Source organism: Eupeodes corollae, chromosome 2, assembly GCF_945859685.1.
Source record: "Eupeodes corollae chromosome 2, idEupCoro1.1, whole genome shotgun sequence".
In the NCBI taxonomy this organism is placed as follows: Eukaryota; Metazoa; Arthropoda; class Insecta; order Diptera; family Syrphidae; genus Eupeodes; species Eupeodes corollae.
Window position 1 is genome coordinate 140,674,147 of NC_079148.1, and position 119,326 is coordinate 140,793,472.

Here is a 119,326-nt window from a genome sequence, read left to right on the forward strand (position 1 = left end):
ATAATTTGACAATTCTTATTATTCAATCGAATTGTATTCAGTTGAATTACATTTACAGATGGAAAGCTGTATAATGACAATATTACACCTTGATTGTAAAAAAATTACTTTGTAAAAATGAAATCTACTTCTATTTAACATTTGCATACATACAAAAACTAAAACAATCTGATGGTAGTTATTTTCAAAAATGAAAACTTTAAACTTTTTAACTCGATTCATCTACTGGTATTAGTTTGGAATAGTGTTTTATTGGAATGAAGGACTATCATTTTTAAATTCATTCAAGGCGATTTTAAACATTTTTAAGACTGATTGAAAATTTAATGTGAGCCAATGCTTAAAAATAACTTCGGATCAGCTGCAAAACCAGCACAAAGCTACTTTAAAAATAGAATCGCAGTTAATGGACATAAACCAACGGCCACTGCTTATTAATATTTTGACATATAGCTTAGCCAAACCTAACTTAGCCCCTTTCGAAGACAGGATCATTCACATCAAAATGGAAAGAATTAATTGCAGAGTTCCAAAATCTTCCGATAAATGATCGATCAAAAATATCTTGTGACATTAAGCAGCCATTTTAGGTGTCTGACATTTTTAATTTTGAAAAAAATGTACTAAACAGAATTTTGTACTGCAAAACAAAATAAATTAAGTAATTTGTTCTCATTGCTAAAAGATTGCATTGTCATACAATTAATTGTGACAGAAGAGGCGCTGAAGTGTTTAAATCAGCTTCCAACAAAATTGATTATGATTAGAAACTTAAGATGGACGACTGTTTTTTTTTTTTCTTTTCTTAAACTAACTGACGTTTCATCCCCATGACATCTTAATCTATCACACAAAAATACCAATGAAAAGAAAGTTAATTTTTGTTTTCATCTTATTTCGCTTCAAGTTTCATACTCCATTCTAATAGATATGTTTTCATATAAAGAGGATGAAATAATAATTCATAAGTTATGCCATCAACGGAAACAGAATGCGTTAAAATATCCTAAGTGGGCAACAAGCTGACGCCCTTTATTGGATTATATGTATATTGTATATCCTGCAAACTTCCACCCTCTATGGCCTCCATTTCGTTTCTTCTTATTTTTCTCTTCACTTCAAAAAGGAACACGAATTGAGCGAAGAAAGAAGAAACTTTTCTTTTACTTCCTCTTCACAGGTTATTTATTTACTTGATGGGATTATTTTTGCGTCTTTCTTTGTTGTTGTTTTTGTTGCTGTTATATTAGTCCTTGTTTTTTTTTCCTTCTTAGATTTTCATACCTCTGGATTTTTTTCGGGGCATATTTAAGCCATGTCCTTGTCCATGGAACAATAAGTTTTTGACTTCTCTTAGAACGTAGTACTGCAGGATACAGGATACGGGTGCGGGTGAATATAAGGAGACACATTGTGTCCCAAATAACCAAGACTGGAATAGCTTAGTATATTTGTGCAAGGAAAGGCATAAGGTAAGGATAAGGACACCCTTATACAAATACCTACATTTAAGGGTAGATTATTGTATTTTCGGTGGATTCTAGAGTCAAGTTGAGTTGAGTCGAATCGACGACCGATCCCAATCCCAATTCCAATACGATGTAATGTAACACAAAAAAACAGCTTGCTGCTCTATTAGACGTGTATATAATGGGAATGACGAGGGTGTAAATACCGTCAATTGGCGCGTACAAGAGCCAAAAGGGAGAAAGGACACAGAAGAGGGGGGAAGGAAATGTTTTCGAAAAGCGTTATTGGTGGGTTATATTCGTATAATATTTCGTATTTGGAAATGTGGTGGCAAATTGCTTAGGATACAATATTATTTATTTTTATGATTCCATAAACGGAGTTTTACGTGCAAGGAATGAGATGATTCTTTTGCTTTTTTTGAGGGTTTTTGATTTTGATTTTGTCGTGTTGGCGTTGGTATTGGCGAACTCTGATTTTTTGCTTATACACGAATACGAAATAATAATGCGTCAATAACGGTTATTATGGCCTTTCAAATGCAGAGAATTGCGTTTGGAATATAATTTGAATTGGTTTCCAATAACTCTACGGTATACAATGATGTGATGGGGTGCTTTGTGCCCTCTGTTCAAAGGATACGGATAAGGATATGCTTACGTATACAATAATTATAAGAAAGTTAGACGTCATCTTGGGTTTTTTGAAACAGATTGAATTGATTTGGACTTTAATTGAAAAGAAGTGCTTATACCTACTTTCGGTACTGGTTAAATAAAAAGGGGAGTAAATATTTTAGCATAATGTCACATTTTAAGATTAATATTAATAAAAAGAGGCGGATGTGTAAAATTTAAATTAGAAAATGAAATCGGATTATAATTTTGATTGAAAGGTTTTATTGGATACAATTTAATTTGTAGTGTGGGTGGTTTGGTGTGGGCGGATTAGTTAAATAATTCACATGAAGTTATGTCATTTGTTGAATTTAGGTATGAAATTTTGGAACTCTGATTTGTATTGCAACTTCGGTATTCAAAACTTTTACATCAAAGCACCGGCATGTCTTCATTAATCCTCCTCATTTTTCCCTACGCTCGCATCTTGTTTAAACCTTTAAAAAACAAAAACCTTAAAATTAATACCACTTTCTCTACACACGAATGTGAAATATCTCACTAAGTAGATAAGTATAATTTATAAAAGTCAGGAACGGGTCTATTATAAATAAAATTAGACAAATTTATCCTTGAGCCCAATTCGATATGTAACGTCAAGTAAAGATATTCCTTTTCTATAAGCACACTAAGAATGTGAAATTCTTCAAGCAGGGGTGGAATCGGTGAAATTTTAAAATGATTCCTATAAAATATCTAAATAAAAGTATCAAATTTGCTATGTTTTAATTACATTCTTAGTTTTCTTGTATTTTTCGAATGTCGTAAGCTTTTTCGGTCACGAGTATTTTTCTTTTTAACTTAAAAAGTTAACTGAAAAAAATTCAATTCGTGTAAGCGTCTGTAAGCTCTATTCAGAAACGATATATTTATTAACAATCACCGTACCCCCATCTCATTTTCTTTTTAATTTTAGCATTCAAAACACCGGAAATTCATTTTGAATCATTCCTTACTTTATCCTTTGTATATCATTTCCATATTCATGTTCAAAGCTTTGAAATAACGCTCACTATTTTCAAACATTTAACAGTAGCCTAGCCATAAACACTTAAGTTTACGCGTTATACATGTAGGTTTAAAAAAAGATACATATGTACAAAAGACTTCAAATGCAAAATGATCCAGTTAGTTTACCGAGTTATCCAAAAATAAAACATACATTTTACACATTAAATATTCGTATATAATTTAAAATAAGTCGATTTTAACAAAATACGTTTTTTTCTTTTTATAAAAATATGTAATAAAAATAGATATATAAATACAATTTTTTAAAATTACTGTACAAAAAAAATAAAATAGTAAAAATATTAATAATACGTTCAGTGTTTTATTATTAAAAATGTATAGAGTAAAGGAAAATAAATTTAATATTGCAAATAAAAAAAAATATATAAAAAAACGTTGGAAGGATTTTGAATTCAAAAATGAATTCACACGCAACAACGCCTAACTATCAATTTGAGCGTTTCTGTTTCTTTTTTTTTAAACTTTTAAATAATAATTTATTGTAAAATTTTCTTATGCGAGATTCAAACCAGTACGACAAAAAATGTTTGTGGGGTATTGTTTCAATGGAGTTCTTCATAGAGCGCCATCTATCAGAATTGATGCATTGAATTATGATAATCGGGCCGATTGTAGCGATGATGGTTTGGAGTTCTGCTAGAAAATTGAGAAATGGAATCGTCGCCATTGTTCATGTGGTGTGGTGGAGCAACTAAGAGAATCGGTTGAAGATTTAGAGATTTTCTCGAACCGGCTAAGCTAACAGCATCGGTTATGTAGGCATTGTTGATTTCGCCTGAAAGTAATAATTTTTATTTGGAAATAAATACTGTTAAATTTGAAAAAAAGTAACAGAAATGGTGCCTACCTTTGTAGAGTGAATTTTGATAAAGTGGATCCGGTTGAAGTCGAACATGACGAGTAGCGAGAATAAATGCTAACGTTGATAAAACAAGACCATCAATGCAACCTGAAAATAAAAGTCAAATATTTAAATAAAAAAACTAGAGATATGTACTTTATTTATTTGTTACCAATTATTGCTAATGGATAAGCCCATCGGATTCCACAAAGTCCCAGTTCAAAGCGATTCGCCTCAGGTCCACAGATTTTCCTGAATTCATCCGAGTTCCAACCGAATGGGAAGGCAACGCAGGCGACAATCATGCAAATTGCTGTTGGTAAGAAAGATTATTAAGTTTTGGTTGATATAACTTTAAAAAACAAATGATGTTACAAGTTTGGGATTATGTATTTATTTAAAACTAAACAAATATTTGGCTAAGACTTAAAAAGGGTGCATGAATATTTTGGAATTGTTAAATTTGATTGAAAGTTTTTTAACTTGGCGAAATTAATTTTAAAGGACTGTTTTTAACTTCTCGTTCCAATTAACAAATTGAAAATGTTGACATTTTTTGATGTTTCAAGGTCCCTAGTACCAGAATCATTGGTTTTGAAGAGACTTCAAATAATTTAAAAATATGCATATGGGGTAGTATTTTTTTACTACTACATACTTAGAAAGTCGAGTCGAAATTTTCTTGCAAGAAATGGAAAGCTTTTCGGTAAGAAAGCTGTTGACTTAAGTAAATTTTGACTTAAGATTCAAATATCCTGAGAAAGAAAATATAGATGATGACTTAAATTTGTTTTATCTCAAACAAAAAAAAAGAGGCTGCGATGCGACCCACGATGATAACTTCCCATCCCGTCTGTCGATTTGTCTTGCTTAAAAGTTTGTAGGTTTATTTGTATTTGGCTAAAAAATTGTTAGTTTGATTATTATTAAAATTTTAAAATTACCAGCAATGTTTTTCATTTAAAGAAATAGTTTAGTTTGAAAATCTAGTTTTCTTAAATATGTTTTTAGTTGAAAACAAATTTTTACCAATTTAAGTAGCATTTCTTAAATTTTTACAAATTGGATGAATGAAATTAATTTGAGAAAATCCAGAACCGAACATCAATTTTTACAAAATTTGAGTGCTATTTCTTGTAGATTTTATTTTTTATAAAAAAAACAAACTGTTGGATTTTTATAATAAAACAACTCATGTCGAAAATAATATTTTCTGTACTTTTGAAGACAACATTTTTAATTTTTGAAAAACTGTTCGAGTTTATTTGTTTGTTTTTTCTTAAAATATTACTAAATGTTGAAAAGAATATTTCTTATTAGTTAAAATTAGTTAAAAGCCATAATCTCAAATTTTTGAAAAGATATTTGAGTCGAAAATCAATTTTTACCACCTTTTTTCCATTTTTACTTGCGACATACAGGGACTACTTATATGGCAATTTTTGAACTCGTAAAAAATTTCAAACTCGAGATTTTAATCAACCATGATATTACGATGGTAGAGAAGTCGAAAAAAGTGGGTCCCGGGATTCCGTCCGATCTGTTTTGTCTGTCTGTCCACTCTCCTACAGCCCAATCCATTGAGTCGATTGATTTCAAACTTAGAAGTTAAGGTTCAAATTAGATACAATTTTTTTGGTAAAAAACGAAAATGCGAATTTTCTCAAAAACAAACCGATAGGTTTTTTTTTATTTACTCTAAAATTTTATTTTTTAACTTGGTTTCTTTTAATAAGAAAAACATATTTTCGTATTGCTCAGAAAAGTTACCGCTCATAGAACCGTTATTTTGTTTTTAAATTTTCTCAGCAACTTATGAACCGATTTCAATGTTTTTTTTGAATAAGCTCTTATATTGCCTTAACAATATTTGATTATCAAAAGTGCAATTTTGTATTGTATGGATTTTTAAAAAAATGTTGATTTTTTTTTTCAAAATTCTATATTCGCCAATATAAAAGAATAAATATTTAGTACAAGTTTAAGAAACGGACCAAAAAGAGTATACTACATATGTATTTTTCATTCTTTTCTACCTACCAATAACATTCCTTCATTTACATGTTCTTCCTCTTTCCAAGTATTTCTCATTTCCGGGATGAGTTGTACGTTCGTACGTTCGTACGTACACACGCATGCACAGACATCTTTCTAGGGACCTTGAAACGTGGAGAAATGTCAAAATTTTTAATTTGACAAATCGCAACCATTACAATAACTTCCTATTTGAAGTTAATAAATTATTTATCTTTTCGGTAAATTAAAATAAATCATTTTACACTATTGTTTGCAAGAAAATAAAACTATAACAAAAATAAATAACTAAATTGTTTAAACTTCCTAAATATCTCCACAAAACGCTTAAACGGCGTACTTATCGAAGTTAATCGAGGAGCTAGGACACATTAGAATTTTCGAAAAATCTAATTTTGTTTTAAATCAAATGTTCTCTATGGACCCCAAAAATGTTTGTATGAAAATTTCAAAAAATCTTTAAGTAATCGATTTTTGAATTTGAGTTTTAAAGATTTTTCAATATTATTCCTGATTTGATATTACTCACACTTTAAAACGAATCTTTTACTGCATTTTTAAGTTGAACTGATTTATAATTCAGATAATTTTCAACCGATTTACTTATATTTTGAATACATTTTTGAAATACATGTTTATGGAAGTACGTAGGGTTTTTGTCTTATGTCATATAGATCATTTGGTATTAACAATTAACGTTTTTTTTTCTGTTACAAAAAAAACATTAACTCACCTTAAAATTTTGATATCATATCAGATTTTCAAATAAATTACATTAAAATTAAAGTTCAACATAACATAAAAGTACTGTTAAAATTATTTTAGTACCTTATAACCATCTGGAAATAATCATAAGCTATAAGTATTCATTTGACTCTGCACGAAGTTTTGCTGTTATGGTTTCGAACAATACGTTATGGATTTGCAATTTTAAATCGGAGCTTTGATTTCTTCCTAGCTTCACAAATTCCAAAAATACAATTTTTCTACTATATTTGTATTCTTTTAACATTTTAAAAACTTGATGTCTTCCTTACAAAATAAAAATTACTTTCAAACATGTTTCTGTCAAAAACAATTTTACTACCGTCAAGTTCGAGCTTTTTGGTTTAAAATTAGTTGTGGAAAGTAAAGAATTCCAAAAATTTTGTTTACTTTAATTTTTTGAATTTTTTTCTTTCCACAACTAATTTTAAACAAAAAAGCTACAATTAATTGCTTTGTTACGTTTTGGAATATCCTTGTTTTATGCCTAGACTCACTGTGTCAAGTTAGCACTACATACCCAGTTTAAAAAAAAATTAAAGTAAGACAAATTTTTGGAGTTTTTGCCTTTGTACAACTAATTTACAAAAAATAATTGTCAACTAATTGCGTACTTAGTTTTAAAAAAATCGAAAAGTGTAATGCTAACTTGATATCAACTAAGCACTACATACCACTTTTTTTTAAATCGTGGAGCTACAATTTTTTTTTCTCCACAACTAATTTTCAACAAAATAGCTACAATTAACTGCATACTCAGTTTCATGTAGTGCTAACTTGACAGTCGTTAAGTGGTTTAGCGTTTTCTTAAAGATTTATGTAAGACAGGTGAAATCTTATGAAAAACTAATAAAGATCTTTCGAACATTTTGCGAAATACTTTGAATATTTGAACTAAATATTGAAGATCGAAGCTTTGGAAAACCATCATGAATTTTATTGAAAAAAACCTGTTTCTAAAAAGAGCCTCAAAATGACTAATTCTTAACTATATGAGGTTTTTCGAACTTTAAAAACTCATACCTAAAAAACCTGACCTGAGTGCAATTTTGGAATCGGATTAGAATTATGGTCAACAAATTCCAACCAAAAAGTGAAAATTGAATGTCAAGAACAAAACCTTGTCGAACACACGATCGATGACGATTTTGTAAGAAAATTATTTAATTTTAAATTTGGAAGTGTTCAAATTGGCAAAAAATCTTAAATAAAAATAAATAAATTAGGTGGCGCAACAGTCCATGAAGAACCAGAGCCTAGTGACTTACAACTCTCATCCATTCCTGTGTGCGAGTAATGTTATCAGAGATGGAAGGGACCCACAGTTTATATGCCGAATCCGAACGGCTTATTTGGGAAAGCAAAATTGGCACTTTTCGTGACAAGAACTACTCTTGAAGGACTTGTCAATTTCTCGCAAGAGGCAGTACCCGTGCAAAATTTTTTACTGTATTCTATATCGCAGTTATTTTATATAACCGAACAATATTACAGGGGTTTTTACCTTAAAAAAATAAAACGTTGCGTCATAGCGAGAACGCTGCATATCCGCATATATTTACATAAAGAAAAACCTTTTTTTTTGGCTTCTTAAGGTGGCCTAAGACTAAAATAACATTTTGGCTCATTGCAAATATAAATCATTCAAAGGACACCACTGGGAAGTATTCTTATAGATCGGATTCGGACATTTTATTTATCAGTAAAAATCTTATAAGCATAACTTTATTTACCTGAAAGAATCTGCATCCATCCGCAAATGTGAAAAACTCTGGTTGATTTCATAAAAATCATAAACACCAGGAAGCAAATTGTCAGAAGTGCTGTCACCACTGAAACGCCCATAAATATTGTTGCAAGCTTCAAAAAAAAACCAAAGACATTAATCAAATCTATCATTTCCTTTAATCAAAGAAAAATAAAATAAATTAACTCTTACTTGAAAAGAAAATGCCGGAACTGCAATTATATCTTCCCATCGTCTCTGACAATTATTAAATATTTCTTCTCTTTGACAAACCTGCCATAGTCCCAGACGTCCAGCACTTTCATTATCTGGGTCACCAACCCATTCTTAACAAAATAACAGAAGAAAACAAAATAAAAATACAAGATTAAGGTTAATTCAATAATAATTGTATCTACATAGATACTCTTCTATTATTTCAACACATCCGCTTTAGATGTGTAATCATCTTAAAATAAATAAATATAATACTTGTATAAAAATACAACTTACCAGGTGTAACAAATGCCACGATTCCAATAATTGCATAACAAATCGTAAAAATCGCCCACAATACCGCTATCGCCTTAGAATTTCGAATATACTTTGTCGCGTATAACTGAGATGTATCTACGTATTCGATCTTGGTTCCCATCTTTGCATTAAATTCTACAATTGAAATATAAAAATGAGAAAATTATAAATATTATTAAAATGGCAGAGGTTTTTCAAAAAGGTTACACAAAAACCCGGCATGGTAATTAATCTTTTAGTCTGAGAAAAATTCTCTCCGTTCGCCGCTGCTGAATGCGCTTTAAGAAGACGTCGCTCGCGTCCGTCAGTGTAATAATTCTCACTGTGTGTTTGATGGTGTATCATAATCATTTAATCATCAAATATATATTTTATATCTACATATGTTTGTTTCAATTAAGCCACTAAACAAATCAAGACGACCTTCTTAATCGAGGAAAGGGGGACCAACCATAAGCATGAGTAGAGTATGAGGCGTTTAAGAGAATGTTCACAGACGGCTTGAGCAGGTACATTGACCGCATAAATGTTGTGAGGTTATGGTTGTTTGCACCAGATTGCAAGAGATTCGACCTTATAAAGTATAAAACACAAAGACGAACAAAATTGTTGTTGTTGTCGAAACAATATTTATGGCAAAAGTTATTCAAGTTGTTTTTGGTTAAGGACACGGTATTGCGATTATTATAAATTTGTTCAATTTTTAAAGATTTTGATTGAGTTACAATTTTCGGTGCTTTTTGAATTTATGCTGGGGATTTTTCTCAAAAATCATAAAAATGTTTTTATGCTAGATATAATTAGTATGTAATATCATAAGATAAGAATTAAATGATGCAGAGGAGCCAAACGTTGTGGGTATTATAGGCTGGGGTTATTTCACCCCCTTTTAAAAGTAAGAGCAGTTTAAAAAAAATCCAACACCTACAATAAATTGCTATACTTTTTTTGGAAAGCAAGATGTTTATTCTTTTATTATAAATTTCAATTATACGCTTGATGTCAGTAGATTTCGTACAATCTGCATAAATAGTTACAAATCTAAAAAAGTGCTTGTTTTTCAATCTTATACATGAAAACGTTATCAAATTTGGCACCTAAGTTATCGTCATCACCCCCAATATTTTTTTAAGAAATTTCAATTTTTTTTTTCAAGCCCAAACCTTTGTACATGAAAACATAATATTAATTGTATCATCTTATAACACTTCGTCTTCTCCACTCAAAAATTACTTCTTTACTAATTTAGTTTGGTTATATTTTCGGTTTTAAATTATGTAACTTTGAAACAATATAAAAATTTTTTGTTGAAATTCAAATTGCTATTCAAACAATTGGGTTCAAGCTTACATCAGTTAATGACGTCTACGTCTAAATTAAGCATTGTTTTCTTTCCACATGACCTGTTGACCAATGTGCAAATGCCTAATTACACGCCTATACCTACATAAATCAAAAACGTAACAAAATCAGGCATTGGATGTTTCTCATTTCCTTATTTCGTTGGTTTTTAAAAGAAAACTCTTAAAATAACCTTACATCTTCATTTAATTTAACGATTTTCTTTATTAGGTACACATACATACACTCGTAAAGTATTTTTTTTGTATACCTTCGATTGTGAAAATCCGAGACTTGAAAGAAAACAAAAGTTACCAGATAGCGAAATCTAATAAAAGACATTAACTTAAGACCAACATAAAGATTAAACACTTTATTGATGTTAACAACTTTATTCTTATACAAATTTTAAGGTTTATTAATTTTGTATTATTTCTAAGAAGCCTTTGTTTAAAGGTCTTTCAATTTGAATGTCATATTTTTGTTATATAAAGTTTAAAGGTTACTTAAGGAAGGCCATAATATTATGAAACATATGACTTAACTCTCCATATGTGGTTAAATTTTTCATTTTAAGCTTAATTAATAAATATTGATCCAGTTGAATTTTTTAAGGAGTGTGTTATTTGAATGAATAGGAACTTTAAAAAATTGACAATAAATGATTTATTAGTAATTTGGATTACCTCAAACTTTTCAAAACCTTATTTTTATAACTTGTTTAAGCATAGCTAAAGTTAAGATGAAAACATGCAATATTTAACCTTCCAAGTTATGCTTTTGTATTTCAACTCGATTCAGTTATATAAAGAATTGAGACGAACTTCAAGCTCGCTTCAACACCACATGTTAATCTAGAAGTCTACGAACAAACCCCCTTCTTAAAGTTTTTATTTCATGTAAAAGCTGCTATTGTTAAATGAACTAGCTTTATAGAAACTTAATTTATTGATGTTTTCTTACCATTTCTTCTTGAAAATTGTCCATTTTATTAGTTTTAGTTAGATTTTAGTTGCTGAAGCTAATTTTAACTTTTGATTTTCACAAAACTTTCTTCTATTTGTGTGTTTTTTTATTATTATATTGACAGAGATAAATACAAAATTCTGGCCACTGTCAATGCGATATCTTTGGAATTTTCTACTATACTATTTATATAATGCCAAAAAAACACGGTTAATATAGAGTTTTCCAATTAGGTGTTTCATTTTGCATTTTTTTGAATGTTTACAAATAAAAACTACGCCACAAAAGAAAATCAAACAAATATATCAAAATATAATTCAACATATTTTTGAAAATTGTTAAAATTCACAGCAAAAATTATAAATAATTTTTAGTTACGCTCTGCAATTCTGTTTCCAGACAATGCTGTTTCCCCAAGAAGTGATCAAAATTGTCCATCATTATCTTCTGATTTAACATTTTAGATCTTTTTCTTTTAAAGCATATTAAAAATATATTTCTTACATTGAAAGAAGCCAATTATAAACAAATATTTCAGAAAGAATTTCATAATAGTTTATGACCTAACAATCTGTATTTAAAAAACGTCCAACATGAATCTGCTTAAAACTTTAGCTGTCAAGTTTAAACTCAATTTAGCCAATGGCTTATGCTGTAGGGGAGAGAATAGACAGACTGACGGACGGAATTGCCACCACTTTTCCGACTTCTCTACAATCGTAATGTAGAAAAAATACTAAAATATTGAGCTTGAAATTTGTTACAAATGCAATACTTGTCTTAAAGTTGCTATATGTCAAAAGTAAAGCATGTTATTTGTGAAGCTATCGAAAACAAATGTTCGAATTGGTCATTTAAAATTTCATGAAAAACATATCGGTGATATCCTTTACCATTGTAAATGACAAACCTCCTTTTTGATAATTTAATAGACACCCATTGACTTACCTTAAAAATTCTCGATTTATTTATTATCAAAATCAAACTATTTACTCGAAAAGCCTTTATGTCATTATGTATAAGCCTAATCTATCATTCATTTTGACAGTTAAACTTTGTTAATGAAAAAATGAAACGATGACTTTTTTTATTATTCACATTCCTTACAAAAATCAAACATTTCTGAAGTAAAGAAAATATGTACAAAATTATAATTGAGATAAACTCAATCAAACACAAGAAGCTTTATAACTTTTCATACATCAATGAGTTATTACATAAACATATTACAACAACAACAAAATAAAACGCATACGCCTAGAGGGCATATACTTTCTTTCAACTTTACATATGCTTTGAAATTTAACTTCGATTCATCAAACAAGTTCCATTTGTTTTTACCATTAAATATCTTATGTTAGAAATCCTCCACCCGACTCATCGGGGTCGGTGGCAAGCGTATCGCATAAGTTTTAACCTTTGTTTGATGGATTTTCTATTATTATTATTATTTCTTTTATATTTCTCCCATTAATGTTTTCAGAAGCGTATACATACTTTGGTTTTACCATTGTCTACATATTTTATGTTATTTAAGCCCTGATAATGTCTTATTGTCTTAACTTCTGCGCACAAAACTCATCTTTACTTTTTTTTTTATTTTATGAGATGAATGTTACTGATGTTTATTTTTGCTTTCTTTTCACTTTCTCACCTTCATCAACTTTATTTTTTTTTATTTTCTGAGCAACTGTTTTGTTTTTTGTTTATTTATCGCTGCATCAACAATTTAACAATAATTACAATATAATCATCATCATCATCAGAAGCATCAGAGTAATATCTTGAGAAATTTTTAACTCTCAAGATTCATTTTTATTTCGTCTAAAAAAGGAACTTATTCATGTCAACCAAAAAAAGCTCCTAAATTGCAAACAAGTTTGCCGTTAACAATAAACTAAAAGTAAAAAAGCATAAAAAACATGTCCGAAATTAAATTTGAGAATAAACCAAAAAACAACTTATAAATCCGGTCACAGGTTTGACACTGAAGGAAAACAACATCTTGATAAAAAAATATTTAAAAAAAAAAAGTTCAGATACTCTTTGTGAGTCACAACTCGATTCAAAGATATCATAGTTATTGCTGACGTCTATACAGAGATATCAAAGTATACGCAAATATCTTTAAAAAGCCAAAGGCGTAATGTAAATACAAGAAATAGTCGTCATGGTGTCGCGTTTTGCGAATCGCACTGATGAATGCAGAACACTATTATAAGGAAGACTATCTATCTATAGTGTTACCTATCTATAGCTCTTTAGGTGTTGAAGTCTTCGATATAGTCGATATAGGTAAGTTACAGCTAGATACATTTAAAACGCTTACGGAATATTTTTAAATACTGCATTTTGAAGAAAGAAGGGAATGCAAACAAGTTGCACCCATGCAAAATGCGCAGAAATATGCTTACCAAGCCCCAAAGGTCTTAGCGACTTGCGGTGAATGCCACAGCAATAAACATACCTTGCAGCTAACTCAGTCACTCACATTTCGGTTTCTGTGTTTTGTACTGTACGTACGTACACCGAACTTGAATGACATTGAGTCGGGCGTAAAGAATAATAAAAAATAAACGCAATTGGTATAGGCCGTATACTTTTTTATTATGATATCACGATCAATTGTCACGACCTTGTCTATGTTATGATCATAATGAAATGCATGTCGTATTTTTCTTTCTTTTTTCGAATTCATAATTAAAATATTAAAAAGTAATATATACTGTTATTCAATTTTGTTGAATATTCAAAATATAAGTGTTACGCACAAATTTTCAGCAAAGTACACAACTTTGGTTTTTTATTCTTTACAAAGGTGAGGTATGGAGGCTTCTAAATGGAAAATTCTATAATTTGCTGAATGAAGTTTTTAACTTGTAAACAAAATATACAATCGTAATTGTGCTAAATAGGTGAATATACATATAAGCAAATAATGTCTATCACCGTAGAAAAGCTTAAAACTTCTCCAGAAAACAATTGGTAATTATGTGCGTGGGAAACATATTAAACGTTAAACGCTGATTTCTTAAGAAAAAAACTTTCTCTGATGTTTATCAAAATATACTAAATTTGGACATTAATAGTATTTTTAAATTACTAGTTGCCCAGTTTGGCGTTTTTTTGGTACATAAGAAAGGCTGTCGAATTAATTTAAAATTTAATAAAAAAAATGATAAGTATACGCGTGAGTGAACCTACGATCATTATTTTTTAAATTAATAAAACTATGTATACATAACAGTCCAGGCGTTAATAATCAATTCATTTAACTTATGAAGTAAGAGATTTAATTTAATTCAGGGTGGTACAGTTTTGTTTGACTTAGCTCCAAGAGTTAATTTTGAAAGGATATAACTTTCAAAATGTCGTATTTAGATAAAACATGACTGCAATATTTGTTTAATTGTGTTAGAGTTAAGTCTTCTTTTATGAATTAATAAATTGAATTGTGTGAAAGCATACTTCAATATAAAAAAGGGATTTTTTTTGTATTATTGCAATATCCCGATTCTCGCGCAATCCATGCGTTCATCTAAAACAACCTTAATATTTGAAATTGACAACATTTTAAGTTAAAAAAAAATGTTCTTAGTTCAAAAAGGATTAAACTAAATATTTAAGCATTGACAATTGTAAAATTGTGTGTTGCACACAAATATCCACTTTATGAATATACAACTTAATTTCTTTTTATAAAACAATTTAAAAACTATTTACACCAATATAAAAAATATAAATATATTTCACTAACAAAATTAAAAATGTTTAAAACTTAATTAGAAATTTGTTTGAAATAAAAGCAATTGATTAGAAATAAAGAAAATTAATTTAAATTCTCAAATCAAAAATATTAAATACATTTAAATTAAAAAATTTGTTTAAAAAAATTGTCTGCAAATTAAAATCGACAATACAAAAAATATAAAATATTATGTAGAAATATTTAAACTCTCATTACGATTTGTTAAATGCAAACGACATCTTAAATTTTAACTAACTTCTTTATTAACGAATTTCAAAAATGTATGTAATTCAAAAAGAAACAAATATTAATATATATAATATTATAATTCTGCTTAAACAAATTGTTACATATGTATATTAATTAATTAAAGTTAAAATGTGTGTAAATGATGAACATTTTGTTAACTTGAATTTATATAACATTTCTTTAAGCATAGTATTGGTCTTCTTTGGAGTACATAATAAAAGATTCTCTAACAGATACACTCATCATAGCCCTGAAAATATAAGTTAATTGTTGGCTTATAAAATGTAAACATTTTTGAAATCTCGGGTCTCGCCGATGATATATCTTTTTAATGACTTTTCCTTGCGATTGATATAATACTTTCATTTAGTTTTTGGACTCTTAAAAAACATTAAAATTGAGTAAGACATAATTTTGTTTTCAAATCTGATATCTCAAGAAGAGGATAATGTTTTTTAAGGAAAGGTACATTTGAGTAGTATTTTCAGAAGCTCAAAATATCTTCACTCCAAAAGTAGATGTTAGAAATAAATTGTAAATAAACGCTTTAATGATTTTTACTACAAAATTTGTCAAATAGAAGCTTTTTTTTGAGAAATTAAAAAATATTACTAATGATTTACTAACATATTTTGCAGGCATATTTTTAAATCTTAAAGTTTTGATACTACTTCAAAATACATAGATTTGTTGGATACAGGAGCAAGTTCGCGTGACTTAGTTGTGCATTTAATTTTGAATTCAAACAAATTTTGGGTCTACATTTATTTTTTGAAATTCTAGAATATATTCTCTTCCATTTTTTTATTTGAAAATATTTACAATTTTTAACTTCAGATAGGAAGTTGTTGTAATCGGTCTCTTATGTCGAAATAAAATTTTGACATTTATCGACGTTTCAAGGTCCCTAGAATCTAAAAAAAAAGATCTTTAGAGAGCTGTCTGTGCATACGTGTGCACGTATGTTCGGAGAGCTTTCGTCGTCCATGTCTTAAAGAGCAGTAGACACATCAATTAAAAAAAAGTTGTTAAACAGATATGTCTTTTGACTTTAAACAAATTTAAGAAATTTCTGTTAATCCACAAATCAATAACGCAAGCGACTTAAACTACATTTTATATTATATATTGTGACGTGATACCAAACTGATATTGTTTTGAAAAAAAAATAAATAGTGTTTTTTTTATAATTCAAAAAATATATCATATATTTTACAAACAAAAGAAGATTTTAGGTCCAAAATAATTTCATGCAACGAAGAATAACGCTTTTGACATCTGGTAAAATGTTGAGAAAATTCGAATTGACATGTTTTTTAATTAAAACCTTTTCAAAAAAAATTGATTTCGACTCAATAATAATTTCATCTTATGCAAAATATAGTTTTCAACAATTAGTAAAATTTGTATAGGAATACAAAAGTCAGTTTTCTTATATTTGGTTCTGTATTCTTTATAAATATAAAAATTAAAAAAATCAAGAAATGCTTCTGAAATTGGTACATGTTGGTTTTCGACTTAAGATCTTGTTAACAAATATATAATATGTAAGTAAAATATGATCAAAGAATAACTACGCAATCTTAATGCTAGTAGTTGTAGTGCTGAGCCAAGAAAATGATGGTCAAAATGTGTACATTTCAAAAAAAAATTTCATGATCTGTTCTATATTTTTTTAAATTTTGATTCAGAACTTTCAAATCATTGAAGGAAAATAAGTAATTTGTGCATATTTGTATACAAAATTAATGCCCAACAAAAAAGTTTCAAATACAAATTTTCGTCATGAATGTTTTCATGTAATAAAAACTTTAATATAGGTACGAATTTTTAGTTCCACTTTTTAACTTTGAAGTCACAAAAGGAAGAATCACATAAGTTTCGTTTGAAAAAATAAAAAATAAATAAAACAGTCCGTTTTAATGTCCACTTTATGTATCCCAGAATAAGTTTAGAAACATACAACATACATACAAACTTTCAAAAACAATGTTTTGGTCTTTTAATTTCCCCCAATATCATTGATTTCAAGGTCTTCAACTCAGCATGGCAGAAATGTAAATGTGCAAATTTTCTATTCTTTAGTGAATTGTTTGGTTTGATTGGATAAACTATACTACCCCAAAGTTTTTAACGTCATACTTACAAACTAAAGACATTTTTTTTTTAAATATCAATTATATAGATAAAAAGTTCAATCTTATCAAGTTAAGCCAAAAGAACGAAATTCATCCATTGAGGTTTAAATATAGTTTTTAAAGATGATTTCCCAACCTTGATTAATTTAAAAAAAAAAATTGGGCGAAGGAGGGAAAGACTTTATAACATACATACAATTTTATAAGTTGCATATGATCTTGAATTTCTAAACTGTGATATCAATGTAACTTTCTCAGAAAAGGAGATCAATCATTTTTTTTTTTATTAGCGAACACTAATTTATATACCTTTAATATGACAAAGACACAGTGTAAGCATTAGGAAAGGAGTGAAGGGTTGGATAGGAGGTGTCGGTGTACATTAATTTTGAATTTCTGAACATTGCAATGATAGTTAAAGATAGAGCGTGGCAAGGCGTCCCACATTCGCATAGTACGGCTACAAAATGAATCTCTGTACTTCATAGTACGGCCGAAGTTGGACTCAAGGGTAAACTGATAGGTATTTCTAGAAACGCGGGTATAACGGTTAAATTGTTTAAGGGCAGGAGAGACAAGAAACCTTGTGTCGATGTTCGAGTGACGTAATCGAGTTGATGATGTTAATGTCACCAATCATTTTAAAAGCTCATCTTTAAATACTGCCCAAGAGGCTTGAATAAGTTACTGGGACACTAGACCAGAGATAAGAGTTATATTCAAGTTTCGGACGCATATAGGTTTTGTAGATTGTATAGCCAGATCAGACACTTGCAATAAATAATTGACTTGAATTCGTCGAAAACAACTTGAGCGGTTCAAAATAAATTTTCTGATTCAACGAAGAAGAGATTCGTCGATACCGAAAGCACGCGTTTTTGATAAAAGAGCAAGATGCCAGACTTTATCAAATACCTTTGAAATATCAAATGCAATAATCGTACTTTCTCCAAAACAATGTTTAGATTTGTTCCAATATTCTGTGAGATGAACCATGAACCATCATGAGATCACCAGTGGATTTTTCGGCGAACTGCCTTGCAAACAAGTTAGCTTTATCAATAGAGCTTACTAAAGAAGTGTTAACAAGCGTAGGAACAGAGGAAGAGGAAGAAACCATCATGTTTTTTATTAAAATGACCAACAATTATTATTGCCTTCGAGACATTGCAGTATTTTTTGCCGTAATTTTTGGTGATGCAAAAATTTGGTGCCTCGAATATGGGCGTTGCAGGCCTTCCAGGCTTGTTTAAACATTTTCCGGTTTTCCTCAGTCTAAAACTCCGGAAGCTCACCTATTCCTCCTTGATAACCTCTTTGCAGCTCAAATCGAACCATGATGAGACTTACTAGAATAACGAAAAATAAGTTATCGACGCTTCAAAGTTAACCATTTATGCACATATGTCAAATATTAAATTTTCCCGGATAAAACGATTATTTTTTTTAAGTAATCAAACTGGGTTTGATGTCATTAACAATGGAAAATTATGTCCAATAAATTGACGAATACTTTTCATGAAATTTTTCATTACCAGTTAAAACATTTGCTCCTGTTCGTAACGTCTTGAATCGATAGTGAATCATTAACATAGAGCTTAAGTTTAAAAAGGAAAAATTCTAAATTCAAGCCAGTTGTAATCAAAAGGTTCAAAACACTTTTTTGGAAAATTGCTATTCATTGTGTTTATTACTTTTTTATAAACTTTAAAATGTTTATTGTGGCGTTTTATTTCTTCAAAATTAACTTGTCAAATGTCAAAAGACATTATGTTCAAAAATAATAGCTACCCATTAAGCATTTGATAGGGTTTGGCATCAGGCTCTCTTATCGAAAATGCGTGCTTTCGGTTTTCATGAATCCCTGCTTCATTGGATTAGTAATTACCTTTCGAATCGTTCAATACAAGATGTATTGGATGGATTCAAGTCTGAAAACCACAAAATAAATGCTGGTGTGCCACAGGGCTCTGTTTTATCTCCAACACTCTTTCTCATTTTTATTAATGATCTCCTGTCTGCAACATCTAATCCAATACATTGTTTCATTGACGATAGTACTCTTAGCTTTTCATATTCGTTTTCAGATTCACACCCCTCTTCTTCAGATGTGGAACTGCAACGACAAAATATGATAAGCTTATTAAATTCCGAACTAAACAGCATTGTACAATAGGGAATAAGAAACAGCGTGGAATTTAATGCTTCGAAAACGCAATGCTGTCTTGTATCGTTAAAGCAAAGTATACCCCCCTTGCAATTATCCATAAATGGCACTTGCATCGAGGAAACTGAACATCTCCACCTTTTGTGGAACGATCACATACGCGATGTCGCCAAAAATGCCGCAAGATGTTTGCCTTTTCTAAAGCGATGCAAGAAGTTTTTCTCCCCCTCTGATCTGGCTGTTATTTACAAGACTTATATACGTCCAAAGCTCGAGTATAACTCCCATATCTGGGCTGGTGCTCCCGCAACTTACTTAAGCCTACTGGATAGTATTGAACGTAGAGCATTTAGATTGATTGGTGATATTACCATCATAATAACATTTTCGTCACTTGAACATCGTCGAAATGTTTCTTGTCTCACCCTCTTTTACCGTTATTTTAATGGTTTATGCTCTAGAGAAATAGCCAGCTGCATTCCTCCCCTTAAACAGTTCAACCGTAATACTCGCGCTTCTAGGAATCCTCATCAATATACCCTCGAGTCCAACTTCGGTCATACTGTCAAGTACAGAGATTCGTTCTTTAGCTGTACTATGCGAATGTGGAATGCCTTGCCACACTGTCTTTTCCAGCTATTGCAATATTCAGGAATTCAAAACCAATGTGCACCGACACCTCCTTTCAACCCCTCTCTCCCTTTCCTAGTGTTCACACTGTGTCTACATAATAAGGGTAGTTATCCCTTTGAGTGTGCGCTTATTATAAAAAAAAAAAAAAAAAAAACAAGTAGAAGTATATTCAATGTGAAACTCCTTATTGGAAAACAGTATTCTGAATCAATAATTTTATTAATAATTTGAAAAACCAAATAGATTAGGATATGCCACATAACTGTTTGCCTTGAAAAATTGAAAATTATAAAATTATTATTTTATTCCATTTTTACTGTAATGTAAGTGCCCCCTTTTTAAATTTGAGGGATTCAGAAAAGTTTTGAATATGAAATGAAATATGTCATTCAGAACTAAGTCGTCGAACTTGCTTTTTTTAAGACCTTCGTTAAAATATTGAATATAAAAAAGAACGTGATTTCTTCCAAAATATTTTAACTTTTTATTTATGTGTGAAAATTTCACTGAAAAATAAAAAAACGTGACATAAATAGACTAGCCAGAAAGTTTGATAATGTTAATACTCAATAAAGATAAAAACAATAACAATAATAAGATCGTTACGAACAAAAAAACATTCCCTGAAAATTCCTTAGCTTTCATCATTTCTGATTTTAAACAAATAGAAAGCATTCTATGTAAATTTGTTAACGAAAATTTAGGAATTCATGAAATTTTATTACTTGACAAAATGTTGGGCTTAATTGTGCTGACAAGTAAGAACCAATAATGAAATGGAGTTAAGATTGATATCTAAATTATTTGCCATCATTAAATCTTCTGTCACACACTCATCTAAATCTGCATAAAGTTAAATTAAAGAATAAAATTTAAATTTTCAAAATTTCTTATCTTCTCAATAAAATTTTATAGAATACCATATGTTAAATTTTTTATTGAAAAGAAGAGTATATTTTAACACCAATTTAAAAACATATTCCTTTCTCTTTTTCATGTTTTTTGAGTTTTTTTGTTTGTATTTTATATTGAATTAAATTAATTAACAATGATCTCCTAAACATAAAACAAACATTCAAATGTGTGATTCAAGAAACAAGAACTCTAAAAAAAAGAATTCTGCCTCACCTATCACAGAAGTCATGGAAGTCACAGTAGTCATAGCCTGTCTAGCTTAAAGCGGTTATTCATATACACCTAGAACAACTTTTAGAATAAAACATTTTCATAACCAAAACTTGTATTTTATTGTATTATGAGACAATACCACATCTACTTCATAAAAGCAACTTTAGCAGACATAAAGTTATAACAGTATACAGTAAGTAAGTTAAGTTATTGCACAATATTTCACTCCTCTAAACGGATATAATTGTTGAAGCCTCTTAGTGCAATGGTGGCTCATCGAGTTTTGCAATGGGAAAAATATTAAATTGTTCGATCAAAAAAACCTTGATGTACCATCACTTCAACTTCACTATCTATCAATTGCTTTTAGGATATGCTTTATAGGAATGTAACTGTTTTTATAAATGCTGAGTTAATTGACTTAATGAAAACCACTCTTCGAAATAAATTAACACTGTAATGTTAAATGCTTTCGAATTCGAATTCACTGGATGATGATCTTCACCGAGTGACAGCTATCTAATGCCCATTTCTGTCACTGATCGTAAATATTTTTGCGTATATTAATGTTATTCTGCGTATCTGCGAAATGTATTTTCTCCATGCATAAAAATTTATACGCATGTAAAAGCTTACAATGGGTGTTTGTTTTAGAGGTATAGAACTTTAAGTTGACAACACAATTTTAAATGGGGTCCATTTTTTTAGCTGTCAAGTAAGTCTAAGTTTGGTTTGACATATCAACACAAAAAGATTGAATAATGCTGTCAAATAGTCAAATAGTGGTTCTGTTCTTCACTTTTGGTGATGGATATGTTAAGGCACAGTGAGATCCTCAAAAACTGACAGTTTGGTGTGCTTTTTGGATTGGTAGAATAATTCTTTTAAGTAAAAAAAGACTGTTTTAGAGACATGATCACTGACTTTTTCAATCATCAATTGAACAATCATGAAGTGCAGAGGTTGTGGTTTAAAAAAGACGAGCTTCGTTGCAAGATGTCACACAGCTTATGTCAATATAGATTTTTTAAAGGTACCGTTTGGTAACCACATAATTTCACGTTTTTAACCCTAAATTGGCCTCCGTAATCGTGCGGTTTAAAGCCGCTGGACTATTGACCACTTGGATGGCAACATTCACACTGGTTTTGCCAGTATATCGGATACTGGATACATTAAAAAAAAGTTATCGACAATTGGACCCCTAGATTACTCTACGTCCAAGTCAGGAATAGCAGTCATAAGCCATAAATAATATTTAAATTATAATTTCAGAAGATTATCTCTCGAATAAGATAATTTTCATGTTTCAAAGTTCCTTACCTCTAAAATTAAAACACCCTTTATTTTCTCCATGCATACAAATTGATACGAATGCGAAAGCTAATGGATGTATCATAAGTTATAAAATTTGCTAAAGATTCAAAGTTATGACGACAAAAATGACGATGCGTTGATGGTTTAAAATAGAAGTATGTCGAGTTTATCGCATCCGTCTCGGACTCGACTCAAATAGACGCTGGATCACCATCAGCATCGCCACCAATCACCTTCATATCGGTCGATGGCGTGTGTTTCTTTGCTTCGCGTCTCGTCGTCTTGTTTGCGTCGTCTTCGAGTCTCTCGATCTGTTGCTGATCTTTCCCTGACGAGAGTGGTTATAATTGGTAAAGAGAAATTCCCTTTCAGCTAAAAATGTCCATTGGAAAGTAAGCCGTCAATCCGCCTACCTGGGGAATGTTTTTTATCTTTTTTTTTATGAAAAGGAACCAATATCTCGAGGTGGTTTGGTGTGGCAGGTAATAAGTGCATTTTAAAGAAATGAAAAACGATCTTCGGAAGTATGTCATGCAAATATAAGAACCTTTGAATGTAGATATAGACGAGGATAGCCTGACTGCCTGCCTGCCTGCCAGCCTGAATGTATAGGGCATGCGTGAGTTGAATACAAAAAAGAAGGAAACACATAAAACTGGGATAACTCGTATATTGTACGGCTTCCCAAGGGACAAGGTAGGTAAAGGTATGTATCTACCTCCATCTACACATTCTAGTTATGCATCCATTCCATAGACACGTCAAGTTGACGTTCGAGTAGGTATACATTTTTGCATCGTTGCGCTAAGCAATGCAAGCTGATACTTTTTAATTCATTCGAACGTGATTTCAACTTCAACTTTTGCACAATCTCTCAAGACTCAGAGACTCAAGACTGTATATAATTTTTTTTGTTAAGTTCGACTTCGAATAACAAAAACAAAACGAGGAAAAATAAATCAAGTTGTGTGACAATAAAATCTTATTCTGCTTCCGCCTTTAATAAAACAAAAAAATAATAGAACGCCGCTTACCTTTATTAGATTTGAATTCCAAGAAAAACTACCGATTAGCGGTGTTTTTTCTTTCTTCAAAAAGAAACCCAAATAAAATCTAAACACAAATTAGCATTCACTCTCAAAAAAAAAGACTCCGGGCCACACTTGAAGTTGAAGCTTAAATTTATTTTGTTTGTCAACAATCGAGAATTGCCCAAAGAAAAATCAATCTCTTTAAGATCAAAAAGCAAAAATCTAGATCTATTTATGTCAAGAATTTATAAACATCTTTAATTTCTTCTTCTTTTTCTTCGTTTTTCTTCTTTTTTGTTGTTATTGTATTTATTTTTCTTATGAAATTGCGGTCATATAGTAAACCGAGCCGTGTAACACTTTGGCATTTTGTTTTTCTTCTTTATTTTTCTTTTATTTTTGTAGTTCACTTTAATGGATCACGATTTCCATGTTGCGCATGCGAATTTTGTATTTACGATACAAATGAATAAGAAACCGAACGATCGTAGCGCGATCGAGATCGAGAAAGGTGGTGGTGGGTTTGGATATAAGTAATCAAGGTATATATGCACAAAAAAGACAAAAATCGAATCAAATATTTTTTGAAAAATACAAAAAAAAAAGATAACTCGTATATTGTACGGCTTCCCAAGGGACAAGGTAGGTAAAGGTATGTATCTACCTCCATCTACACATTCTAGTTATGCATCCATTCCATAGACACGTCAAGTTGACGTTCGAGTAGGTATACATTTTTGCATCGTTGCGCTAAGCAATGCAAGCTGATACTTTTTAATTCATTCGAACGTGATTTCAACTTCAACTTTTGCACAATCTCTCAAGACTCAGAGACTCAAGACTGTATATAATTTTTTTTGTTAAGTTCGACTTCGAATAACAAAAACAAAACGAGGAAAAATAAATCAAGTTGTGTGACAATAAAATCTTATTCTGCTTCCGCCTTTAATAAAACAAAAAAATAATAGAACGCCGCTTACCTTTATTAGATTTGAATTCCAAGAAAAACTACCGATTAGCGGTGTTTTTTCTTTCTTCAAAAAGAAACCCAAATAAAATCTAAACACAAATTAGCATTCACTCTCAAAAAAAAAGACTCCGGGCCACACTTGAAGTTGAAGCTTAAATTTATTTTGTTTGTCAACAATCGAGAATTGCCCAAAGAAAAATCAATCTCTTTAAGATCAAAAAGCAAAAATCTAGATCTATTTATGTCAAGAATTTATAAACATCTTTAATTTCTTCTTCTTTTTCTTCGTTTTTCTTCTTTTTTGTTGTTATTGTATTTATTTTTCTTATGAAATTGCGGTCATATAGTAAACCGAGCCGTGTAACACTTTGGCATTTTGTTTTTCTTCTTTATTTTTCTTTTATTTTTGTAGTTCACTTTAATGGATCACGATTTCCATGTTGCGCATGCGAATTTTGTATTTACGATACAAATGAATAAGAAACCGAACGATCGTAGCGCGATCGAGATCGAGAAAGGTGGTGGTGGGTTTGGATATAAGTAATCAAGGTATATATGCACAAAAAAGACAAAAATCGAATCAAATATTTTTTGAAAAATACAAAAAAAAAAGATAAATCTCTGGTCTAGTGGTTTCGACGAGACGCCAGAGCTTGAGATGGGATGAACTTTAGATGATGGAAACAAGTGGCATTTACCTATAAGTTTCGTCTAGCTTGATGTTGGATGACGCTGAAGTATAAACTGGAAGCTGACGACTGACGGAAACGAATGTGCAAAAAATGAGCAATCTTTTTGGTATGTAGATTGATTTTTTTTGCTCGTAGAATACAATAGATAAAATGGAAAGGTTACTCTTATTTTTCTTTTCAATTCACTATGTTCTATCTTTTAGTGAAGCTGTTATATGCCACCTCTCATTCGGATTTGAGTTTGGCTTTAGACGCGACGGACCACGGACGTCCGTTATTTAGGAAGACTTCGAAGATACTAAAGTAACCAACATTGTTAAATGGTAAGATCACTCTGGCTTAACGAATAAAAGATACAACCGAGAGTAGACTAGTGCAGGTCTATACTTCTATAGTGAATTTCAAATCTAGTGACTGGTGGGAAGAGTAGGACAGGTGTATATTTCACCTTTTAATGCAATTCTTATTTTGTCTCTTGTAGATACTTTTTTGCAAACGTCAGTTTTGTTATTTTGTGGTGAATAAGAAAATATTCACCACACAAAATTTGGCTTGATATTTTTGGTAAAGAAAATACAATTAAATGCAGTAAATTATGAATTTGGAAAACTTTCTAGGAAGTATTTCAAATTTGTCATTTAATGGTGGATAAGAAAATATTTACCACACATATTTGGTTTGATATATTTGATAAAATAAAAAATAAAATGAGGTATAGTATTTACTGTCATACAAAAGGAGGTTATAACAGCAACGTAGTAACTTCCAACGTAAAATATCCACACAAGAGAATTATACGTCAGTTTGACATCTCTACCATATAAAACTGTTGAAAGTCTCTTATTCATCGGATTTAGTAATCGCCATGATAAGTAAGTGTTAGACCTTAGGATATGACACAAAAATCTTCTGAATTTAAATTCAAAGGTGATCAAGAATCAAAAAAATCACTTCTTTTGTTTATTTTCCAAATCAAATTTGAAATCGCCTTTTAAAATAAACCTAGACGGAAATATTAGTTGAAGCAATTCTTATGTTGTGTTGTTTTTTCCAATTTAGTCACTGATAGCGTGCTGCGTTTTGATAGTGTTAACTTTTTTTAGTTTTGTCTTAATATATAACGTTACTCGATAGATTTTGACAAAGCAAGTGTAAAACAAATCTGTCAATCCAAGTCTTGTTAAGAAGAACAGTTTAGTCTTATTTTTACCTATATTTTCCTCGCATTTCCGTCCCAGTTAAACTTCTTAGAAAATAAAATAAAGGACAAAGGTTAAAAGAGTGACATTAATGGGATTTTCTAGTGGTAAAGAACACAATATTTTAATCAAATCTGTCAAAGCAAAATTGTTCCTTTCTTTCACGTTCCATAAGTTATTTTGATTATTATCTTTATGCCTTGTGCTATTGGACAAATTTTGTAAAATGTCAAATAGCTCGCTACTTTAAAAGCTGTCATCTTTTGACATATGACAAGTTAAAAATATGCCAAAACAATTGTAAAATCATTTATAAAAATTGTCAACATTTTGCATTGTTTGGAGTGAGCTGATTGGGAAGAAAAGTTGACTGATCGTGATATTTCTTAAAAGGTTATTGGCCACCGATATCTTGTGATTTAAAAAATTAAACTTTTTCTTTAAGGACACGTAAAAGAAAAGGCCTATTTCAAATCTCTACAATCGTTTTTAGACCTTAAAGATGGAATTCGTAAAGTTATCGAGAAAGTCATGGAAAATTTCATGAAAACTTCGCTGCAACTTTAACTACACATTTATTGTTTTCCATTATCTGCATACATCCTTTTCTTTTTTCCTATATATACCTTCCTCTTTAAAGATCTATTGATTTATGTTGCAAAAATAATAGTATTTATTTTTATTCCAAAATGAAACGTCTTTTTTTTAAATCCTATATTTTGCTTATATACAAACAAATTTGACAGCTACCACCGACAGGATTAGAAAATACGAAATCGTCTAGAAAAATCTAATTTTAATCGTGTTCCATTTATCAAGCTTAAACCCAATTTTTGGCAATCGACTTTAACAATGGGAAACAACATTAAGTTCAAAAATTAAATGGCTTCCCAATGTTCAATGAACTTATTGTTCCACTTACAATTTCGTTAAAAAAAATTGGTCTTCTAAATGGAAAGTGAAAAACTTTTCTAAAAAATTGTCAGATAGTAATAAAACAAACCACTACATTTTTTATTATTATTATTAAAAGCTTTTATTTGCCATTATTGATATTTTGTATAAAATTTATTTACATTTTTCTATTTCTTTTGAATCGACTTTTTTTAATCAACTTTATGTGAGCAAAGTTTAAATAAATATATGGTTACGTGTCAAAATTCTATGACCTGGCATAAGCCTCCCCCAATGTCATTGTCATTGTACCAAATTTGTCTTTCTTTAAGCTAATCCAATTGGTCTTCTGCTTTCTGGTGGTGTCCATTTTGCTATGATTTTTGTCCATCTTTGGTCCTGTATTCTAGATATACATACAGATGTGCTGCCTAATTCCATTTAAGGAGTTTTGCTCGTTCAACCACGTCCGTTAAACCAGTTCTTCGTCTTATTTCTCTATTTCTCACTCTCTGGCTAATTCGTAGGTTAAGTAGTTTTCTTTCCATCTTAGTTTGGCATATTCTTATTTTATTAAGTAAACTTGAAGTCAAGGATATAGTCTGTAACCCCTATGTTATAACAGGTAGAATAGCAGAGTCTAGTTCGATTGTAATATTTGCTTTAGACTCCAAAATTGTTTCCAACTATTGGTAATGCGTCTAGAAACTTCTTTTTTCTCTTGGTTAATGAATGACTTAGTCTGTCCTAGATAAGTATAGTCTTCTATATATTCTATGTGTTCGTTATCCAGCATTATGTCATCTTTAATATGGTTGGTCATTATCTTAGTTTTTGACTTATTGATATGAAGTCCAACTTTCTTGCATTCATTTGTCAATTCTATGAGCATATTTTGTATTTGTCCGGAAGTTGATGAAATGAGAACTATGTCATCAGCGAATCAAAGGTTGCGCTGATGATGAATATTGTCCCCAAATGTTTATTCCATATCTATTGTCATAGTTTAGTTTCTTGAATATTTCTTCCAGTACTGCAGAGAATAATGGTGGTGACATTGGATCCCCCTGTCTTACGCCTCTCTTTATTTTTATTTCTCTTCCTATTCTTTCGGTTTTTATTTTCGCCACGCTGGCGCTGTCTGTATATATATTTTTCAACGTCCTTATAAAGATAGGATGAATCGGAATCCTGCTTGTTCCCTTGGCTGATTTCTGTTTAATGTGCCCTTAATTTTTGTGTACATTACTTTGGAGAACAGTTTATATATCATAGAAATGTTGCTTATTGGTCTGTAGTTATTTATGTCATCTTTATTTCCCTTTTTGTGGATAAGCGTAATTGTAGCTTGTTTCCATTGTTTGGGAATCTGCTGTGTTATAAGTATGTCATTAAAAATCGTGGTCAACACTGTAGAAATTATGGTTGTTTTCCATATTTGACCATTTCTGTTACAATACTATCATTTCCTGTACACTTATCTGTCTTTAGATCGTCAATTGTTCATAACTGTTTTTGTAAAAAGTGTAAAGGCAATTTAAGTCGGAAAAACTGTCCGCCTTCGATATATTATCATTTTTTATTTCTTTTGTCGATTTGAAAAGTTCTTCGAAAAACTTAGTAGCAGACTCATTTATGTATTTCTCTAATATTAATAGTGTTGCTATTTTTGTTCTTATTTGATGTTATCCACTCTTCTCCGTTGTCAAGAAATGATTTTGTCCTTTTAATAGATTTTGTGTTGCTTAATATATCTTTTATCATTGTTTCGTTATATGTTTGGATATCATTTTTCGCATCTTCTTTTATGGTTTTCCGAAGGTATCTTAGTTCATTTTTTTTCTGGTCTGATAAGTTGTCCTTGTTTCGTAGGTTATCTCTTCTGGTTATCAGCGCTTTAGTGTCATTTGTTAATTTATCAGGTTTTGGAGTAACAGCAGTCATGTATTTGAAAATGTTCGTTTATTCTATTTGTAATTATATTAATTCTTATTTCTTTCTTAAGCATGTCATTATATTTTTCAATATTTTCGGTTGGTATTATTCTAAGAATACTGAGTGTTTGTTTGTTTCTTTTCAACGTATTATGGTCCACTTTTAGTTTTGCTCTTACTAGCTTATTCAATACGGAGATGTCATTAATTGTTTTCAGTTTATTTGTTAGAACTAAGTCAAATTCGTTCTTTGTTATCCTATTCAGGCTAATCCAGGTCCATTTACGTCTTTCTCTCTTGTTCGAAGAAAGAATTTGCAAATCTGAGATTCGTCTCTTCCAGGCACTTTATAAATAGGTCTCCTCTTTTGTTTCTTCGTCCGTATCCAAATGGTCCCATTACTTCTTCATCGTTGTCAATCCAAACTTGGGGTTGAAATCTCATATAACATACATTATCTCCGTTTTTATTTCATTATATACTTTGTCCAATAAATTGTAGAAGTTCGAAATTTCTTCGTCAGTTGCTGTTTTGGGGCATAAATCTGAATTATTGTCATTTTTGTGTTTTGTATTTTTAAACATAGGCTACATATCCTTTCACTAAAAAATCGTACATTTATATTCTGTTCTTTAAACTCTTTTTGATGAGAAATCCAACTCCATGCAAGCCTTTATTTTAATTAATTACTGTTTGTAGTTTTATATAAAATCGAGTTTATTTTTACTGACCTTGCTATCAAAGACAGGAGGGAATATTTTTTGTTAATTTAAGAGAGATAAAAACTCCTTTAAACACTTACAAGGGTTTGTAAACAAAACGGATATGTTTTTGTTTAAACTTTTTATTTATAGGGTTAAAATTTAATTTGCTTTATTTTTTCTTTGGTATAATGTTGTTTTTTGTTGTTTGTTTTTCGTATGTAATGCTTAACTTTCCGAACCTTGAACAAATTTAAATAAATTTTCGTAGTTTCAATAAATATTTTAATAAACTGATACAAATATATTTATTCATTCCCATCTATTTTATTTTATTAAAGAAAATCTAAAATAGCAGATTTTCTTCGTTTTTTTTTTTAATTTGATTACATCCACAAAATGTTTGTATTGTGTTCTTGGTATAAAGTGTTGCTCCTATGAACTCAACCAACCATCAAAAATTCATTCATCACGAAATGAACGTAACTTGACAGCTACAATTCTTTTGACAGAAATGCAACAAAACAAACAGTTCATTTTTAGATTATTCGAAGAAAAACACACTTCTTCTTCTAGGAATAAGTTTTTAGATATTTTTATAGTAAATTTTTTGTAAATTTTTGTACAAATTTGTGTCCCTTTAAAGTATCCCCTAACATCTTGTAAATAATTACTAAATAACAATGAATGCCGACCAAAAATTAGAAATAATCAAAAAGCACATTGGCGTCTTTCCCGATTTTCCCAAGAAGGGAATAGTCTTTCGGTAAGTTACGTGTTGTAACAAAAGCTTCTTAAAGTGTAAGATTACAATTTATGCTTATGCGGCACTTCAACTTAACTCCTTTAAACTATTTTCTAGTGATGTTTTTGCTGCGTTAACAAATTCAGAAGTTTGCATTTATCTAAGGGACTTGCTTGTGGAGCACATCAAACTAAACTATCCCGATGTCGATTTGATTGTGGGTCTGGAATCCAGAGGTTTTCTGTTTAATCTTTTGATTGCTTCCGAATTGGGTGTTGGATGTGCTCCTATAAGGAAGAAGGGCAAACTACCTGGCGAGTGTATTTCGGTTGAGTACACACTCGAGTATGGATCTGTAAGTTTTTTTCTAGACATCATTATTGTTTCCTTTGAAATTTATTTATTCCTTCTACTTCTAGGATATCTTCGAAATGCAAAAATCTGCCATCAAACCTGGACAGAAAGTTGTCATCGTTGACGATCTCCTTGCTACTGGGGGGTCTTTAGAAGCTGCGATCAAACTACTACGAAAAGCAGGTGCTATTGTTCAAGAAGGTCTAGTTGTGCTTGAGTTAGTCGATTTGGGAGGTCGTAAACGCTTGGACTGCAACGTACATTCCTTGATTAAATATGAATAAGTTTAAGAAAAGAGTTATATTTCGTTGTTGATTGTACTCGTGTGTGTTTTTGTATGTCTTGTAAATGAATCTAATAGTTATTTCTTCGCACAAATGCCTGTGAACGTTTTGGGCACATGATGTTTGCTAAAATAAAATTTAAAAAAATAAAGGCAATGTTTTATTAGACTGAAATGAGATAAACGGAGAGAAGAGAGTTACAAGAGATAGATGAAACCAAAGGTTGTTTTTGAAAGGATATTCAGAAAATTTTAGTAACGAGGTAACTCGGACCCTATTATTCTCTATAAAGTTCTGAATGTGGTTCAATGGTCATTTTTATTTATTTATTGTATAATTATACTCTGTAAGATACAATATCTGATAAGCCAGAGCAAATCTCAGTATCCAACATCATCTTCATCATCAAATAAGCACAGAGGTAGGAGAAGAATTCTCTTAACATTTTTCCAAAAATGGTCGGACTGCTTATAATTTTAACAGAGCGAGGGAGGGAGTTCCACAGACGAATAGAATGCACATAAAACGGGCTCAGATACAAGACATGAGTAACGTACTGGGATAAGGTCGAATGATCTTACAGAACGCGTAAAGTGTATTTTATTATTAAGTATTCAGGTTGAAGTGATTGTATGATATTGTGAAGCATGGTCAAAGTTCTTACTTTAAAGAGATTATCGAGTGAAATGCCATAGATTAGAAAAACTTGGAATGTGGTCATATCTCCTAACACCGTAAACATAAGAACGCGTGATACTGTTGAATGCAACTTTGAGTTTTCACTTGTTTTCGAAGTCACAACTACTAAACACCACGCAACAGAAAAGCATAAGGGGTACTAATAACGTTTTGGTAAATATTATGCGTGTTTTCAAAGGCGTTATGTGATGAGACGCCCAGAGCAGTAGAAGAAGAATCTAACGCTATGTAAGGTATATAGAGACCTTACATAGCGTTAGATTAATATGAGTGTTCCAACTTAGTGTTTTATTAAATGTAAGCCCAAGATTTTTGGCAGAACTGACGAACTCGATAGCACAGTTGTTTAAAAATATCTCTGGAAAATATGAGGTATCCTTTAAAGTTCTATAGATGACTAAGCTTTTAGTTTTTCGAATTTAAACAAAACCACATAACAATTGTATTCAAATCCTCGTTGACTTCATGCACACCATTCTCAAGCATGCCTAGTTGAAAACTGTTGTATAATTGAACGTCGTTTGCATACATACATGTGCACAGAAGAGTTCAGTGGGCATGACGGGACACCATTGATATACATCGAGAACAATAAAGAGCCCAAAATGGAGCCCTGAGGGACACCTCTCTGCAGAAGAAGGAAAGTAAACATAACATTGTTAGCAAAAACTGCCTGAGATCTACCGGTTAAGTAGGAGAGAATAAGCTTAACAGGTGCAAAAGAGAAATGAATTTGACCTTTAAGTTTTTCACAAAGTATAAAATGGTTGACGGTATCAAATTTTTACATGACCAAAAGTTACGGCAAAAAATACTGCAATGTCCCAAAGGCAGTAAAAATGTTTAGTCATTTGTAAAAAACATGAGGAATTCTTCCTCTTCTTCGGTTCCTACGCTCGTTGTCAATGACACTCCTTTTGTTAGCTCTTTAGAGAAAGCTAATCTCTTTGCTAGGCTGTTCGACGCCAATTCTACGCTGCCGGTGAGTGTCATGTCTCCGCCTGTACTTGAGCGAGAAAGTGATTCTATGGGACGAATCTTCTTTCGCACTCGTACTGTGCCAAGAGTCCTAAGAGATCTAAACACACATAAATCCGTTGGTCCGGATGGTATCCAGGCTATTGTTCTAAAGAGGTGTTTTTCAACGCTGGGAAAACCACTGCGTAAGCTTTTTCATCTGTCCTACTCCTCAGGTCTCGTTCCGAGCGGATGGAAAAAGGCATTTGTCCAGCCTATTTCCAAAAAAGGCGAATCTTCCTCACACTCTAACTACCGACCGATTGTACTTGCGTCCCTCCTTCCAAGGTCATGGAAACGCTGATTAATTATCAGCTCAAGAAATATCTTGAAGATCGAAAGCAATAGGTCCACTGGTGATCTCATGGTTCATCTCACCGAACAGTGGAGCAAATCTTAACATCGTTTTGGTGAAAGTAATATTATTGCACTTTATATTTCAAACGCCTTTGATAGGGTTTGGCATCAGGCTTTCTTATCGAAAATGCGTGCTTTCGGTTTTCAGGAATCCATGCTTCATTGGATTAGTAATTACCTTTCAGATAGTTCAATACAAGTAGTATTGGATGGATTCAAGTCTGAAAACCACAAAATAAATGCTGGTGTGCCCCAGGGCTCTGTTTTATCTCCAACACTCTTTCTCATTTTTATTAATGATCTCCTGTCTGCAACATCTAATCCAATACTCTGTTTTACTGACGATAGTACTCTTAGCTTTTCATATTCGTTTTCAGATTCACATCCTCTTCTTTTGATGTGGAACTGCAACGGCAAAATATTATAAGCTCATTAAATTCCGACCTAAACAGCATTGTACAATGGGGAATAAGAAACCGCGTGGAATTTTATGCTTCGAAAACGCAATGCTGTCTTGTATCGTTAAAGCGTGATATACCCCCTTTGCCATTATCCATGGATGGCACTTGCATCAATGAGAATAAACACCTCGATATTCTCGGTATGTGTGTTACCAACCATCTCTCGTGGAATGATCACATACGCGATGTCGCCAAAAATGCCGCAAGGTGTTTGGGTTTCCTTGGGCGATGCAAGAAATATTTCACCCCTTCTGATCTGGCTATTATCTACAAGACTTACATACGTCCAAAGCTTGAGTATAACTCCCATCTCTTTGCTGGTGCTCCTGCAACTTACTTAAGCCTCTTGGATAGTATTGAACGTAGAGCATTTAAATTGATAGATGATAATATCATCATAAGTTCATTTACTTCGCTTGAATATCACCGTAAGGTCCCTTGTCTGACAATTTTTTACCGTTATTTTAACGCCTTATGCTCTAGTGAAATAGCCACTTGCATTCCACCCCTTAAACAGTTCAACCGTAATACTCGCGCTTCAAGGAATGCTCATCAGTATACCCTCGAGCCCAACTTCGGCCGTACTGTCAAATACAGAGATTCGTTCTTTAGCCGTACTACGCGAATGTAGAATGCCTTACCACACTCTATCTTTCCTAGTCATTGCAATGTTCATTAATTCAATGTGCACCGACATCTTATTTTAAACCCTCTCTCCTCTTCCTAGTGCTCACACTGTGCCTCTGCATAATAAGGGTAGTAATATCCCCTTGAGTGTGTGTTTATTATAAAAAAAAAAATGCCTTTGAAAAGTCAAGTCTAATTCATTTCTGATATCTTCAACGACGTCTATTAAAGCTGTAGAACAGCTGTGCTCAGGGAGAAAGCTTGATTGATTGATACACATCAATTTATTACTTGTGAGAAAAAATCTTATTTGGTTATTTATCAGTTTCTCCAAAACCTTCGAAAGAAAAGGTAATATAGCTATAAGTCGATTATTATCTCCATTACGATTTTTGGGAATTGGCATTATCTTCGACTGCTTCCAATAGAAGGGAAAGTACTAGTCATAAATATATTATTAAAAATGAAGGTTATGTATTTGACTATATACGGAAGATTTTTTTTTTTTTTTTACAGGAGCAAATATTCAAAAGACACTTGGCAGTATTCGACACCAAGTAGTATGGGACTCTTAACCACTAAAACCACCTCTTCATCATGACCAATCTTGAAGGATCGACTTCCGATTTTTCTTTCTTAACTTTGTACAATCATTTTGGGGGAAGTTTAAACTTTTAATACTTTCTCATGTTTTTTTAGACCATAAGCTCATGAGGCTTGGTTCTTTTTAATCTCCGAACATGGTTTCTTATATTCAAGACGGACTCCATTTAAGAATTTGTATGACTTTGCAGTCTCCGATTGTGCGATACAGCTTATTTTTTAACAACTTCTGTAACCATTTCTATTTGTAAGTCACGATGTAGATCGGTATTTCTTATGTATCAAGGTGCATTAACTATTCCACGAAGGACTTTGTTTTGGAATTTTTGGATGATTTCGGTATTTGTTTTCTTTGTACAGCCCCATAATTGGATTCCATAGGTCCAAACAGGCTTTAGTACTTTAATAAACAGCATTATTTCGTTTTGAATTGATAAATCAGAGTTGCTACTAAGCAACCAGTACATTTTTCTATATTTCAAGTTTAGTTCTTCTCTTTTCTTTTTGATGTGCTTTTTCCACTTAAGCTTAGCATCCAAAGTCATTTCAAGGTATTTGGCCGTATTGGCTTAAAGTACACCTTGATTATTAATTATTATTGGAATATTGTTTATCTCTTTATTTGTAAGTTTTATATGTGAATATTTTGTTTCATTTTTCGGTCCAAGCTCTCACTGTGTCGAGGGCATTTAGTAGTTTTACTGCTGCCTTAGAGACACATTTGTCGGGTACCAAAATTGCCGTATCATCTGCAAAGTAGCCAATAAGGTGTGATTACCAACTGGAATATCCCTTGTGTATAGTAAATACAGGGTAGGACCTAGGACACTTCCTTGTGGTACACCGGCTTCTATTTTCTTCAATTCCGAGTATTCTTGATCGTACCTTACTCTAAACAATCGGCCTGAGATGTACGATTTTAATATTTCAAAGTACTGCCTGGGAAGATCCCTTTGCAGTTTGTACTCAAGTCCCTCATGCCAAACCTTGTCAAAAGCTTGAGCAACATCTAAGAAAATAGCATCCGATATTCTATGAACTTGGTCTATCGTCGAATTTTTATTTCTAAAGCCAAACTGATGGTTTGGGATTAACCTTGTTTTGTAACTGCTGTCTTTTCAGGCGCTTGGCTGCTTTCCATAGCGAAAAATCGGTTGAAGCATCAATCGTTAAATTCCTTAGGAATGTATTGAGTGAATCATTTTTGAATTTGTAAATTTGTTTTTAAGATTGTTGCTTATACGGTTAAACGTTGTTTTATCATCTGGAAATCTAGTATTTTGCCATTTTCTTCGAGCTCTTCTTTTCTCTATTATCAACTCTCTTATCTCTAAAGGATATTTTATTTCATTTTGTCATTTGTTGCACATCAGCAATAAATTGTTGCACTTCATGGTCAATTTGCTCGATTGTATCCATGGGAGATCTTAAATTTATAAAACTTAAAAGCCTTTCACTAAAATCATTCCAGTTTGTTTTCTTATTTACAAGCTTTGGATTACTTTTATTTAGTACTTCCGATTCACATTGGAAGAATGACTTTAAGAAAAACCGGATGGAAGCCATCAGTTCTAATAGAGTTAGATTTAAAAACTAGAACGCTGTTCAGAACATCGTAGTCATTAACAGACAAGAAGCAACAATTAGTCAAAGATGAACCATCATTTATCATATCTGTCAACTCATAGGTTCGGGTTTCAACACTTGACGAGTTCAAGGTAACAAATTAATTATTAAGCTCGTTACAATCGATAGAAATATTCTTATTTCTTATTTGCTTGCCTACACCTATTTCCTTCAAATTCTTAAACAGTTAGTCTTTTGCTAAAGAAGGATTAAGTTTTGGAGCATAAAACTGTTGCTTTGCTTCCCGAATAAGAAATATTACTCTTTTTCTTAAAATTTTGTATTCATTATGCAATGCTTCAAGCCTAAAGATTTTCCATCGCTTATATGCAAAATTTCGTTCCCTTATTTGATCCTTAATATAGTTGCTAAACCACGGCTGGTCTTTCTTACTAGCTTGCTTAGGAACAAGTGGAACATGGAGGTTGAAGAGATAATCAATATTATTTTGAAGAAATAGCACTTGGTCATCAACAAAAGCCATACTATACATTTGGTACCACTCAATATGATTCAAATCAGTTTCTAGTTTTCGCCTTTTAAAATCTCTATAGCAGTAAGTTCATAGAGGAAATATATTTCCATAGGTGAACATTCAAATGTAAGGTAAATTAAATCATGATTAGAGAAGCATGATGCAGACAGTTGGTCGTAAAGAAGAATCTCTTCAGTGTGGCTTACAAAAAACATATCAAGTAAAGTACTACCGTGTCTGGTGAAATGTGTTGGAGTAGTCATATTTACAGAAAATAAATTCAATGAGTCCATTCTATCCACAAGCTCCACATCATAGTTGAAATCTCCCGCAACAATTATGAACGGAGACACAAAGGTTTACTCTAGAAATTTTATAATTACGGGTGGATTGTGTGTCGAATTTTTTGTGTTCAGTCGAAAAATGTCCCGAATAATTATTGGCTTCATTCCTATCGTGTTACACATAATGTAGCTTTAAGATCATCGTTTTGCATTAAAGAAATAATGGCTGAAACACAAACACGCTTCAGCTTCGTCTTCGCCTGACGTTTACGAGTTCAGCCATAAGAATTCAATGCATGCTATCACAATGGTGCTTCGACCTCACGTTTCCTTTGACAAACGTAAGGAAAAGAATGTTATGTAACGTAATGTGACTCCAAACGGAAGCTCTAGTTCAATTATCTGAACACTTGCTTTGCCTGACAGCTCAATAGCTGTAAAAAAATGTCAAAAAACAAAATGTTTGCTCTTTGGAGGGATGAAATAATAGAAAGCAACCTCGAAGCAGGTCCACTGTAACGCAGACGAAGCCGAAGATGAAGCGTGTTTGTGATTCAGCCATAAGGGAAGCTAGTTTTTAAAACAAAAAAAATATTCTAAAGCTCCATAATTTTGGACAAAATTTAAAAATTATATCAACTCCGTCACAAAATCTTTTATTTCAGAAGGTCAACGTACGAATTTTGTGGTTAAAACTAGGAAAATACATTTGTTTAAAATGGCTTTTAAATAAACTACCGATCTTAATCGGGGCCAGAAAATGCTCGATGACATCAAATAGGCTATAGAACTATTTCTACACACAAAAAGTATGATGTTTTGAATTTTATTTGTCTTTTATAGCTTGAAAAGTAAGTACTAGTAAAACGCTCCACACTCTTTAACCAAAATCAGTCTAAGTAGTTATTTGTGGCTTTGTTTTTTTTTCGCGTTACGTTTCGGAATACAGAGAACAAATATTAAATTTATGATAACATTGAAAAACCACTAAATAATAAACATTTAAAAAGCAATATAGATACAATTCAATGTTTTGTTCAAGATATTTTAAAAATATGAATACAAAATAAATTCTTATTGCAAAGGTTGCAAATTGTTGATATTTCTATTGTTTTTACTATTTATTTATACCGACCGTTAAATCACGACGCTAAATATATTTTAACTTTAAGTGTTTAATCTCCTTAACTCACGATTCTTTTATTGTTTTTTAGATAAAACTTTTGTTATAGAAAGGACCGTGAGGTACAATTCCATGTAACTTAAAGTAATTAAACTTTTATTTTCAAATTTCTATTTTATAATCGGTTGTTTATGTTAAGAAATTAAATATAACATCATAAAAATTATTTGGTTTAGGAAAATTATTTAAATGTATTCCAAAAAGAAAATTGTTTTGCAATAAATGTAAGCATTTTATGTACGCTTAATTTAAACAAATGTATTATTACCTAAGCGATGTCTAGACGCTCAATGTTATTGTTCAATATTTCGTGTTCCACAATATTATTAAGTACTAGCTGACCCTGCAGACTTCGTACTTCGTACAGACCTAAACCTTTGTATAAATTAATTTCAAAACAAACAAAACGTATTGAATAAAAAAGCTTTTTTTTAATGAAGCATGAAGTTTTATCATTATTTTCGACACATCATGATGGTTACTTAAAAAAAACAGAGTTTTCCTGAAATACTGGCTATTTATAAGGTTTAAATTTGTATTAACAGACACACAGTGTTATGATACAGTTTGTTAATCAATTTAAAGCTTTCTCATAAACTATATTTTTTGTTTTTTCGGTTTTCCGACGCTCGAAAACGCGACATACATATAATTGTCCATGCCCGAAACTCCAAGTTGATTCTGCAAACTTCTAAAGACTGTCCTTGCGAATTATTTATTGTCAAAAACCAAACGTACTGGAAATTGTACCTAAGCGTTTAAAATCGAATGGTAAATCCGTTGGAATCATCGGTATTCGCGGGATCAAGACATCTTCTCCTTTATATTTTCCTTTTATGATTGTTGCCTCAATGACGTTATTCACAGCAAGTCTTGTTCCATTGCATAGTCGAGGTTGACTAATGTTACGCAGCATGATGAAAACTGATCTTACTTTTAATTGCAAATTGTGAGATGGTAGTCCAGGCAATTCCCGGGATAGTTGACTACGTCATCCAACCAACAAGGAAACCAACTGTCCTGGAAGAAAATTCTGGATGATTGCATTGAAATCCTATTGAACTTTTGCGCTGTATCAGGGAAAACACGCTGAATAAGCTTGAATCTGTGATGTGACAGAAATCTGTGGTTAATGTGATCAATCCGGTTAAGGTGTCCATTACAACTTTTTTATTTCTTATCTCTAACAACTGCTTCACAAACACATTTGCAGTTTCATCATGTTGCAAAAATACTAGCGTGATAGTTGTTAATTGAGGTGTCTTTACATACTGCCACAAATTCGATGATTTTAACAGTTGATCGGGGAATAACTGGAAGAGTCAGACGAAAATCACCTGACAACAGAATCATGGCCCCACCAAAAATATTTTGGTTGTCACAAAGATCTTTCAATGTTTTGTCCAGCGCCTCCAGTGACCTCTTATGAGCCATTGTGCATTCATCCCAAACAATTAATTTGCGTACCTGTAGAATCTTGGCCATTGCGCTATTTTTGGAGATACTCCAAATTTGTGTTTCGCTGATTTGCATGTTTAATGGTAATTTCAAGGCAGAGTCGCAGCTATTCCAGATGAAGCCAACTCTAAAGCAACATCATTTCGCGATCTGATCCTCACCGAAAGCAATGAAATTAAGAACGTTTTTCCGGTTACTCCGGGAGCATCATGGAAACATTAGACCCTCGATTTTCGATGGGGTTAAGGTTGGGGGATTGAGCGATCCACTCCGTAACGGATATTATCTTCTGCGCAAACCATGATTTTGCCTTTGTTGACGTATGCTTTGGGTCATAGTCTTGTTGTTATACCCAAACCAACGGCATTTCCTCTTCAGCATAGGGTAACATAACCTCCTAGAGAATTTTCACATACTCGTCTTATCCCCCCATAGGATAAATAATCCCAACCCCGTAATATGAAAAGCAAGCCAATATCATAATTTTTCCTTCACCATGCTTCACTGTTTTTATAGTGTACCGTGGATCGTATGCTGCATTTTAGAGTCTTCTTCTTCTCACATATACTCGACGACCCTTGGACCCAAAAAGAACGACTTTGCTTTCATCGCTCCACAGAACATTCTTCCATTTCTCTTATGCCCAATCTCTATGCGCTTTAACAAACTCCATTCTCTTTGCCACATGCCTTTCGTCAAGAATGGTATCTTGCATGGACTTCGCGCTGGTAACTTCGCTTATAAAAGACGTCTTCGTATTGTGACAACGCTTACAGACAGTTGAAGTTCATTTCTTATTTTCCTAGAGCCAATGGTATTCTGAAAAGACCTCCGCGAGTGAAACTGAGGTTAAAAGAACACTTATTTTAGAATGTATCGACGTGCTTTGTAGGCTTTGTGGAATATAAAGAACAAATACTATAGAACAAATTTCGAAAAAAAAAATAATATTCATTGGTTTTTGAGAAAATCTAAAACAAAATAACAGTTCTATGGGAGTATCCTTCTGGAGGAAAACAAAAATAATTATTTTATATTTGAAGAATCTTAATTAAGAACAAAAATGGCAGTGAAAATTAAAAAATCTATTGCCTTTTTTTTGAGAATATTCGAATTTTCTTTTTTTGACCAAAAAATTTGTTTTTAAAACATGAACAAATATTCAACGCGAATCGTTTAAGACCTTAGTTTGGAAATTTGAAATCGGTCAATCGAATAGTTTGGGCTGTAGTGGCGAGGACAAAAAAGCAGACGAGCGACTTCTCTACTATCGCAATATCATGATTGATTAAAATCTCGAGTTCTATAGTTCCAGAGGCTGGGATGCGACCTAAACTGAAAATTTCCCATCCCGTCTGCCAATTTGTCTTGCTTAAATGGTTTGTAGGTTTTAGTGTTGAGTTATCTGTTGAATTATTTTTTAAAATTTTTAAATTAACAAAAATATTTTTCTAATAAGGAAATAGTTTAGTTTGAAAATCTTGTTTTGTTAAAAAGAGTTTAAGTCGAAAACAATTTTTTACCAATTTTAATAGTACATATTTCTTAAATTTTTATAAATTGGATAAATGCAATTAATTTGAGAGATATCAAGAACGAACATCAAATTAACAAAATTGCGTTTGAAGATTTTATTTTTCTATGAAAAAATTTACCGTTGGATTTTTATAAAAAAAACAACTGTGTATCGAAAACAAAGGCAATATTTTTAATTTTTGAAAAGATATTTCAGTCGGAAATTAATTTTTACAAACTTTTATTCATTTTTTTGTTTGGGTTTTAATTTTTTGTAAAAAAAACTGTCAATTTGATTTTTCTCAAAATTTTTGTGAATGTTAAAAACAATATTTGTTATAAGATAAATGTAGTTTAAAGGCAATATCTCAATGTTTTGAAAAGATATTTGAGTCGAAAATCAATTTTTACCAAGTTTGAGTTATGTTTTTTTTTTTTAGGTTTTAATTTTTTTATAGAAAAAAACTGTCAATTATATTTTTCTCAAAATATTATCAGATGTCAAAAATGTTATTATTCGTTGCACAAAAATTATTTTGGAGATAAAATCATATTTTAGTCGTAAAATTTTCGAGGTGCGTAATTTGGATTTTTTTTCCAAAAATATGATTGTTTTGTATTACGTTACAATATATAATATAAAATTTAGCTCAAGTCTCAAGCGTCATTGGTTCATGAGATATTTAGGTTTAACCAAAATGTTCACCTTTTTTTTGAACTGCTATGGTAAAAAAAACGACCTCGCAATTTCCTTGAGAGCCCTTCTGCATCTTTCTGCCTTATTATTTGTATAACAAAATTTATATGAAGTCGATATCTCTTCTGGTTCTTGAGCTATGGAAGACGAAAAAAACGTCGCGAACGTATGGACGTACGAACGTACGTACACACGCACGCACAGACGTCTTTCTAAAACTCTTTTATTGCGACTCTAGGGACCTTGAAACGTCGAGAAATTTTAACATTTTTAATTCGACAAATCGGACCCATTACAATTACTTCCTATGGGGAGTTAATAAAAAGTCTACTTTATTTCTTAATGCTTAAAATTCTTTAAAGTTGTAGGAGTAACTTTTTTAAAATTGAAAAAGTGACATTATAATTATAAAACTCAAATTTGAAATGAAAATTATCCATCTTGAACATAAACAAACAATTATGGGTCAATTTATAAATAAATTTGGTTTTCAATGCTTAAAAAACCATATGTAATATGGATTGAATACATCTATTGATGCCTTCAAAAAATTAATGTTTCAAACATTAACGAAATTACCACTAATTGAGTAATTTTGAAACCATAACCATTAAAAAACACTTCGATGTACATGAGTGAGATTTTTGTAATAAAAATATAAAAACAAAATCACATGTCTACGTCATATAAAATTAAATTACCAAAGATAAAACACGTACCAAACTTTTTTTCTTCAATAAACTTCCAAGAAAAAAGAAACTCAAAGTATCTAATAAAATTATCTAAATCCTCCGCCATTAAATACAAATAAAGTTTGAAGAAAAAAGAACATAAAACAAAACAAAACAAAACAACAAATAACCTTGCTTGCACTTTTAAATTAAATCAGAACATTGAAAAAGCTGCTGACTATGTATCTAACCTACCAACGCATTGAGTATGGAAGCATAAGCTATATGTAAACATGACCGCAGTAGTATAATAACCCCGTGTCGTCGTCGTGGAGTAAATCGATATTTAAACTTTAGAATCGCTGACCTAAACACGACACAAATCTAATATCCTAAACAAAACAAACTAAATTATTTCTTCACTTTAACATCACAAAACTCACAGCAGAGCACAGCACCATGACCATCATTCCTGCCACATACCTTCCGTCCGCGTCAGTTGATGAAGCAACCCCTAGAGCTTACATATTAAAATGATAGGCACATAAGTTAGGTACCTACCTATGTACATCTTTGGCCACAAGAGGCTTCCTTCTAACTATAAGCATCCGGCAACAGCATTGTTCTGAAATTGAAATGGGAGTCCAACAGTGTTAAGTTAAGAGTACCTACCTCAGGTACCTACCTTACCTTCACTATACCTTCGACCTAAACAAAGATCAATAGTAAGGTCGAGATAATTAAATTATAAAAGTAACACTCTGTTTGTTTAAAGTAAGCTTCTGTCTGAATGCTGTGCTGTGGTTTCAATTTCCATGGGGATCATGCATTTTTATGTAAACTATCAAGTTCAAAAATCCACTGAAATTACATAAGCTAGAAGGAAAATTGCTTTCGCGTCTTTTTTTTTAATTAAACATTTTGTTCAAGCAAATATCACACGCTCTTACCTTTGCAGCTACTTAAGCACGACAAAGTAAAAGATATAAGCTTTCTTTCGACTATTTTTGTTTTTGGAATGTATCTTCATTCATGCTTGAAACGTAGATTAATATGTTGTCGGTTCGTGACGTGGGTTCTAGGACTTTTGTGTTTTTTGAAGGTACCTGTATTACATACAACTTTCTTTAGAGAGGAGTTTATGAGCCTCCTATACACAATCGAGTGGAGGATGAGGATACAACGACCTGAGTGAGGCACTGATGGGGGGTAAGGGGCTAAGAATGGAAAGAAAATATAGAATCTCATGTCCCATCATCCACATGCGCTTTGTTTATTTTCTTTGATTTTATTTTAAATCTTTTTTGTGCACGTTCGTTGCACAAATCAACCACCTCAAGAGCTTTCTTCTCAAGGCAGATTCCACCCTACCACCCATACGCCCTACACCCACTGCCTTCAGCCGCACTTTTGTTTTCCTTTCCTTTCTTAAATTCTCTTTGTGATTTTCTTATGTTTTCTCTGACTTCTGCGCTTATGCTTCCGCAATCGAGACCACGTTTTGAGAAATTGCCATCAGTTTTTTTTATTTTTTTCAAATTACCTTTGCCACTTCCGAGTCGAGTATAGTTGAGTGTTGAGTCTTGACTCTTGAATTCCGACACAAGTGCACTTGAGAAAATTTTGCAGACAAGAGAATATAATGCTGCATTGCTGGAGGCTCTCTCTAAATAAATCAGTGCTGTCGATTTGAATTGAAAAGAGAGTTTAGTTTTATACTGAAATTGATGTAAGATTTTTGAAGGTATGAATACTTTTTATCCATTATCAATTACTATTGTTGTTTTGACTGATGTTTTTCAAGCTTGACAAAATAAAAATATTGAATTTACTAGAAAAAGTATCATTATCCGTTAGTCATGATATAAACATACGTAAATAAAATATAGTCGATTGACACTAATAAATTCATAAATAAAAATGTAAGTGAAATTCCTTAAGGTTTACATAAACTTTCAGTTGTTTATGTTTTATAAAGGTGTAAATTATCTAGATATCTTTTATGTAGGTGAAAAACCTTTAAAAAAAAGTAACTTTTTTGGTCTTATGAATACAAAATGTAATGTAAATGTTTCATAAGCTTACTAGACTTAACCTAAACTAGAATCACGGCAGATTTCAATTTATTTATTTTAAGCAAGTATACTTACTACCATATCTCGTACTGTAAGTTCCATAAGTTTTAATTATCTATTAACTGCTAAAAATTAAACCTTACATATGAATCAAAGAGAGGAGAAATAAGTTGAAGTTTATTTTTTTTAATTATTTAAAGTTCCTCTTACATTTAATCTTTAATAGCTAAGCAAAGTAATGTTTCTTTTTTTCAGAAAGAGCAGATAATCCTAATATTTTTTTCTTTTAATTCTGGATGTCTAAAAATTTAAAACACTGTAAAATAAGAAAATGCACTGTATATTAGAGTGTTGAATAAAATAAAACACTGTATGTTATAACACTGTGTTTCCAAATTGTTATCACAAAAGCTTTGCTCTCTAAAAATCGTGCAATTTTGCATATTTTATTTTTTAACTTTCTTTATAGAAAAAAATGTAGCATTTTATTTGATATTTTTTTCTGAAAACCACAACAAATATTATACAAGAAAGCAATAAAATACATATAGAACATTATATTACTTCTCCTTGTCTTGTCTTAGGTTCTCAGAAGTGTTAAGTCCGTTGGGAACCTCTTTAAGTGCATACGGCCTCTACTACGCCTACGCGCCATCGTGAACGGTTTCCGGAGATGTGTTTTAGCTCCCTCCAACTCTTGCCTAGTGACACTGATTCCGCCTCGACTGTCCTGCGCCATGTGCTTCTTGGTCATCCAACTCTTCTTCCTTCTTGTGTGAGCGGATTCCACTGCATTGCTTGGTCTGCAAAGCAGTAGTTACCTTTTTGAAGCGTTTGTCCAATCCATTGCCACTTACGTCTTCGTGTTATAGATTTTATAGGCCTGTCATTCTATGAAGGACCTCATTTGATATACGGTTTGGCCAGAAAATCCTTAGGATGTTACGAAGACATCTATTTACGAAGGTTTGCAGCCTTCTTGTTGTGGCTTAAGTAACCTTCCAAGTGCTTTGTTCTTAAGCTAATAGAGTTATTCCTCCAAATTTTTGTCAGCACATCGAACCCCGCTTTTGCTTTGCCGATGACATCTTGTTCGGTTCCGCCTTCGATGGAAACGATACTTCCAAGATATTGAAAGCTCTACACTTTTTCCACCGGTTGCGAGAAAATATTTATTAGAGAGGATGGTTGGGTTCCGAGGCTGATCATTTTAGTTTTCAGCCCAACAACTTCTGCTCCTCTCTCCATACTTGTTGTCATTTGATGGAGATCCATGATCCTACGATAGAGTAAACAAACATCCTCCGCGTTATCCAAGTGCTTTAAATAGGATGTCAAAGTCCATTGGATCCCTCCGCTACCTTAAAAAACTGAGCGCAGTACATCGCTTACAACCAACAAAAACAATATTGTCGACAGAATACAGCACTATCTGAATCCGCTTAGGATTTCAAAATCATGTGACAACCTACCATTGTGCAGAACGTGACACTTGGATCTATCATATGCTGACTTAATAATAGCAATTAGTTTTTCTGGGATGCCTCTCCTCCGCAAAGCTGACCAGATATACTCCCTGTTAACTCTATCAAAGGCCTTTTCGAAGTCGATGAACAGCAGGTGTAGTGGTGATTGGTATTCAACGCACTGTTCAATAATGATCCGCATGGTGTTGATATGATCAGTTCAGAAGGATTTAGCGCTGAATCCTGCTTGTTCGGCATTGAGTGTAACCTCAAGGTGTTCTATGATGCGTTCCAGTATGACTTTTGCCTACTATTTTGGCAACAGCATGCAGGTAGAATGCAAACTCCTCTCCTTTGTAAGATCTCCTTTTTTTGCGAGCTTGACGATAATTCCCTTCTTCCACTCATAGGGGAAGCTTTCCGTGGTCCAGGTTTCTTTTATGAGCGGATGAAGCAGTTCGCTTGATGACGTTGGTGCTGCTTGTAAAAGCTCTGCGGGAGTTCCATCAAGTCCTACCGCTTCGTTGTTCTTAAGTGCTTTAATTGCGGCAATGATCTCATCTTTACTGGGAGGTGCGGTGCGGATTCGGGGATTAGTTTCTTCAGGCGCCTCAGAAGGTATCGACTGCACGTTGTTTGCAAACACTCGGTTTATTTATATTACTTTTTAATAATTTTATTCAAATTTACAAAAACACTTACCAATGATGAAAAGAGTCTGTTAACACTTAAAAAATTAACTACTTTTTAGGAACAATAAAAATTCTTGTCTATTCAAAGAATACCAATAAATCTTATCTTTATTTTTATGGTTAGTAAAACATGCTAATGATACCTTATTCCCTAAAATATTCTGTTTTAAAAATTCTGTGCTTCAAAATGCTACGAATAGTCTGAAAAAGAATAATCGTTTTTACAGTGTAGAGAAGTTTGCACCATTTTACTTTGTAAAAGCAATTTTTCTCATTCAGACTATTTACAGAATTTTGAAAATAGTCAAATGAAATAATGTTTTCATTTCAGAATGGAAGATAGTAAGCTGGAAATTTGTTTTTAACTTCATTTTAGTGTTCTAAACATTATGTAAAAAGTGTCATAAAATATATGTTATAGATTGCCAAAATGGTATGAAAATATGATTGATATAAACATTTTATCAAATTGTATCCTTGACAAGTTTGGTAGATTTGCTTACCAAACCTATAGAAACGATCAAAATACAAAAAAATCTGGTTTCGATACTTTTGGCGAACTATAACTTAGGACACGAACACGAGATCTTAAGAGACTTTTTACACCACATTGATCACCAAAAAGAACGCATAAACACCTTACTTATCTCTCATTAAGAGGTTGCCCTTTTTTCGCCTTATTTGACTAAACAAAATACAGAATTTTAGAAAACAGAAGTTTGAAACACAATATTATAAATAAAATGTTATAAACCCCGACCGTCAGAAAGTTATCGAAAACCCTCATTATCATTTGGCAAAGAACCAACTATTGCCTGGATTAGACTTGTTAATTGAATAAAGTTTTAAATGAAAGCCCTAACTGAAATTCAGGTTCACTTAAATATGTCAAAAATATCTTCATCCTCTACGTCAATGCTTCAACATGCTGATAGGTGCCACTAAAAGTAAATAGAAATCCACTACCTATTTTCATTTTAGAACTTAAATGTTTATGAACGTTATAATCATGAATTGCTAACCATTTTCGAATATCTTAACTATTATTGCATTATAACTAAATATAATTTTTAAGATCTTATCTTGAATTTTGTATTGTGCTTTCTAGAGTATCTCAAGCTATTATTAGAGCTTAAACAGAGTTAAGAGGTTTGAACTAGAGGTTTTTTTTTATTGATATAATAACTAGCAGACGTTTTTCGTTATTTTTGGAAATAAGGTTTAACACAATGAAAATAATTAAAAAATTATACCCGTACTTTAATTGATTTTATTTAATTTTTGACTGTAAGCAATACACCCAGAACTTTGTGGTACCTAATTTGTCTCCAAATCTATCACCTATACGAAAGGAATTGTTGTAATGCTAGAATTTCATAAGCTAATATGTACTAAACATTTTTATTGTTAAACATAGAGTTTCCGAGATATTTATACAAAAGTAAATTGACCCCTTTTCGCCTTTTCACAAGCTTCGGCTATCGGTTTAAGTTTAAGAGGCACAAATATTTGGTAATTCATATATCTAACTTTTTTGGTACTTTTTCCAGCACTTACTTTTTACAATCCTATTGTAGGAAAAGCTTTTCTTGTAATGGCCACTGTTAACAGCTCTCTCTTATTCTCTCTCTCTCTTTCTCTTATTCTCTCGCTCTCTCCCTCTCAAATAATGACAATAATATTGTAATTTGGCAACCACATAATATCCAAACTTAAACTCACGCAAAAAAGCTTTCACAATTTCGCCATACTTCTCATTTCATGTGCTGCTCTGCTATGTGCTATTATTGCCATTGCTATCGACATCAAAAACCAAAATAAACTTCCCACCAGCCTCGTCGTCGTAGCCGAAGTCGTCGTGGTCGTCATTCTCAAAGTACTTACACTCTGTCAGATTCAACTCAAATCCAAAGCAAAAGCAAAAGCAAACTACTAGTAGCTAAATCTTCAAAGCATTCTGATTCCTCAGCTCAGTTGAAATTCATCGCGATTCCTGAAACGTCTCTCGCTTTAAAAAAAAAAACAACCACAAAAACTGACGATAGAGCTCCTTTCTTCATTTAAAATTTCGGTTCCTCTTCATTTTTTACTGAAAATAAGGTTTTTTTATTGATTTAAATTTTGTACACAATAAAACAACGAAACATAAATTAATAAAACAAGAAAGAAAATAGGGATTTCTGTTATGATATAATATTTCAAGGCGAGTGCAGTTTTCTGTTTCACTAAAAAACAAAAATTTGCTTTAGACTTTCTGAGCTAAGAGAGAGAAGAGAGTGAAGTGTGAAAATTCAATAATACAAAGTCCTATATAAATTCAGTTGTTTTGTTGTTTTTGGGAGGACTTCGAGTGGGAATGTTCGGGGATAACCGCACTTTTTTATATCCCTGCAGATAGATGCACTTAATGCGGTAATGTCAGTGGGCCAAAATAAACCACCCCATCATCATATCAAATCAACCCCATCATCACACGGTGCGGTGTCGTCGGTCGGCAGCAATAGTGGCAGTGGCAACGTTAACGGCGGCGGCGGTGGAGATGATGCAGCATTAAAAGTGTTGTGATTTTTGTTGTTTAAAAAATAAAATCAATAAAAAAGAAATTAATTTGAAACTCTAAAATATTACTACATCAAAAAAGAAAGAGAGAGAAAGGAAAGGAGTGGAAACAGGTCAACATTTTATTTATAAGACAACAATTACCTGAATTGAATAAGTAATTGATAAGTGACTATAACAACAACATCAAGTCTAAGTCCATGTCCAATTGATTGAACTTAATAAGACATCGTTGCTTTTTTCTTTTAATTAGAAGAAAAATAAAAATAAAATACACATTAGCCAGCGCAGTGGTTGAAAAATTCAATCACGACCCGGGTGTTACGAAATCGGTCTTCCAAAAACGGTCTTTCTATGTTTTAACTTTTCTGTAGCATTTTTTTTGTTGGTGGTTTTAGATATTTTGTACTTTTCGCATTCTTCTATAGTTTCGACGGACGAACGAAGCGATATCTAGGTTCAAATTATATGAATATTCATTTGTCACCAACAGCAGCACCGCACAGCGCTACATATAAGCGTCTTGTATGTGCGTCTATTTTTAATAGCCTCAAACTCAAACCAAACAAAAATAAAAACTAAATTGTTAATTACATATTTCGACTTCATTTGTTCTTCATCGTCATCATCATCATTATTATCGTTACTCGCTGGTAATAGATACGAATACGCGTATTTTTGTTTTCTCTCATTTTAAAAATTTACGCGTATTTACTGAAGTGTTGTATTTTTGTTTTGTTTTTGAAGAGCGTTGACGCTTTTGTACGTTTTCATTGAATATTGCAACAACGGAGAGTGAGACACACTGACCAACAATATACAAATATATAAATAAAAAGGTGCGGGCTGAGGAGGGGCTGAGCAATGAAATTGCTGTGCTTCCATGAATTTTTACAAATTAAATGAGATCGAGCAAGACATATTGGCGCGCCATCAGGCGGTATTTTTTGTTCTTCACTGCTATTGCATTGTTACCGTTAGCATTAGTGTATTTGGTTACTAATGATCAAATATATAAAATTAAAGGATTTGAGGTGAGTTTATGTTTCTAGTTTTTTTTGTTTTTTTCCTTACCATCAACTTTCTTCACAGTGCAGCAATATTTTTTTTGTCCAGCTATTTCAAAATCATTCACCAAATAATTTGACTAATAAATTTGAATTGAAACATTTTTATTTCACAAACATAACCATACCTATACAACATTGCTGTATACAAACATGAAGGGATTTTAATTTTTTTACAAATTCTTTTTTGTTGAGGCAGAATTATTATATTTTGAACTTTTATGTATTTGTAAATGTGTTCTGATTTTTTTAAGTGTTTTGCTCTCGAAAACTGAAAGCCGGCAAAATTTTTTTTGAGTAGGTACAAGTGGGTCTTAATGTAAACAGAGAACTTAAATTGCTTAAGTAAACAAAACACACATCATACAAATGTTGTAATAAATGCATTAACTTCGAGTATACAATTTTGCTGATAAATACAATATTCTGAATTCAACTTATTGAATTCTGCAAACTCAAATGACATAATTTTGTAGTTGACTTTGTTTTTCTTTATTTGATTGCTACAAAAAATATGGACATTTGTATATATAAAAGTTACTAAAGTCAAGGTTTTCTCGAGAAAAAATTAAATTCTTTTGACTTTAACTTAGCCGTCAAACTCAAATTATGTCATGTAACTTACTTGATGCAATTTCCTGGAAAGTTTCTTTTGACATTTATTTATAATCTGTAAAGTTTATGATGATAGTTATCCGATTGATGGTATTGAAATAACTTTATTGATAAATTATATCAAGTGTAAAATAACTTAAATAACAGGAAAATAAGTATTTATTTTTAAATAAAATAAAAATATGAACTGATGAACTAGAACACTGGGCGTATACGCACTTTTTTGTAATGCAAATAGAGGGAGTTTAATTTATTTTAAACTAAATACAAAAAACACAACACAAATTAAAGAAAGTATGAAATAGTGCAGGATAAAAAGTCCATGAGCATGAAGTCCCTGACGGACTTATTTGAGTGGGTAACAAATTTCAGAAAAACTCCTGTGAACTGAAAATGTTTTGAAGACCTCAGTTATGACTTTATGATTTCTTTTTACTCATGTTCATTGATTTTCATTTTCAAATATCATAATAAATTTAGTGTTTGAGAAAAGTATTTATTTTTGACAGACTTTTTTAAAAAAAAGTTTTGAACTTTTAACCCGTCCAAATAAGCCGAAAGGTTTTAAACACTTTTGGCGTTTGCACTTTTGACACTGTGCAGCAGTGTTATATATGTATATAAAAAGACAACCTTTAGATGCAAATATACATTGAGTTTGTCTAAAATAGTGGCACATATTCTACCTTATAACTGCTTCGAAACATTAAAAAAGGGGTGTATCAAAGGGTATTGAAAATATGAGATTTTTTTGAGTTGAAAATTAATTAGTGCATCTTGGGATTTTGTTATTAACAAATAATTTTGTTTGTTTTTTATTGTAAAAACTCGAAAAAGTTTGAGTAACTTTAATTTGAAATCGTAACTAAAACCAAATAGAAATTAAGTATAACTTTTTTTTAGAAAATTGGTGCACAACATAATTATGGTTTTTTTGGCGCTAACGTTTAAAAAAGGAAATTTAATACAAAAAAATACTTCCTTGCATTTTTTCTGTTTATTTTTTGACAAAAAAATAAAATTTAAGTTTAAAAAAATTAATTCTGAGCATAAATTGAAACCAAAAAGAAGTGAGACGCTCTCTCAGGAAAATAAAATAAATTATAATGCTTGAAAATGCTAAACACTTTTGAATTATATTTGAATAAAGTTTTGAAAATCTCTTACCACATGGTTTAGAATTGTATAGTTTTTTGATACAACTTGAAAAATCGTCCATGTTATTTTTTTTTAAAATTATTTCATATAAAAACTTTTAATAAAAGCTGTTTTTCTTGAAGAGCTTAAAATTAAGCATGCTTGCAGTTTTACAATTCAAACAATACAATTTTTTCCAATATTTCATCAGTGTTGTTTAAAACAATAGTGGTCGAAGTACATACGGATTGAGATTCAAGTATTGTATGTTTAATAGTAGAGTATTACGAATATTGTAAAATACTGAAGTTCAAAATTCTAACCAGCCAAGAAGTGGTCGAAATACTGATTTTCTGAATTTTGTACCCTACAATATGATACTGTTTGGCCAAAATACTGTATGAACAAATCAGTGTTTTCCATAATGCTGTTACTCCAAATTTTTCATCACAAAGTACTGTACAAAGTGTGTTTTTGGCTAATTTGTTTTTTAAACATTAAATGTATGAAACTAATTTTATACATATATGTACATATACAAATTTATGAAAACAATACCTAAAAGGAAATTAAAAAGTCAAAACATTGATATGTTTACATAAAAAATGGTCTTCAAGCTTAAAACATTCTAGGAACACACACAATTAATGTTTATTTAAGGAATCTTAATACGTGGTTACAATTATAAAATGTTTTGCTAAATAAGCGTTAATTTAAAATGTTGTGATACTTCATCCTTCAAAATATACTGTTTTAAATATTCTAAACTTCAAAATTTTCTAAAAGCTGCAAAAGAACAAAGGTGGGCACAGAGCCGAATTTAGAGGTCCAGAGGCCTCGGCGAAATAAAGGAGAAGAGGCCCCCTCGCCTAAATTATTTCAAAGTAAAGTAATACATTTTTTTCTCTCGAAATAAATAATTTATTGTGAAACCAAGTAGATTCCTTTAGTATTGAACAAACACATTATATAAATATAAACGGAAAAAGATTTATCTGAATTTAAATGATAGGGTTAACGAACGGAACCTTTCGAGCTTTTTTTTGACAAAAAATCGTTACTGATTTAGTTGAAATCCAGTTCTCGGAATAAATGGCTTTCAATGCTTAGCTTCGATAGACAGTTTTGTCCCATCGTGGTTCGCAGCCTATTTTTTTAAAATTTTCATTTTTGAAAATGAGCGCTCTCCAGTGCAATTTATTACCATCAAAACCAAATACATTCTCAATGCAATTTCGAGGTTTGGGAATGAAATTTTTACTTTCGAGAATTTGGTAGTAAAGTAGTTCAGGCGTCCTTTTCCTTTTTGTATGAGTCGATTAAAGACACAAATTGAGCCAACTTATTACCAAGACTAGGCTCTAAATCATCCGGATACACTTTCACCAATGCCTCTGCTGCAGAGTGCAAATTTTTAGCATCCATCTTCTTGATGTGATTCAGGAAGCCAATCTTCAACGTACAGCTTCATAGGCATGCAATCTTTCAGTAAAAGAAACGGATAGCTGGTCAATCACTTCGTGTTTTTCCTTGGGTGAATATTTGCGTCTTGTGCTTTCCCGTAATCAAGCGGATTCAACCTAAAATTTCTCATTCTGGTGCGGGTGCGTGATTCATCAGTATGGGATATTTTTTTGGCTGCTTCTTCGTATTTATCAAAATCATTCCGATTGAAGAATCATCTTCAGGTCTTGCAACATCTTGTTTGTAGCGTTGAATCACTCCAGTATATCGTTCCAAAATATTTTAACAAAGCGGTTTCAAGACCACTCATCTTCTATAGAAGGTGCGTTGCCTTATTCCTCACGATGTCTTTTTGCTCTTTATTGGAAGATATGCTGGTCAGAGATTCTTCGATTTCCGAATAGCCGTTGACTAAGGCCTCGTAGCATTCAGCTCGACAAGGCCAACGAAGGTCGCTGAACTTTTTCAAGACGAAAAATTGACCGTTTTTCTTCTCCGAAAATTTCTCAATCAGAGTTTGGTGCCGCTCTGTATTGGCTGTGAAAAACGTTTACAAATTCTGCACGAAATCAAAGAAATAAATAGGGCTTCCGCCCCGGTTGCCAGCCACTCAATCCGGCCCTGTTCACTTATATTCTAAGGGTGCATTTTCCTAAAAAAGCGTAAAAATCTACTTTATTACTGATCTAAAACATTAAAAAAGGAATATCTTAACATATGTACATAGAGTACATGTGTTTGTTTTTAGTGTTAACAAAATAATTAGTTCACCTTGAGCTTTTGTTGTTAAAAAATAAAAGTTTTTTTCTCGTTGCTATCCCTAAATAATTTGCAAAATTTAAGCGGAAAGACTACTTCAACTTTCCACACGACATCGAAACAATTATTGGCAGTTGAGAATTCCATTAGTTCCGTTTAAACGTGTTTGCTTTGCTTATTTATTATAAAAGGCAATACGAAATTTGTTAGTTAGCAAAACGAAAAGAAATATTTAAAATTGTAGAATCCCTTAGAAAATTGCTATATAGTAAATTGATAAACCCTTAACAATAGGTTGTTTCAAAATAAATCAACTTTCTACAAAAATATCAGACTTATTTGAAGAATATTTTTTTAAATATATTTTTATACGTATGTACATTTTTTAAAATAATTGATTTCATACTTTACAACCTTATGGGAGTATAATGCAACTTTTCATTTATGCTTTTCAAAAATTTTCACCGATGATTTTTTGAAATTATCTAATAGCTATTAACAAAACTTGTTTTCAAAACAATACATGCGGTTTGTAGTTTTACAATTTACACAATACAATTTGTCTAAATATTTCATCAATTGTTGAAAACTTCAGTTATGTATTGCTTGAGATGGAAGTATTTGTATGTTTAAAAGTAGAGTAGGTAGAGTATAATATCAACTCTAAACAAAGCTAAGATCCAAGGTCCATAAAACGGTACGTATTTTTCATACTGTATGTCAAAGTTTTGTACTACAAAATTCTACACTACTAATTGGGGTTGGTCAGAATTCTGTATTAAATGGGCTGATAATAGAAAATGAAAACTCTTTGATACAACAGATTTTTGAAATAAGGAATCACAACCAGTCTCAGTACGAAAGGAACTTTTAAGGAAATAGTTTAAAATGACTGTTTGCAACATTATTTTGCAATTTTCTTCAACATGATTCCAAAATTCAATGTGACAAACATATTTGTACTTTTTTATCTACGATAACGTTTTTAATGTGAAAAGTTTCATAGCTTTTTTTCTTAAAATTGTACGAGTATATAGGAATGGTATCATGTAAATACCCGTGGCATTATGGATTGTGCGTTGGACTGTGGTGCCAGAGGTCTAGGGTTCGATCCCTGCCTATATTATCTAAAGTTTTTTCACTGGTACTGCCTTTTGTGAGGAATTGACAAATTCTCCAACAATAATTCTTGTCATGAAAAGGGCTTAAAAACTGTAGGTCCCATCCATCCCTGACAACAGTACTCGCACACAGGAATAGTTGAAGGTTGTAAGTCACTAGGACCTATTTCTCAACGGACTGTTGTACCACCCAATTTATTTATTTTTACAGGTATCTTAATAACAGCTTATGAGCATTTTTAATAAAATTAATGCAATATCGAAAATTATTTAACTGAATTTTGAAAATATGTATAAAGATTCAAAGATATCACCAATGTTGTTGCAAAAACACTCTTCACAACACTTCAAACTTCATACATAAATTAAGTTTATTTTGATTGGCAGTATTTAAAAAAAAAAAAACAGATGAATACAGTGACTTAGACTTTTTTGGCGATTATTTTGAATATTTTCAACTTACGGATGAATATTTTAAATTTATACACATATGTTTTTATGTAACTTTGTGTTTGAAAGAGTTTTTATCTAGCGTACAGCTGAAAAGGCAGACAGAATTCAATACTTTAAATATATAAAATCATATTTCGGCAAGCGCAATTATTACTCATTGTTTTTTTTTTTTCATATACCAAACTAAAAATACCTAGCAATTGAATCTTCTGGATTCTAATCTGCAATTGAACTTGTAAATTAATGAATTTGACCCAAAAAAGTTGATAACGTTTGCACTAATTTATTTAATAGTATCAACAAAATACTTTACAATACAATAAAGTTATGAGTTTTTGATTGAAATATTTTTTTTTGAATTAAAATTAAAATAAACTAGGACTTTCCATGTGATAAGGGCAAGTCCATATTTAAGAGGACTTAAAGAGCAGATCCAAATAAAAAATTGCAGTAATTACTTATAATATTCATACTAAACAAAATCATTAAAAAAATGTAAAAATAAGAAATTTCTTTGATATCGTATCACTTTAAAACATACGTAACACAATTCACATTCAAAGAGTGTTTTTTTTTTTTGATTTCCCACAAATGGTTAAGGTTGATGCAAGGTCCTCAAAAACAATTAAAATCTTTTGGTTTTCTTGTCTGTTCACTAAAGTAAATTTCGTCTAGCTTTTCTTGGACATTTCTGATTTTGAATCCCCTACTGGAGTTCGTTTAACTTACAAATAAAAAAAACATAGGAAGCACAATGAATCATAAATCTGTTATAACTTTTCCTGACATCTTGCATAATTGGTGCGTACTTACATTATTTAAGGCATCTTGTTCAATCATATAAAACACATAACCTCTTAGCAAAAGGTTCTGATAATGTATTTTTAAAAACTATTTTTGAGTTAAATTTAAAGGGACAGTGTGAACTTAAACTGTCATAAACGTTTTTATGTTCAAAAAGTTAGTGTAGGTGGGGTTCTTAAACAGGATAACATTTTTTTCCCTTAACACAAATATTTTACATGTACTTAGATACATGTATAGATGTCATGATATTTTTGTATAATAAAAACAATGGTTAAGGTAGGTAGGTACTACACATATAAGATATGAATATACAAAGGTATCTAACTTTACCTTATGTTATTTTTTGTGTTGTTGTCATTAAAAAAAAAAACACTCAAGGTTTTTGCACTTAATCTAACCTAGATTTTACATATGCGAGGGCGACCGGGATATGTAAAAGTTTCTAAAAATCATCAAGATACAAGAAAAAATGGGGATTATATTTTTAACATTGAAGTGTGGAAGAAAATGAAATACAAAAAAAACAACAAAAATGGAAGAAATTTAGTGCATGATACTTCAACCACATTTAATACGCCTACCTTATTCCACTCTCTTGAATATTTACGAATATACGTACTCTAAGTTAAAGAACTGTTATATAGGGTCAAGGGAATTTCTGCCGATAGGAAAAGTTTGGTACATATGTAAATTATTTAGGGTGCAGTAATTGCAATTTCGTTGGATATGTTTTTTATTTTTTTGTTTGTTTAGAATTGGGGGAATTATTGGGGCCAAAATTAGGTCATCTGAATTGGATCGAAGTTTAAATCAAACAAAATTAATTAAAAAGAAATCATGTTCAATGTATGCATGCATATACAGCTCTGGTCAAAAGAATAGATACATTTTTTCTTTAAAGTTTAGATATATTTTGAAATTATTTAATTTAGAAACCTTATATTCACTTAGTTCATAGTGATTTACAACTTAGATCAAAATGAAGGAACACTTACAAAAGACTTGTTTATTTAAAATTGTTGGTATTATTTTTGATCTGGAATCCACATGACACAAGGTGCATCGATACAATATATTTAAAAGTCATTTTTGTACTGTATAATAGGGACTTATCTATAAGTATTTTTTTAAAACTGGACTACAGTTCTGCAAGAATGTAACTCAATGTCATGAAATCCACAGAAACCAGATTATCCATCCATTTAATATGAATTTAAGGAACAGAAAAAAAATGTACTTAAGTGAAATTGCCTTAATTCCCATGCTAAGTTGGAACAATCTAACCTTTTTATGAGTTCTTAGTACAAAATACAAAATTTGAACAGAAAATTTATTTCTAACAACAATTATCAGAATCTTGAAACTTTCTGTATTTTGATAAATATTGACAAGCTTCACCCAATTCAAAATCTCGCAAGGCTTTTATTTTATCGTTTTTAAAATCTCGTAAACTAATGTATTTTGAAAATAAGTAAACATTAACCCTGTTTTTCTTAAAAAAAAATTATTGTTCATAATGACTTATCACTACAGCTTCCAAAAATTGCGCCAGATTTTGTTGGTTTGCTAGAAAGTTATTCATATACTCTAGTGAAAGTAAAAAGTTGTAAATAAATAAAATGCACGACTAGATCATACGAACTTGCTCATGTATCCAAACAGTTTGTTTACAAATATGTAATGTATTTTAAAATTTAAAAATGTTCCTGCAAAATTAGTTTGTTATCAAAAACATAAACGTCATTAAAAAACCTTAATTTGTCTAAATTTCTTTTTGAAAATCGTAAGACGGTTTTTTTTTTTATTAATGTTCATAAATAACATTTGTATTTGAGTTTAAAAATATTTTTAATATGCAGTTATTTAGAGCTTGTCAATATAGATTTGCCAGTAATTTAATGTCTTAAATCTGAGAAAAAAATGAATAACATACTAAAACTAACCTGTTTTGTTTGTCTATCAAACAATGTAATTTATTAATACATTGAATTTTAAATGAAATCAATATGCACGCATAGAATACCATTTCGGGAACGCGTCCTAATGTACAATCTTCAACAACAAGACCAAAACATGATTGAAAAATGTAGATTATTTAACCCCTGTAATTACTTAATACACCGTATTTTGTATACAAAATCTAGTTTTAGAAAGAATACTAAAAGTTTATTTATTTTTAACTATACAAATGCAAAAATAGTTTGTCCAATACCACACAATACATTTCAGTGAAATGTAAATGCAGCCATTCGGTGTCAAACGTCAGTAGAGGAAGAGAACAATAACAAAGCCGGCTGTCAGAGTATTTATCGTCAAATAAATTATATCTAAATGTTAAGTACCTTTCTATTCATTATTCGTAGAGCGTACATTCTGTCAATCGGTAAACGCATTTATTACATTTAATTATTGATGAAAATCTTTTTTACGACTCGAAGTAACGAAGAAACCTCAAATATGTTCCTATTGACAAAAACAAGACCGAATTTAAGATGGCAGCGTATAATCGAAGGCGCTCTTATTTGAAATCGTCATTTCGTGAACGGTCATTTCGGGAACGATCCCGGACATGATTTTACGTATTTTCCTTGTACAAGATTTTTTATGTATTGTTTTCATTATTGCTTATTTAATATTGATACATAATATACCCATGTTATTAAACAAATCCTCAATCATGTGCTTTGCTTTATTCTTGTTAATTTTATCAAACTTAGAAAAACGTTCCCGAGCTGATGGTTGCTCTAAGATATTTCTTACTAAAAAAGTATATAATTCTGTGCGCTGCCATCTCAAAGTTTATTAATATACAAATTTCGGTGATTTTGAGCCAGATACATTTTACATTGCAATTTCGAAAAAAATGATTACCTGTTTAACGTTCGAAAACAAAATGTTTAATATAATTCTAAAAATCAAGAATAAAAACGATGATATTTTTAATCATCAAGTATTATTGAACCAGTATAAGACCTTGTGCAGAAAAATATTGAAATCGGTTTATTATTATTTTAGCAAACTTAAAAACAAAATAAAAAATTCTGGAGCAATACAAAAACATATTTTTAATTGAAAAAAAACTAAGAAAAGAAAATGTAGAGAAAATTTATAAAAAATCTGTCCGTTCATTTTTGATAAAATTTTAATTTTCGATTTTTGACCAAAATACTTGTATTACTATTGTTATTTTTAGTCAGCTTTAAGCTGACAAGTATTTTTGACCAAAATACTTGTATTACTATTGTTATTTTTAGTCAGCTTTAAGCCTTTATTTTTAAATTTCAACTTAACGACCTAATGGCGAAGACAGATAGACGGACGGAATCGAGGGGACCTACATGTGTACTTTTTGTACCACCATAATGTCATGTTTAATTTAAATCTCGAGTTCGACATTTTTTACGAATGCACCTTCTACCTATCAATAACATTTCTTCAATATCATCATAAACATGTCTTTATCTATCTATCTGCATAAAGTTGAGCACGCCAATGAACTATTCCTTATTCGTTTTAGACACCTACTTAACTACACACTCAATAGGCGATCGCCTTACAATTTAAACATACATGTTCTTCCTCTTTCTTATCTTTAGATGATTTATTTTCCATCCTGGTTACTCTAATATGAAATTAAAGCTTTGAACAAACTAGTTGAATACACAAACAATAATTGTTTTCGTTAAGTATGCTTATAAGTATTTTTCATTTCCGGGATGAGTTGTGTCTTGGGATGGATCACAAGATTTTTCACAAATCAAATGGCATTTATATCTTTGAAGACAACAGGTATGTTTTTAAATCTTGTGTAGGTACTTTTTTAAACAGACTGTTTGCATACAGGAACAAATTCTTGCCACCCAGTCGTGCATTTTATTTATTATTGTTTTGTTTCGTACAGTTGTCAAAAAAAAATTAAATGAGTCCAAATTTTCGGGTGATGAATTTGGTCTAAGAAGATATAAAATAAAATACTAAATTGGTGCAAAACTTTTTTTCTTTTGCTAAATATAATCACATTTTCATTTTTTTACATTCAAAACTGCTTAAATTATAATATTTCAAAAGTTGCTTTTAAGAGATTATTGAAAGTGAAAGATAAATGATAAAATACTAATTTTGTTCTTACACGTTGGTTATATTGTATAGCAAAGGCTAATTCAATGCCTGGTTTTTCAAAAATAAATTTTTCTTATCTATAATTCTTACCTAGCTTAAAGCAGCACTTATTTCACTTGTACATTCCTTTTTGGAATACGCTTAAGGCCTGTATGATCAGTTGTAGATAGTTTAGAAAAATCGTATTGAAAAAGTTCAAAAATCATTTACAAGTATTACAAGAGTTCTGCTTATGTAATTAAAATGGCATTTTCAAGTTTCTATACAAAACCGTCTGTTGTCTTATGAATTGTTTTATTTTTTTTATGATTTGTTGTCATATTATATAAAACGCGTCGATTTTCTAAATATTTTAAGTGTCACGAAGAAATATAAAACTAGACAATTATTTTATATTATAGATATAATTATGGCTGTAATGAACGATTTAGAAGATATACATATGAGGCTTTTTAATAAACTTTTTTAATTCTAGAAAGAAATGAATGTATTAACAATAACGTGTACTGTTTTTTTCAACTTCAAAATGCGTACTGTTTTTTTTAACTTCAAAGTGGAATCTAAAATTTTTGCAGCTAGTTAAACTAAAGAACACAATATTAATTATATTACAATTAAATAGCTAAAGTTAAGATTTGTTGCCTTACACAATTTCTTTAAACATAATAACCAATAACTAATTTGTGTACCTATTAGATTGGTCATAGCTGTATGTGTGTATAAGAGACTTGAAAAGATGTTTTATAGTGTAATGAAAAGGATATTCTCTTTATAATAAGAATAAGAAAGGTAGATTTAAATCTAAGCTAAATTGTATTCCTATTTTGACTTTTTTTTAAACGGTTTTCAAAGAAAAATGGTTTTCTTCCAATTTTATGTTGATCTTAAGATGAGCGAGAAAATGTAATTTAAAGAGATAAATATGAAAACAAAAACAAAACTCGGTAAATTTTGAAATTCCATTGGCAGTATAAATAAATGATTTATTAGAACCCGTACATTTTTATACCACAGTATAAAATAAATAAGAATGTATTTTATTTGAATATTGTCTGCTCTGTGATATTAGCCATTTGGACTTAAATGCATTAGCAGTTTATAGCCTTTCTTGGCCTTTAACCCTTATACAATTTTGTATTTCATATATTTTGTGTGAATATAAATAAATATTTACGTTTTTACAACATCAAGGCAATAAATGTCTGTCTAGGGTTGGAGTGGAGTGTAAGGGGAAATATATAGTGTGAAGGGATTGTAATATTTCATCCTCAAAAGAGGATCAAGTGAAGAACAAACTATCAACAATGAACATAAACAAACAAACAAACCTTCATCTATCCAAAAGTATATTGAAGTACAAACGAGTATATATACAAAGTTTACCTCCTTTCATTCCGTCAATAATGTCAAACACTCCATCACTCTAAAATAGCAATAAACCACCTCTTTCTGGTAGCTCAAAAAAACACATCACATAACATCAGGCATCCACATTCTGAAAATAAAAATAAAAACAAAACAATGTCGAATGCAATAAAGTTCTTTGAGTTGAGCTGAGCTAAGTTGAGAGTTGAGGTTGAGTTTGAGACCAAAGAAGCGTTGTTGTTGTTCTTATATTTGATGTTTACTTGTGCATTCGTTCGTTTTTAAACGACACGACTTATTTTTAGTATATCTGGGATAGAAAAAAGCTAAAAACAAAACACTATAAAAGGTATGAGTAAACATAAGACCGTCGAAATTAGCATTTTGTAAACAAATAATGGTCTATACCCAATTGCGCTGCTTCTCTTAAGTGTTTTTATTGAAATGTAGAATAAGTTAAGTACCTTATTATACCTTCGTAGCTAAGCTATAGATGGCATAGATATGTTTATATTTATATTGCACTTTAAAGACATAATGTATGTTAAGATAATAAGGTTTTATTTTTTATGGAGCTTGTTTTAGAGCGACACTTCCTAAATGGCTTTTGTATTTGGGGGGCATTTAAGTACCTTACCCATAAAGAATTATCTTGATTTTGACTAATTTTAAGGATACTTTGAAGCAATTAAGTTTTTTAAAAAAAGAAATAAAAGTTACGGAACATTAAAAATCTAATTGTTGCTTTTGAGGCTGTTAAAAGATTTTGTTATTTAATTGAGCAGAAATGCTTTAGGGGATGTGGGGCAAGAGGGGAAGCTTCGACTATACTGAGTAAAATATACAAAAGAAAATGCGACACAAACCGATTCGTCTTACTTAAATGTTTGTGTTGGGTTAAAAAAGTTGTTAATTTAATTTTTCTAGAAAAATTTAAATTATTAACACTATTCTTCATATAAAGAAATACTGTTGGACTGTTGGATTTTTGTAAAAAAAAAACTATCGAATATCGAAAACAATATTTCCTGTGAAATAAAAAGAGTTTGCAGATAATATTTTTAATTTTTAAAAGCTTTTTGAGTCGTAAGTAAAGTTTTGCCAAGTTTTAGTATTTTTTTTGTTATGTTTTTATTTTTTGTAAAAAAAACTGTCAATTGATTTTTTTTTTCAAAATTTTACCAGATGTTGAAAATGTTCTTCTTGGTTGCAACAAATTATTTTGGAGATAAAATCATTTTGTGTTCGTACAGTTTTCGAAGTGACAAATTTTGTTTTCAGTTTTTTTGACTTATAAAGAAAACCAAAATTTTCAAATTTTTTTAAAACTGATATGGTAAAAAAAACCGCCCACGCAATTTTCTTGAGAGCCCTTTCTGCATCTTTCTGCATTTTTATCTGTATAACAAAATTTATTTGAAGTTGATATCTCTTATGGTTCTTGATCTATGGATGACGAATAAACGTCGCGAACGTACGGACGTACGTAGACACGCACGCACAGACATCTTTATAAAAATCTTTTATTTCGACTCTATGGAGCTTGAAACGTCTAAAAATGTCAAAATTTTCAATTTAAATAATCGGACCGATTGCAATAGCTTCCTTTGGGAAGTTTATAAATTAGAACTGTTAAAAATATTTATTTTAAACATTCTTAAATGTTTAAAATTGTATTTAAATTTTTTTAAAGTTAACAAACTTAGAGTTTTTACTATTTTTGTTTGCAAACAAAACGTTAACATCTCTGAAACTCTATAAGGAGCAGATGTTTTTAGACGTTATTAAAAGCTTGTGTTTTATATTTTAAACATTTTTTCGAGTACGTGGTGACTTCTGGTACAACTGGGTTAAAATTTTTCTATCGGAAGGAGGACATTTTTTACCACTTTTTGCATTAAGTGCAATAACGAATATTCATCTTAAATCGTTCATTTTCTTGGACTCATCCAAATTGATTTCTTCATTGTCTGTATGGCATGTACTGCCGTCTTGATAGAACCCAAGTTCTTCCACTTCAACATCCTCAAATTCAAGCTGGTATCATTTAGAAAGTGCAAATCAAAAAGGCTAACAAACCATACGTCGAAAAAAAACTGTTTCCATATCTATCAAATACTTCTCCAATTTCATAAAATTGTTTGATTAAAAACTGTACCATATCAAAATATACCTCGTATGGAAACTTATTGAAAACATGCTGAATGTTTTTTAGTTGAAATTTATAACACAAACATAAAAGTTATAACTTTGTCAATGCCTACCTCATACAAACATTACAGCCGAATTATTTAATTAACTTTACAACAAGTTCAAGGAAAATATTTTGGATTTTTTTGTAATAAACATTATCTATGAGCTTGTGGACACACCCTTCTAATTATTTTCTATGAAGGCTTAATGTGTAAAACATTAACGTATTTTCATTGTTGAACCATTTTTCAAAAACGATAAAAGTTTGGAAGCCACCATTTGAACCTTTCGAACAATGAAAAATGTTGGCGTTATTAATCGCATTAATATGAGTAGTTTCTTCGGAATTTCTAGTACTAATTTGTTTGGCATCAGAACCAAATCAAACTCATCTATTAATACCACTTGTCGGCTTGTTGATGGCTGTTTTAGGCAATTGTTGATTACATCTTGTGTGGAGCCAAATCGAAAACATCATCCTCGTTTCCTTTTTTGCTCGGGACAAGATGATGAAAAATGTCCAACTACAGAACAATTGTAGCAAAAAATCGGTCTAGGATACGTATTAACATTTTGTCGAATATTCTTTCCAATTATTGTAGACGAAGTCGCAGGTTTTAAATCAGTTGAATGAGATACATTTACGTGAGCGAACTTCATATCACGTAATTGAGAATAACAATGAGATAACTGTTTTAATTCGTCAAGACGTAATTGAGAATAACAATGAGATAACTGTTTTAATTCGTCAAGATTTCAAGCAGGATATAAAACGGTTATTTGAATGATCACGAAAGCCATCGATTATAAATTGAATTGTTTGATGCTCATCGATATTTGCACGGGAAGCCAGTTCTTGCATCTTCAAAATATATCCCATGATGGATGATTTGAACGTTGTTTTCCGCATTTTGTCAATTTCATCGGAATTTAAATAATTATGGCCAAAATTTGTGAGAAATTTGGAACAGAATTCTTCATAAGTCTTGGAGTTATTGATATACGACGGATACATTTTAATCGGAATGTAGAATCTCCATGAACTGATTCACATGTTCGTTCAAAAACATCCAACCACATTTTGGCATCGTATGAGTCATCCCCAGAATATTCTGAAATAGAATATTTTATATCTTTGCAAGAAATTTGTGAAGATTTGCCATTATTTGATGAACAAGCTTTTCTAACAATCTTAATTCGTTGCGTAATGCTAGTAATTTGTTTTCGTTTTTTCTAATAACGAAAATCTTTCTCAACACAAGCTTCTTCGTCCATCCAATTGCGTAGTGGTACTCGGAATCAATATATTAGGCTGAATGACTAGTTGCTCGGAATATCCAGAAATTTCATTTTTTTCTGTCCTTTCGGAAGTTGTTGACTGCTCAGTAACCACGGAATTTGTAAACTCAGTATAAATGTATCGCAGTTGATCTATGGTTGCACTTAATGGAACTTCCACATTATTGACTTCACACCAGCTAGAAAAATACTTTTATCAGTCTTGACATATCCGGAAAAAGGTATTGGTTTTTTTTTATAACTTCAACTTATCCCACTTCTGACGTTGTAAGGGATTTTTTATTTAAATAATAATTAAGTAATAACATATGTTCAAATTCAGCTCAAAAATAATAATCATAATTCAAAACATCATAATAATCATTTCTATAAAAAGATGTTCTAAGCTTTTTTTTAGATTACAAACCAGCAAAAAGTAAAATACTTGTAATAGCGTCAAATATTAAACACCCCATGAAACAATTCAATAATAATTCTGCATGAGGAATTTCAAAATCATTTCATATTTTCATTACTCTTTCTTCGAGTCACAAAAACAAATGAATTAAGCTTTAATTCTTTCGAAACTTTTGAAATCAAATATTTGGCTTTGGCAGTCAATTTTCTATTCTTTCAAACTTTATGAAATCTTGTTATATAAATATTTATAAGACAAGAAAAGCGCGTATACGCCTAAGTGTACCATTTTTAAATCGACCGGTTAATTGAATGTATTTATGATATAAATGACCCTTATTAAAATACAAAAAAAAAACATTTTCTCTTAAGTCTAAATCACTCAGTAATTTTATTTTATATAAATAAAATTTTTCAATAATATATATTTTTTATATTTTCAACTGCTGCATTTTAAAATGTAATTATTTTTAACAATAACTGGGGCAAAAATATCACTTATTCATAATTTTTTAATTATTAATTTTTATTTTAAAAATAAAGAAAATATTTAAATCCGTCCAGGCTAGACAGTACGGAAAATATAAATAAAAACACTCGTCTGTAAACAGACCACATTTTTCTATGTCAACTTAAATTTGTTTCGTTCAAACCTAACAAAATTATTTTTATTGTTTTTTAAAAGAACTTAAAAACATTAATTTATTAAATAATATAAGTATCATCGGGTTATAAATCTTGAAATTCTCACGAGAACAAATTCTCACTCTCGGTTATGCATTGAAATATTCTACTTTTTTTTTTGAAGGCCAATGTCTTAATTTTGTGAATGAAAAAATATTAAAAAATTTGTCGATCATAAATTATATAAGAAAGAAACATTAATTTTTGTACATATACTTGGAAAACTGTTCTGAAAAAAGTGTTCTTTTTTTTGTTTTTCAATTTAAGAAAAAAAAAAAGCTATGGGTGTTCTCAAAATACATAAAGTTTACATTACAAAATTTAATTGAGAAATATTTCTAGCACTTTGAATGATTGGCTTCGTGAGGTTCTTACCTAGATATATATTTATTTTTGTAAATAAAAGTGCTCACGGAAAAGAAAACTATTTATTGTTTTTTGTATATAAGTGCTTAATTGCTCAATTATATTGCTCTAAGATTTCCTGAGCATTAAACTCAAAACAAATACACAAATTGTTTTCTAAGAAAATTCTTTTCTTTAAAGGTACTTCTTACTCACATAATGTAGTCTTAGTCTTTAGTCCAAAAATAATAAACAAATTATTTAAATAGATTCCTCAAGAAGTAAATTCTCTAAACATTAAGAGATACCAATAACAAATTAAATTAAATTGCATACATAAAGGAGTACTAACGTATAAATGGAGATTATATAAAATTTCCCTGGATAATTGAAATCATAAAATAATCACATTATTTAAAAAGAGGTTTTGAATAGATAGAAATGTATCTACATATGTAAGAGTATGTATCTATAAATGTACAAACAAACATACGAATATCTAAATATGTTTGAAGTCAAATTAAGTTTTCCAATTGAAATGTTTTTCACATCAAATACAAATTTAGGTAAAGGTCTTATTTTTGTGTGTTTGGGTAAAAACCATCAGATGATGATGACGATGATGGTATTGAGAGAATATTAAAAAAAAGGAAGCCAAGGATATTTAGTAAAAGATAAAAAGGGTAAAGCTAAGCTGTTTTGAATAGGCATATAAAAGTTAAACGACATACAAAACTATATACATTTTTTGGGATGAAGTGGTAAGCTTTTCGTCCCTGATGATTGTCATTGTCAATAAGATGATTCTATATATTTTCTGCAAAATACTATTTTAAAATACTGAGTCAACGATTTTCGGTCATTTGATTTTGAATGTGCCTACATTAAAATAAAATACATGACTGACTATGGACCGCATGAAATTTATCTTGAGGTTCTTAAGGCTAGACAAATTGTTTTAATAAAAAATGAAACTAAATCAAAATTGTTAAAAAGTAAAAACGTAACAAAAAAAATGGAACTTATTTTTTTGTTTTATGTGTATTGTGCGTGTTTAGTTTTAACCATTTTGTTAACCATCACTTATTAAGCTGTGCTTTGAATTGGCTAGTTTTTAAACAGAGATTTAATTTATAAGTCCTGTTTAAATGACGCTATTAATATTTTAATAGCCTTATTTCAAATTTGATTCTAAAATTATATTGTTTTGCGACAAGTTTTTGAGATACAAATTTTTTCAAAGTAGACAAAAAACATACGTTCATACACTCCTCGCCACATGAATAGGACACCCCTTAAGTTTTTTTCTATCGTCCCAAACGAAACATGCCAGAAACCTATTTTTGTTGTAATCTTAAGTTCAGTTAATTGTTTTTATTTCACCTGAAAAAAGATTTAATGCTAAGGATTTAAGTATTAATGAAAAATTTATTGATCAAAAACAGGCAAACTGCGAGGTACAAATTTCGAATTACTTGAATAGGATACTTTAATAAAAAAAAAAAACATTTTAAAATATTACTATTCTTTTTATTACGAACGTTACTTTAATTGGAGGTAACTGGAGTATTTTATTTAAAAAACAAAAATGTTTAAATCTTTCTGCTCCAAAACTTCACACATCCTGTTTGGAAGGGATACATAAAAACTGTCCAAATAATTAAGCGAAATCGAGCTCGAAGGGAATTCGATGGCTTGGGTTAGTTCGGATATAGCTGAATATTGTTTACCTGATCCGTATACTTGACGTGCGGTGAGTGGAGCGGCCAGCTGAATAGCTCCACATTTGGCTCTGTATGTACGATTTAACTACCCGGACTGTGTGTATTGGTGCATTATCATGTTGATAAATCCAGGGCAGAGCTCCAAAAATGGTTTGAATGTATAGAAAGGCTTCTTTTAATATAACATTGTAAGAAAACGCATTCATTGTTGTTTTTACAAAATGTAGTTTGCAGGTGCCATAACAGGAAATAGCTCCCTAAACCATTACACCTCCAACTCTGCTATGCAGCCGGTCCAGATAATGAGTTTCTTTGCGGAGATCATGAAAAAACTAGCTATATTAATCGGGACCTTCCAAATCAAACTTTTTTCTTCGTACTAGACCACTCGATGCCACTCAGAAGTCCAGGTAACATGTGAACGGCAAAAACTGAGGCGTTGCTCTTTTCAAACTGGGTTTCTTCTTGATTTTAAGTCTTTTTCATTATGGATCAGGGCTTTCGAAATAACACGACGTATGGTTGTTAGACTTGATTTGACACCACATTTTCTCCTGATTTTTGCCAAAGAGTCGTGAGAATTTGACGTTTTTATTAATATAAGTCGCCTTTCCATTTTAGTAAGCTCACTGTATGTGTGTGGCCGTTCATGTTTTTCCCATATTTATGCTCATTACCTAAAAATTTGGATATCACGTGTTGGCTTCTCTCGACTTTTTTAGCTATTTTGGCAATAGATAAGCCAGCGTCCTTATATGCTTTGATTTGTCCTTTTTCCGCCTCGGTCAACACTTTTCCTCGACCCATTTTACGTTTTTTTTTTAAATTAAATAATCGAAATTTATAAAATAGTTCGATAAACGAAAAAATACAATTCCGCGTGACAAAAATAACGATTGAACTAACTTTATGGAATATTCAAGTGGCGCAAAAGTATTGATTTAATTTAGACGAAAGTTAGCATAAAGTAGAAAAAAATACAACTGCTTTTTTCCAGAACTTGCAATTTGTCAAGAAGAAAAGAGTTGCAAAAAGATAACGGGCAAAGTACCATTATTTTATCATTCTGCTTTTAAGTTGTAAGCAAAGTAAAAAGAGTGTACAGGGTGTCATATTCAAGTGGTGATGAGTGTACATACATATGTATGTAAGACTTTTTGAAGCTATCTTAGTATAGGAATTTTTTTTTGATTTTCAATAAAATTCGTGCTGGATTTCCAAATCTATAACTCCATATTTAATACTCACTTGAAATATTTATAATATTTCGTAAAACTTTCATAAGTTTTAAGATTTCACCTGTCGTACATAAATCTGAAAGAAACTCTAAAACGTTTATGCTAACGGTTTTATAGTAAGTTTTGTTTTTGAAAAGATTCTGTTAGTAAAAAAAAGGCTGCAACATAAAGTTTTTCCAAATTTGTTGCAAAAATATGAAAATAATTTTGAAAATGGGCGTTTTTAAAATTTGAGCAAATAATTATTATCGATGTTCCAATGGTTAGAATCAGCACTTAAAATTAACTTCAAAACGTTTTTTTTTTTAAACAATGAAAACATTAAATTCGAGGTTTCTTAAAATTTCATAGACGCATAAGTCATAATTCATAGCTAATAAACATTTCCAGAAACTAGGCAAGATACTTAAAAATTATTTAAACTCTATTAGAAAGAAATAGCATCATGTAAACAATTTATTGTTTAAAATGTGTTGTGTTTCACCTTAGCCTTAAAAAACACAGGTTTTGTTTGTCGCTAACATTTTTAAAGGGGCTTATTTTAAAAGCTTGATGTCATAGAAACATAGAAACACTTTAAGGTGAGATTCGAATTCAATTGTCCTGATGTGTGTATGAAATGAAAGAAAAAGCAATTTTTGAGCAGTGGATTAAAGCCTCAAATTATGGATTATTAAAAAAGAAATATTTTGCAACCGCATTTGAATAGGGACGATGATGAAAAAATTATAAATTAAGTAAATATAACTCGCTGTGAACAACAATTTCTTAAACCAAATTGAATCCACTGAAGATTTCGAAGGTTCTTTTTAAGAATGAAACTATAAGAATCATTAACAAGAATTAAAAACGGTTTTTGATATTCAATTATTTCAAGTTCGTAGGAATTTCGAAGCTTGAAAATCGATAATTTTTGTAAAGATTTATTTTTGTATTGTGTTCAAAATTTCATCAAAAAGCAGCTTTGGGTATTAAGTTACATTTATTTTGATTAAAAAACAGTGTTTTTAGAAACAAAATTTTTTAATATATTCTTTAAAATTATACAATAATTTTAAGTTTTAAAACTGAATTAAAAAATCTGGAAGTCGGATGGCTGACACCCGAAAATAATATTAATTTGTTTTCATTTTTTATCACAAATCCTTAAAAAAATATTTTATTCGGATTATTAAATAAAAATAAGAAATAGGGAAATATTAATTTTGACTAAAAAAAAATATCAAATAAAACTTTTGGCATTGCTAACCTACTTAAAAATCTAAGCATTATTTGAAAGATTGACTGCTGCATACATACTTTTTTACTGAACATGTATTTCTATTCTGTAAAAGGATAGTTACAGATATAACACTTTGAAAATAGAATTAGATCTTTCAAAAGTACTTATATTTCACAAAAAGATTAATTCAAAAGACCTGCAAAAGCCGCTCATAGACATTTCTCCAGAAAAAAGTTTTTATCCTTCCAATTAAATCAATTATAGAAAAAAAAAGAACAATACAAAACGAATAACAGTCACTTATTAGTTAATGAAAATAGTCAAACATTTTAAAGGATTTTGTTAAATGTTGATTCCATTTTGAATAAATTACTGAATTAAAAAAAGGTTATTTTGATAATTGTTAATAATTTGTACATCTTTTCCTACCGTTTAACATTTGACCATTGAAAAAAATCACTAAATGTCTACTACTTTAACTTTTAGTGATTTTCTAAAGTAATACATTTTTAAAGTTTAAAGTTTTGATATTTGAAATAATTAGGTTCGTTTGTTTAATTCTTTTCTTTACAAACTGTCACTGTCAAGAAGTTTAGTGTTCAGCTGAAAAGGCTATTACGAAAAGAAGATATTATTTAAATAGTTACGAAATTATTTAAAAAGTTTGTAAATAAGCCAAATATTTAGAAAATAAATATCTGGAAAAACAATTTTTTTAATAACTGTCCCAATATTTATCAACATAATAACAATTCTTCAAAAGTACTGTGAACACGCCCCAGCGTTTCTTAGAATATTCCCTTTTATTTCACCTTTATACCATTCATTACATAAATTATATTCTTCTTCTGATATTTTTTGATTTATTTGACTAAGGGTTGTAACTTAGGTTTGTTTGCGGTTTATACAAAAATTGATTCATTGGAGAACTCTTTAGTCTTTCATACTATCCTTTTTCCTGAATTATTTTACCAAAATAAGCACAGTAACAACATCCTACATAGGTAATAAATTGTAATTTATTCAGAAATAATACGAAAAAACAACAATATCATAAACATAAGTCATCATCAAAATCAAAATCAATACAAAACAAAAAAACAAACGTTTTTGTTTATGAATAAAAATGAGCTATTAGGTCTAAAGATACCTTATCGTATGAAAATATGATCTGCTTTTATCAAATGATAATGTAATAAAATCAGAAAAAAAAAGAAAACAGAGCAGATTTGTTTCTACTAAAGAAAAGTTGTAAATCAGTTTTTATATAAAAATTACTATAGTTATAGTCTAGTTTCTTTAAATTTACTCAAAAGAAATCAACCTAGAAATTAGTTTATTCAATAACCTAAATTAAAAAAAAAATGAACAAGCCCAGAGGTAAAAGTAAGATTTATATGAAATTTAGATCTTTTAAAATGATACATTCTTTAGTCTGCTAAATATTTTTTAAATACATTTTGTTAATCGCTGAATTTTAACTAAAGACAAAAAATTGTCCAAATAGAATTTTTTCTCCTACTCATTTTTGATATTAAGTTCAAATTTTAGTTACAAATTTACTTAACTTAATTGGGTTTCAATATCACACACAAATTTAAACTTAGACATTTAGATCACAAATTCGATCTTTAAGACCTTGAATCGACTATGAAGTGAGCCAGTGACTTAGTAGACGCTGTTTTTAAATGAACAAAAAAATCTTAAACGTCAAAATTCGGGAAACTTTTCTTGCGAAATTGCGATTAGTACAGTTCACATGAGTTGTTGAAGCCATAATCGTTCCAATTCTAGTATTGGCTTAGTTTTTACTTGTCAAATGTCAAACGATGAAAGCTTCCCTTATATCAGGCTATTTAAAATAAAATTGGAAATAGGCCATATGCATAAGCAAGAAGTGCATTTTTTTTCGTATTCCATATATAGTACAGTGAGAAATTGCCAACAAAACGATCCGCAGAAGCCAGATTTTTGTATTTAAAAATTGGTGCAACTGAAAAAAGATCTGTCAGAATAATAATAAAAAAAATACACAAATAGAAGAAAGTTTTGTAAAAATCAAATATTAAAATTAAGTTAAATTAAGTTAGCAAAAAACATTAATAAAATTGACAATTTTCAAGAAGAAATGTTAAGAAAACAGCTGGAAATTAAGATTCTATAAAAATAAAGTTCATTTAAAATTGCTTCAAGGAGAGGGTTTTTTCATAGAGAAGCTCGCTTCAATTCTTTTTACCTGAATTAAGTTGAAATGAGCTTGATTCGCCTCGATTACGGTCGGGGATCCGAGTCGAGTCAAAATTTGCGAGAAAAACTCGTGTGAAGGAGTTGGTTTTACAGATAATGCGTTATGGTCTGTTTATTCGCTATTTGTGTACAAAAAGTATAGTTTTGTTTTAATCACATTAAACAAAATTGCACATGGAGTAAGAAGCATATTCTTATAATGTTGCTGAACTATTCAGTCCTTCATTGTTTAACACGAATCAAACTATCTAACTTGCGTTTCATAAGAAGTATCGAAAAACCATTTGCATTTTAGAAAGTGCTATCAAACTTAATCATTTTTAAATCTTCGTGTGCGGTGAAAACATAAAAAAAAATGTAATCTAAACTTAGCTAAACCTTTGGTTGAAACATAGCAAAACTTAATTATCTTTTCTATTGTTTTCACTTTCAAAATAAGCATAATTCCAAATGCACAACTACTTAACGAACACAGCCATCGAAATACAAATATATTATTATCAATCGTACCAACATTTGAGAACGAAATCAAATAAGATCCCTTCGAGAATTGTATAAATGGCAAAAACCTATCCCTAGTAAGATTCTACTCTAACTTTTTTTCGTTAGTATTCATACAATGGATATTATTTGTATTATTCGTGTAAACTTCTACTATACTATGGATAGATTTTCCAACAAAACACGGATAATAATAAACTCTTTTACTGGGAAATTTTCATAGCACTTGCTAGTTGTCATATTCATAAAAAAAATTAAATACTAGAACACTAGTACTTACTATAAGAAACTAGTTACGGAGGACTTTTTAATACGATTTTTTTCCTTCTGGTATTTACTGCAAATTTTTCAAGTAAATATAAACTAACCTTAATATTTTTTAGTAAATACTTTTGGTTGTTAAAAAGAATCATAGTCACATTCATGTCCAAAAGTCCATAACAAAAGTTATTGCAAAAAAGGAACGGAACCGTAAACTACAGCTACCCAAGTCAATTTTAAAAAGTATTTAGGATCGATAGGCAATCAAATGTGTTTAGAAAAAAGAATAAGATTAAACGGTTAATATAACGATTCCATACATATTTTTATAGCATATCCAAGCAATTTTGGACGAATTTGTAGAATTTACTTGGATGAATCCAGTGATTACTAATAGTATAAAGTTACTATATAAGGGTGATATTTTAGCTATTATCTTTTTGGCAACAATGGTTTAAACAGCTGACGCACGTGTCGTGCTTTGTTTTACTGTCAACCATCTTCAGTCTTTAAATCGTCTTACAAACGAAGAGCTCTTGCAATTTTATTATAAAAATTCTTGCTCTGTTAGGAAAGTTCATCGCGCGCTTCTTCCACTTTTTTACCGAATAATTGTATTCAGCGACGAAGCTCATTTTAGGCTCAATGGGTACGTTAATAAGCAGAATTGTTGATTTTGGAGTGAATATCAGCCAGAAACAATGCATCCAGAAAAGTCACAGTTTGGTGCGGTTTATGGGCTGGTATCATCATTGGAACATACTTCTTCAAAGATGATATGAATAGTAACTTAACAGTGGATGGTGACCGCTACCGTGAGATAATATCCAACTTTTTTTGCCCAAAATGCAAGAGCTTGTCTTGCATGACATGTGGTTTCAACAAAACGGTGCCACATGCCACACAGCACCCGCAACAATGGACTTATTGAGAGGAGAGTTCGGTGAAAATCTCATTTCACGTTCGGGACCGGTCAATTGGCCGCCTAAATCGTGCGGTTTAACGCCCTTAGACTATTTTTTGTGGGTCTAGTTTTAGCTCATGTCTATTAATAAAGCCCACTTCAATTGACGGATTGGAAGAGAAGATTGAAGCATTTATTCGTGAGATACCGTCCGAAATGCGGATTTACCATTTGAGGCTCAGTCAAGGTCAACATAAAATAATCCTTAAACATCAAATTATATGGACCATATAATTTCATGCATTTTTTGGAATTGTATGCATTTTTTTTTTTGAAAAACTTTCCTATAGCTTTTAAAAAATCACCCTTTATATACTTTTGTATGCATACTAAATAAAGTATTTACTGTACATCTTGCCTTTTACAACTACTACTTGCATTTACTTTTACTTTTTACTAGAAGTAAGTGCTTCATTTTTGCCCTAATGTTAGAAGTAGAAACAAATCCTTACGACTTATTCATGATTTTTAATTTAGTTTTCCTTTTTTGATCACATCAGACATGATTTCTTTTTTTCAAAAGGCATAATGCTAATGCGTAATCGATAGATTTGTACATTTAACAGTTGATCCAAATGGGTTAATGTAAATAATAACCCAGTCATTACAGTTGATGAAATTCTTTGATCATTAGGGCGGAAAAAATCATTTGCAAAACCAAAACAAAAAAAAAGGAACTAAAACAGAAAAAGTTAGAAACGCCTCTAATATATGAAATGAACTGAAGGCAATTAAGTAGAACTAAGCTGATGACGTTCAAAGCAACAAAAAAAGAACGCCTAAAGGTCAAATGGTGAATTATTCTTTGATGAAATCAATCAATCGACCATATTTCATTTTTCCCACCGCTACCCCCTTATAGATATAATGCACCTCTCTTCGATAAAGTTTGTATACTCAACTAAGATATTATCAGATAATAATCAATAAAGTCATAATTTATCGGATGGTGTGTTGCTTCAGTGTTCAGTGTTCATGTTCAATCTAAAAACAGAGAGTCCTTTTCCTTAATGAATAATGCATCGTCTGTACTGCTATGTTGTTGATTATTGTTATGTTTATTATTGTTTGGTTATTAAGGATGAAAGCGAGATTCGTGTTTGTTTGTTTTATTTCTACGAACTTGCACATAAGTTGCGTGGGATGTCGTCTGTGGAGGTAATGGAAGTGTAGGGTAAACGTTGTAATGTCTTGAGCAGAAGAAGGCGGTAGCACAAGACTGATAGCGCGCACCATCGTCACCATCGTTGTCGTCGTCCTAGTCGTCCTCGTCGTAAGACAAATGGGACGCGAACGTGACTGATAAATTCCTGTGATTAATGTTATATATTTGTGGACTGAAAGTCGATATTGTATACTTAAATTCTTCTTCTTCTTTTTCTGTGGTAGGTGTTCTGCCGGTTGCCTTTTCGAAGGACTATCTACGAAGGACTATTTATACGAATGTTTGTTAAGTGTAATGATTTCTTGACATGATTCTTCTTCCTGAATCAGCAAACTTTTGCTTTAATTATACAAATATACATATACACACTCGTAGATAATAAGCAAAAAGGCACTTAATATATTTATTTGTGTTGTTGTAGACTTGTGGAGAAGATAGGTATGTGATTTGAAATTTTTGGCCTTAAAGGAAATAATTAAGAAAAGTGCCAACTATTTTAATGAAACACCGTCACCGACATCGTCATCGCTCCGCGCCAGAAATTGGGCATAAAAGACACGTGTTATAGAAGCATATATGAGTGTATAATGTGTAATAATAATAATAATTTATGTTGTTTTTTGAGATATTTTCGTGATTTGAAGTAATAGACATTTTAGGGCTTATATCTTATTTTAATGTGAAGAATATCGTCACAGATATTTGAAAGCAGTAATCATAAATAATTTTGGAAATGATAAAAGGACATAAGAGGTGCGAGAATTGGTACTTGAAGAATATATTCCGAAATGTGTTTACCATTGGGAAACTTAAAGATAATATATTTTTTTTAAGAAAATGTCATTTCAAAAACTTTGAAAAGTATGTACGTAATCAATAATCGAAGATTAAGCCGTATTTTTTCCGAGATACTTGAGAGGTTGAAACCATTTGAAGTTTGAAATTTTTAGTAGGATTTTATTAGATTTTCTAGAAAAAACTGTTGATAATTGTTAACAATAATATTTTGTAAAATATGAAATAGTTTTGCAGTCAATAACTTTGTTTATTCTGAATATATAAGAGTTGTACATTTTTAAAATATCAATCCAATTTTTTTTTAAAATTTGATTAGATGTTAAAAGGTTTTCCTTTGTACCATAGTTCAAAATATTTATTTATATTTTTCGTTCATTGTTTGAGGTGATAAATACTTTTGTCCAGTCTTTTTGATTTATAAAATTTCATATGATGTTACAATGTAGGTACAGTATTAACTTTGATTGAAATCGTTAGAACGTTTTTTGACATTATTTTTATATTACACCTTATTAATTTTATTTTTTTTTTTAAATAATGAAATGTTTGATTTTCATTTCGTTTAAAAATGTGTTTGAGCTATCAAATTTCGAAAAAGTTTCATATTTATTAAAAAAATAAAAAAAAATTAGAAACAAAATTTTATAAAAATCTATCTGGCCTTTTTGGAGAAAATACACAAATTTTCCAGTTTTGTTTAAAAAATTCGTTATTTTACGTTTATAGAAATGAAAAAAAACTGCTGAATATGAATTTGCTTTAAAGCTTAACTTTAAAGTTTGAACTCAATATACCCAAAAATTATTGGGTCGATGAGAGTGAAAACTGACAGTCATAAAGATGGACGGAATCTCTGGATTACAATGTCTAGTTCAATACTTGTCATAGTAATTCTAGGGATTGGATTTGACATCCCGGTTTTTATATTCCTGTTTCTTAAAATCCCTTAAATCCCGTTTTTATAATCCTGCTTTTTGTAATGCCGCTTTTTGTAATCCCGTTTCTCATAATACCGTTTTTTTATCTAGATTATACAATCAAAACTAGTTGTTTAATTTTTAAAATCGTGCGATTGTTTAAAATAAAACAAGTAGTTTTGATTCCGAAATCGAAATTAGAAAATTAAAAATTATAAATTATAAATTAGATATTTTTGAGATTCATTTTATTGTAAAATAAAAAGTAAAGTAGTATTCTTTTAAAACAAAATCAAATCAATTAACAAAGTCAGCGATTGTGGTAAGATCGTTATCGAGAGGTAGATTTGTAGAAGGATGCATACTGTTTGAGCAAGAGTTAATATTGTTAACACAAATTAATGTTTGTGTACAGTAAAAACAGAACAAATTACGATATTATATTTTAGTCAAGTTATTTAACATAAAAACATTTGACTCCTATGTTTATTTTGTTCAATGCACGTATTTTGTAAAAAAAAGCGGGATTGTTTGGATTTGACAGGATTTTAAGAAGTGGGATTTTAAATGATCCAGATTTTGAATAAGCGGGATTTTAAAAGGATATTTCAAAAAATCCCCAATTTAAAAGACGGAATTTTAAAACTTTTTTTCGGGATTTATTAAAAACCAGATTTTAAAAAAGCGGGATTCCGATACGCTCCCTATTTCTAGAAAAGTCATTGGTTGACTGTGTTGCTTAGGATATCTGAAAGCTACTGACATTTTTGTAACTCATATATAATGTCTCTTCTGCTGGGATGAATAATAATTCATCTAAACATCATACAATGAAATATTAAGATTTTGAGCCAAATCAATAAACCGTATGAACACACAATTTTTCGTTAAAAGGTGGTTGGTTATTGCCAACTCATAGCACTGTTAGCCCTGACAGTATTTTAAAATCTTGACAATCGTCTGAAGTTAGCTTAAAAGTTGACTTAGACATTGAAGTAACACCCAGAAAAGAGAGTAGAAGAGTAGTGTCGTCAACGTTTACAGCTTTAAATGTTCTTGTTTGACATATAAAATCGTCTTTTTTGTAACCCCACTCAGACATATCGATGTTTTCAATCGGAAGTCTTGGAAAGTTGATTTAAAATATTGCCTGTAATTAGTCTATTGTTGTAGTAATCACAATGTTTTATGAATACAGGTACTAAACTTAAAGTTAACCAACCGAATCCAACCGAATTTATTTATCGGCTCCGAAATGACATTTCTTAATTTTTTTATATAAAGAGTACGCCAAATAACTTTTTTTTGAAAATGCTATAGAAACATCAAATGAATCTTCGGCTGTGTGGCACGTAGCGCCGTCCTGTTGAAACCAAATGTTGTCAACTTCCTCCTCTTCATTTTTTGTGAACAAAAATTCGTTCAACAGGTTGATTGACTGGAACGGCAACTCCTTTCTGATTTTCGAACAAAATTGGCCCAATTATGCCTCTGGACCAAAATCCGCACCAAACAATGACTCGTTTTGGGTGTATGCGTGCGGGTTTTTGGTTCAGCAATGCGATAATTTTGCTTGCTTACATACCTGCTAAGATCAAAATGAACTTCATCTGAAAAGATGATTTTTTTGGCAAAATCGCGTATCTAAGCGTTGTTCAAGCATATACACAACCATATTCGTACAGCAGAAGGATAAAACTAATTGTCTGTCAAATCAGACATCAGCGGACCCTATATTAGTCGCTGCTTCTGTTTTTTACTTCGCAGCAATATCTGTCTGTATATAACTTACGGATTCAAAAGTAAGTACGTCCTCAACATACATAGTTAAACGAATCGAGGAGGCGCAAAAAGATTTCAACACTTCTGTTTCTTTTTAAACACCTTTTCATTAAGGATTTTTAGCAAACAGTCTATTTTTTTGTCTCTTCTTTCTTAAGAACTCTAATCTAATACAATATAGATGCATTTTTAGAATTGTTTTACTCTTTAAGTAAATTTTGCATGTACCAAATAGTTGCCGAAGTGCCTTTAAACTCAAATTTATTTGTATTTTCTGGACCGAGCTGAAATTGTTTATACTTTGTAAAGTTTTCCATAAGTTTGGAAAATGGGAAACAATTTTTTAAATAACATAAATCTTACTGAATATTTTGACATCTTATTATCATAATAGCTTCGAAAGCTGAAACATAACAATTGGAAAAACTATCATTGATATCTGGGTCCTAATTCATACAAATTGACAGATTATAATTCCACTAATTTGTGACACTTGTCTGTCAAGTCTGTGTTTCATAAAACATTGAAAGGTGACAAATTTTTCAGAAAAATGTATTGACAAATTTTGGATGACAATTTTTTATATGCTGATACATTTGGTGGGTCAATTTTAATTTTACAAATTGTAATTAATGAAAAAACTTTAAAACACCTTATTGTATTGCTCTTAACGTGCACCAATTTTCAATAAAATATATTCATACATTTTACATTTCTTTTTTGGAAAATTTCTGACAATTGTAAAAATTCATTGTCATGACAATTTCTTTATGAAACAAAAACATGACAATTGTCGGGTATTTTCATATAACTTTGCCACATTGTCACATTGTTTATGGAACCGATGTAAGCAATAGTCAAATTAACAAATTGTCACCTGTCATCTATCACAATTGTTGTGTTTTATTGGAAAATTTCACCATAGTATAGTAGGATCTTACACGAATAACAAAAACAATATCTGTAGTATGAATACTACTGATAAAAGTTAAAGTAGAATCTTACTACGGATGGGTTTTTGATATTTATACGAATCTCGAATGGATCTTATATAATTTCGTTCTCAAATGTTGGTACGATTGATATTGCATTCGTATGTCGATGGCTGTATTCGTTGAGTAGTTGTGCATTTGGAATCATATGTTTTCCATTGGGGAAAAAATCAATCTGTTAGTGTTAATATTACTTGGTTTTGTTAAAGAAAATGAACACAAACATGTGAATAAGCAGACCATAACGCATTATTTCCAACCCCTCCACACAGGTTTTTCTTAGCAAATTTTGACTTCGACTGCGATTCCTGCCCTGAATCGATTCGAATCAATCTCATTTTAACTCGATTCAGGTATATATAGAATTGAGGCGAGCTTCAAGTTCCCTTCAACACCACATGTTAATGTAGTAGTGTACAAACAAACCCCCTCTTTGAAGCAATTGTTAAATTAACATTTTTTTATAGAATTTCAATCTCCAGATGTTTCCTTAACATTCCTTTTTAAAAATTCTCCATTTTATTAGTTTTAGTTAGTTTTTGTTTGCTAACTCAATTTTAACTTTTGATTTTTACAAAACTTTCTTGTATTTGTTTTTTCATAGATCTTCTTTTAGTTGTACAAATTTTCAAATACAAAACTCTGGTTACTGGCTATGCGTTTTCTTGGCAATTTTCTAATACACTATTTTTAGAATTTTAGAATATGAAGATACGCTTTAAATTCTAAACTTTAGCAAAACACTTAATTTTTATCATGTATTATTTAAAAAGTATATTTTGTGAGGAAAAATTAACATAAATAAAGCACCAAATAATTCCTTTAATAGAGGTCATTGCAGTACCCAATAGTCATGATGGTTAGTGCGTTGGACTGTGATGCCAGAGGTCTTGGGTTCGATTCCTGCCTTTGCCATCTAAAGTCTTTTTACGGGTACTGCCTCTTGAGAAGAATTGACAAATTCTCCAAGAGTAACTCTTGTCATGAAAAAGTGCTTTCTCAAATTATCCGTTCGGTTCCCAACGGACTGTTGCCCCATCCAAGAGATCATTGCAAGATAAAATTAGAATTTAATTTTGTAAGGAATCATAAAAACAGGCAAGACCACAGACGCATTTAAAAAAGTTCCTAAGTCTAAAGTAATACATATGTATGTATATTCAAAATAAGCAGTTATACCCAGGGTCAGTTTGATAGATGAACAATCCTTCCTCCTTCTGTTCCCTAAGCACAACAAAGCAGTGTGAATTTTATCTTCGTTATATTTATATAGTTTTGATTTTTCATTCCAATATTACCATAAACTTAAGTGCAAGTAAACTCAATACCCCATACAAATATTGAAAGAAAATAATAAATCTGCTTCGTCATTTTGCCAATCCCACATCAATTATACATTTTTCTTATTATTATTGATTTAAGATCTTGAAAAAAAGTCTTGACAATTGTATACAATGCACGTTGAATAACAAAAATATACAAAAACTAATTAGTTTGAATTTTAATTTATTCACGAGCACTCTTGAGAGTTATTTACATAAATCGTATTATTAAATTGACTTTTTCGAATAATTCAGAATTCAGAATAGGCATCAACAGATTTTAGACTAAACTGGTCAACAAATAAAAATCTTTTTGTTTAACTTTTTAAGACCAAATAACTCGTAATTTATAACAGAGATAAAAAAGTTCTATTTAAATTGAAATATCTATTTACAAAATGTACTTAAATCTCGCACCACACTTCTCGCTATGAAATCAATCCGAAGTTCATTTACAAAACAATTGCTTACAAAGTAGGATTTACTTTGTTTTTTAATTGTAAATCAATGCTTTGTGCAAAAAGTAGACATCAGCTCAAAATAACAAAATTATGCACATATCCAAATAGGTGTAATGAATATAACAATAAATACCTTTTGGTGTGTTTTACAATTTCAAGTTAAACTAAAATTGTTCATTGATTATTCTCGTCTTTGTTAAATTGCGCATTTATATTCAAATAACGAGATGTAATCAAATGCACAATCAAAAATTCAAACCCATTGTCTGGCTGTGATAACTATTTATACTGGAAAACTGAAGATGATACGATGTTTTATATAGACTTTTATAAACACATCACAAAAACGAGCGAGCGAAGTACTATTTCTGATATAGATATATAAAAATAAATTGCATCACCTTCAACTGGGTCTTTTAATTCTAATTTAAATTAAGAGTGTAGATTGCTTATAAGTTTAAATAAATTGGATTCATTTTGTGGAGGAGGTTGATTATAAAGTAGTGCAAATTACATACATTCATACGAATCAAAAGAATTAAATTTGTATGCAGTTGTATCATCATCATCAGAAACATCATCAATACAAAATTTGTTTTTATGAATCTTTCGAGACATTAAAGTGTGACTTTTGCAATACGAATTCTTCTAAGACCCACATCACTAAATTATTTAAAATATTCTTCAACAAAAATTGGTGTAAGATTACTTCGCTACATTTCCATATATCGATCAATCATAAAATATCTTTTTTGATTGCCTCAAAATTGTAAAACAAACTTTTTGCTTTTCATTTCTGTCTTTCGTTTTCCTCCCCTCTTTTTGCCACCATATCGAAAATTGCTTTAAACAATAAATATATTTTCTCCTTCAAAAGAACATTTATTTTTCTCTATATTTAGAAATTGCATATTAAAAATTCAAAATTTTCATTTTTTTTCTTACCAAGCTTTTCTCAAATTTATACTTATAATAAAATGTAAGACTTTAATATTTTTTGTTGTCGTTGCGAAAATGCACACATTAAAAATAATTAAATTTTACCTACTTTAAAATAAGAGTTGTTCATATATACATACATGCATATAACTTTTACCTTGTACATATCTAATATGCCATTTTTTAGGGATATAAAAAGAAACCCTTCTCAGACAATTCATTTCGATATCCTTTAATGCTGGTTGGACCATCCAAGCAGCTGAGAGAGATAACTGTTGGAAGTGCTAGGAAAAAGTTTCCAAAGAAAAAAGACGTAAATATTCATTATTTATTTAAAAACAAAAATACTTAATACAAGTTCACTCTATAAAATGTACAATAAGAAAATAAAATTAGCTATGATATACATATGTATATTTTTTGTTTAAAGTTTGCTTAGAAATAGTATGAGTTTTCCATTAAAAGTTGGATAAAACATAATGATTGCCTTTTTTTTGGTTTGTTCGGTTGATATTTATTTTTACTCTGGTTTGATTATACTTTTCTTAGTTTGATCGATTTTTATGTTCAGTATATAGTATGAGTGCTTATTTATTTTATCAAGAATAAGAAATATTTTTAAAATGTTGCCCTTTGTACAAATGAATATGACAAAAAGTTATAAAAAATTAGTTCCATATTTATTTCATAAAAAAGTACGTGTACTCCCTAGAGGTCCCCTTTAAATTTTCTGTTTTGTGCAAATATTTTTAAAGTGATTGCGAAGAAAACAAATAAGTTTAAGCAAATATTTAACAGTAGGATAGAATTTGAACTGTGGAGTAGACAACATTCGTGGAAAATATGAATACCCCACTTCAAAAGGAAACAGCTTGATTTTTAAAGCTATGAAATTTGTTTTTTGGTAATATTTTTTAAAAAGGATTAGAATTCATAAGATAATACCGAAATTCTATTGATACAATATCAGCTAAAGTTATTGTTTATAAAGATTCGCCCCTTATTTGTTGTTTTTAATATTGGACCTTTTTTTGTGTGGAGAAGTTCATAACAATTTGTAATTTCTAAAAATATGGCTTATTTCCTGCATCAATAATATATAATAATATAATATATAATAAATAAATATATAATATAATAATATCTTTATCAAAAGATCTGAAAACTCCTGTCATGTCCAACTCTTCTTGTACAAATACAGAAGTTATTCACTGAGATTCTTAAAACTGCAACGCTACCATCATCTTTCAGAAAATCCTTTATATACCCACTGTTCAAGAAAGGAGACAGAAATGTTGTGTCAAACTGTAGAGGACTTTCATTTCTCGATATGCTCTATAAGCTGTTTACTACAGTTCTCTTGAACAGACTGTCAGCTTGGTTAGAAAAAAAACAACATCATCAACGAATTTAAAGCTGCATATAAACGGTGATTTTTTAAGAGCTTGAGAACTTTAAAAAAAAAAGGCATAAAATTTGCAAAATCTCATCGAAACGTTAGATTGGTTCATGACATTTACTTTTTGAAGATAATTTCATTTAAATGTTGACCGCGGCTGCGTCTTAGGTGGTTTATTCGGAAAGTCCAATTTTGGGTAACTTTTTCGAGCATTTCGGCCGGAATAGCCCGAATTTCTTCGGAATGTTGTCTTCCAAAGCTGGAATAGTTGCTCGCTTATTTGTGTAGACTTTAGACTTGACGTAGCCCCACAAAAAATAGTCTAAAGGCGTCAAATCGCATGATCTTGGTGGCCAACTTACCGGTCCATTCCTTGAGATGAATTGTTCTCCGAAGTTTTCCCTCAAAATGGCCATAGAATCGCGAGCTGTGTGGCATGTAGCGCCATCTTGTTGAAACCACATGTCAACCAAGTTCAGTTCTTCCATTTTTGGCAACAAAAAGTTTTTTAGCATTGAACGAAAGCGATCGCCATTCACCGTAACGTTGCGTCCAACAGCATCTTTGAAAAAATACGGTCCAATGATTCCACCAGCGTACAAACCACACCAAACAGTGCATTTTTCGGGATGCATGGGCAGTTCTTGAACGGCTTCTGGTTGCTCTTCACTCCAAATGCGGCAATTTTGCTTATTTACGTAGCCATTCAACCAGAAATGAGCCTCATCGCTGAACAAAATTTGTCGATAAAAAAGCGGATTTTCTGCCAACTTTTCTAGGGCCCATTCACTGAAAATTCGACGTTGTGGCAGATCGTTCGGTTTCAGTTCTTGCACGAGCTGTATTTTATACGGTTTTACACCAAGATCTTTGCGTAAAATCTTCCATGTGGTCGAATAACATAAACCCAATTGCTGCGAACGGCGACGAATCGACATTTCACGGTCTTCAGCAACACTCTCAGAAACAGACGCAATATTCTCTTCTGTACGCACTGTACGCATTCGTGTGGTTGGTTTAATGCCCAATAAAGTAAACTGAGGGCGAAACTTGGTCACAACCGCATTAATTGTTTGCTCACTTGGTCGATTATGTAGACCATAAATCGGACGTAAAGCGCGAAACACATTTCAAACCGAACACTGATTTTGGTAATAAAATTCAATGATTTGCAAGCGTTGCTCGTTAGTAAGTCTATTCATGATGAAATGTCAAAGCATACTGAGCATCTTTCTCTTTGACACCATGTCTGAAATCCCGCGTGATCTGTCAAATACTAATGCATGAAAATCCTAACCTCAAAAAAATCACCCTTTAGAACCAACTATTCTACTTCGGACCAAGTTTATAATCTTTCATGCATAATTCAACTTCAACTCTGCCAAAAGAAGAAACTCTACGCTTTTATTATCGATCTTAATATTTGCTATCGACTCTGAGAATATTTCCGAAGATACTAGCTACTATAAAGTATCTTTATAAGGATACTTCTGCAGCTGTTTGGGATGGTTCGTGCTTGTCAGACTTCTTCCCCACTAAGAAAGGCGGTCGTCAAGGATATGTGCTGAGCTTTTTTCTTTTCGTTCTGTTTTTAAATGATCTTCAGGCGGATCTTCCAATCGGTATTGTCTCAGACAATCTTCAAATTAACGCACTCTTATATGCGGACGATATTGTGCTGTTGTCGGATAATCCTTTCAATTTCCAACAGCTAATTCAGGGGTTAGTAATATTTCGCAATGGTGGAAGAAGAGCAGCGTGCCTTAAATGGTTTTACAATAATTCTAAAATAAAGGTGTCTAATCAAAACAAATATCTTGGCGTAGTGTTTTATTATAATATGTCTTGGAATGAGCGTCTAACACACAGATTGGGAGCATCTAAAAATTCCATCAATGCAAAGTGGTCAAGACTGCTGCGAGACAATACCGTCCAACACTCAACAAAGTTTAAAATATAAAATGCTGTTTTAAAAGCTTTAGGGATACCGCGAATACAACCAAGTCGAAAAATTGCAGCGTTTCTTCATGAAAAGATGCTCTTTACTGCGCGATAATACGCCTAACTATGCTCAGCACATTGAAACAGGTATACCTAAGGGTTCTCTAACGTCCATTCAGATTACATTTTTATTTTGGATTTTTCTTTTGACATGAATCTACTTGAATGGCCCAGCTTACAAAACATTTTCTTACTGAAAATGAAAGAAAAACACTGGACTGAACTTATAATTAGTGCAACTCTGGCATACCGAACTTCTTTGATGACTCGATTTCAAGTGATATGATTTCCATAAGTTTTAAATCTCGCTGCGGGCTCCTTAATATCAATGAAAGAGCCTTCCAACAGCCAACTTAAAGTTATTGTCAAAACTAATTTTAAACCAGTAATACTCATTTTTTTTTTGTAAAATCTTTTTGAAAATACAATTATGTATCTATCTATCTATCTTTCAACACTTAATTTTGTTTAGATTTTTATATGATAAAACAAAATGCATATCCCTTTTTCAAAAATAACTATTCATGAAGATGATCTTTAGGCTTAAAAATATACTTGATTTACTTTGAAGTTTAATTTTTCCTGCTTCTTCACACTTCCTTAAAGTTATGTTTATTAGTTAATGTTGAAGCTTTTTTACGTTTTTGGGTTTGGATTGTTGCTGGTTTATTGCTCAAATTTTATAATGCATGCATTTGTATCAATATTTAAGGTATTTATCTTGCTAATATACTACAAAGTCCCTGACATTAGAATAAAACTATAAAGCATAGAAAGAAGTCTACCATTTTTAATCTTAAGTCTCGTAACACTTTTTTTAATATTTTTTTGATGGCATTAGTTTGCAACCAGCTTCAAAACGACTCTATCATGACAAATGTTAGAGATATTACTTACTTACTTACTTAAAGTGACGCTACAGTCATGTGCTACCTAGGGCCTCACCCAACAAACTTTTCCATATAGCTCGGTTAATACCTATTTGAGTGAAGTCACTTTCCACTTGTGTGCGACACCTGATCCGCTGTCTTCTTCTACTGCGCTGTCCTGTGGGTGTGGATTCGAAGACTTTCCGGGCCGAAGCATCGGTTTCCATGCGCTCAGTGATCAGCGCTGGTGTTGTGTTCTGCGTTTATAGCGGAGCCTAGGTAGACGAATTCCTTGACTACCTTAAAGTAACGTCTGTTGATGGTGACGTTTTGACTGAGACGTCGCTGTTGTAGGTCCTTTCTTGACGACATACAGCATGTACTTTGTTTTGCCCTCATTAACCTTTAAACCCATTTTTGCCGCCTTTGCCTCAATACTCACAAAAGCCCCATTGACATCACGCTGAGTTCTTCCGATTATATCAATGTCATCAGCATATGCTATTGATTGGACAAACTTTTGAAAGATAGTGCCTCTAGTGTTGACGTGTGAGCTCTATTCTTTTAAGTGCGGATATCTTACAGATAAGTTGGTGCGTGCTCCTAACCAACTTATAACTTTGTTTAAAGAGCTCGGCATTCAAGCCAACTGCTCCAGCGGCTTTGTTAGACTTAAGCTTAGATTTAACAATCTTTACTTCGTCTAAGTTGGGAGGACGGGATAGTTGGCTTTTGTCGTCTTTGTTGAATGGATCATAATGCCTGACAGCGGAATTCGGTTTGTCGTCACCTAAACAGGTCATCCGTAATACTCGCGTTACCTGGATTGCTTATCGTCATGAAATCTGGTCGCACTGCCAAATACAGAGATTAATTGTTTAGCCGAATGTAGAATGCCTTTTCACACTCTGTCTTTCGGAGTAATCTTTTCCTCATGCTCACTCTGTATCTTTGCATAGGGCAGTAATATCCCCTCGAGTGTGTGCTTATTTAAAAAAAAAGAAAGTTTTTTGTACGACGAATTGACAAACCTTCTAAGAGTAATTCTTGTCATGAAAAGTGATTTCTCAAATTAGCAGTTAGGTCTCGACATATAAACTGTAAATCGCCTCCATTTCTGATTCGCACAGAAAAATGGCTGAGAGTTGTAAGTCACTAGGTTCTAGTTCTCTATGAACTGCTGCGCCTCCTATCTGAAATTTAATTTCATTTAATTATGTTGCAAAATTTTTAAAACTCACCGTAAAAATTTAGTTCAAATGTTTTCAGTATTCTATTTTCTTTCAGATTAAAAAAAACTCATTGACTGTAAGTTTTATTTTATCTTTTAAATTGTTTCAAAAACAGCTGAACCACAATTCTGCCGAATTTTAATTAAAGCATTTAAAACTTTATTAATTTTTTTTTACTGGACAAGAGCCCAACATTTAATTATGACTATTACTTAAATTTTTTTTTAAATATGAACAAATTATAAAAACAATGTTGTATTGTGTTCTTTTCTTATTTTACAAAATTGTTATAAAATGTTCCTTAAGAACTGTGTTGTAATTTCTCAAAGTTTCAAAAAAAAAACGATGGTATGTTTAACAGAATTGACGAGATCTAGAAATTGTGAAACAAATTCAAAACAACAACATCCTTTTTGGAAATCTTTTGTTTAGTTGTGGTTCAAAAATAAACTCAAAATTAATGAATAATGAATTCCTCAAAAATAAAAACGAAATAAAAGTCTTCAAAAACTAATGTTTTTAATGCATTAATATATTTTATTCAAACCGAATTGCTAAATTGTTTTTTATAGGAAAAATAATGGAAGACATCCGACGGTACTGATATTTTTGAAATATGTATGTAAATTTTTCCAGGTGATGGAAAATTAGTTCCTTTACTTTATACTTAATAATTAATAAAAAAAGCTCAATAATTTAGATGTTCTTTTTTTAATTTTCATTAAAAATAGAGTCGGAAATTTTGAACATCTCACGAATCCATTTTAACTGAGAAATCCGTTGATTATATTGAAATTAGTTTAAAAATAATCAAATTAAATTTTAAAAATAACACTACATTCTTTATTGCAAGTTAAGTACTTTTCATCATTGCCCTTTAAACTGATTGAACTACAAGTTCTGAGAAAAGTAATCATAAACACTTTTCAACGAATGAGTATTCTATATTCTCATAGGCATTGATATCTTTAAAATAAAAAAAAACTTGTCTTATAGGTTAGTTAGAACGATTAAAGTAAAGCTTAGTAATTAAATAAAAGCAAAAACTAGACCCAGTAATTATTATTACTGTTGAATCATAAGACAATTTACTTAAGATACAATAAACGTGAAAACGTGCAGTTAATTCAAACGAGTTACAAAAGAGTCAACTACCTGAACAAGGTTTTTCTTCCAATAAATACAAACAACGAAATATTGTTTTAGATTAAAAATCAAAACAAAAACTCAAACACATGTTCCATTGAAACGTACCTATATAATTGAATAAGTTTTTCAAAAATTTAAGCTGATCTTAAAAAATACTTACACCTTGTTCAGATGCAAATCACAATCAAATTATTCAAATTTGACATTCCATCCTAAGACCTTACACAAACAAAGTTCGCAGGTACCTAACATGTGAATTTACTTGTCAGTACGTTTTAGCACTCAAGAGAATTAAATGCAATCATCAAAATTTGACAAGTAACACATCAGTCAAGTCCAAAGCTTGAATAAAAAAAAGTTAAAAATGAAAAATAAACTTCTCTTAGATGCCTTCCCATACATTTTACCATTTACCCCAAAAACCCCAAGCTATACATAATTTAATTTAAGTGCAAGCAATATCCTTCCCAGGAGTCACTAGAAAAAAGGAATATTCGCGTATACTTCTACATTATATACGGACGGGTATCACATTAATAAAAATGTTTGTTTTGATTTGTCACGTTTCTCGTGCGTCCACTTTGTTTTAATTAGATTTTATTTACTTGATATTATCAATATATCAATTTGAAAAATAACACACCTTAAGGACAATCCATTATTATAATACGGCTCTTAATAATGACATGTTGGTTTCAGTGGTATTGAATTCGGTCTTCTTTTTTTCGTATCGTTTTTGTTTAAGGATATTATATCATACTTAATTCTGCGAAAATGATTAAAACCTAGAATTCACCTTTGTTTTTTCTTTCTTGAAAATACATATACATATTTTTTACCTATGAAATGTTAAAGAAACAAAAACTAAAAGAGTTATGAATGATGGATTTTGTTTTTTTCTTTTTTGCAAGGAATATAAATGAGCTTTTTATTTGATGGAAGGACTATTTAATGTGTATAGAATTTATACTTATAATAGTTTAATTTATTCTTCTACGTTTACATGACAACTATAATATGTCAGACAAATTGCTGTGTTTAAGAAAACACACACAATTTTACCCTTCAAAACTTATTTCAGAATTTAGCAAAAACCATGTCCTTCCGATTCGAATTCATATCCTTTAGTTAAGCTATAAACAACCTAACGAGCGAAAATATACACGTGTAGATTAGATTTTTGTTTGACGATTATATTCGTATACGTATAATATGGCGGACGTCATTAATTTACATATAGAATTGAGGGGGTATATAATTATTAATATTTCTTTAACGGTTCGTGCTTCAAAAGTTTTGTTATATCTTTAATAATAAAGAATGATGATGAAAAATTATCCTTTGAAAAGAATAAATAATAAATTATTATGTATAAGTATGTATGTTTTATAAAAACGACAGAAAATGATGGTGGTTGGTTTAAGAGTTCGCTAATTATGGTATCCTTATAATCTAACCTGTGCCAAAAAAGGAAGAAGTGAACCTTTAATTTATGTAAGTTGAAATGGTAGGTAACATGTTATTTGAGAAGGATTTGTTATACTGACAGAATAAATGCTCCTGTTATTTGGAGAAAATAAATTTTATCACAGTAAAAGTAAAATTAACTCAAAAGTAATTACAGGGCTTGTCGTTTTTATCAGGCAAGGGGTATGAGTTTATATCACTCCTATACCTTTTCAATGAACAATGTTTTTAAGAAATTTGGAATCTTTCAAGTCTACAAGTTATAATCATTTTTTAAAAGTCGTTGTAAGGATTTTTTTTAATCATACACTAATTTTAGTGTATTTTGAAAAAAAGAACTAAGAATTAATGTAAAAACCAAAGTGGTAATATTGAAAAAAAAACTTAGTTCCCACCTTTTTACCAAATTTTAAAAAATTGTGATTTTGATTTTGAAAATACTTGTTAAATATTAATTAATAATAAATATTTTATCTCAAAATCAACAAAAAAAAGCTGCTGTACTTAGACTTTTTGTACTATGTGTATATCGAGGATATTTTAACGAGCTTTAGGTTAAATGTCTTTCTTGTCTACGTACGAGGCACATATCCAATTTTAATTACTTTTTCCAATAAATTTGGACGTATGACTTCAATATTTGCTTAAATATTGTTCTTCTGACATTTCTTTTTGCATACAATCTAGTAAATGTACGAAAGTGTGCGTAAAATGTTTCAAAACCAAACTTGTTATCACATTTAGACGTCAGATCAATCAAATTGCTTCATTTAAAAATTATCATGGGCGTGTTCATAAATAATGCTTGGTCTTAAATTGGAAGATTTAGCTTTTTAATTTCAATCAAAGTAAAATTCGAAAGTACAATGTTGAATGATTTTTTAGTGTCTTGTATTAGTATCATTGGAATCTGGAAAATTGTTACGAAAAAAATGTGTTATGAACTCAAAATTTTAAGAATACATTTTTGAATTATATCTAAACAGCAGAATTATTGAAAATGCTTATTTTACTTAACTAGGGAATAAGAGTTAAGATGTGGGTTAAAATGCTCCATGAATACAACCAAAATATTCGTGGAATAGTAAAGTGACGTTTATCAAAAATCGCTAAAGAAATTCTGCTACAATAAATACGATTCCTCTTTGGTAACTTGAGATTTCCACCAAGTTCTTTGACTTCTTTTTCGTATGGGTTTTGACATCAAGTTGTGGTAATTTGTAAACACATTCTCTTGTTTATATGTTTTAGTCAAAATTATTATCACTTTTAAATTGTTTGTATTGTGCCTGTTTTCTTATTTGTTTTAATTTGTTTAAATGCTGTCAATTGGGCCATTGACGTTAGGAAATCCACGTAAATTGTTGGATGGTTGATAACTATTCAGAAATTGATTTTGGCACTTTTATAAATTGCATTTGCTTCCAAAGCAAATGCTTTGGCTACACGAGCAGAAATTATGCTTAATGCTGACTGACTGATATCTTAATGAAGCCATAACTTGCAAACCGGCAAGAATATGTATACTTTTGTATACCTACTTAGGTCATCTTCAACAACCGCAAGAAGTTTTCTCATATTTTCCTTGGAAAATCTACGTATATTTCTTTCTTAAATACTTCTCGCTTAGCATTTGCGCTAGGTCTTACCTGTTTTTGTATTTTTTCCAGTTGGTTGATGGCTGATTGTCTAATAATTGGAACTGGTTTAAGAACTCGACAAAGCTAGCACAAGTTATTAAAACAAAATTAAATAAGCAATATTAACTTATTTTTTTTATTTAAGCATAATTTTTCTTCGTTATATTAACTTAGTAAACGTCACTTAGTAAGAATTTAGTTAGTTTAGTTTTATTCATAACATGGAATAAGACCCTAACTTTTGATATTAATTATTAATTTTGCTGTAATAGTTCCTGATAATTTTCGACGGGAAAAGTACAAGCTGTAATTTTATTAAACTTTTTTAATGTTAGCAGCATTATTTAAAAAATGATAAAAACTTCGAACAATAACTATAAAATTTTTAAGAATGAAAGAAAAAATATTTTGAATATTTTTTTTTTTTTTATAATTAGCAAACACTAAAAGGGTTTTTTATACCTTTAATATGCCAAAGACACAGTGTGAGCATTAGGAAAAGAGGGAAGGGTTGGATAGGAGGTGTCGGTGTACATTGGTTTTAAATTTCTGAACATTGCAATGACAGGGAAAGATAGAGAGTGGCAAAGCGTTCCACATTCGCGTAGTACGGCTAAAAAAAGAATCTCTGTACTTCATAGTACGTCCGAAGTTGGGCTCAAGGGTAAACTGATGGGCATTCCTAGAAGCGCGGGTATTACGGTTAAATTGTTTAAGGGGAGGAATGCAACTGGCTATTTCACTAGAGCATAGTCCGTTAAAATAACGGTAAAAAATGGTGAGGCAAGAAACCTTGCGTCGATGTTCGAGTGATGTAAACGAGTTGATGATGTTTATGTCACCAATCATTTTAAAAGCTCTTTTTTGAATACTGTCCAAGAGGCTTAAATAAGTTACTGGAGCACCAGCCCAGAGATGAGAGTTATATTCAAGTTTCGGACGTATATAGGTTTTATAGATTGTAGCCAGATCAGACGGAGAAAAAAATTTCTTGCAACATCTCAAAAAACCTAGACATCTTACGGCATTTTTGGCAACATCGCGTATGTGATCACTCCACAAAAGGTGGTTGCTGATGCACATTCCGAGGATGTCAAGATTTTCTGTTTCGTTGATGCAAGTGCCACTCATAGATAGTGGCAAAGACGGTTTATCTCGCTTTAACGAAGCAAGACAGCATTGCGTTTTCGAAGCATTAAATTCCACACGATTTTTTATTCCCCATTGTACAATGCTGTGTAGGTCGGAATTTAATGAGCTAATCATATTTTGCAGTTGCAGTTCCACATCCGAAGAGGAGGGTTGTGAGTCTGGAAACGAATATGAAAAGCTAAGAGTGCTATCGTCAGCGAAACAATGTATTGGATTAGAAGTAGCGGACAGGAGATCATTTATAAAAATGAGGAAGGGGGTCGGAGATAAAACGGAGCCCTGGGGCACACCAGCGTTTATTTTATGAGTTTCAGACTTGAATCCGTCCAAAACAACTTGTATTGAACGGTTCGAAAGAAAATTTCTAATCCAACGAAGAAGAGATTCGTCGATACCGAAAGCACGCATTTTCGATAAGAGAGCAAGATGCCAAACTTTATCAAATGCCTTTGAAATATCAAGTGCAATAATCTTACTTTCTCCAAAACGATGTAAAGATCTGTTCCACTGTTCGGTGAGATGAACCATAAGATCACCAGTGGACCTATTGCTACGAAAGCCGTATTGCCGGTCATTAAGAAGCTTCCGTTCCTCAAGATATTTCTCAAGCTGATAATTAATCAGCGTTTCCATGACCTTAGAAAGAAGGGACGTTAGTGCTATCGGTCGGTAACTTGTGGGAGAAGAAGATTCGCTTTTTTTTGGAATTGGCTGAACAAATGCAGTTTTCCAACTACTCGGAACGGGCCCAGAAGAATAGGATAGATGGAAAAGCTTACGCAGTGGTTTTGCTAGCGTGGAAGAACACCTCTTCAGAATAATAGCGGGGATACCATCTGGGCCAGCGGATTTATGAATGTTGAGATCTTTAAGAACTCTCGCCACAGTTCGAGTACGAAAAAAGATTGGTCCCATAGAATCATTTACGCGTTCAAGAACTGGAGGAGTCATGACACTATCTGGTAAGGTGGAATTTTCGGCGAACTGCCTTGCAAATAAGTTAGCTTTATCAATAGAGCTAACTAAAGGAGTGTCATTGACAACAAACGTAGGAACCGAGGAAGAGGAAGAATCCCTCATGTTTTTTACAAATGACCAAAAATTCTTACTGCCTTTGGGACATTGCAGTATTTTTCGCCGTAATTTTTGGTCATGTAAAAATTTGGTTCTTCGAATATAGGCGTTGCAGGCCTTCCTGGCTTGCTTAAACTTTTTCCGGTTTTCCTCAGTTGGGTTGGCTTTAAAACACCAGAAGCTCACCTCTTTCTCCTTGATAACCTCTTTGCAGCTCGAATCGAACCATGATTTATCCTTGGGTTTAATACTTTTAACCCTATTCGGGATAAACGTTTCCATTCCCAAATGAATCATACTAGAAATCATATCTGCACTGGAGTCTACATCGCTATCTAGAAAGCATAGCGACCAGTTAAAGATCCTGAATTTCCTGTTTCCCTAAATTGTGGGGGTTTTCTTAATGACTTTTGCATTTAAACTATTAAATTTTGTTTTAATTTTTGGGAAATGTCAAAATTAACATTTTACTACCTCTGCAAATAACTAGGTTCTCTAAAATCGTTGTGATTACTTTTCATTAGTGTTGGTATTCATTAGTTTTTATGAATTTTTGAACGCATCTTTGATACAAAATCCAAGATGAATTATGAAATGTTGAGGCTAAAAATATTAACTACTAGCGGCCCATCCCGGCTTCGCACGAGTAGTCATAAATAGGTACAGATGTTTAAGTTATAAGGAAGCATGCTAATTAAAACGACCATGAATAACTAAATTAGAAAAAAAATTGTGTGCTTATCTTAAAGCCTCCCTGTACACTACATTGGCTGTGGTATTTGTAGGTCGCAACAAAACATATTGATTTTTAGGAGATCCTACTCGAGAAAGTGCCACATACAATTGCCCGTGGGAAAAGCACTCTTTCCTTAGTCAATACCAACTATGGAAAAAGTTTGTCCCTGGCATTTATTTATTGTTAGGGCGCAAATTATATTTTTAAATGGAACTGTAACCTTTTAAAATAAATGGGCAAATTAGTTGGTATCATAGGGATCCGCGGAACATGTGCGAGCTGACCGGCTGCGGGACCCGTAATGATAGTTACTACAATCACAATATCGCTTGATTCTTTGAACAATAGTCTTGTTCCATTACACATATTGGAAGGGCTTAAATGTCTTAAAAGCATAACAGGCGTACCTATTTTTAATTTTTGTTCTTGAGGTGGAAAGCCAGTTGGATTGAGGAATTAAAAATTCCTGTGGATAGTGCACTGTATCTTCGATGTTTCACACGGTGTCGGAAGATTTGTAACATTAAAAATCACCTGAGTCGTTTCTGGGTGACAATATCGCTCTCGAACAGAGCCAATGAAAATTTCTTAATGTAAGATTGTTGATATCGGGATAGATTGTGTCTATAAGAATTTCTAGACTGTGAACAGTTTGAGCTAATTCAATATCCAACAGTACTTGGGAGCTGTTTGCAATTGGAGTTGTTACTCAGTGATAATGTAGCTTTCTAATGAAAAAAAGAATTATTAAAATCGGTCCAGTACTTTTTGAGTTTATTCGTTACATACAAAAATACAAATCTTTACTCTTTATATTATTAGTGTAGATATAGTTTCATCGAAAAGGTAAAAAAAAAATCCAAAGCAGCTAAATTAAAGGCCTGCAAAAAGATTTTGCACTCAAAACAAAATTAATTCACTTCCATTTTTTTTTATTTTTGTAGTACCCGTGAAGTGAACGTTCGTGCGTAGGACTGTCAAGCTAGAGGCCCTGTGCCACAAGTGTTGAGAAATCAACAATTCCTCCAAAAGTAATTTTTGTCATGAAAAGAAATTTCCTTTGAATTTTGCATAAAATTGTAGGCCAGACTCTTGAGCGCCCTAATTAATTTATTTAAGTGCCACTAGCCCACCGCATCGTTTTGTGAAAACAAAACCTGTTGCAATAAATTGACAAATCCTTCAATAACCTATCATAAAAACTGTTTTTCAAATTAAATGTTCGAATTCGGCATAAAAACTGTACCTCCTATCCAGCCTTGACATAACTCGCCTAAAGAAATGGTTGAGAATTATGAGTCTCAACAGACAGTGTGGTTATTTATGTATTGTATATACAGTATTTTTTAGAAGAAATCAAAGGCTGTCATTAGCAAAAATTTCTGGAACAATATCCTTTTCACGACATCAATAATCAATTCGTACATATTCGGCTATACGTTCTCATTATTTCATGAAATTCATCTATATGATCGATTGGCATATACCTTATCTTTCACATGGCCCCAAAGAAGTCTAAAGAGTTTCAGTCACAGTGGCTTATTGTGAAAACCTCTTCGAGAAATAATAAGTTTAAGAAAATGTTCCTGCTAAATTCTGAACGCTACCTGTGACTCGAAAATTTGTATCATTTATTTAATGAGTTTACAAATTTCAATCGTTGCATTTTAAGTAATGGTATAGTTTTTCAAGCGTCACAATATGAAATCTTCAAAAGTGACAGCTGCCCAAATAGTGTCAAATTGAAACCTCTTATTGGAAGACCCTAAATCTTTTTATTTTTCAAGTTTTTTCTACTGCTCTGAATATTTTTAAATTTAAGTCAAACTCCAATGAAATACAAATTGAAAAATTTGATGGAACTCAGGACTACAATGTACAGAAAATCAAATCGAAGTTCAAAATAAAGGAATATACTCGTACCTCTGGATATTTTATCTATATTGAGATATTATGAACAGCCTGGTTATTTTCACAATATGTTTTTATCATTTGCCTCCCTTTTCACCATAGAATATCCACTTGAATTTCGTATCTTGGTTATCAATAAAGTGGTTTTTATTATCATATCAGGAACACTCGGTTCCTATATATGTATGTATGTGGAAAAAGTAAATGTGTAATGTCTAATGTGTATGTCCGGTTGTCAACTCCTTGAATTATGAATTTTAAGGCTACGAAAATGATTTTATTATTATCTTTATTACAAACATCCCCTTTTTACCACTTATATAAAGCTACCGACATACTTATGCACATATGTATATATGTAACAAAATTACACTCCTTACTGATAGGGATAACGATTGCTGATGACAACCAAAAGTAAACATATAGCACGTGTTGGCAACTAACTTATTTGGTAACTTCAGTTCCATTAACCCAATTCCCTATCATCATTTCAAGTGTGATAGAAAAAGATATATACTTTATTTTTATTCTATCTAAACATATGTGTATGTGTGTATGTATTTTGTACCATTATACAGATGACATCTTTAAACTCGAATTTTTTACTGTCCTTAACTTTTTTATGAGCACTTACCGAAAAAGAAGGCAAGCATCCTTTTTGCATCTGCTCTCCAACAAACTAAGTAGCTATCTACTTTATTTTAGATGTTTAAAAAATTCGTAGTACCAATTGCGCTATTAGAGTTTTCTTTTTTGAAAGCAGAGTCTACTGGTACTCGTATGGTGGTTTTGGATACGTTGAATAAAAGGACTTCAATGTGAAATTATTATAGCTAAAGAATCTCCTCATTACTAATAAGTGATATTTATAAGCTAATAATGGGTACATCTGGGTTCAACATTTTGTAAAAATATTTGGAGTTGAGTCTATATTCAAAATTATGAGCTTTACATTTTTTAAAGACTGGTTTTTATTATTTGTTTTTTTTTTTTACGTTTTGAAGCATCATCTGTCTGAAGTGAAAATGTAGCTCATTTTAATGACATAAAACCGTTTAAGTTTTAGGTTGCATGAAAGAATATTGAACAATAAATTTGTTTTACTTATCGACGGATCGAGTTTATTTGTAGATGAAATGGGATAAAAGTGCACCATGAAATAAAGCCAAGTGAAATATGACCAAATTTCAAGAATTGGCCTTATTTCATTTTTGTAAAGTGTAATAAAGCCAATTTTCAACAGTTGGTCTTATTGAACTCGAACAAATTAAAATAAAGCTAAATTGGTTTTGTTATAAACGGTGATTTTTTAAGAGCTTGAGAATTTAAAAAAAAAAAAAACGCATAAAATTTGCAAAATCTCATCAATTCTTTATTTGAAACGTTAGATTGGTCCATGACATTTACTTTTTGAAGATAATTTCATTTAAATGTTGACCGCGGCTGCGTCTTAGGTGGTCCATTCGGAAAGTCAAATTTTGGGTAACTTTTTCGAGCATTTCGGCCGGAATAGCCCGAATTTCTTCGGAAATGTTGTCTTCCAAAGCTGGAATAGTTGCTGGCTTATTTGTGTAGACCTTAGACTTGACGTAGCCCCACAAAAAATAGTCTAAGGACGTCAAATCGCATTGATCTTGGTGGCCAACTTACCGGTCCATTCCTTGAGATGAATTGTTCTCCGAAGTTTTCCCTCAAAATGGCTATAGAATCGCGAGCTGTGTGGCATGTAGCGCCATCTTGTTGAAACCACATGTCAACCAAGTTCAGTTCTTCCATTTTTGGCAACAAAAAGTTTGTTAGCATTGAACGATAGCGATCGCCATTCACCGTAACGTTGCGTCCAACAGCATCTTTGAAAAAATACGGTCCAATGATTCCACCAGCGTACAAACCACACCAAACAGTGCATTTTTCGGGATGCATGGGCAGTTCTTGAACGGCTTCTGGTTGCTCTTCACTCCAAATGCGGCAATTTTGCTTATTTACGTAGCCATTCAACCAGAAATGAGCCTCATCGCTAAACAAAATTTGTCGATAAACACATTTCGAACCGAACACTGATTTTGGTAATAAAATTCAATGATTTGCAAGCGTTGCTCGTTAGTAAGTCTATTCATGATGAAATGTCAAAGCATACTGAGCATCTTTCTCTTTGACACCATGTCTGAAATCCCGCGTGATCTGTCAAATACTAATGCATGTAAATCCTAACCTCAAAAAAATCACCCTTTATTATGGTTTGCCATAAATACAAAAAAATACTTTGATTACACTCAACCTCGTACTTACCAAAAATACTATAAAAAGTGCATCACTTTGCCAAAGTGCAATATGGCCAATTGCTTAAAATTGGCTTTATTTCACTTTTGTAATTTGGAATATAGTCAATTTTGGAAAATCGGTCTTATTTCACGGGACCAGATAAATACATCACGGTTAAATATTTTTGAGTTAAATAGTGAAATAGGCACAATACAAAAATTGTGTCTACTAATTTATGTTTTGTATTTTGTAAAATTTAGCCTAAGAACAATTTAGGTAATGTTGAAAAACATTTGGGCTCATTTTTTTATTGTGGTGTAAAGCTTGAGTCAACTCACTAATTAAAAAAAAAAAAAGATTCACTATATCAAAAAACTTTATGTTCAAAATTATCTTTTAAAAAAACAAGTTTTATTTAAAATTCTAAAAATAAATTGCCAAAGAGAAACGTTTTGAATAATAAATACTATTGCCCAGTGTTTTTGATTAATAAATTGCAAAAACTCAAAGAAATACATAAAGATTTTTTTAAGATTGTGTTTGTTTGCACCTTTTTTAGAGTATATTCAAGTGAAAATTGGCTCCGAATGTTTCCGCAACATTGAAAACGAAATTAATTGGTATACAAAGGGAAACAAATAAATCAAATCAAATTTCGGTAATTTCAGCAATTGTGTCATTGTGTTTTCGGTTCTTATCAATTGTCCTCTGACGTTCGAAGAAAGCTCAAACATTTTGAATGATGTTTAGGTAGGGGCTTTACGCAGGCCAGGGAAAAACAACTTGATTTTCTGCACTTAAAAGTCTTGTAGGCAACCATCCTTTATGACATGGAGCATTATCGTGTTCTAAAATCCAGTCGATAGTTGGAAAAAAACAATACAAAAGCATGGTCATAAGATTTTTGTGTACCCAGATTGCTTAAGAGTGCCCTCAATTGGTACTAAATCTCCAAAACCGTAGTAAGATATAAACATACCCAAAACATCACCGTTCCAACTCCGAATCTGTTAAGTCTGCATCTTTCTTCTTCTTACGTTGTAAATGCATAGTGTTTACTAAACGAGCCCTGGAATTGAAATGCATCCTCACCTGTCCACAACACATTATACCAAAACTTTAGAGGCCTTTGGATGTACTCCAACGCAAATGAGAGGCGCTTCGCTTTGTTGGTTTCAGAAATATTGACCACTTTCGGCACAACGTACGTCTTTATGTTAATTTATTTTAATCTCCGGCGGAGTGTAGTAGCATCACTGACTTTTTTTCCAATAAGCTGATTCGATGCTGCTACAACTTTAACGGGACTTATTATGGGATTTTGTATGATTGTGTCTATCAATTTTCTGCATTCTCTTTGAGTCGTCATCGGTTTCCTCCCAGTTCTTTTTAAATTGTCCAAGTAATTGTTCGTCTTACTCACTTACTTAAGGTGGCGCTACAGTCCTGTTTGAACTAGGGCCTCACCCAACAAACTTCTCCATCTAGCTCGGTCCCTAGCTAGATGTCTCCAGCTAGTGGGTAAGGTCACCTTCCACTTGTGCGCGCCACCTGATCCGCGGTCTTCCTCTACTGCGCTGTCCTGTGGGTGCGGATTCGAAGACTTTCCGGGCCGGAGCATTGGTTTCCATGCTTTTTACGTGACCCAGCCATCTTAGTCGTTGGACTTTTACTCTTCTTGCTAAGTCTACGTCGCTGTACAGCCCGTACAGTTCGTCGTTCCATCTTCTCCTCCACTCCCCTTCGATGCATACGGGACCGTAGATCACACGAAGAACTTTTCTCTCGAAGCGACCCAAGGTGCTTTCATCCGCTTTTGTCATGGTCCATGCTTCTGCACCGTATAGCAGGACGGGAATGATAAGGGTCTTATATAGCAACACTTTGGTCCCTCGAGAGAGGACATTACTACTCAATTGCTTTCTTAGTCCAAAGAAACAGCGGTTAGCAAGAGTTATTCTGCGTTTGATCTCAGCGCTGGTGTTGTTTTCTGCGTTTACAGCGGAGCGTAGGTAGACGAAGTCCTTGACTACCTCAAAGGTACGTCTGTCGATTGTGACGTTTTGACCAAAACGTCGGTGTTGTATGTCCTTTCTAGACGACAGCATGTACTTTGTTTTGCCCTCATTAACCGTTAAACCCATTTTTGCCACCTCTGCCTCAATACTCACAAAAGCCCCATTGACATCATGCTCAGTTCTTCCGATTATGTCAATGTCATCAGCATATGCCAGTTGGACAGACTTTTGAAAGATAGTGCCTCTAGTGTTGACGTGTGAGCTCTGCACTATTCTTTCAAGCACGATGTTAAAAAAATCGCATGACAGCGCATCACCTTGTCTAAAACCTTTTTTGACATCAAAAGGTTCTGTTAAGTTGTTTCCAACCTTTATGGAGCAGCGTGAATTCTCCATGGTCATCCTGCACAAACAAAACAAAATTGTTCGTCTTATCCTTTTTAAATAAATTATAAACAGTTTTCCTAAAATTTTATACATTTTTACTAACTCCCACGCCAAAATCCAACACTTAAACTTGGTAACGATCTCCGATCGAGTTTAAGTGGATAATTCCTTTTACTTTCCTTATTTTATTTATAAAATTTTAAATTTTAAAGCACATTTAGTTTGTTATGAAGGCAATAGAACTCAAAGACTGCTCTGAATCAAAGTAAATGAAAAAATAAATGCTAATTTGCATTGTTTAAATACTTTGGATGCAATAGAAATGTGTGTAAATACTTTTGACTACCGCTAATCATCAGTTCATTAGCATTTTTTTCTGTCCTATGTACCGTTATCCTTACCAATTAGACTTCGGTCGCTAAGGCATTCACAAGGTTTTAAACAACATAGCATTTTGTTGCACTGCAACAACAACAACAATTATAAAAAGCTTTTTCAATTGAATGTGCAAAAAAAGCTTGTTGTGTAAATACTTTTGACTACCTCTGTATATTACCGAAACTTTATGAAAATCAGCTAAAACTTTTATTTTTGAAAAATAGAAAAAATAAACACGTATACTTATTTATACATAAATTCAAAAATCTTTATTTATTTCTTCCAAATTCATTTCATCTCTCTTAAAGTAGCTGAAAATTATGCCCCTTTCTCTTTGGATTAATTTTTGCCAACATGTTGAAATGTTGAAAGCATGTTGCCAATTCCAGTTCTGGTATAGCCTTCAAAACCTTCTTAGATTTTAAAGCGAATAGCCAGAAATCACATAGTATAAAGTACGGTGGTTACGGAAATATATTAATCAAGTTTTGGGAGAAATTACTACGTTCGGCGTTTTCTTATAGTAGTTTTTACGTTTGATACTGTCAATCGGTGATTTTGGAATACTAATTCGTTGATATTGTTGTCGTGCTTGGCCTTCAACACCTTTTTTTGCACAATTTGTACCAATGATTAATTTTTGTTTTCTATAGACCTAAAACATTTTGGAACATTAAAAAAATGTGTAGCATGATGCCACAAAACTTAAAGTTCATGTTTATATGTTTAAAAAACCACGCATTTCTCAAACATTTATGAATAATTTAACATACATAAAAGTTGGCGCTACTGTTAGTAACAGTTGTCCGAAACAATTATTGGCCAATTAGACAACACCCTGTTATAATGACAATTTGTTTTTTAAAAAGTTAATGTGTTTAACTATATTTAAACTGCTTTTAAACCCGATATATTTATTTTATACACAAGTTGTAGGAAAGTAATATTTTGTTTGAAATGTGTATGCACATGTGTCTAGAGAAAAATATTTGTATTAAAGTAGATGCAATGCCTCTATATTTTTGTATTTTATTTTTTATTATAGTAGGCACACTATTAATCTAATAGAACAATATATATATAACAACAAACCTTCATATAACCCCACTAGTAAAAATTTATAGACAGCTTAAATAGACAAAAACCCTTATATAAACAATAAACATGTATGCAACACTTTCAGTTAAGCTCCCAACTAAAAACCCATCAGACAACTTAAACCATTTTTGTTTTCTTCATTAAAAAGGACATGTTTTTCTTAAATATTGTTTCTTCTTTTTCTTAATAATGCATAAAATATACACGGGTACAAAATAATTGTTTATCAATGATTAAATCACATAAAACGCTATTTCAAATAGCACAACACCGATCTACCCAGATTTCTTTATTTCAAAAGTCTACAAATTAGACACGAAAAATTATACACTTAGACCAAAAGAAGTTTTATCATTTTCGATCTCAAGGTTTTTTTTTTAATTTCATATCGAACACCATCTCAATTGAAGAAACCGAAAAATGCAAATTTAGTAAATTTATAATAATTAGTGTTACAAAGTGATTCCATTAAGATTCTTACAATAGAATTTTTAGATTACGTTCTAATTGTAACGTTCGCGTGTGATTATGATTATCTGCATTTTGATTAAAATCAAAGGTATATTTTTTCATTCATTAATTTCTCATTCTTGTCGGGATAAATACTTACTTTCACTTCCTCATATAATTTGTTCTTATAATTAATGCAAGGTCATTCACTTTTCGGTTTCAAAAGTGAAACTTAGTAAACACGAACACACTAGGATACATTTTGGTGGAAATTTAATTTCATTATAAAGTTTTGACTTTCAAAATAAAAGTAAGCAAAAATATCATTCAAACGGCTCATTTGAGAATGCAATTCTTTTGAAGCAATATTTGTACAACTTTTTCGCAAATTTCAAGAGTTATTTCGGCTATAACTTTAGAAATATGTATTTTAAATGAGTGTAGATTTCGGAGATCCGCATTAAGAAATGCAACGATGTCAGAACTCATCAAAACTTATGATCTTTGTGGCGAACTGACGTCACCAAAACATAGTCTTGTTGAAACCACAAGTCATAGTCTTCAATATCCGGCCAACAAAAATCGGCAATCATTGATTTTATCGCCGATATTTCTAGAAAAACAATAAAACACTAAGTAATACGCGAAAAGTGGTAACGTTTCTATCATCAATTTAGCAGTAAATTTTAATAATTTTAACGCGTTGTAGTACCCGTGACGTGGTGGTTAGTGCGTTGGACTGTCATGTCAGAGGTCTTGGGTTTAATCCTCTGCCTCTTTCGAGGAATTGACAAATCCTCCAGGAGTAATTAGTAAGAATTATTCTTGTCATGAAAAGTGCTTTCTCAAACTAGCCGTTCGGATTCGGCTTAGAACTGTAGGTCCCCACCATCCCTGACAACATTACTCGCACACAGGAATGTATAAGTGTTGTAAGTCACTAGGCCTTAGTTCTCAAATGACGGTTGCGCCACTTAATCTATTTTTTATTCTATTTAACGCGTGGTTTGATTGCCAAATATAAAACTTAAATTATGACACTTCAAATGTCATCCGAGTTTGACCGGTGTCACATATCGGCGCTACCAACTTGAAACCACGAAATGAATAACTTTATACCTTTGGTAACGAGTTAATAAAGAATTTATTCGGCTATGTGAATAAATGTATAAATAATTTAATGAAAACTGACAAAAATTCAATATTGGTCACTGTCTAACATAAAATCTGACTTAAAATTTTGTCCATCTTCCCAAATTAGGAACCTAAATATTCATATTTACTAAAGATTCAGTTCCTTGTGGACTTTGCAAAAGTTTTCACTTACACAAAGAGTTTGTCTAAGGGAAATATTCCAAGAAATTTTAATCAAGTTTACTCGTTGTGTTGCAAGTTCATTGTTTCAACATCGGATATCCCCTTACCAAATAAATCCATCAAAATTCAACATACTTCCACTTTCCTTTAAGGTATAATATAGCTTTTTTCCTGTATTCTGTATTCTGTATCCTTTTTGAAATTATGTGATTATTTTCAAAGTTCCGACTAAACTACTTTTTTCACGATGGATATCTTTTATTTAATGAGTACCTGTTTCAGTAATAATAAAAGAAAAATTGATAAGTAAAAATATGTCCTTTTTTTAATGACTGTAGAAAATATATCTAAATCTACTCCTAGATAAGGTTTTTGTTTTGTTTTTAATAGCCACCCCTCTATCCCTTACATAAAATTATATAACGTTTTTCATTAGATTGTAAACAAAAATTTAATCTACTTATAACTTTTATTTAATGTTTCTCTTTTTATCTCTTTTAATGATTTGAATAGTTTGTCAATGAAACAAAAATACCAATCATTCCCGATGATTCCATACAAAGTTTATCACAAAGCGATATGCTTATGGTGGAACAGCGTATGGACAAAAGGCGAAAACACTTGGCTGAGAAATGTTCCGAACATGGTTTAGATTCAGCAGGTAATCATATAAAACCTCTCGTTCCCATATTTTATATCAATTCCATTAAAATAAGATTAAGAACACAAAAAAGTAATAAATGTATTTATTTTTCTCTTAAGGAAACGATTCCTGGCACAAACCTAATCCATGGGAGTTTTTAGTCAATCACAAATATCATATTATTTGGTAAGTGCAACAACAAAAAAAAAACAACGCAACTACTTAATATTCATATTTTATGCGGAAAAAATGATAACAAAAAATTATAATAAGAAAAAAAAATACAATAATTTTACCACCTGCGGATGCGTTGAATGAAATTTAGAAGAACGTTTCTACAGAGTGGGCCAAAAGTGAATTTCTATTTTAAAGTGATAATAACATTTATAAATTTATTTATTTTATATTTTTATTTTATTCCATATTTTATGGCTAGGAGTATAGAATATACTACCCGTGTTTTTTGGGATTCATTACAATGAAACAGCAGAAAACCCATCACCAGTACTACGTTTTTTAAAATTTATTATATATACAATTTAACATTTGTCAGAATGATGTCAGAATAATTTTAGACCAAAACTAATTTGAACTTAATAGAAAATTTTAAAGAGGATATGAATAGAAAGTATCACAGATAACTTCATTTTGTATGTATCAGAATGAAAAGAACTGAAGAAATCAGTTAACGTTCTTCAACTTAGTTGAGTGATCTCATTGGAGAACGCACAAATAATTAAATTAGTAAAAAAATTAACTAAATCAAAAAAAAAATGTTCCGAAAAATCGAAATTTATTTTGAGTATTTTAAGGGGGTATTCTGGTCTAGAGACATGAATTTTAGGTAATTTTTGAAGTGCTGTAGAAAAAAGCAAGCAACAATTTTACCATCAATTTTTGTATACATTATTTATTTACATTAGAAGCATACAAAAAAAATAAAAAAGTAAAAAAAAAATCAAAATTCCGTTAGTAATCAGCTGATGGCGTGGTGCGTCTCAAAAGTTTGGTGCGTGACCATACCCACGACTTTAACTCTCCTAGAAATCTGAAATCAAAAACTAAAAAGATTATTAATCTACAATAATGTTGCAATGTCTGGAACTACGGAAAAGTTACAAACATTTTTTTTTACAAAATGGCGACTGTCTAAAGAAAAATAAAAAAAAATTAACACTTTTTTGAACATTCTTCGATTTGTTAAAAATAGTAAAAATGAAAATTGGGGGATGGCCGTAGTTCCAGACGTAGACAAGTCCCTAAAGAAGACTCTCTTAAAATTTCAAGTAAATCGGTTCTGCAGAACCTGAGAAATCGTGGGTATCAGATTCAAAAAGACAGTTCTGAGAAAAACGTGTTTAAAGTACCCCATTATGTCTTTTGTTCTATTATTTGCAGCCCAACCGATTTGGATGGCTGCTCAGCAAAATACTTATTTCTCCGAAAATAATTTGAATTTGGGAAAATCCTCTCGTAGACATATTCTTAAATAGTTAAACTATGAAAATATTAAAAGAAAAAAAAATCAATTTTTTTTTAATTTCTAGACCAGAATACCCCCTTAAATGACATCATAGCTTTATGTATTTTAAACACTACCCTACGATTACATCCATCAAGACTCAAAAAAGGTTCTAACGTCAAAAAATTGAAACCTCGAAAATTGCTTTCGATACTCGAATAAATTTCAAATATTGGCAGTAATTCTACTTAACTAAGTATTTATAACTTTTCCAAAAAAAAAAAAAAAATTAAAGAGCACCAGCTCATGCTCACAGAGGATAAATATTTCTATAACGTTTTTTTTTTTTATAATACTTCGTATTACATCTAGGCCCAGCGACTGCATTTTAGGAAGAATAAGTGCGTTTTTTTGGTATTCCATACACAGTACAGTTAGAAATTGCCAACAAAACGATCCACAGCAGCCAGATTTTTGTATTTAAAAATTGGTACAGCTGAAAAAAGAGATCTGTCAGAATAATAATAAAAAAACACACAAATAGAAATAAATAGCAAAACAAATAACTAAAACTTAACAAATGGACAATTCTCAAGAAGAAATGGTAAGAAAACATCTGGAAATTGAGATTCTATACAAAAAGTTAATTTAAAAATTGCTTCAAGCAGGGTTTTTGTTTGTAGACTACTACTTTAACATGTGGTGTTGAAGCGAGCTGGAGGCTTGCCTCAATTCTTTAAACACCTGAATCGAGTTGAAATGAGCTTTATTAGTTACGATTCCGTTTGGGGTTTGGAGTCAAGTAAAAATTTGCGAAGAAAAACCTGTGTGGAGGATAATGCGTTATGGTCTGTTTATTTGCATGTTTGTGTACAAAAAATATAGTTTTTTTTTAAATCAAATTACAAAGAAAAAAATGTACATGGAGTAGGTAGCATATTCTTATATGGTGCTGAACTATTCAGTTCTTCATTATTTAAAACGAATGGTACTATCTCACTAACATTTGCATCTTATAAAGTGCTGTCAAACTTAGTCATTTTAAATCTTCTTGTGCGGTGGAAACACCAAAAAGATTTCTTTAATCTGAATTGGGATAAACCTTTGGTGGAAACATAGCAAAACTTTATTATCTTTTCAGTTGTTTTTTCTTGCAAAATAAGCCCAGTTAGTCCATTTTCATTAACAAAACTAAATAACATCTACAGTAACAGATTGATTTTGTTCCCCATTTCAAAACACCTGATTCCAAATGCACAACTATTCAACGAACACAGCCATCGAGATACAAATGCAATATCAATCGTACTAATATATGAGAACAAAATCACATAAGATCCATTCGAGACTCGTATAAATGTCAAAAACCCATCCATAGTAAGATTCTACTCTAACTTTTATCGGTGTTATACTATGGATATTGTATTTTTTATTCGTGTAAAATCCTACCATACTATGGATAGATTTACCAACAAAACACGGGTAATGTTCTACTTCACTTCGTGGATGGTTAATTCAAATAACCCCATAAATAAAGTCTTTGACAGTCAAATCCTTAAAACCGTGGAGAGCAATTGAATTCTAATTTTTTGAGAATGAATCGGTCACCGGAAATATAGACTTTAATTCTTGCCTGGATTTGACTTTCTATGGAAACTGCTGCAATCCGGTTCCTAGAACTTTTAGCAATGAACTGCGGATCACACGGAGTTGACCATAACGACTTCCTTTCTGGACTCTCCATAACATTAGCAAGAATGCGTCCGACATTTGCTTCAGTTCGGGCAATTAGTCTAGGTCTTCCAGCTAAAGGATCATTTACAGGACCTTTTGTAGAGGAAATCGTGATACAAGTGTGTTACCATTTGGGAAGAAAGTGGAAATTGGGCAATTTAATGACGCCGCGCCGTTGTTAAGGTTAAAATAATCGAGTGATTATTTCCAAAATTAAATATAATTAGTTGGGACTTTACTTAAGTGCTTCAGTTAAGAAAGAAAATTAAAAAAAGTACAAAAAGTACAAAAACAAAAGTTATGATTAAAAAAAATAGAAATACACTTTTGAACCACCCTGTATTTTATTTTGTGAAATGTACATATATTTTGTATACGAATGTCTATAAATGTTTATTTTCTTTTTTTCTCTTTTTTTGAATCTTAAACAGGTGTAATGTTTTTAAGGCGGCTTCATCTTCTTGGATGTACAATTTCAACATCTTAGCGGGATACACGCCAGAGTTTCTAAGAAAAACAAATGAAGTGCCATTGGTTTTGGCAAGGAAGAAATACCCAAGGGTAACACTGGAGGAGGTAGGAATGGGTGTTTTTTTTTTAAGTTTTTCTTTGCCTATAAAGTGTTTGTTTTTGTTGGTTGGAAATGATGTTTTAAATTTTCGGTGTTTATAAATTTTCTCTTAGGAATTTTTTAGTTTGTTTTTATTTTTGTTTTGTTCATTTATTTGACATTTTTATGGGTTTTTATGTTTTCTTTAAAGTTTTTGTTTTTTTTTTCGGATAATATTTTGAAAGTTTTGAAGGCGTTGCAAGAAAATTGTGTTTGTTTGTCTTTTTTAAACAAAAATAAGAAACAACTAAAACTTATGTACATATTTTCTTTTTTTTTTTCGTTTTCTTAGCTGCAAGAAGCACAAAATGATTCAATTACGTTTATAATAGCAAGACATCCTTTCGAGAGGCTGTTGAGTGCCTATAGGGACAAATTTATGTATGCTGTTCCACATTCATTTCACGATAAACTAGGAAGCAAAATTGTTCGAACTTATAGGAAAAAGAATGTAAGTATAAACATTTGTATATGTACATATATCTATTCCTTTTAATTAAAAAGTATATTAGTCAGAAGGATGAGATCGATGATGTCCTTTTAATCAAATTTGGGCAAATAGAATTATTTTTAGTTCTTAAAACAACGGTATTTGTCGTGTAAATCGTTAATTCAAAATACCACGATGTAAACCGCGCACAAAATTTAATTTTTATGGATGTAATGTTGATTCGTTAATGGCTTCGCTCCGTATAAGCCAGTTTCGCTTTTTGACGAAGCTATTTGCACAGAAATTAGCTTTTTATGAACTTTACGAACAGTCCTTTTGAAGTAAATTTAAACAATTTTGAAACGCTGTTCTGGCTTTAAACGATTCATGATGATTTTCCAAACTTAACTGAAAAGAAATGTTAACTGAGTTTGACATTTTTAACTGTAAACACAGTTTAACATACTCTGCTGTCAAACCATAGATAACAACCATCGGTAATTCAGATACAGCTAAAAAACACGCTATTATTTAAACATTTACATTTTTCAAATTAACTATTTGTTTTGTATTTTTTTTATAAAATTTTCAGAAAGTAGATCGCCACACCCCCAGATATCCAACATTTGCCGAATTTGTTACTTGGCTACTTGATGAGATTCGTCGTAATAATTTCATCGATATGCATTTAGTACCAGCTTCGAAATTTTGTACACCCTGTTTGATAAATTTCGATATAATAATCAAATTCGAGACTTTGGAACACGATCAGGTGTATTTGATCGATAAGGCTCGTTTAAAACATATTATTGCCCCGGAATGGCGTAACTCTGGCAAGGGTAAAAATACGCTGGATCTCTTGCAAGCATTCTATTCACAATTAACCCGCAAGCAATTAGATGGCTTATATGAATATTATAAGTATGTTAAATTTTTACTAATGTATACTATTTTGAATTAAATATAATATTTCTATTTTTTAAGGTACGATTTTGAAGTTTTCAATTACAACGCAGCGCCTTACTTCAGTATTGCCAAGAAAAACGAAGAAGAAACACCAAATGCTTCATAAAAATAAATAATTAGACTCAAGTTTTATTTTTTTTTAAATATCTAATGTTAATAAAATAATGGAATTATTAAAACCAAGGATCAATAAAATAAAATTTTCTAGTTAAATTATAATAATTATTATTTTTACTAACATAATAAAATTGATAAAGTAATCGAAACATAAAACTAATAGAGCAGCGATACTATTTATGTTTTGAAAAATATAAATTTTCAAAAATTAAAATTTAATAATATATTGTAATTTCTATATAAATTGTTAATTTCTGTTTTTGTATTAAAAAACAATTTTTAAAAAGAATAGAAAATGGATAAAAGTTAATCTTGTAGATTAATAGAATTTTAAGTAAAAAATAAAATCAAACAAACAAGAAAATGTAAACACAAGGTATAATAATTAAATAATAATCTTAGTTGAATGAAACACCTATTAACTGATTGACAAAAAAACTGTAAAGTAGAATAGTATATTATTATTATTAATGCATATAGAAACTTTATAATCTTAAGATGTTTATTATTTTTTTCTTTTGTTAAAGGGAAAATTTGTTACCAATTTTAAAAGTACACACATTATCATAATGATAATTTTGTTATGGAAAATATAATTTTGAAAATCAAATAAATTGTCTTTGTTACTCTACTATATTTATAGCCCCTTTCCTAGAATTCAAAATTATGTACTTACCATTTCAGTATTTGTTAGTTAAAAGCTTATAATTCAATCTCAAAAAATTGATAAGAACTGCACTTTTTGTACCCTCTGTCTATAGTTGAGGCCCCCTTAAAAAATTGTTGCAAATCGTATGCTTGGTGGTAGGTACTACAATTATTGGAGCTATTCAAACGTTTTTTTGTAGTATGCCCTTCCATAAATACCACGCAGATACTTTTACTCAATATTATGAACGCAAAGAGGAAAACGGGTTTTCTAGCTTTCATCCCTTTTTAATGGACGTTTAGTTAACATTTGTTACGAAATACGAAGACATAAGGTTTTGAGTAATTATTCATTTATCTTTTTTAAATTTAAAAATTATTATCAGAACGTTGCCTGAACCAAGTATCTACTATCCAGATTTAATTTTTTAGATTTTTGGTGGTAACGTCACATTTAAATTTTGATAAATTTGTTTTTAATCCACAACAATATGAGGACGAAATTAGGTTGATAACAATTATTTTCAGAACTTGAACTTTTTGTTTGGATTCGGCAGGTTCAGGACTTCAGTAACAACTTTAAGAGAGTATATAATTGATTTACCAAAATAAAAGCTTATTAGCTCTAATATTTAAAGCAACTTAAAGAATGATTTTTCAAACTTCTAAATTATCGAATAAGCTACCTATTAACTTTCCTCGTTTTACCGAAAAAGCTGATGAAATATTTGTCGACCATAAATCCTTCTAGGACTAATAGCTTTACTATACCCAAGTATTATCTGGATGAGATAGGAGATCACCAAAACCTGACAATTTTAGCTAGGATGGTTTGAAAATAACGCTGTTTACGCTGTCCCTTAAACATGACTTTCGTCTATTGAAATAAAAGCTTGTCTCTTAGAAACTTAATTTCGAGTTTTGAAGATGGTAAAATTTTCAAGGGAAATTTTACTTAGATACGATAGCCTTAAGTTATGTTAATAACTTTTTAAAAGACCTAGGAAAAATAGAAGAGTAATTTTTGGTGTTTTTATTATTAAAATGTAATGTAATAAAATTTAAGAAATTTTGTTTAAAACAAATTTTGATTAATTTCCAAAACAAAAGTCTAGTTCCAAAATTAAAATGAAGAAGAAATGTTCATATTGAACTTTCGTTGAAAGCAACACCAAGGAATTGGTTACAAGATCCCAAATAAGAAAAATGAAATACATAACGTGGAAAAAAAACTATTTTTAATTTAATTTTTAAAGGCCTTTGGTTCAAAAAAATGTAGGTGAAAGGGCTTCAAGTACACTATTTATTAAATAATTGTTGAACTTAAGTTTTTTTTTTAAATGCCAATAATCTTTTTTTAAAGTTCTCATAACAACCCAAACTTAATTTTTATGTCATTATACTGAACTTGGCCTTTTTGTGTGGTATCTGAAATAATCTTGTTTTTTTAAAAAGCTCATAACCGTATTTTTAGAGCCTTTGAATACCTTTAAGATAAGCCCTATATCATGAATATAGGTCATTTTTAAAGTTATTCCCCTGCCTTATATAGAATACAAAAGTGCTAACGTTTATCTTATTCCTCTATGTATTTCCTTAACCTCTCTCAGTCATTCAATTTTCATGGCCTAAGTGTGGAAAATGCCAAAATTTTAAAATTTTTGGATCAGGAAAAGGTCAGGAGCAGCAAAACCAAGTAAATATGAGAAATAAGACATGCATTTTCTACAGTGTTCATCTTCTTGTCCCTCCAGGGCGAGGATTGTCGGTTAACTTTGTTTGGCTTTCTACCTATAAACAGCTTGCTCCATTTTTATAAACACTTTTTTAACTTGCACTACCCTTACCTTATGCTGCTTTCAACATTACATTTTTACACAAAATTTGATTAATTATCAGTTGGAATACAAATCGATATTGCGAAATTGAATTGTAAAAATATTATGCCTTTTTTAATATTATCCTACTGGGACCTGATTATGGGATTCGCGGCGAATCGTTTTGCTAGCGAGTTTGTGGATTCACCTGCGAAAGAGTGTTTACTGTTCGATTTTGTAGATTCTAAATTGTAATTATGCAAAATGTGAGTAAGCTTTGTTTTAATTTCTTTAAAATATAAAACATTGAAAAAATCACCACAAATTTCACAAGTTCAATCAAACCAAAACAAAATTGGTGGAAACAGACCCCAGGTTAGCCCCTTAAATTATTGTTGAGAGTTGATTATTGGAGTATGAATTTGTATTTCCCTAAGAATTTGTTGTTCCCACAGAATTTTTTCCTTAATCAGGGAGTATTCCTAGAAATTTTTTTCCCTTGAAAAAAATTCTATGCAATTTTAGTAATTCCTATAGCAAGTAATTAATTCCGAGTGACATTTTTAAGAATTATTATTACGTTACCAATGTTCCAATCGTCATAAATCCTTAACGAGGTTACAAATTTGACAGTAATTTTCTCCGATTTGTACCTAAAAAATGTGCGAATTTTCTATCATTGTAACTAATATTGATGCACGTTAAAAAGGCAAATATATTTAGAGGCGACAGTCATAAAATTAAAAACAAGCTTTTGATACTAGACTTTGATTCGCTAACACGTTAAACGAAGTGTGTTTAGAGCACAAAAGATTCTTCGAGAATATTTAAATATTAGGCGGCAAAAAATAAGAACAGTAACAATAACAATAAACACTCAAAATTAGTTGAGTTTAGTAAAAAGTGATTTTTTGCAAATTTTCACAACTTTCCACAGACAAACCCAAGTTTAAACATTTTCAAGTTATCGAACAAGCATTATCTTTCATTATTCATTGTTTCATATGAGACCAAATTGCGCGCAAATTCAACTATTAATTTGGACCAAATTTTGGTTATTTCAGCAATTGTGTCATTGCGTTTTCCGTCCTTATCAATTGTCCTCTGGCGTTTAACGAAAGCCCAAACATTTTCAATGATGTTTAGGTCGGGGCTCTGCGCAGGCCAGGGAAGAACAACTTGATTAACTGCACTTAAAAGTCTTGTAGGCAACCATCCTTTATGACATAGAGCATTGTGGTGTTGTAAGATCCAGTCGATAGTTGGAAAAAGTCTATTGCCGAATACAAAGACATGGTCATTTAAGATTGTTGTATAATGTATAACCAGACTGCTTAAGGGTGCCCTTAATTGGTACCAAATCTCCAAAACCGTAGTAAGATAAACATTCCCAAAACATCACCGAGCTACCTCCGGCTGAACTACATCTTTCTTCTCCTCAAGTTGTAAATGCATAAATTGTTTACTAAACGAGCCCTGGAATTGAAATGCAGTCTCATCTTTCCAAAACATATTATACCAAAACTCTAGAGGCTTTTGGATGTACTCCAAGGCAAATGAGAGGCGTTTCGCTTTGTTGGTTTCAGAAATATCGACACTTTGCGCACAACGCACGTCTTTATGTTAATTTCTTTTAATCTCCGGCGCAGTGAAACATCACTGAATTTTTTCCAATGAGCTGATTCGATGCTGCTGCAACCTTAACGGGACTTATTGTGGGATTTTGTATGATTGTGCCTATCAATTTTGTGCATTCTCTTTGAGTTATCACCGGGTTTCTCCCAGTTCTCTTTAAATTGTCCAAATCAATTGTTCGTCTCATTCTTTTTAACTAAATTATAAACAGTTTTCCTTGAACATTTATACATTTTTTTCTAACTCCGACGCCGAAATCCCACACTTAAACTTGGCAACGATCTCCGATCGAGTTTCAATGGATAATTCCTTTGTTTTCGGCATTTTGTTTATACAATTTTAAAGCACATTTAGTTTGTTATGAAGGCAATAGAACTCAAAACTGCTCTGACTCAAACTAAATGCTAATATGCATTGTGTACATACTTTTGATGCAATACAAATGGGTGTAAATACTTTTGACTACCGCTAATAATCAGTTCATTTGCTTTGTTTTCTGACCTATGTACCGTTATCCTTACCAAATGGACTTCGGTCGCTAAGGCATACAGAAGGCTTAAAACAACATAGCAGGGGTGGAATCAGCTAAGGTGATTATTGATTGTTGACAGTCAAAATAATCGAATTTGATCTACATAAGGTGATAGTCAAATTGATACCTAAAAAGCTATCACAACAAAAATGTGATAGTCGTTTTCTAACAAATTTGATTATTCCGAATAGAGCTACCAGACGCTTACACAAACGACTGGAAAATTTTCTTAGTTCACTTTGTTTCTTTAAAAAAAACACATTCATGTGACCGACAATGTTATTCAAAACCAGCCAATTTGATACTTTTATTTAGATATTTTACGAGAATCAATTTAAAATTATACCAAGGCAACAACGAATTTTGACAATTTTAATCTGAAATTGTTCAATCGAATTGAATTGAGTTGAATCATCTTACACAGACGGAATTAAAATGATAGTCAATTTGATTATCAAAAAAATGAAAGTCAACTATCACCTAAGCCGATTCCACCCCAATTTGTTGCACTGCAACAACAACAATAATAAAAAGCTTTTTCAATTGAATGTGCACAAAAAAGCTTGTTGTGTAGATACTTTTGACTTCCTCAGTATGTAGAATTAAAACTTGGAAGGTGTGGATCAATCTCATCCAATAAATATTTGAACGCTTCCTTGTTCAAAAGAAAAAGTTGCTTGAACCTTGAAAATATTTTGGGAATTTACATAAATACAGCATGAACAAAAGGATTTTCATTTACTTACGTGGAACTTGAAAGGCTTATTGGGTAAGTGAATATCTTAAGAGTGCCCTTGTTACCCGCATTTCTCCTTCGGATTCAGATTCATCTTCGCTTTCCAGAAAGTAATCGCAATGAAAAAGCATTTTACCAAACCGAATGCAAATCAAATTTAAACTTAAAACTTTTCCAACATTCAAATATTTGTAAATAGGTATGAAGTAAGTTGCCTTTAAAAAAATACCATTTTTAATTTTTGGCTGGCAACATTTTCTTGATTCCATTTTCGTTTCTCATAATCGCTCTACGCCAAGAGTTTCGTTTTTTCTGCCATTCGTTCGTATTTCATTATAAGGACCCAGAGTAGTGAACAGTCTTGTACTGAAAACGATAGTGATAAAGTTATGAGAAGCAAATTATAGACGTTAATGACAATCGTTTTGAAAATTACGGAATAACTCCCCTGAATTTTTCGATTATTTCTATGGCAACTCCTTTTAAATATGATTTTCTTCTTGTTTTCGTCACATTTGTCTGCTTCTAAAAATACCGCTGCACTGCCCATATTTATTTTACTATAATTCTTCGCAAATGTTTAAATTTATATTGTAGTGTAATTTAATTGCATTGGTATTTATTCTGCAATTCGGTTGGCAAGACAAAAACAATTATCCGATCTGAACTTTTTTGTGATGATAAATCAAGTTCTAAAATCTGAAGACACGGTATCCTCCAATAATATTTTGAAGAACTTTTAATATTTCTGACACATAGATGAAAATATACCAAAATGAAGAAGAGATTAGAAAGAATATAACACAATAAGAGTTTTAGATTTTTTCTTTGTTTTCTTTAATTTTTACCTATTGTTTTTTGAAATACAATTGTACATAACTTATAATTAAAACTTATGCAAACCACATTCGTTTTTCAGAATTGTATATATATTTCTTTTTTTTTTCATCTTTTATGTTTATCTTATTTATTTAGGGTAATCTACATATGTTTTCTTTTTTTGTTGATTTTTATTTTTTTGTTTTTAATTTAACTTAATAAAAATTGTTTTCGCGGTTAGTTAC

At 31.1% G+C, this 119,326-nt stretch overlaps 3 protein-coding genes across 5 annotated transcripts; 2 read left to right on the top strand and 1 right to left on the bottom strand.

Annotated features, from left to right (window-relative positions):
* Positions 1-3,332: 3,332 nt before the first annotated feature.
* On the bottom strand, positions 3,333-25,767 carry LOC129947972 (LHFPL tetraspan subfamily member 3 protein). 2 transcript variants are annotated; one of them, XM_056058764.1, is made up of 7 exons: positions 23,801-24,007; positions 9,059-9,214; positions 8,759-8,892; positions 8,553-8,679; positions 4,193-4,333; positions 4,027-4,128; positions 3,333-3,954 (listed from the first exon to the last, which is right to left on the bottom strand). In XM_056058764.1, the coding sequence occupies exons 2-7, from the start codon at positions 9,198-9,200 to the stop codon at positions 3,752-3,754; spliced, it is 849 nt and encodes a 282-aa protein (XP_055914739.1). In that variant the 5' UTR covers positions 9,201-9,214; positions 23,801-24,007; the 3' UTR covers positions 3,333-3,751. The 2 variants fall into 2 exon arrangements, with proteins under 2 accessions (XP_055914739.1, XP_055914738.1); XM_056058763.1 differs by lacking the exon at positions 23,801-24,007 and adding an exon at positions 25,466-25,767 and having other exon boundaries at positions 3,334-3,954.
* A 4,942-nt stretch (positions 25,768-30,709) lies between these two features.
* LOC129945970 (adenine phosphoribosyltransferase) lies at positions 30,710-31,721 on the top strand. The gene is made up of 3 exons (XM_056055967.1): positions 30,710-30,953; positions 31,050-31,287; positions 31,352-31,721. The coding sequence occupies exons 1-3, from the start codon at positions 30,871-30,873 to the stop codon at positions 31,568-31,570; spliced, it is 540 nt and encodes a 179-aa protein (XP_055911942.1). The 5' UTR covers positions 30,710-30,870; the 3' UTR covers positions 31,571-31,721.
* Positions 31,722-49,317: 17,596 nt separating this feature from the next.
* Positions 49,318-113,391, top strand: LOC129946090 (carbohydrate sulfotransferase 11). 2 transcript variants are annotated; one of them, XM_056056121.1, is made up of 8 exons: positions 49,318-51,069; positions 84,580-84,705; positions 107,446-107,593; positions 107,695-107,761; positions 111,203-111,347; positions 111,674-111,832; positions 112,404-112,732; positions 112,796-113,391. In XM_056056121.1, exons 1-8 carry the CDS (start codon positions 50,938-50,940, stop codon positions 112,881-112,883), a joined length of 1,194 nt encoding a protein of 397 aa, XP_055912096.1. In that variant the 5' UTR covers positions 49,318-50,937; the 3' UTR covers positions 112,884-113,391. The 2 variants fall into 2 exon arrangements, with proteins under 2 accessions (XP_055912096.1, XP_055912097.1); XM_056056122.1 differs by lacking the exon at positions 84,580-84,705 and having other exon boundaries at positions 49,327-51,069.
* The last annotated feature ends 5,935 nt before the right edge of the window (positions 113,392-119,326 follow it).

Coding starts and splice junctions, on each gene's coding strand:
- LOC129947972 (XM_056058764.1), bottom strand. CDS start 9,200: ATGGGAACCAAGATCGAATACGTAGATACATCTCAGTTATACGCGACA. Junction 4,129..4,192: donor TTATCCATTAGCAATAATTG/GTAACAAATAAA, acceptor TTTTATTTTCAG/GTTGCATTGATGGTCTTGTT. Junction 3,955..4,026: donor TCAAAATTCACTCTACAAAG/GTAGGCACCATT, acceptor TATTACTTTCAG/GCGAAATCAACAATGCCTAC.
- LOC129945970 (XM_056055967.1), top strand. CDS start 30,871: ATGAATGCCGACCAAAAATTAGAAATAATCAAAAAGCACATTGGCGTC. Junction 30,954..31,049: donor AAGAAGGGAATAGTCTTTCG/GTAAGTTACGTG, acceptor ACTATTTTCTAG/TGATGTTTTTGCTGCGTTAA. Junction 31,288..31,351: donor ACACACTCGAGTATGGATCT/GTAAGTTTTTTT, acceptor TTCTACTTCTAG/GATATCTTCGAAATGCAAAA.
- LOC129946090 (XM_056056121.1), top strand. CDS start 50,938: ATGAGATCGAGCAAGACATATTGGCGCGCCATCAGGCGGTATTTTTTG. Junction 107,594..107,694: donor ACATGGTTTAGATTCAGCAG/GTAATCATATAA, acceptor TTTTCTCTTAAG/GAAACGATTCCTGGCACAAA. Junction 107,762..111,202: donor CACAAATATCATATTATTTG/GTAAGTGCAACA, acceptor AATCTTAAACAG/GTGTAATGTTTTTAAGGCGG.